The sequence below is a fragment of the Notechis scutatus genome, chromosome 2 (assembly GCF_049901735.1).
Source record: "Notechis scutatus isolate UNSWTSFEM ecotype Mainland chromosome 2, rNotScu1.2, whole genome shotgun sequence".
In the NCBI taxonomy this organism is placed as follows: domain Eukaryota; kingdom Metazoa; phylum Chordata; class Lepidosauria; order Squamata; family Elapidae; genus Notechis; species Notechis scutatus.
Window position 1 is genome coordinate 57424422 of NC_142010.1, and position 121896 is coordinate 57546317.

At 37.5% G+C, this 121896-nt stretch overlaps 1 long non-coding RNA gene across 1 annotated transcript; it reads left to right on the forward strand.

Moving 5' to 3' along the window:
- Positions 1-75088: 75088 nt before the first annotated feature.
- Positions 75089-109700, forward strand: LOC148132031 (uncharacterized). The gene is made up of 3 exons (XR_015747277.1): positions 75089-75138; positions 108158-108296; positions 109615-109700. It is a non-coding gene; the product is annotated as an uncharacterized LOC148132031 (long non-coding RNA).
- Positions 109701-121896: the final 12196 nt, after the last annotated feature.

Sequence of the window (121896 nt, forward strand, 5' to 3'; positions counted from 1 at the left end):
TGTTCCATGAGCATCTGCTTGCTGATCATAGCTTCAAGGGATCAGTCACCTTGTAGTTAGGTCCCAGCTTGATTGATTGATTCTTCTTGCAGCCCATGGTACACAGTAATTGTCTCCAGATTCATAATTCTTCTTTCTCTTCCTCTTTCTCAATGTCCAGCTTTCAGAGCCATACATTACTATTAGGAAGACCCACTGTTTTAACTATTCTAATCTTTATTGTCCTAGAAATAATTCTTAACTTTCATGATCCTGTCTTGGTTTGGCCCTGCCTTCATTCTTATTATTAATTTATTCTCCATCTATACACCATCTTTTTATTTGAAACTTGAAAAAAACCCTTTTCCATTTTCAACTGTAAATTCACTAAGCGCAAGGGCTTAATTGTCTTTGTCTTTTAACTCTTTTTTTCACTTTTCATTTTTTCTTTCCTATTGATATCTTCTAATTTTTCCTTATTTCTTTTTAACAAAGAAATTTGTTTTGTCTACATATACCACATTATTAGTGTTTTGGCATATAATTTATTCCTGTCATCTCTTCCAGTCCTATCATTCTTCCATTTGATATGTAAATCCAATAATTACAGGAATAATATACATTCTTATCTCACTCATTTGTCTTTTCTGAGTGACTGTTTCTCCAAATTTAATTCCTACAGTACTTCTTGTTCCTTATAAAAGTTTCTAAGAAATAAAAACAGGACTTTTGACAGAACAATTGGCTATAATATATTCCCTATTTTTGCCTGATCTATGTGATCAATAAAACAAAGATAAATTTGCTTCTTACAATCTCTTGCTCTCCTATTTGTTTGTTTATCTATTTGCATTTTTTCTATACTGCCTGCTGATGTATAATAAACTACTGATAAAAGGGTAACATCTAAAAATACTTCCCCAATCCATTATAACTATATATAACAGTCCATAAATAAGAAAAAAGTTGCCATATATTCCTTGCTAAGAGCTAGAAGCCTGTTGAAAAAAGTAAAGTATATCTATCTTATTTCAGTTATCTGTTCTCATGACCCTTATCATTCTAAAATGTGTTTATTTTTATTTTTTAGATTTAAATTTATCTTTTTACATAATGGCTTTATATTTGTTCATAAGTTCTTGGCAAAAACCATGAGATATGGTTTGATAGTGTGCATGTTTTCTTCAGTGTAATTATACAGGCTTTTCAAATGTGAGACTTTTCAAACATGAGCCCATGCATGAGTTCCATAGATGTTAACATAGAGCTGTTAGCACTTGAACTTCCTCCTTTTCAGCAATTGTTAATAGTTTAATAAGTATTTTATCTGCACCTGGTGTTTTCCTTTATGACTGTTGATCTATTGCTTGTCATATCTCACTTTCTAATTGGAGCAGAAATCTAAACATATGATCTCTCTGCAAATTTATCTATCATTCTATAAATATCTGTCATGCTTCTTGTTTTTTCCTCTATATTTCTTAACATTCTTGAATGCAGGGCCTTGTCTTTTCTTACTTAAAAACTGCAAGAAGGTTGTACTAGGAAGCTGATTATTAAGAGAAGCAAGCAAGCAAGCAACCACACAAATAAACAGGTATCTTTTTATATATCTTATATTCAGTCATCGTAGGGTAGGGCCGGATGTGTCACATGCTGGCCACACCCATGCCTGGATTAGTGAAGGGGGGAAAAGTCTTGATGCATCATGTGATGCTGCCATGATGATGTGAGTTTGACACCCCTATCATAGGGCTTTCTGGTCACCTTCTATCTTCTTTGGTTGTCATGAGACCTCATCCTGAAAGTCTTCTGTATCTTTCCTCTGAAGTTTTAGGAATTTTTTTCTGCTTAAGTTGCCACATTTTTCATCATTTTCTCTTGTAAAAATAGAGCAAGGCTTGATCACATGGTTTTGGCTACCATCTTGACTTTATTTTCATCTATTCCTACAATTATTTCACTATGCAGAAACAGGTACAATATCCTGTACTCCCCTGCAGCTTGTGATACAGTATGCTGTATAAACCTTTGCCAATGAAAATTATTCCATGTTCAATGTTGCTCATTGTTTCAACTAGGACTTTGGTGTACTCATATCAAATGATCTAAGCACCAGAGCTCACTGTAACAGCATTGCCAAAAAGGCATTAAGAGTTGTAAATCTAATCTTACGAAGCTTCTCCTCTGGAAATATTGAATTGCTAACTAGAGCATATAAAACTTTTGCCAGACCAATACTCCAATACAGCTCATCAGTCTGGAATCTCCACTGTATATTGCACATTAATACAATTGAGCGAGTCCAGAAGTATTTTACAAGAAGAGTACTACACTCCTCTGCTCACAGCAGAATATATTACCAGGCTTGAGATTTTGGGCTTGGACAACCTTGAAATACACCGCCTACGGTTGGACTTAAGCGTAGCACACAAAATTATCTGCTACAGTGTTCTACCAGTCAATGACTACTTCAGCTTCAACCGCAACAATACAAGAGCACACAACAGATACAAACTCAATGTAAACCGCTCCAAACTTGATTGCAGAAAGTACGACTTCAGCAACAGAGTGGTCAATGCCTGGAATGCACTACCTGACTCTGTTGTTACATCGTCTAATCCCCACTCCTTTAACCTCAAAATATCCACTATTGACCTCACCCCGTTCCTAAGAGGTCTGTAAGGGGTGTGCATAAGTGCGCACTTGTCCTACCGTTCCTGTCCTATTGTCCCCCCCCCCCTTTTAAGTAAATTTTATTAATTTCAAAGACAAACAAATCATCATCAACCATTACATATTTGAACCTTTTTCCATTATAAATTTTACAAGTCAGATAAAACCTTATTTTATACAATACAATTCTATTTTAAGCCATTTCCATATGAGCATAAAAATACCTCTTATCCAATTTCTCTTTACTTCTCTTTACTCTTATTCAATTTCACTATTATTATTTCATCTATTTCTTTCTGACTTGATTACCATTATTCTCATTCTGTATTTCTACAAGGTTTTATTAATACTCTCAAAAACATAAACACACAACAAACAAACATATAAAAAATCTTTTAGGAAAGTAACTTGGCCCCAGGTACCTCTCTTTATACGGGCTTCAATTATATTCATGCTCATCTTACATATCATTACCTATTTTGTTTACCATTCTATATCTTCTATATAAACTTCTCCATACATTTCACTCTTCATAATTCTATCTTATTTAATCCATCTTAATTTAAATCATTATATTTGTATCTTTTGCCCATTCTTTATTATCCCTCTATCTCATTCCTTATAATGAAAAAAAAAAGAATTTCTCCTGAAATCACTAATCAGAGTATGATGCCTTTCTATCCTCCCCCTAAATTAATTAGATTAACATTTAAAATAACACCTAATACCCAATCTGATTCTGCTTGGTACATTCTATCTACTAATTTTTTTCTTTTAATAACAATAAAAACAGAGTAATAAATCCAAAATGATTAAATACATAGTTAAATAATAAATCTAAATATTAAATCTTATAACATTCCCATTGCCTTTCCTTTAATATTTTATTACATTTTAAAATCAATCATTATTAAACATTTCAACATTTTAATTTCTTATTAACTCTTAAGCCATTCTAATTTTCTATTTCTAATACAGATGTTACAATACCATCTTATGTACCTTGCAAAATCTTTTTAAGGAAATTGTACTTTACCCTTTGTCCCTAAAAAAAATTCCTCTTTTCCCATCTAATTTCAAAACTTTGTGGCTTTTCTCCGCCTTTCCCTTTCTTTCTTCCCCCACCAAATCTTCCTACCCCCCTTCTTCTAGCCTCTGCCTTGCTGGCATCCTTTCTCTGTTGTGTTCCCTTTTTCTTTTGTTTACTATCATTATATTTATTTTGCATCTTATTTTTCTCTTTCTTAAATGTTTTTTTAGATCTTAAGTCCTTCATTTTCCTCACTTTCTTCCTTCCTTCTTTCTTAGTTAAATTTTGGAATTCATTAAAGATGGCTTCTTCGTCTTCTTCTTGTTGTTGTTCTTCTGCCTCCATCTGTTGTATTGTTTGTTGATAGTTAACCAGCGCCATTTCTAAAAATAGGAAGGCTTTTTCCATACCATCTTTACCAGCTGCTTTTGTTTGCTCATATTCTTCCCTCAGTTCCTCAAAAGAAAAAGCCATTATAGATCTTTTCTTTTCTTTTTCCCCTCTTTCTTCTTACACCAACCAAGATATTTCAAAAAAAAGTAAAACAATCCCAAAATCCACAATCCTCAATCAATCCAAGCCAAGACAAAATTCTCCCTTTCTCTTCCAGGGGTAGTATCAGACAAAAGAAAAAAGAAAGTCTAAATCTGTATTTTGAAGACTTATTGGAGTTATATTTCTGTCTTCAAATCCTTAAGGCATCTCCTCCAACAAAATCAAACCAGATGAATATATTTTTTGTCCTCTCCCTTCCGACTTATCCCATAAAGCTAGTTTTACCTGAAAAAAACAGGTTTCTCAATATCCACTTATTAATTCCGTCGGAGGGAGAATAAACTTTCCTTTCAGCACCTCAAAATTGCCGCTTATTTTCTCTTGTGGAAAGAATCATCCAAAAAGCCATCATTTCCAGGAATTATATTAAATGTATCTTAGAGTCCTGGATCAACCAAGAAAACTTTCACTCTCAAAAGCTTTCTCCTCTTCCTCCTGCACATACTTGCCCAGCTGCCGGCTTCTTTGTGGCAGCCATTGCGGACTGCCGCTGCACTCTTGGGAAAAGGGGTTCTGCCGACTGGGGAGGGGGTCTGCAACACCCCCAAACCCCTCTCCGGATCCCCTATCTTCAGCTACCCCTGCAGGGTAGCCTAGCTCCGGACCCGTCCGGATCGGAGCACCAAAGCGGCTAGCGCGGCAGGGATCGCTCAGAGTCGCAAATTCCTGCCGCTCACGAAGCCGACAAACCGCCCCTATTGTCCCCTTTTATTTGTACCTATTTCCTGTATTCTTACTCATGTTTATAATTATACCTATTATCTTGTAAGCAATTGACAAATCAAATAAATAAATAAATAAACAAACAAACTATTATGTGTTCAGTTTATTTCAGTTCCATTTCCATAATTATTTGATGTGTGCATGCTAAATGGACAGTGACCTAGTGTGATGGTACATGGGAATGACTTTGGGAGACTGAGCAAACACTGCAGTCTAGGCAACAGTCTTCCTCCTGTCTTCCAAAGTCATTCCCACGTACCATCACACTTAGATCCAGACTTATTCATGCTTAGAACAACTCCATTAAAATCAGTGGAACATGGATAACTTAATGATGCACTGATGATGTTACCTAGTCTGAGTAAGGACCAGTTAATTCCATTGATTTATCAACACAACCAAGTCCCCTGGGTATAAAAAGAAAAATGTTATCTTTGTTTAATCTTTGTTCCATGCAGATTGTTACAATTGTTTTAAGCTGAAATATATGCTCCTTCAAACTAAATTTCTTGTTAAGCAATCATAAATTCTGGGTGATTATATATAGACTTATCATCTGTATTTCTTTGCTATTAATTGTTAGTAGAATTAATGACAGAAAAAAATTAAGATGAGACCTGTAGTTCAATCGAAATGATACTTTGTTTAAAAACAGATAAATTTAAACTGCTGGGCTAATGAAAGGGGGAACTGATAGTCACTTTGACCTCCTTTAATATATCTATTTTCAGGACATGTAGAACCTGACTACACAGCATTTGCTATCCTATCCTCCCAGTGCAACGCTGTCAAACTCGCAGCCCACAGGCTGGATGCTTCACATGCTGGCCATGCCTACACCCAGTTTAGCAAAGGGGGGTGGGGGAAGTTACACTATGTCACGTGACAACGCCATGATGACGCGAGTTTGACACCCTTGTCCTAGTGTATCTCTCAGTTCTAGACAAATGTTTTTGCTTTCTATTAAAATATTGAGATGATAGTCAGACTGATTTCGGTAGCATTAATTATCATAACCAATTAAAAGTACAGTAGGTCTAACTTAGAATTTACCCACCAAATAGTGAAATAGTGAAATCTCTAAACCTTCTAACCAAGTTTATCCCTATCAACATAAGCCACTGTCTTTGGTTTTGTTCTCCTTGATTCACTCTTATTTCATAAACCGATAAAGCAAACAAAGCACATACCATATACCTAACTGTTTTCAGGCCCTTTCCCAAATCCAGAAAGCTTAAGTTGCTTCCAGCATTTGAGGCCTTACTCATAATAGAAATTTTAAAAAAATAACAAAGTGGAAAAAAATTACACCCAAATGATGTAACAACTTCAAACATTTGGCAAATGTCTTAATTAACACAGCACTAATGCTTTAATTATGTTCTTTGCCGACAAACTGAACAATACACACAACTGATAATTTGCAATGTTATGATTCAAGCTGTCATTTAGCCTTGAGCATGGCACTTTGAAACATTTTATATGTACTTGCCTTTGGCAATGTGTGGAATATGATTTACAAATAATACTAATGACCACATCAGCTTCCATATATAGATGAAGTAGTGAGAAGATATGGGAGCAGGGTGAGGCACTTAATTGTATTTTCTTTTAATGTTTCCAAATAAACATAGGATGGTCATGCACTGACATTCATGCTGAATCCAACTCCAACCCAATGTTCAGAATTATTTTTCTCAGTGTGAATGAAGAATGAAATATGTTTGGTTTTTCTCCCCTTTACTAAAGGCATTTGTGAAATTTGTGGTGTTCTACAGGTGTTTTTCAACAATTTTCATTATCCATTAGAAGAAAAAAGATAAAATAATGGCTGTACAAATAGTGTTGTATTCCAGCATAGCCAATGTTTGAAATTATAAGACTTATAGCCCACTATCTGAAAATTCATGATTCAACTCATGATTTATATGTAACAATTGTAATATCTGTTCATTAAAGAATGTAGAGGATACCAACTATGGCAGTGAAACTTATATTTTATTAAGCTTGCAATAAGATGTTGGACATGTCTTCTGTCTTTGTTCTTTTTGCAGCCAGGGGAGATTGTGGATGACAAGAGGAATGAGAAGCAAACAATCTCTTTAATATCTGCTGAAGATCTGATTTTTCTTGTCAGACTGAAGGGGCAATTATTGAACCTAACTTTCAGCGAAACTATTTGCTCTTTAACAAGCACAGCTAATTTAGCAAATAATTTTTATCAAGATGAAATAGTTCTAGTTGAGGAGCTTGGTTTCATCTGGTGGATCTTAAAGCAGTTCTACCAAAAAGTTCCAACTCCTTAGATTATATCTACCTGTTAGTGGGCAGTAATCCATACTGCTGTTTATTATTCTGTCAACACAACATTCTAAATCAGGGGTGTCCAACCTTGGCAACTTTACAACTTATGGACTTGTCCATGCTGGTTGGGGAACTCTGGGAGTTGAAGTCCACAAGTTGTAAACTTGCCATGGTTGGACAAATAATTTGCAATGAATGATAGTGAGGAAAAAGCTACTTTCCTAAAATACTTATATATGCAACAACTGGATGGCTGAATACATTTGGACAGACGAGGATCTCTCTGTTGTTCCAATTTTAGTATATGAGTTGCAAAGGAGGAATATGTCTACCTCCTTAAAATTCATTTGGAATTAAAAAACCCTCTTCCAACTTTATAAAACTGTTTGTAATACAGGTTATCCTTGACTTACAACCACAATTAAGCCCAAATTTCTGTTGCTACGTGAGACATTTGTCTATGGAGATTCTCAACCAAATAGTATATATAAATATACTGAAATATAAATCCTTCCATTCCCCACCATCCAGTCAGAGCTGAAGAAGCTTCTTGGATGAGAAGTGAAATGTCTTTAGAGAAAAACAAGAAAGTCCAGTTGCCTCTTGAAAAAAAAAAAAGCATTGTTGGGACAAGTGAGACATTTGCTAAGTGAGTTTTGCCCCATTTTAAGACCTTTCTTGTAGCAATTGTTAAATGAATCACTGCAGTTGTTAAGTTAGTAACACAGTTGTTAAGTGAATCTGCTTCTCTATTGACTTTGCTTGTCAGAAGGTTGCAAAAGGTGGTCATATGACCCCTGCACCTGTTGTAATTATGAGTCAGTTGCCAAACATCTGAATTTTGATCACATAACCAGGAGGATGCTATAATATTTGTGTGTGTGAAAAATTGTCATAAATCACATTTTTCAGTGCTCTTATAACTTTGAACAGTCACTAAATGAACTGTGGTAAGTCGAAGACTGCCTATATGTCGAAAGATTTAATAAAATGAACTGAGTTCCATTGAAATCTAATACAAAATTAAGTGCTTAATGCGTGCTTATTTCAATAGGGGTTAAATGAGCTTAACCTTTTTCTGAAGTGTGCCCAGAAATTGGAATTGTTTGTGAGACCTCACAAACAGGTAGTTGAATGGAATCCCTAATTCTGAATAATTAATGCTTGACTCATCTTCTGATTCTAGATAATTTAGGTATTTCAGTATTGTTAATTTAAGGTGAATTATAAAAAAATATTCATTGCATTGTTATCAGAACATAAACCAAAGCATTTGATGGATTCCCAAACAAAATACTGTGAAATATTCTCCAAGAAAGTATAGCTGTCTTCTGCTCCCTGTCTCCAATAATTTCTTCCATAAGAGGTTGCCATGACAATGATAATTATTCTTGATCAGCAGCATACCATAATTACTGCAATAAAGTTGTGTAAAGCTTGCCATGACATGTGTGAGCAAGACATCTTCATGTCAATTATGTGCTTTCATTTTTTTCCCAGATGAACTCAGTGCCTTTAGTAATGAAATTCTAGCAAGCAAAGTGTGAAACCGAGTTTTTATATTTTTGCTAAATTAATTTTAAGAAGAAAGAAGCTGCCAGTTGCTGACAGCTGTTTAGTTTATTTAGTTTTCTTTGTGGGCTGTTGTCATTTCTTTAAATACTCATCTCTCTCATATTTCAGAACATATTTATCTTAAAGTTTTAATCTTGTTTTATTCTATGTATTAATGCAGTGATCAATGTTCATAAATAATGTAACACAATATTCAGGGATTCAATCTACTCCTTACAAAGGGAGCTTATAATGGCACTTTGTGACATCATAGGCTACACACGAAAAACAAAATCAAACTATATTGATATTACAGAATGGTAGTTGCCCACCTTGAACACTGAGGAAAATCTAGTGTGATATTTACAATCTAGTATGGTATTTGTCAACTTTAGGATGGGTGGATTTCAACCCGCAGAATCTTAAAATCATCAAGCCTGAGAAACACTGCTCTATTGATGCCAGTCCTTCAGATCTGAATAGCTTTGCAAATTAGGTCTCTGAAGATGCAAATTCAATCAGGTGAGTGAATTCATACTGGGGAATATGATTCATACTGGTGAAATGAATGGTTCTCTTTGTCTATGGAGTTAACACTTGATAAAACAATTGAACTTTTTCAGGCCAGCTCTGTGGAACTACCTGAAATAGTCATCAAAGGTAGCCAGCTAAAGAGACCATTGATGTGCTCATTCCTGGTTGAATGGCTTTGGCATGTGTGGATTGTGGCTTTGCCTGCAGGGTGCTAAAGTCCCCTACTCTGGAAGATCTTCAATGTATGTCAGGTGGCCCTGAGGCCATACAAGGCTAGAATGTTTCCGACTGCAAGGCAGGTTACTTGTAGCAGATGCTGAAACTGCCCAACTCACAGTCGCTTTAGCCAATGCTGAGAAGAAATCTTGTCTCGATCTTCAGCTAAAATGTGAGCTCTAGAGGAGAAGACTCAAAGGGCTTGAGGTAGAACATCATAAAATAACATGGTAGCCTCAGTTCTTACAAGCAAGGGGGATACATGAAAAGCACTTTTAAGTAGATGCTTTGCTTGAAACTTTGTAAAGTAAAAAAATCATTCAAGATTTGGAAATGGTCATCTTACAGATAATTTGGGGATAGGCTTCTGCTACCTGGAACCAAGCACTTTCTTGTGTGGACTACATCAGTTTTCATGACTGAAATAAATAACAAAAGAGAGTAAGGATTTATACATTTGCACTTTAACAAATTTGTAGAAGAAATAGAAAATAATATTTTAAAAACTATTAAAATGTGTAATATTACATCAAGTTGGCCCACTTGCATGAAAACATTTGTTCCAAGGACACTTTCCATTTCACAAGGCTCAATCGTTTTTCTTGCACAAAATGTGTGGCCCAGGATCAGTGTTTCCTTGTATGTAAAACATGCTTGATTTCTCTGTCCAAACAAGAGAATGGTTCATTTGTTCATCTGTGCTGAAGGAAATGTTGGAAGCTGCAGAAACAGATCAAAGAGCTGACAAGGTGAGTTGGTCAAGTATTTCCCTTTCATCTGGATATATTGTTTGTGACATAACATTCCTCAAGGGGGGGAAGGTTTCTAATCACTTTAAGAAGGAGATGACAGGGAAGAGGAAAAGGAAAGATTAAGGATCACCCATAAACAAATTGCAGTGAATGGACAGGTAGAATGGCAGAGAGAGGTTGATAGTTTCAATACAGTGGAAAAAAGACAAAGTTGTTATCTAGTGGGTAGAGTCAATGTATTATTTTTATCGATAGAAAGAATACAGGCAGTTCCATTTGGAACTTATTAAATTATTTATACAATAAATTATCTGATAATCTTATGAGACCAAAAAGTAGATATATAAAATAAATCAAAAGTTAAGTGCATTTTAATTTTTAATTAGAATTTATACTGGTTAAATTTGGCCCAATTGTCCATGTACTCAACTGAGTTCCAAATTGATCAATATAGCAGAATGTTCCAGTTTATTAAATCACATTTATAGCTTACTCTACACTAAAGCTAGATAGTTATGGAATTCAGAAAATCAAAATGTGTGTGTGTGTGTGTGTGTGTGTGTGTGTGTGTGTGTGTGTGTGTGTGTGTTTTAGAGCTGGGTTGATCTTCAAAGGGACTTCTTATTCTGATCAAGGTTCAAATGAAATGCTCTTCCAAAAAGTAGGAGTGTTGTGGTGCCCTGCTTCTAAGTAATAGAACTGCCCCAGAATGAAACACTTCATGAAGGTAGACCAATTACACTCCACACTGGTCTGTTTCCTATCCATTTTCTGAATGACATCAGAGGGATACAGTACTCTGAAAGTATAAGGACTCATTGGCTGTAAGTTGGCATCAATGTCACAAAGCATGTTGCTTTGCAATAGTGGTGAAGTTGCTTTCTTTATGATTGATCTCAGAGCAGGACTCCAAGCACTACAATTTTTAGCTCTTGTTTAAAGACAATGCACATTATGAATGTAAAGTTGAGTGTAAATCCAGTCATATTTCACTGAACTATTCCCCTCCCCCCAAATTTGTTTTTCAAAGAAGACCTAAGAATTGATATTATGCGGACTTAGATTTTCTTTAAAGCAAACAATTTTTATTTTAAAAGCTTCAAGTGCAGTACTACTTCTGCTGACTGCCGACTGCTTGCAATTTGGCAGTTCAAATCTCACCAGGCTAAAGGTTGACTCAGCCTTCCATCCTGAGGTCAGTAAAATGAGGACCCAAATTTTTGGGAGCAATATGCTGACTCTGTGAACTGCTTAGAGAGAGGGCTGTATAAGTCTAAGTCTAGTAGCAAGGTATTGCTATTGCTATTAAATTAAGTATCTTGTACTCAAACTCCCCTGATAGGCCCTTATTTTTTTCGTACATTTGATTTCACCTTTTGTCTTGAGCACACAAGAGCTTCTTCCTTTCATTTTACCCCAGACCAAGATAGACTGGTTTACAAAAAACCCTTAAGTTGCTTCGTGAGCTTCATGGCTGGTGGTAGATCTATACCTGAAACTTCCTAGTTCGAGTTCAATGTACAGCTACTCTACTAAAATGGCTTACAATTTTTGTGTGATGCCTCTACATTAAAACGTTGTCGATACTAGTGTAAATTTTGTATGCACCTTTCCTAAGGTGACCAACTTTTTTTACAATGAAAACGAGGGCACAAATAAATTGAAGAAAAAAAAACAAAGCCACTTGTGCGTGGTGCACTCTTGTGCGCGGTGCACTCTCTCAAAACAATTCTCCTGTGTGAAGCGCATGCGTCTCATAATCACGTCTCGCCGCACTGTACTGAGGCTTGACGAATCGCCATGTCAAATACAAATATGTCACATCACACACAACAGATTGGCTCGGCATCGGTCAAATACGGAGATTTACAGATTAGTCTTCAAATATCAAAAAGGAGGACATGTAGGAGGACACTTTTCGAGGGAAGACAGAACTTACAAAAGGAGGACTGTCCTTCCTAGGAGGACAGTTGGTCACCTTTCCTTTCCTCAAGAAATACTCTCAGTGAGGATCTATTTGTCAAAAATAAGAAACCTTCCTATTTCAAAGGTATTCCTCAGATGAAAAAAAAAAGCTTTGTCTTCATTTTTAATAAATATGGTATTATAGATTCCCATAATAATTCAATAGTACCACTACTTCATGGAAGGAAGTGATGCAAACCATTCCCACCTATGGTTTCTACAGTGGCCTAGCTGTAAAGCAGAAAAGTTATTAGCCTAAAGTCAATCTCTGTAATCGTAATGAAGAACATGCTGTTATTGAGAATTTGTGAGGCACCTGCTGTATATATCTAAGTACGCTTTCATGTAAGCCAATTCACATCACCCCAGTGCTATCATTTTTGCTCTAGTGGGAAAAAAAAGATTGGGGGCAAGTACTCGCTATATAAATATTTATATAAAATAACACTCTTCTCTATGTGACTCACAGATGTACAGTCAAATCTCAATAATAAATGTAGTAAATAGTTAAATAGCCTTGAGTCAAAAAGTAGATGTGTTTAGACAGATGGTTGGTATACTGAAATGCCTCATTTTGCTACTGATGCTTTCCCAGAGGTGGACACAGCATGAGAGGAAGCTATATTTTAGTTTTGGAAGTTTTGGAAGTCACTGCAGTGATCATCCAGAATGTGGTCTTTCACTGGCTATTCAGGGAACATTTGGTTTAAGTAAAAAAATAATAATGATTTCATTACTGGGAGTTAAATATATCACAAACTTTTGATTAATTGCAGTGCCAAAATAAAACTATGTTATCTAACTCAGTTCTGAATTAAAGTTTACCCTTAATACTTACGAGCCAAGTCAGGAAGTTCTTTGTGCTTCTGATATAATTCAGAGTAGGTGCCTTCTGCTTCCAGAGGTGATTGAGGAAGGTTCCAAACAATCTCAGCCAGCATAAGCAATGGTTGAAATGGAAATGGGCTGTCACATAGCAAGAGGAATTGATGGCAGGTGGAGCAAGGCAGTCATAAATGGATCCCACTTGATAAAAAGCGTCCACAAAAGAGACCTAAAACAAGATGGATCGACAATATCAGCAAGTGTTGTGGGCCCAACTGACAAAAGAAAGCTCAGGACCGTATAAGTTGGAAATATGTGGAAGAAGCCTTCATCCTGCAATGGATACATAATGGTTAGAAAGGATGATGATGATACACACACACACACACACACACACACATTATACATATCTATTTTTCTTGTAATGATGCAACATGGTACTTTAACTTAGAATAGGGATTGAACTTCTCCTTAGATTGTTGGAGTTGGGTCATAAGCATATCAATGATAAAGGAATTTCTGGGAAAAGCATGTTGAATTGAAAATGTTTTCACAAAAGTGGAGCTGGCAACTATGGCAAAATGCAAGTAACTGGTAAGTAAGCTGGTTCTTCAGAATCTCTCTAGCTAAAGAGAGGATGAGAGATCACCCACGTGTGCTCCAGACAGCTGCTCCTTGGTAAGAAACCTCAAGACAGTGATCTTCCATGGGTTTGGGCATTGGGAGACAAGGAATTAGCCACATCTTGTCTCCCACTGTAGAAGACCCTTTTGCAAATCTCACTTTCTAACCACTTTGTTCATGCTTTGGTGCTTCCTGGATGCATCTGGAGAACTACTGTGAGATATTTGGCTTGGCCCATCAAGTGTCTTCTTCCATTCATATTGGATGCCAGAAGTGTTATCATAAGATAGAATTATAAATCTATGTCCTTATGTATATATTCTCTCTCAAACATGAATTATCACAGTTAAAATATTGAATCAGATTGGGGAATTAAAAGAAAGCAAAACTACCAACCTGTAAGAACCTACTTTGGTATTATTGCCAGAGAAAATTACAGTATATGGACCTGTCCATCAATTTAGTAGAAGTCAAGCTCAGTTTTCTGAGAAATTGAGTAATGCAGCTAGATCTGAGATACCTCAGGGTGATGTCCATACAATGTACCAATTACCCTATCAACTATCTCTCATTAGTAAATGGCTGAAGAAGTGCTTTGTGAGCAGCACATCAGATATTCTCTGCATCAAATAAAGAAGACAGGAACCTTATATGGTGAGTTGAAGGAAGAAGCATGTCGTCAGGAGGCTAGAAGTAACTGTGCCTCCCCATCTAAAGTTTATTAGAGAAAGACTGAAGCGAAATAAGTCCCCTTTTCTAGGTTAAAAGCAAAATTAGCCTTAATTATGACACAGCAGACATATAGCCAAGTATATGCTAGAACCACTTCATCTAGAGATTTGCTAAGCTGCTTTTCTGCAGTACATAATCAGGGGCATTTGCCGGAGGACTGAAAAAAAGGCCAACGGATGCAAAGATGTAATCAAAGCCCCATAATTTTTAATGTGCATTTAGCACCCCTCTGAACAAACTTGATCATTTAAAAAATATATGCTGGAGATGATACAGAGGAAAAACTTTTTTTTTTAAAAAAAAAATCTCTATTATAATTACCATGTTTTCATTTCAACCTTTGCTATAATATATAGTTCGTGTTATGTATTTACTGTATTTTTTCCCTTTCTCTTTGTTTTTCCTTTAGTTGTTGTTGCTTGTTTAAGTAATAATTTTAAAAGCAAAAGTCTTGGCAGGAGAGGCTGCAACCTAATCAGCTGAAGATTTCTGAGCACTGGACCTCCTGAAAATCACCTTTTTCTTCCCTATGGCTGCCTATTTCCAGAATCATTTGGAAGACTTCTGTGGTTCACGGATAATGCCGCATGAACTGAATATTTAAAAGGAAAACTTCCTTCTGCTTACCAAAACAAGACGCGAACACAGAACACAATACACAGCTGGATCACTCACTGAACACTCAAAAACCCTAATAGTGCATTCAGTTGCTAGAAGACAAAGTAGGTAATCCTTTCCATTCTCACAGAGTTTATTTTGGTTCAACTAATGTTTCTTGCTGATTTTGAAATAAAAGTTGGGTAAATAAAACAATGCATGATCCACAGGACAGGTTACTGCAGCGCTGAGGTATACTTAATGAATCTTTCATCGGTTCTTTTCACCTGATCAAATAAATGCTCGTGACCACCGAACCCTCACTTCAGTGGAAATTAGCAATAATGTGTCTTTTTAAAGCTTTGGTGCCCTATTTTGACAACACAAAATTGACTACTATATAATAGTCTCTATCCATGCATATTAGAAATGTCACTCAAGTATCCAGTTGCTGATTTGCAGATAGTTTACTTTTAAAAGCTTCTGGGAAGGAGCTATATTTAGGAAGTAATAAAAGGGCCTTAATAAAAAAACAAGTTCAGCTGGTCTTTCCCTTAAACTTTTAGTTCAATTTCAGAAAGGTGAGATGAAAGTGTGGGGCAACCGTGGCTTATATATCAGTTTACCTACTTTCTTCTGTTCTACTTCTTGAATCAGAAAATGAAGAAATATGATTCTACAAAATGCCACATCTTCATGACCTAGTTTTACAAAGGGATAGAGAAGTTAAGATAGGGTTCAGTCATGCATTTCTATTTGCCAACCCCCATGTCTGAGATCATATCAAACTTATATCTGAATATTTCAGGTTATTATTATGAAACAGATGATAGATAGATAGATAGATGGATGGATGGATGGATGGATGGATGGATGGATAGCAATAGCACTTAGACATATAGCACTTAGACTTATATACCACTTCACAATGCTTTACATCTAAGTGGTTTACAGAGTCAGCCTTTTGCCCCCAACAATCTGGGTCCTCATTTTACTCACCTTGTAAGGATGGAAGGCTGAGTCAACCTTGAGTCAGTGAGACCCAAACTCCTGGAGTGAGCAGTACTGCATTCTAACCACTGCACCATGATGACAGACAGACAGACAGACAGACAGATAGATCTCTCATTGCCTTCCACTTATTAGAAGATGAATGTGATGTGGAGAGTCTGTCTATTCATGGAGAGAGGTTCTATAGAGAAGCTTCCCAACTTGAGATGCTTGTCTCTACCCGTAGAGGAGAATAGCAAGAAGGTGCTCATTCCTGTCTCCTTTAAAAAAAAAACCTATACTCAGCCTTTTATTTTATCATTAGTATCACCTACCCATGTGCTTGCATTCCAGATCTGACACAATCTGAAATTCAGATGTATTACAGATGACTTTTATTGTGGGCAGAACAATATTTATCTACATGTAATGGGAGCCTTTCAATCTTATTTCTCTCCTTGTTAAAAATGTAGTGTTTCTTGGTTACTTGTTATGAAGAGGTGCAGCAACTCTGATCACAGCCTGTGATCTTGTTTTTTTCTTAATAAACTTTCTGAGTTTGGTACACTCAACCTTGATGTCTGCACAGGACTTTTAATACTCTTCCTTTCATGGACATTGTTCTTTATAGTTTGCTTGCTTTTTTTCATTATTGGAATCTTATAATGCAGAATGAAATGGAAAATTAATTTTTGTGATGACTTTTGGAAAACCATTCCCCTTGAGTTTAGATCGCCCCTTTTGCAAGGCTTTAAAGTGTTTTGTCTCTGTAAAGTTTTGTCACTGAGCCTGGGAATCCGGGTGATGTCTGAGCCCAGGCAATTTCTGTTTCAATCTGTGTTGTGGCTTTTTATTTGGCTATGGATTACATATATGTTGATGGTTCCTAATTTCTTTAGGATTTTATGTTATTTTTGATGATTGATAGCCATCCAGAATCATGAATTTGAGATGGGTGGCCATATAAACTGAAACAAACAAACAAATACATAAGTAGACATCAGGCTGTTATTTGCTTAAATCATGGGTGTCAAACTCACGGCCTGCAGACTGGATGCGTCACATGTTGGCCACGCCCACCTCCAGTTTAGTGAAGGGGGGAAAAAGTTCTGATATGTCACGTGACAAAGATGTGATGATGTGAGTTTGACATGCTTGACCTAGATGCTTTCATTTCTTATATCACTTCATTTTCCAGAAAATAAATTCAACTCCATCAGGTTTAGTTCCTGCTTTAGAGGTTTCCATAAGAAATTCAGATTTCACTCAATATTAAATTCAGTGATTAGAAAAGCAATCAAGATTAATGGGAGTTATTTTCTTATAATTTGTAGCAATTATCCAATCATTGCTATAATGTACTATAATGAAGACAGGTTTTGTATCACCCCAATATAATCATTAATGAGTAAATGGCCACAAAGCAAACTAGAGACTATCCAATTTGACCTAGAACTAAATTCAAAGCAAGATTTAAAAGCATGAACATAATATATCCTATTGGCTGCCATCCACATATGGTAGACATTTTTTTAAAAAATATAACTGGGTGAAATCTCGAGGCAAAGCAGATCTTCTGAAGGGATTAAATTTGGCAAAGTTCAGAGACATGTGCGCAATGCGGTGGCTTTGAGGCTGGAATACTGCATTCTGATTTTCGTAAAGTGTCTTCTCAAGTTCAAGACCAGACTTGTAGGAACATAGCACTCTCAGTGCCTGTCTATGCTAGGATGTTTTTAAAGTATAATCAAATAACATACCTGGGATCTATTGTCCCCTTAATGTGGGACTATGCTGCATTCTCTGATGACTTGAACCTATTGCCTTAATGCTGGTCCTCTACATAATCACTGATTGATGATAAACATTAGAGAACCATCTGGTGGTATAGGTGCTTCTGTTGTGGCTTTCCCCCAACCCTCATTAAAATGGCCTTCTGCAAGAGAGCAAATAGGTGGAAGAGATCTCCTATCTGCTGATCAGTTTAGGAACCTCAGTGTCCACTAGATACCTTCTTCTACATCTTCTGTGAATGGATTCACTGCTGCCAGGGTCTCTGTTCCAATTTCTCAGTTTTTCAGTTTCTCATCTCCTCCCCCCCAAAAGATCCTCTTTCCTGGTAGTATCAGCTTCAGAAATGGAATGACAATAGCTATCTATTTCCAAACAGCTCCTATCTGCAAATAATAGATCAATACATTTATTTATAGCTTCTTTTGAAGATACGGCATCTCAGCTGAACTAAGTACAGGACCAACAACTTCTGACTCTGCTTTTTCTACCTAGCAGTACCACCCATGATTTACTATAATCTCAAAACCCTTCACATTGTTTTAAAAAGTGGGGTTACTTAGAATATGCTTCACTAGATAAAAATACTTTTGTATGTCACTCAGCTCACACCGGTTTTTACATGCAAAATAAATGTTTGCACAGGTAATACAATTTACAAAACAAACTAAAGAATTCACTCACCACAAAACATTAGGTGAATTATGTATAATTTTACTGATATATGCTAGTCTAAGAACTAGGTAAGATAACATAGAACATGATTTGGCTGTGTCAGAAGTGGAAGGGGGGGAATGATATGGATTAAAGTAGCATAAAAACATACCAGTGACATCAACAGAACATGAAAGTTAATTTCTAGAGGCAGAATCAGATTGTGAAAGAATCACATGAGCACAAAAAGGAAAATTCTCATGAATGTAGAGAATGTGGTTAGTTGGAAGGAAAAATATGAAACACCCAAAATGTCTGGAGATTCTGAATCATCCCAGGTCATGGTTGTTCCAAAGGTGCTTTTCAAAAGGCAACTGGACTTTCTTGAGTCCCCCCCCCTGCTCCCGAAAACATCCAAGAAGCTTCTTCAGTTTTGATGAATCTTGGCTGAGAAGTGAAATATTTTTGGAAAAAAAAATCAAGAAAGTCCAGTTGCTTTTTGAAAATCTCCTTTGGAAGCAGCAAAAATTGCAATTCCCATCTGCAGTTTCATAAAAGTTTTTTTTTTTTTCATACATGCCTGCTTAGCTAAGAAAGAACAAGGAAAGAGCATAGAAGAGAATAACAAATTATTCTCCAAAAACTCTATTTAAGCAGACGTGAGATTTTTTTCACTGCAGATGGAAACAACATCAATTATCCAGTTTCTCTTCTTCTTTCCCTCCCTTTCTAATGTTTTCTATAAACACAAAGGCAAAATAATATTTGTTTTTTCAATAGTATCAATTTCAATTCCAGATCAATATTAATATCAAGTCTATATTTGTACTAAATCTATTAAATATTTAAGTATGTATATATCAAATAATAAAGCTCAATAAGTAGTATATAATATAAATACAATATAGAGCTACTTCTTTATATATCACTAGATGGGAGTAATTAAACCTCACCATTTAGGGAAAGGTTAACACTCTCAAAATTAATATTATTTCCAGATTAATTTACATTCTGACAGGAATTGAGTTTATATAACTGGAAATATTATCAGAAAATAAATTCTTCGTTTATAAAAATTTTATGGAGTTCTTAAATTCTGAAAATATATTTACAGAAAATGGAATTACCAATTAATGAAGAATGATTTAATTTTCTGGATATGGATTTAGAGATTTCTTACAAATCTCCTCTTCCTCCAGGGCTTGATTTACCCACATTTCAGCATAGTAATGGAAGCCATGCCTTAGATGTTGATTTAAATTATTCTTCACATGGTAGCAGGCAAAGGATGTGGGAAAAATAACATATCATTACTATGATACATCTGCATTTCTTTAAATGCACTGAAGTGTTTGTCAGCCCATGTAAAATACCAGGTAGGTATAAATGAAAAGCACATTCTTTGGCTGGTGATAAAGAGGACTTGAAAACAAAAATGCTAACATGGCATTCTAGAGTTTACTTCTTCTCATTTCAAAAAGACTTAAAATGGATATCAGATAGACATTTTAGAAGGAAAGTGTTTTATCTAAAAGTATAACCAAAATTAAATGATAAAAAGAAGAATTCTGAGTCTTTTCACCATAAAGTGTGATTTTAACAGTTTTGGAGATATTGGTACATAAAACACTGTTAAAAAGATTTTTTTTTTTTAATTTTGTCTTTTATCAAAACAGATAGGATGACTAAAGCAGGATATAAATGCAAGACATAAAGACTATGGGGAAACTTCAAGGCAATCAACAGAAAACATGTCCGTGGCTGAATGTAGTGCACAGCTTTATTTGGTTTTGATTTTTATCAGGTCAAATTTACTAACTAGTAGATTGGAATATAGTTTTCCACTGAATTCTATATTTATACGATTTTGTCCACAGTTCTAGACTGACCAAAGCTTATACATTCTTTTATTATAGAAAGTTTCATCCCCCCCACCATATATCAATTGGATTTGCTGCTGTTGTACCAATAACAATAGCACTAAGACTTATATATACTGCTTCACAGGGCTTTACAGCCCACTCTAAGCAATTTATACACATTGCCCAACAATCTGGGTCTTCATTTTACTGACCTTGGAAGGATAGAAGAAAGCTGAGTCAACCTTGAGCCTGTAAGAATTGAACTGCCAAACTGCTGCCAGCCAGCAATCAGCAGAAGTAGCATGCAGTACTGCATTCTAACCACTGAGCCACCACGGCTCTCTGTTATACAGCAATTTCTCTGTCTGAGCTCTTTGATGCCATTTCTGGGTTTTGTCTACCCACCCACCATTTGGATTTCTGTAATGCACTCTACGTGGGGCTGCCCATGAAGTGTATTTAGAAGTTTCAGCTTGGTGCAAAATGCAGTTATCTGTATGCTAGAGTGGTTCACATCACACCTCTGCTTTCTAAACTGCATTGGTTGCCAATCTGCTTCAATATCTAATTCAATTTAATTCATGGAGATAGCTTTGACCTTTAAAGCCTTCATGGATGGGTTATCTGAGAGACCACCTTTCCCAGATGACATCTGCCTGCCCCATCAGGTCTCCTCTGCCAAGATAATTTACATCTGGCAGATTCCAGGAGGTGGAGATCATTTTCTGTACAGCATCGTCTAATTATGAACTCTGAGCTGCTGGAAGTTGCATACTCCTGCTGTAAAACCTGTAAATTAACTGGCTGCCTTAATTTAATGACAAGGAAGGTTGAGCTGCTCAGACAGCGACACAAGCTGTAATCTAAGTTCAAAGGGGAAAGGGAAAGTTCTTGGATTAAGATTTTAGCCCCATGTAGGGACAACAGAAAGATATAATCTTTGCGATAAACACAGCAAAAAAGGGGGGGAGGAAAGCAACAGGAAAGTACTAGATATTACTTTGAACAGTCCAGTCTGTTGTTTTTTTATGAGATACCTTCAAGCATGATTAGATTCAGATATATGAGCTAACAAAACAATAAAGTATTTATTGCAAAGTTGCAGGACAGCATTAGAAAATGCAGTGTAAGTTCTATTCTTTAGCTTAGCCTTTCTCATATTTTGCTGATTATGATTTTGCCCATCAAGAAATACTGAATGTTATACTAAATTTATGTTTTCAACTATAAAAAAAAAAAAACTTTTTTTGCCAAAATCAATTGATGTTGATGAAAGCTATATTCCTTTTGCCCACATATTATTGTTTTTCTACTTTATGGATTACCTGGCAGATATTGGCAAGTTTCCTTTTTGAGGGCTCTGCTCTACAAAGAATAAGTGGTTGATAATTTAGGTCCAGTTTGTGGACTCATTCAAACTATTGATCACTTGCTGTGGAACTTCTTGCTGATGACAGGTTTTTTTTTTTTGTTCTTTTTGTTTTATTGCAGGGGTGGGCAAACTTTTTGGCTCGGGGGGCCGCATTCACTTTTAAAATTTGACAGACGGGCCGGGTCAGCACAAGATTTTTGGGAATCGCCCCCCTTGCCCCCTTCTTCTCCTCCTTCCCCTCCCCTCGGAGGCCCGCTGAGTCAGGAGTTGCTACTGCCGGCACGGCTCACGCGGCTCCAGTCCCACGTTGCCTCGGGAAGGGAAAGGCAAAAGGAAGAGCCGCGGTGGTGCTTTGCAACGGCAGCAACGGCACCGGAGGTTCAGGCTCAGCGGCTCCTGGTTTTGCCTTTCCCTTCCCAAGGCAACGTGGGACTGAGCCGCGCAGAGCTGCGCCGGTGGTAGCAACTCCTGACAGCCCCAACTGGACACATGAGCAGAGCCCGGGCAGAACTGCCTGTTGCTGCTGCGGGCGCTGCTGCGGGCGTCTGGCTGCCCAAGTAAAGAACCGCACCAGCTCAGGGCAACTGTGAGGAGCAAGAGGGGAGAGGCAGAGAAGGAGGCAGAGAAGGAGGAGAGCACCTGGCCAGTTGGGGGAGGCTTCTTGTGCTGCCAGTTGGGGAGGCTTCTTCTCCGGCTCCACTCTGCTTCTCCAACATCCGGCGCTGCCCTGTTCTGTGCGCCGGCTGCTCGGACTTGCTGGGCCTGACACAGAACAGGGTGGCGCCGGATGTTGGAGAAGCAGAGCGGAGCCGAGAGATCATTAGCCACCTCTTTCGCAGCACAAGAAGAACAGGGTGGTACCGGACCATTGGAGAAGCGGAGCAAAGCCGGAGATTAGTAGCTGCCTCTTTCGGCGCAGAAAGCTTCCCCAACCAGCCGGCTGGTATCCTCCTTCTCTGCCTGTTTGTTCTGTATGGCCGAGGAGGAGGAGACCAGCTGAGAAGCACGCTGCCAGGCGGGGGCCACGCAGCGCAGGGCAACACGCCACCGCCCAGCCCTGGCGAGGGAAAGCAGTGGGCGTTCCCGGGCGGTGGCCTTGGCCCCGCTACCAGGGAAGCGGCTGCCCAGCTCCGTGTTGTGTGTGCAATTTTTTGGCGTGCGGCGCGAGGTCTCTTTTGGCCGGCCCCAATTTTTTTTTTCAGAGAGGAATATTTTTTTTTTCAGAGGCGGGCAGTATTAAAATGACCAACGGGCCGGATGTGTCCCGCTGGGCCGTGGTTTGCCCACCCCTGTTTTATTGGTTCCTCTCTTTTATCATGGCTGGATTTACATTTACATTTGATTTGATTTGTCAATCGCTTACAAGATACAGGTATAAGAATAAATATAGTTTTGAATACATGAGATAGATACTTATAAGAAAAATAAAAAACAATAAGACAGGGATGGTAGGCACGATTGGTGTGCTTATGCACACAGGCCTCTTAGGAAAGGGGTGAGGTCAATAGTAGACAGTCTAAAGTTAAAGTTTTTGGGGTTTGGGGAAGAAACCACAGAGTCAGGTAGAGTATTCCAGACATTGATCACTCTGTTGCTGAAGTCATATTTTCTGCAGTCAAGTTTGGTGCGGTTAACCTTGAGTTTGTATCTATTGTGTGTTCTTGTATTGTTATGGTCGAAGCTGAAATATTCATTTGCAGGTAGGACATTGCAATGTATGATTTTATATACTATATTTAGATCGGACCGGAGGCGGCGTAGTTCTAGGTTTTCTAGGTCTAGAGTTTCAAGTCTGGTGGCATAAGGTATTCTGCAATGAGTAGAGGAGCGGAGAACTCTTTTTGTGAAATATTTCTGGACTTTTTCAATTGTGTTAATATCAGATACATGATATGGGTTCCAGACTGATGAGCTGTATTCAAGTAGAGGTCTAGCAAATGTTTTGTATGATCTAGTTAGTAGTGTGATATTACCAGAGAAGCTACGTAGGATTAGATTAACAACTCTTAATGCCTTTTTGGCTATGTAGTTACAGTGGGCTCTAGGACTTAGATCATTTGAGATGAGTACTCCAAGGACCTTGACAAAGTTTGGATATTCAACAAGGTCTTGACTATTTAGCTTGTGTTTTATTTTCTGATTTTTTTTTGCCAATATGTAAGACAGAGTATTCATTTGTTGATATTTGAAGTTGCCATTTGATTGACCATTCTGATACATAGTCAAGGTCTTTTTGGAGGGTAGTAGTATTGTCTGTGGTGTTGAATAGCTTTACATCATCAGCAAAGAGAATGCAGTTGCTCTTAATATGATCACAGAGGTCATTTATGTAGAGTATGAAGAGGGTTTGTCCTAGAACACTGCCTTGGGGGACACCACTGTTGACAGGTACAGAATTTGATAGGACGCTCTCAATTTTGACCATTTGTTGTCTGTTTGACAGGAATGCTTCTATCCAGTTATGCAGGTATCCAGAGATACCATAAGATTTTAGTTTTAGGAGTATGTTGTCATGTACCACTGAATCAAAGGCTTTACAGAAGTCTATGTAGATTGCGTCTATTGCTTTGCCCTGATCGAGTTGTGTAGTCCATATGTTTTTGCAGTGTAAGAGTTGCAGATTACAGGATAGTTTTTTTCTGAAACCAAATTGTTTATTAGAGAGTAGGTTGTTTGTCTCTAAGTGGAAGATAATGGATTGGTTAATAATTGATCCCATGACTTTACAGGTGACGCAGCATAAAGAGATTGGTCTGTAATTTTCAACTAGGCTGTGGTCTCCCTTTTTGAAGATGGGGATGACCGTGGCTTGTGACCATAGTTTTGGCAAGGAGCTGGTCCTGAAAGATTTTTCAAAGATTATGCTTAGAGGTTCGACTATGGCATTGGATAGCTTTTTTAAGAAGTAGGCACAAATTCCATCCGGTCCAATAGATAGAGATGGTTTTAGATTGCGCAGTGCTTTTTAAACAATGTCTTCTGTAAAATTGATATCGAACATGTATCATTGTAGTTGTCTGTGGTTCGACTAGGAAATACTGGGCATGATCCATTGCTGTTTACAAATACTGAGCCAAAGAATGTGTTAAAGAGGTTGGCTTTAATAGTGTCATCGTTGCAATCTTTACCATTAGATCCTTTCAGGGGTGGGATGAACCTTGAGTCTTTTAGTTTGTTGTTTACAAAATTGTAGAAAGCGCGGGTGGAATTGGTGCATAGAAGGCTTTCCTCTTGTTTAATGTGATAATTGGTGCATTCAGTCTTTATCTGGTGGCATAAATTTTTGTATCGGCTTTTGAAGTTGGCAACGTGACCAGATTTTTTTCTCCACAGTGATCTCTTTTTGGATTGAAGCTTCCTTATTGTTATGAGTAATCTGTTTTTCCTGGTTTTGGGAGTTGTTATTGGTACATATAGTTTGATGGCTCTTTTGATTTCTAGTAAGAATATGTTGTAATGGTCTACAGTTTTGCATCCAGTGTATAGAAATTGCCAATCAAGGGAAGAGAGATAGTTGATTATAAGATCATAGTTGCCTTTTTTGAAGTTATAATTGGGGATTTTGTTGTTGTGATGATTTTTGTGTGGACGTATGTTGAGACAAAAGTCAATCATGTTGTGGTCACTGTTGGAAAAGGGTTCTTTCATTTGTATTCTGTAAATTGAATTCAAACTATTGCAGAAGATGAGATCGAGGCAGTTGTTAAGCCTAGTATTGTTGGTTACTAGTTGTTCCAGTCCCAGATTTGTTACAGCATTGTAGAAGGTTGTATGTATGGGTTCAGTTGTACATTCGTTTAGGATCCAGTTAATATGAGGTAGATTGAAGTCACCAAAAAAGATAAAAGCGTGTGGGCAGGATGCTGCTCATGTTAGTAGTGTATTTAGCTTGTTTACATGTTCGATATCATAATCAGGGGCTCTGTAACATAGTAAGAACTGAAATGTGATATTTAAGGTCACTTCACAGATAATGGTCTCAGGAAGAGCAAGCTCTTGGGTAACTTGGATGATTTTTAGATGTAAGGACTTTTCATAGAAGATAGCAATACCACCTCCTCTACAGATTTCACGATCAGATCGGTAAACATGATAGTCTCTTACTGAGGTAATGGAGTCAGGGAGAGATGCGTTGAGCCATGTTTCACAGACAAATATGATGTCGAATTTAGCTGCATTTAGTAAGAGGAGAAATTCAGGTATTTTATTTACAAGGCTTCTTGCATTGAGTAGTTTGCATTTAAGGCCAGTTGTAGTTTGAATTGAGGTAGTTGGGGGCATGCGTGCCTAGTCTTAGGTGATGGTGGATTGGTTGAAGAAGGTTTGGATGCTGAGTTGTGGGTTGTGTGACTTTCTTTTGATACAGTCTGCACGGTAATCAATTTTTAGATTCTTCTCTCCATTGTCTAGAAGATTTTTGAGTTCTGTGCGTAGTATACAGGAGCAGGCATGTTACTGTAAGGTTAGGTCAGGACGAGATTGGAGGTTTTTATGGTTGGTGTTGTTTTTGCTGTTATTTGTGTTAAAAATTATTATTATTATTATTATTATTATTATTATTATTATTATTATTATTATTATTATTATTATTATTATTAACTATTATTATTATTATGTTATTTTGCTGTTATTTGTATTTTGCTGTTATTTGTGTTATTTGTGTTTTTGCTGTTATTTGTGTTTATGGGAATTTGTTCAATTGGCCCAACTCTGTAAAACATTGTAAATTTGTCTGAAGGTTTTCTAAAGAATGGTGTTTGTGAGAGAAAGAAGGAGAAGGAGAAGGAACCATCCAGTAAAAGGCAAGAAGCCTCAAATTGTGAAGGAGAGATGGGGGTACTGAAGTTGCTGGCAGAAAATGTTCAGGATTGGCCTGGTTTTTTTTTTTTTTTATTTAGAATACTTTAAAGGTTCTAATTCAAGTAATAAACCACTTTGGTGCCCAACTGTAATGGATCTTCACTTTATGAAGTGAATTCACTTTATGTAATGCTTATAATTTCACTTTATGTAATGCTTATAATTTGTTTTTTTTTTCTTACAGAGGTTAGTCTAATGCTGCTAAGTAAATGGAAGATTGGACTGCATACAAGCTACTAATGTAATTCAAATAACCCATTTTTTCACCCACTATTTAAATTTAACTCTCATTGAAATCTGAAATGCATTAGTTGTTGCATTTTGCTCCTAGGTGATTGAATAGAATAGAATAGAATAGAATAGAATAGAATAGAATAGAATAGAATAGAATAGAATACCTTTATTGTCATTGCATTCTACAAATACAATGAAATTTGAAAGCTTCTGCAGCACAGTGCCCCGAACACCACATCACAATCACATTACAGAGTATTTAAAAATTAAAATAATTAAAATAATAATAATTAAAAACCTAGTCTAAAACCTATCTAAAACATATAGTAAGTTAGATAGTTTAAAAATGCCACTATATACATAGGGCTAAATCACATATGCATTGTTTGATTCAAGACAATTATTGCCTTGGAAAAGAAACTGTTTCTCAGTCTATTAGTCCTCATTTTAAGACACCTATAATGCCTCCCTGTTGGTAACAGTTCGAAATATGAATGTCGAGGATGAGAATGGTCTGTGGAGATTTTTAGTGCTCTAGAGAGGAGTCTGGTCTTCACAATCTCTTCCAAAGAAGAAAGAGAGCAAACGATCATTTTTTGTGCTGTGTTTATAACTCTCTGGAGCATCTTCTTATCCACTACAGAGCATCTAGCATACCACACTGTTACACAGTATGCCAAAGTGCTCTCGATAGTAGAATGGTAAAAAGTAACCAGCAACTTCTCACCCAGACCACTCTTTTTCAGCAGCCTCAGAAAGTGCAGGCACTGTTGGGCCTTCTTTGCAGTGGCCATAGTGTGGACTGACCAAGCAAGATTGTTGGAAATATAAATTCCTAGCAATTTAAAGCTATGAACTCTTTCCACACAGTCTCCATTGATATATAGTGGGAGAGGTTCTGCTTTGCTATATATACTAGCAGCCACACAAGCTCACGTTTCACAGACAAACTTCAGCGCAAATTGAATCATTACTACATCATAATGAATACAGAGAGAAATTTCGCCATTGCTGGAAGGAGTAGGCATCGGATTCTGCGACAAGTCAGCCAGGATTTCAATGTTGCATCATTATGCACCAAAACTGACACAACACTCGAGATGCAGACATGCAAGATGCTGTAGATCAGATGAAGTGGCAGGCGAGATGCTAAACTGCAGACCCCCTGACATGGCAGGAATCAGTGGTGTATTTTACCAGTTCAGCCTGGTTCCACTGAGCCGGTAGCAGTGATGAGCAGTGGAGACTGAACCAATTCTCTCCGCCGCTCTGCAGTTGGGGCCACCCGCCCACCTGGGTTCCCATACTCACCTTTATCCTCTTCTTTTGAAGCCCAGCTGCTTTGCGTGGCACAGCAGAGTGCTGCGCAGCAGCTGCTGAAGTGACTGGGAGAATGCAGGCTTGTAGGAGGTGAGTTGGAACACCTCTGCGCCTGCGCAAATGCCTCTGCACCTGTGCAAAGTGCACATTTGGCATGCGCGCACACACAAAGTGTATGCACATGTGCAAAGCGTACCCACCAAGCCACGCCCACCGAACCAGTGGTAAAACTTTTTGAATCCCACCACTGGCAGGAATAATGCAAAGAACAAGAAGAATAGTTATAGTAGGAACAGCGACTTGCAAGTAGATCAAATACATAACTTACTGCTCTAAGCACAGACTGTCAAAGGTACCTTATAGCTAGAAATGGGCTCCAGTTACGTTAACAACTGGTTCTCTGTTTCCTAAACTGCTTCCCAAAAAACAGCCAAAAGGAAGAACCAACTTAGCCTAGATTTATTCTCTGGCAGTATTAATCACCATAAATGTGTTACAGAAAAATAGTTCACATTATTTTTTTTAGAATATCTTGAATGTAACTAATTTAAGTAACAAATAGTTCAACATTCCATAGGGTTATTATTTCCTAATGTACTACAATGTACTTTCATTAATGTGATAATGCCTTAATTGGTAATTATTATCTACAATTATAATTAGAGTAATATTTTGGCTGTTAGGTGAATATTATGCATTTTATAATTTTTGTGTGTGTAAATATGCATGTATATATCTATAAATCTGTTTGTCTGTCTGTCTCACCCTACTGGCCTTGATGTGGGTTGATTAGGAATGTAAAGCTATCACCTTAAGCAATTCTAGCTCAGAATCTCCAAGTGTTGCCAATTAAATCTTGGAGAAAATGATTAGAGGGAAGATGTTAGGGAACTCATTAGTGATACTTCGGTAATAAAACCAATACATAAATAAGAAATTTCCTGAACTATAAATATTGCCCCCAAAAGTAAGCTTCTACAGCAGGGATCTTCAAACTTGGCAAGTTTAAGACTTGTGGACTTCAACTCCTACAATTCCTGAGTTAACATGACTGGAGGAGGAATTCTGGGAGTTGAAGTCCACAAGTCTTAAAGCTGTCAAGTTTTATTTTTGTTTTTATTTATTTATTTGATTTGTCAATTGCTTACAAGATAATAGGCATAAGTATAAACATGAGTAAGAATACAGAAAATAGGTATGATTAAATGGGGACATTAGGACAGGGATGGGAGGCACTATGGTGCACTTATGCATGCCCCTTACAGACCTCTTAGGAATGGGCTGAGGTCTATAGTGGATAGTTTGAGGTTAAAGTTTGAAGACCCCTGTTCTACAGTGACCATTGTCTATGCTAACAGTAACAGAAAATAAAATAAAAATGAAAAAAAGAGATTGCAAATCAGTTTGCAAATTGTAAATGGCATTACGAAAAGAAAAGAAAAAGACAATAAAATATTAATTTTTTTCATCATTCAATTGTATCTGTTCTTGAAGCTGTTGGAGAAAAGAGAGAGAAACATGCATAGCTAAAGTTTTATCATCTTCAGCACCATCATCATCATCTTCTTCATCACAATAAATAACAACAACAACAACAACAACAACAAGAGTTGGAAGGGACCTTGGAGGTCTTCTAATCCAATCCCCTGCTTAGGCAGGAAACCCTACACCACTTCAGACAAATGATTGTCCAATATATTCTTAAAAACTTTCAGTGTTGGAGAATTTATAACTTCTGGAGGAAATTTGTTCCACTGATTAATTGTTCTAACTGTCAGGAAATTTCTCCTTAGTTTTCAGTTGCTTCTCTCCTTGATTAGTTTCCACCCATTGCTTCTTGTCCTGCCCTCAGGTGCTTTGGAGAATAGCTGGACTCCCTCTTCTTTGTGGCAGCTGCATATTGGAACATGTCTCCCCTAGTCCTTCTTTTCATTAGACTAGACATACCCAGTTCCTGCAAACATTCTTCATATGTTTTAGCCTCCAGTCCCCTACTCATCTTTGTTGCTCTTCTCTGCACTATTTCTAGAGTCTCAACATCTTTTTTACATCGTGGTGACCAAAATTGGATGCAGTATTCCAAGTGTGGCATTACCAAGACATTATAAAGTGGTATTAACACTTCACATGATCTTGATTCTATCCCTCATCTTCATCTTCCTCACCATCACCTTCATTACCATCATCAACACAACCAACATTATCCATAAAAATGGAACACACACACACACACATGTTGTGTGTGCACCGGCGCACACACACACACACACACATGCAGATAATGGACAATTCTTTGGGAATTCGAATAGACCATGAATTGCTAGCATTTTCTGATTATTTTTCAGGAAGGACTTTATAGCACCTCTTTTAATCATCTTTCTGTTAAAGTCTGATTTCAATACACATTTTCTGTAAGTCACTAGTGACATTCTCTTTTTTACACATATAAGATCTTTGATCACTGGATAGTAATAGGAACTTTTTCAGTAAATATTAAAGATTTGTCTATATTGTATTGAATGCATGTATATTTATTTTTATTTATTTTATTTGTCAAATGCTTAAAATATAATAGAAATAAGAATAAATATAAGTATAAATACATGAAATAGGTACAACAATTGGGGATAATAGGACAGGGATGGTAGGCATGATTGTGTGCTTAGGAATGGGTGAGGTCAATAGAGGTTAGTTGGAGGGTAAAGGAGTGGGGGGTTGAGCTTGTGACAACAGAGTCAGGTAGTGAGTTCCAGACATTGACCACTCTGTTACTGAAATCATACTTCCTGCAGTCAAGTTTGCAGTGGTTTACATTAAGTTTATATCTGTTGTGTGCTCTTGTGTAGTTGTGATTATCTATGTATCTATCATGTATTGAGTTGGGGGTTATATATAGGAATATCAGTCATCTACATGAAATGCAGGACATCAGTGAGTCCATTTCTACAATATTCCCCTGAATATTTAATAGTTTATTTAATAGTTATTAAAATCATTTTTAACCTGGGCCACCATTTCCATGAAGAGCTCTTACATGTTCAAAAATATTGATAATCTCTTAGATACATTTTTGGCAGTTACCATGAATTGTATTAGGCAGTTTTGTGGTTTTCGTGCTTGCTTCAATACAGATTATAAATTTTCATTAATCATTCAGATGGCTGTATAGTTACACCCACTGAAGTTATCGTGCCAAACTGTAACATGTGTTATCTTGCAATGTTGCAATAGTAAAAATGTCTTTTGCATCTCGTTGTCATATTATAGAACCTCTTCTCTATCATGTGGGATAGGCTTTACATACCAGCTTGATTTAAGACCATTTGATAACAAGTGATTTTAAAGCATATTGGGAAGTAAAGTTAAAAAGTCAAGCGTCAAGTGTTGTAGCGTGTGTGTAGAAAAGAATGGAATGGGAGGCATTTGGTGTGAACTTGTTTTCATGCCAATAAGCAATCTATCCATGGAAATTATGGATACAAGCTATTTCAGAAAGAAATAACAGGTATGAGGCAATTCAAACAGGAAAAAAACATTTTCAAACATTGTTAACTTTAACAATGCACAACATTAAAATATTTAGATAAACAAAGTGCAATTTTGTTCTATTGTACTTTACTAATGTTAAATCATGGGCAAGAGAAGACGCAGAGGCTCTGACTATTTTAGTTTCTTTATTGCGTTGCTCAGAACAAAAGATTGCAGCCGTGACAGCTCCTTTTCTACCCCCAGGCTGCTGCGTCTGCAACCAGTGACAGCTCTTCATGGGACAACCAATCAGGGCTATATGTAAATATCTAACAACTAATTTATTTGATTCTTTTTGTTAGGTTTGTTAGGTTTTTTTAACTGTTTTTATTTTTATTTTTTGTTTTAAATATGGTTTTACATTGTGTAAGCTGCCTCGAGTCGCCATGGGCGAATAGGCGGCAATATAAATTAAATAAATAAATAAATAAATAAATAAATAAATAAATAAACAAACAAACAAACAAATAAATAAATAAATAATTGTTTAGACTTATATACTTTCATCTTAGGAAAAAGCATAGTATTTGATATAAAATATTTGAAATCTACATTTAGGCTGGAATTTGTTCATCTATGATCGGAACAACTGTTACAAATGAAGGCAAATATATGTCCCAGGATAATGTTGTAGGATCCAATCTGTATCGGTCATCAGGACCAGAAATGCAGTCTTCCAAGCTTTCAGATTCGTGCTGAAGCCCGTCCTCAGGGAACTTTGCTCTCTATCTGCCCAAAAGGTCTGAGGGGGACCCCTATTTTTTGTATCTTGGGGAGTCCATAAAATTGTGCTGGGACAGCATCTGTTCATATCATTTTTTCTACCATTCCTTTTCCATTATACAATTGTTTTGTTTAAGTTGGCTGAGATAAGCATTCAATTATGTAACCATTGTTTTCACCTCTGATGGTTTTACTGATTTATATGCTGAGGAATCATTGAGAAGAGAAGAGAACAGAAGAGAAAGAGAAAGAAAGAGAAAGATTAAGTAACAATATGAGTGGTCCAGCAATAGCAAAAGTTGAAAGTCAAGACATTCCAAAATTTAGAATAATAATCCCTGTCTTGAAGGACAAAGCAGTAACCATCACAGATTTATGCTTGTGTTTATTTTATTAATAATTTTTGTTTTTTTTTGTTAACTATTTATGATGTTCTTTTATAAACCATTCTGGGAAAAATAATTCTAAAATAAGGTTCAAATAATTTAAATAATGTATACTTCAATAGAAGTAAAAACCATCAATCCATAAGTATACATCTGAAGAATTTCCATTTCGCTTATATATTGATTATAACAAGATAACTAAATAACAAAGGAATTTTAAAAACCCATATGCTAGGATTAATCACACATTATTTATTCATTAATAAGAAATCTACTTTACAAGGTAGCCAGAGATGGTTTACATTAAAGACTACAACAGAAACTCAACAAACCTGGATTTTTAAAAATTTGTTCTACATATGAAATAAAACATGTTACAGCAAAGAATGAAATTTGATGAGGATTCTACCTTAAGGACAAAAAAAAGTTCACCTTTTATAATAACAAATAGTTGGAACCAGAGCATTGCTTTAGTGACACTGTTAACTTTAAGACAAGTCCAAACTTTTCAGCATTTGCCTATTGCTTTGTAACAGAAAATTTATTACCACCAAATCATTTACAACAGACAGCATGCATTCCAAAACTGATTTGTTACTTTAGGCCACAACAACTCACTTTCAAAGTCAAAAAATTCATTATATTGTACAGGAAGAACAGCATGAATGAAACAATTCCTTGAGACTGGTTTTAATGAACATCCAGTCTAATATTTGCAATCCTGTCAGGCTTGTTTGTTAATGCAGCAAAAACATCATTGATGCACTAAATTATAGATGGTGTCTGAAGCTTAGATTCCTCCATGAATTTTCTTCTTTCCATTCAACTCTTCAGTATCTCCATGGATGCTGGTTTCTTTCCTCTGAAACTGCTCAGCATTTGGCATGATCCCAATTTTGAAACACTGTGAACTAGTCTTTCTTCGGGAGAGCATTGGTTATTCATATGGAAATTCAAGCTCTTTGGTTTTCAAGATTTCCCCATTATTCATTATTTGTACAACCCACCTTTTGCTTTGAGAAGTTCCAGGAGGTCCACATGGACCTCTTTTGATCATTTTACTTTCTCCCTAATGTTCTGCTGTGGTTTAGGCTGAGAGTCAATTATTTGATAAAAGACAGTGATGGTTAACCTTTGTGTCATCGCGTGCCAAAAATGTGCGTGTGTGTGCATGACAGCGCACATGCGTGCCTGCATCCATAATGCAATGCGTTACCACTTTCTGCTCACCCCACCCCCTGCGCATGCACACACAACCACCCTTGCTCCCCCCGCGCATGGTTGGTGGGAGGTGTCTGCACATGCACGGTGGAGCTGAGTTGGGGCGATGGCTCGTGTGCCCACAGAGAGTGCTCTGTGTGCCACCTGTGACACGCATGCCATAGGTTGGCATCATGGGTATAAGGTCACCCAATGAGCTTTTCATATGATCAACTAAAATTTTGTTCACAAAAAATAAGCTCCAGGCTGATAATCTAAGACTATTAACAAACTAAAATATTTGCCCTCCAGAAATTGATTTAAGCAGAAACTTGCTTATCATTAAATGGTTGAGTGGTTCAATGAATGGCTCTTTTGAAATGTAATGAACTAAGATACAAAGCTAAAAAATAAAAGGGAGATATTTTGTGTACTACTTGATTTATATTTGCTTTGTACCTTCAGTATATTTATTATCTCTAAGTGTAAAGAAAAAATACTAGAGAAAAGGAGTTCATACAAAAGATTGATTTGGTCAACTTTTTGTTTGAAAGTTTGTTTCTTATTGTCACCTGAAACTTCCAAATATTGTTGGATTTTAATTTCCCTACTAGCATAGTTATTGTTCTAGAATAATAAAATTTCTCAGGATACTGTTCCTTTTTCTGCTGCCTCTCAGCACTTGCTCATTAGCTTCCTTCTCATGTTCAGGAATTAGATTATTTTTGAAGAAAAAGATAAAAGATGTTTATACTTATCTAATCTACTTTACATGACACCATTTGCACCACCCCATGAAAAAATGGAAATATTTAATTAGCACAATTAACATTATGGTATATTTCATATTGTTTCAACCATGTACCCCAACAATGATGCATGTGTACAATTATCTTTAAGAATGCATTAATGTACCTTGTGGAATGTAATACATTAAGGAGTTGTGACTGAATATATCTGACCTGTATCATTAACTTCAATAAATAAGTTAATGGAACTCCAATTAACCAACTAGTTTCTGGTGATATCTAAGACAATGCTCCATACTTTATCTTAATCATATGCTTATTATCAATTCATTTTTTTTAAATCTGCATTTCAGTTCAAATGGAATACTCAAAGCAGCTTTTGGGGTAAAAAAAAAAAAAAAAAAGCAAAGCATGTGCCCAAGTTACAAAGGCCAAACACTCAGGGTATAAATTGTACAATTTTTAGTTTTTGAGACCTGCCTCGAAGAGAAGATGCTAACAGTAACAGAAAATAAAATAAAAATGAAAAAAAAGAGATTGCAAATCAGTTTGCAAATTGTAAATGGCATTACGAAAAGAAAAGAAAAAGACAATAAAATATTAATTTTTTTCATCATTCAATTGTATCTGTTCTTGAAGCTGTTGGAGAAAGAGAGCATGCATAGCTAAAGTTTTATCATCTTCAGCACCATCATCATCATCTTCTTCATCACAATAAATAACAACAACAACAACAACAACAAGAGTTGGAAGGGACCTTGGAGGTCTTCTAATCCAATCCCCGCTTAGGCAGGAAACCCTACACCACTTCAGACAAATGATTGTCCAATATATTCTTAAAAACTTTCAGTGTTGGAGAATTTATAACTTCTGGAGGAAATTTGTTCCACTGATTAATTGTTCTAACTGTCAGGAAATTTCTCCTTAGTTTTCAGTTGCTTCTCTCCTTGATTAGTTTCCACCCATTGCTTCTTGTCCTGCCCTCAGGTGCTTTGGAGAATAGCTGGACTCCCTCTTCTTTGTGGCAGCTGCATATTGGAACATGTCTCCCCTAGTCCTTCTTTTCATTAGACTAGACATACCCAGTTCCTGCAAACATTCTTCATATGTTTTAGCCTCCAGTCCCCTACTCATCTTTGTTGCTCTTCTCTGCACTATTTCTAGAGTCTCAACATCTTTTTTTACATCGTGGTGACCAAAATTGGATGCAGTATTCCAAGTGTGGCATTACAAGACATTATAAAGTGGTATTAACACTTCACATGATCTTGATTCTATCCCTCATCTTCATCTTCCTCACCATCACCTTCATTACCATCATCAACACAACCAACATTATCCATAAAATGGAACACACACACACACACATGTTGTGTGTGCATACACACACACACACACACATGCAGATAATGGACAATTCTTTGGGAATTCGAATAGACCATGAATTGCTAGCATTTTCTGATTATTTTCAGGAAGGACTTTATAGCACCTCTTTTAATCATCTTTCTGTTAAAGTCTGATTTCAATACATTATTTTCTGTAAGTCACTAGTGACATTCTCTTTTTACACATATAAGATCTTTTGATCACTGGATAGTAATAGGAACTTTTTCAGTAAATATTAAAGATTTGTCTATATTGTATTGAATGCATGTATATTTATTTTTATTTATTTTATTTGTCAAATGCTTAAAATATAATAGAAATAAGAATAAACATAAGTATAAATACATGAAATAGGTACAACAATTGGGGATAATAGGACGGGGATGGTAGGCATGATTGTGTGCTTCTGCACGCTCCTTACAGACCTCTTAGGAATGGTCAATAGAGGTTAGTGGGAGGGTAAAGGAGTGGGGGGTTGAGCTTGTGACAACAGAGTCAGGTAGTGAGTTCCAGACATTGACCACTCTGTTACTGAAATCATACTTCCTGCAGTCAACTTTGCAGTGGTTTACATTAAGTTTATATCTGTTGCGTGCTCTTGTGTAGTTGTGATTATCTATGTATCTATCATGTATTGAGTTGGGGGTTATATATAGGAATATCAGTCATCTACATGAAATGCAGGACATCAGTGAGTCCATTTCTACAATATTCCCCTGAATATTTAATAGTTTATTTAATAGTTATTAAAATTATTTTTAACCTGGGCCACCATTTCCATGAAGAGCTCTTACATGTTCAAAAATATTGATAATCTCTTAGATACATTTTTGGCAGTTACCGTGAATTGTATTAGGCAGTTTTGTGGTTTTCATGCTTGCTTCAATACAGATTATAAATTTTCATTAATCATTCAGATGGCTGTATAGTTACACCCACTGAAGTTATCGTGCCAAACTGTAACATGTGTTATCTTGCAATGTTGCAATAGTAAAAATGTCTTTTGCATCTCGTTGTCATATTATAGAACCTCTTCTCTATCATGTGGGATAGGCTTTACATACCAGCTTGATTTAAGACCATTTGATAACAAGTGATTTTTAAGCATATTGGGAAGTAAAGTTAAAAAGTCAAGCGTCAAGTATTATAGCGTGTGTGTAGAAAAGAATGGAATGGGAGGCATTTGGTGTGAACTTGTTTTCATGCCAATAAGCAATCTATCTATAGAAATTATGGATACAAGCTATTTCAGAAAGAAATAACAGGTATGAGGCAATTCAAACAGAAAAAAACATTTTCAAACATTGTTAACTTTAACAATGTACAACATTCAAATATTTAGATAAATGAAGTGCAATTTTGTTCTATTGTACTTTACTAATGTTAAATCATGGGCAAGAGAAGACGCGGAGGCTCTCACTATTTTAGTTTCTTTATTGCGTCGCTCAGAACAAAAGATTGCAGCCGTGACAGCTCCTTTTCTACCCCCAGGCTGCTGCGTCTGCAACCAGTGACAGCTCTTCAATTTCCTGCCGCCACGGGACAACCAATCAGGGTTATATGTAAATATCTAACAACTAATTTATTTGATTCTTTTTGTTAGGTTTTTTTTAACTGTTTTTATTTTTATTTTTTGTTTTAAATATGGTTTTACATTGTGTAAGCTGCCTCGAGTCGCCATGGGTGAATAGGCGGCAATATAAATTAAATAAACAAACAAACAAACAAACAAACAAATACATAATTGTTTAGACTTATATACTTTCATCTTAGGAAAAAGCATAGTATTTGATATAAAATATTTGAAATCTACATTTAGGCTAGAATTTGTTCATCTATGATCGGAACAACTGTTACAAATGAAGGCAAATATATGTCCCAGGATAATGTTGTAGGATCCAATCTGTATCGGTCACCAGGACCAGAAATGCAGTCTTCCAAGCTTTCAGATTCGTGCTGAAGCCTGTCCTCAGGAAACTTTGCTCTCTATCTGCCCAAAAGGTCTGAGGGGAACCCCTATTTTTTGTATCTTGGGGAGTCCATAAAATTGTGCTGGGACAGCATCTGTTCATATCATTTTTCTACCATTCCTTTTCCATTATACAGTTGTTTTGTTTAAGTTGGCTGAGATAAGCATTCAATTATGTAACCATTGTTTTCACCTCTGATGGTTTTACTGATCTATATGCTGAGGAATCATTGAGAAGAGAAGAGAAGAGAAGAGAACAGAAGAGAAAGAGAAAGAAAGAGAAAGATTAAGTAACAATATGAGTGGTCCAGCAATAGCAAAAGTTGAAAGTCAAGACATTCCAAAATTTAGAATAATAATCCCTGTCTTGAAGGACAAAGCAGTAACCATCACAGATTTATGCTTGTGTTTATTTTATTAATAATTTTTTTTGTTAACTATTTATGATGTTCTTTTATAAACCATTCTGGGAAAAATAATTCTAAAATAAGGTTCAAATAATTTAAATAATGTATACTTCAATAGAAGTAAAAACCATCAATCCATAAGTATACATCTGAAGAATTTCCATTTCGCTTATATATTGATTATAACAAGATAACTAAATAACAAAGGAATTTTAAAAGCCCATATGCTAGGATTAATCACACATTATTTATTCATTAATAAGAAATCTACTTTACAAGGTAGCCAGAGATGGTTTACATTAAAGACTACAACAGAAACTCAACAAACCTGGATTTTTAAAAATTTGTTCTACATATGAAATAAAACATGTTACAGCAAAGAATGAAATTTGATGAGGATTCTACCTTAAGGACAAAAAAAAAGTTCACCTTTTATAATAACAAATAGTTGGAACCAGAGCATTGCTTTAGTGACACTGTTAACTTTAAGACAAGTCCAAACTTTTCAGCATTTGCCTATTGCTTTGTAACAGAAAATTTATTACCACCAAATCATTTACAACAGACAGCATGCATTCCAAAACTGATTTGTTACTTTAGGCCACAACAACTCACTTTCAAAGTCAAAAAATTCATTATATTGTACAGGAAGAACAGCATGAATGAAACAATTCCTTGAGACTGGTTTTAATGAACATCCAGTCTAATATTTGCAATCCTGTCAGGCTTGTTTGTTAATGCAGCAAAAACATCATTGATGCACTAAATTATAGATGGTGTCTGAAGCTTAGATTCCTCCATGAATTTTCTTCTTTCCATTCAACTCTTCAGTATCTCCATGGATGCTGGTTTCTTTCCTCTGAAACTGCTCAGCATTTGGCATGATCCCAATTTTGAAACACTGTGAACTAGTCTTTCTTCGGGAGAGCATTGGTTATTCATATGGAAATTCAAGCTCTTTGGTTTTCAAGATTTCCCCATTATTCATTATTTGTACAACCCACCTTTTGCTTTGAGAAGTTCCAGGAGGTCCACATGGACCTCTTTTGATCATTTACTTTCTCCCTAATGTTCTGCTGTGGTTTAGGCTGAGAGTCAATTATTTGATAAAAGACAGTGATGGTTAACCTTTGTGTCATCGCGTGCCAAAAATGTGCGTGTGTGTGCACGACAGCGCACATGCGTGCCTGCATCCATAATGCAATGCGTTACCACTTCCCGCTCACCCCACCCCCTGCGCATGCACACACAACCACCCTTGCTCCCCCGCGCATGGTTGGTGGGAGGTGTCTGCACATGCACGGTGGAGCTGAGTTGGGGCGATGGCTCGTGTGCCCACAGAGAGTGCTCTGTGTGCCACCTGTGACACGCATGCCATAGGTTGGCATCATGGGTATAAGGTCACCCAATGAGCTTTTCATATGATCAACTAAAATTTTGTTCACAAAAATAAGCTCCAGGCTGATAATCTAAGACTATTAACAAACTAAAATATTTGCCCTCCAGAAATTGATTTAAGCAGAAACTTGCTTATCATTAAATGGTTGAGTGGTTCAATGAATGGCTCTTTTGAAATGTAATGAACTAAGATACAAAGCTAAAAAAATAAAGGGAGATATTTTGTGTACTACTTGATTTATATTTGCTTTGTACCTTCAGTATATTTATTATCTCTAAGTGTAAAGAAAAATACTAGAGAAAAGGAGTTCATACAAAAGATTGATTTGGTCAACTTTTTGTTTGAAAGTTTGTTTCTTATTGTCACCTGAAACTTCCAAATATTGTTGGATTTTAATTTCCCTACTAGCATAGTTATTGTTCTAGAATAATAAAATTTCTCAGGATACTGTTCCTTTTTTCTGCTGCCTCTCAGCACTTGCTCATTAGCTTCCTTCTCATGTTCAGGAATTAGATTATTTTTGAAGAAAAAGATAAAAGATGTTTATACTTATTAATCTATTTTACATGACACCATTTGCACCATTCCATGAGAAGGAAAAAAATGGAAATTTTTAATTAGCACAATTAACATTATGGTATATTTCATATCGTTTCAACCATGTACCCCAACAATGATGCATGTGTACAATTGTCTTTAAGAATTCATTAATGTACCTTGTGGAATGTATTACATTAAGGAGTTGTGACTGAATATATCTGACCTGTATCATTAACTTCAATAAATAAGTTAATGGAACACCAATTAACCAACTAGTTTCTGGTGATATCTAAGACAATGCTCCATACTTTATCTTAATCATATGCTTATTATCAATTCATTTTTTTAAATCTGCATTTCAGTTCAAATGGAATACTCAAAGAGCTTTTGGGGTAAAAAAAAAAAAAAAAAAGCAAAGCATGTGCCCAAGTTACAAAGGCCAAACACTCAGGGTATAAATTGTACAATTTTTAGTTTTTGAGACCTGCCTGAAGAGATACATTTTTACTCATTTATGAATCTCATTTTTCACATGCATGTATTTAAAACCTACATATTTTGCACTTATCAACCAAACACACTATTTTAATATTGCAATTATTCAGAACAGTAAAGGAACATAGCTGAGAGTTTTAAGATTACCTTTCATAGATCTAAACTCCTTAAAGTTTCACTCCCTTTAAGGTGGATCAATAAGATACTTTTGATCATAGAGGTGATGCTCTACCCAACAATGTCTCAATTATGACTTGAGTTGCTTCACCATTTGTTCATTTTCAGAAAAGCAAAGGTACAAGGAGAGTACCATATTTGTTCAAAGAAGAAAAGGAGGAATGTTGAACATTTATCAAAATGAAGTACACCATCAAAACTCTGCAGAGTCCTAGAAAACTATATTATAAGTTCAAAGGCCTTCTCTAGAAGCCTCCTGAGAACACTATAATCACTACAATCAATTGTTTTGCTACTTCAGTCCTCCGTCATTGCATCCCTTCAAAAAAAATAGAACCGAACCCTATGAGACTGGAACCCACTTTCCCAGTGATCTGGAAGGCCATGCCCGTTATTGAAAACTATAAAGAAGGCACTGGGATAGAATGAAATGAGAGATGTGGAGGGTTTGTTGTGAACATCCTCCTCCCTGCCATTACATTATATATGTAATGCAAGATGCAGGATGACCTATATCCATGATGGCGAACCTACGGCATGTGTGCTGGAAGTGGCACGCAGAACCACTTCTGCTGGCATGCGAGAGGTCACCTGGAAGAGCTCCACAACGCATGCGTGTGCACCGCCGCCTGACAGCTGATTGTTGGGTATCTGATGCATATGCGAGGAGTGAGGGGGTGCTCAGGAGATGCACACGCATGCACAGAGATGCGCAGTGCACAGGAGGGGTCATGTGCACATGCACAGGGGGCGTGTGGGGGTGGCCAGCATGCATTGCCTTCTGGGTGCTGGCATATAAGCGCGTACACAATTTTCGGCACAGGAGCTGAAAAGGTTAGCTACCACTGACCTATATAAATTCTTCCCACATTCCCAAGTGACATAATAATACTACATTATTTTGTAAAGCTGATATAATTAAAATTATTTATCCAACAGGGACTTGGCATGTATCTTTAAAATGGCAAGGGTGTCAAACTCACGACGACAAATTGTTGTCACGTGACGTATCACAACTTTTTTCCCCTTGCTAAACTGGGGGTGGGCGTGGCCAGCACATGATGCATCCAGCCCATGGGCAGCAAGTTTGACACCCCTGGCTTAGGGACTCAAAGCCAGCACTGTTTTTTATTTCTTAAAAATGTTTGGGACTCAAAGCAAACACAATTACTGAAAGAAAGCTACAGGTCTTTCTTATAAAAGTATGTCAATTAATGACTAATATAGTTTGTAATGGTTCTAAAAGAGCTACAAACAAGCTCTTTCTTGAAAATGAAAACAGAGGAGGAGAGGTGGCAGCAAATCCTACTTACCAATGTCCATGCTCATTTATCTTAATTACATTTTTTAATTGTTGAAATCCAGAATGTCATGTCATTACCCTCCAGTTTTCCAAGCCAAAGAGGCAAAAAACACCAGCTTCATAAAGAATCACAAGGCTTGATTTATCTATGGAAAATATCATTTTTCCTCTAAATGCATTGTCACAGGGAGGTGACTAATACAAGTTTGCAGTTTATGGGTTTAAGTTCAAAAGGATGTGTTTCTGGTTCTGAAAACAAGCAAGCTGTAAAGCAATTCTACTTTTACAAAATAGCAGTGTGCGAACAGACAGGCAGGCAGCACCACACAGAATGCTTCTGTAAGGATCTGTCATCAGTCTTTTTAACACCAAAGCCTCCCTTAGCCAGGTGTTGAAAATGTGAGTGGAAGGGCAAGCTCTTAAAGGCCTAGATTTTTTCCCCTTTTCCCTTCATATTTTAGGAAGTTACTATACCGTAAGACAGATGAAATGCATTTTTATCTATTTCACCAAAATATATTTTATTTTCACTTCAGAACCTCTGCATATGTTAAGTCCTACGTTAAGCTTTATTGAAACATTCTTACGCTCTTAATGAAATGGACCAGATATGAAATGGACCAATGAATTGGACCTCACATTCTCTAATAAAATGGACCAGAACACAATGCTGATCCAAAGTTCAATTATCTTCAGTTGCTTTCATCATTAAGAGAGAGACTAAGAGACTAATTTCAATCAACTTTTTTCTCCCTACTTTAGGGAGAGAGAAAGGATAAATTACTGTGTTCAATTTGGGGTACCTGCTGAGCTTGTCGATCAGAAAGGTTGGCAGTTCATTGGTTCGAATCCCTAGCATCGTGTAATGGAGCGAGCTCCCGTTACTTGTCCCAGCTTCTGCCAACCTAGCAGCTCAAAAGCATGTAAAAATGCAAGTAGAAAAATAGGGACCACTTTGGTGGGAAGGTAACAGCATCCCATGCGCCTTTTACATTTAGTCATGCCAGCCACATGACCACGGAATCATCATCAGACAGCGCTGGCTCTTCAGCTTTGTAACGGAGATGAGCACTGCCCCCTAGAATTGGAAATTACTAGCACGCATGTGGAAGGGGAACCTTTACGTTTATCTACAGTATGTTTATGTTTTGGAAAAAAAGATGAGTTTGTGGTTATTCCATATCATGTATAATATTATATTGTCTCTCAGACATAAAGCTATCAGCAACCTTTTTCAAGTTGTGAAAAATATGTGAAAAGTGAAACATAAGTTAATTAACTATCTTTTGCAGGTTTATATTTACTAACATGGATGTTTCTTTCATGACTCAGAACTGCCTACCAGGAATTTGATTTGCTGTTTTAAAAACAAAGCAGTTGATAAATACATTTACAATAAACTAAAAGAAATAACAGTGTAAATCACAGCTACATGAATTGTAAGACCTAACGCCATCAGAACAGATGAAACCACTAAATGACAACAAAGAGAAATCCAATTTTCCTACATCTAATATACTTGTCTGAATTTTCTGCAACTCAGATCAGATGCATTTTTGTAAACAATGACAAAATATTTTTTTCAATGCTTTACTGTCATGAATGATTCCATTTTCACATTAGATAATATTCATCTAGTAGTTGAACAGCAGCTATCAATCATGATAGATTCTTGGCAATTCTATGGACCAGCACTCTCCACATTTTCTAATCTTCTATGGCTTCTTTCAGTTGTTTTATGTTCTGGATGGTGTCAGCTTTGATATATCAGTCATTGTGGGTTTTGGGGACCTCATTTCCATTTACACTGACTGTTCTGAGCAAAAAATGCATTCTCCTATGAGTTTGATTGCATTGAAGGCTGAAATAACTAAGGTGGAATTTTGTGATTTTGCCTTCCAGTGATATCTTTGGTTTCATACATTCCAGTACTTGCTTGTTTGTTGCCTTTGCCATTCAAAGAATGTCCAGGAGTCTTCCCCAACTGGAATGGGGCAACCTGCCACAGCCAACTTGCCACAGCCAAGTCACTGCAGGACCACTGGCCACAGCCAACTCACCATGGGACAGCTCATCACAGTTGTATTCAACAAATACAAAAGTTAAATTAATTTCAATGAAACCATAGCCAATAATAATAAAATAAAGAAAGTCAGTTGATACAATAATTCAGATGCTGTGACAAGTTGGCTGTGGTGAGTTGCCCTAGATCCTTCTCTAACCCCATCAATTTTTCCCCTATTTAGTTTTTTCATTGTCCAACTTTCACAACTGTAGTAGTATGGGAAAAAATAGTATGGACCAGTTTTTTTATGATGATATGACATGATATTTTCATGATATGAAAATCAGTACAATTATACCTTTTCTTTTTATATAATTGACATCACAACTTAACGCTTAACATGACTTGATTGTTTGTGTGTAATCAAGTTGGTAACGACTCTTAGTGACTACAAAGATAGATTTTCCCCCCATGATGATTTGTCTCTAACCTGGTTTTTCAAGTCTTCCAGTGGTGTATCCATCACCATTGTAACACTTTGTTATTGAATATGTTTTCTTTTCTCCACTTTCCCAGATTAGATCCTTCTTTAAAGAGGTAACGCTTCACATAATGTGTATGGGACTAGTCCAGAGGTGGTATTCAGAAGGTTCTGACCAGTTCTGGAGAACCAGTAGTGGAAATTTTGAGTAGTTCAGAGAACCGGCAAATACCACCTCTGACTGGAGATTTTTCAGTATCCTTTCCCTGCCACACCCACCAAGCCACACCCACAGAACTGGTAGTAAAAAAAATTTGAATTCCACCACTGGAATAGTCCTTTGTGCCTTGAATAAGAACTCTGGGTTGTTTGAGCAGCAATGATACAGGAAGATGCTGGAGATAGATCGTCACTTTAAAGACAAGGGCAAAGGTATTAATGAAACTGCATGTGAGAAGGCAATGGCAAACCACTATTGTACTGTTACCAAAAAATATAAAAGAACATGGATAACAGTGTAAACAGTTTGTTGAGGAAATAGTAAATAATTTTGGATGGTTACTGAAAAAGCTAGAATGAATCTTCATAATATTTTGAGTTTGTTTCTCATTGTATAATTGTACTTAATAGATGCTAATCCTTATTATTCCTGTGATTTTATTAAATAATATTTTACCCAAGATATTTACCTTTTACATTTCAGTCATAAAAACCATGACTAAACTAAATTTTAATAGCTGTTGGTTCTCTACAATTATTCAGACATTTGGCAATTTGTAACTATTATATAGCGTGTGGCCTCCTCCTCATCTGGTGTTTGAGGCAACTGACAGAACTAATGTCATCCCATTAAAAAAAAAGATTCGCATTAGGATACTTGGAGAAACTTTGGGCATGAGGATCTAACTACACTTGAAAGTTCACCTTCTGTCATTCCTTCCTTACTCTCTTAGCCATTGATGTAGCATAGGGCAGAAATATTGAGGGACTTAATAATTACTGGGGATCCATCTGCCTAATGCTATTTAGAGTGCTGCTATCTATTGCCAAATATTTTGTGCTGCATGACCCAATACATGTATCATACATGATAGGGATATATAGTGTAATTTATTTCATACTTGATTTCCTTTTATGAGGCAAACTGCATTTTCTCTGCATTCTCAACAGAGGGATAGATGCATCCTCTTGTATTCTATCCCAGAAGAGATCGCAAACTAAGTCTTATCACAGAAATGGAGCAGTTGCATAGAACATAGTATAATAGAGTTGGAAGAGACCTTGAAGGTCTTCTAGTCCAACCCTCTGATTGAGGAGGAGACCCTAGATCATTTCAGACAAATGGCTTTTAAAATCTCCAGTGATGGAGCACCCACAACCTTTGGAGGCAAGCTATTCCATTGGATTATTGCTGTCATCATTAGGAAATTTCTCCTTAGTTCTAGGTTGATTCTCTCCTTGGTTAGTTTCCATCCTTTGTTTCTTATCTGGCCTTCTGGTGCTTTAGAAAATAGTTTGACCAATTCTTCTTTCTAGAGACCTCTAAAATATTATAAAACTACTATCATGTCTATCCTAGTCTTTCTTTTCACCAGACTAGACCCAATTCCCACAACTATTCTTTATATGTTTTAGCCTTTAGCCCCTTAAATCATCCTTGTTCTTTTCTGCACTCTTTTCAGAGTCTCAACATCTTTTTTTATATTGCAGTAACCAGAACTGGATGCAGTATTCCAAATTTTGTTTTACCAAGGCTTTGTAAAGTGGTACTAGAACTTCACAAGATCTTGATTCTATCCCTCTATGCAGCCTAGGATTGCCTTGGCTTTTTTGGCTGTTGCTGTACATTGCTATTTCATATTTAAGAGATTATCGACTAGGACTCCAAGATCCCTCTCACAGTTATTGATATTGAGCCACGTTTCACCTACTCTGTACCTATACAGTTGGGTTGTCATTGTTTTTTTGCCTAAGGGTAAAATCTTATTTCTATCTATATCTATCTATCTATCTATCTATCTATCTATCTATCTATCTATCTATCTATCTATCTATCTATCTATCTATCTGTCTTAGTTACTGGGGGATTTGAGCTGGTGAGCTTCGAAGCCAAACAGCAAGATCACAGCTCACCAGCTCAAATCCCCCAGTAACTAAGACCAACCTGAGCACAACCAAGCCCCCACCTGAACAGAACACACCTCCAGCCAATCAGAACATGGCCAACCCCCAACCAATCAGAACACAGCCAAACCCCAACCAATGAGAACACACCCCACCCAATCAGAACACAGCCAAGCCCCCACCCAATCAAGTCACACCCCACTAGCAGTTAAAAGGAAGAAGCAGTTGCAAGCTCACATCACTCTGAGAAGCACAGAGCTGAAGACAGAAGCCTGAAGATGATGAATGAGACTTCATCGAAACGTTGCCTAGATACTTCCAATCTTACGCGGGAGAAAACCCGAATAACCAAAGATCCACATACAAATACCCGCGAGAACCTCAGAAAACAAATATATATATATATATTCTTAAGTTTTCGCGGGTACTTACATGTATGGCCTTCAGCTTTGTTCGGGTAAAAGTCTGACTCACAGACGGACACAATACAGAAGCCTGATGATGGCAGATGAGATTCTGCTGAAACGTTGCTACAACTTTAAAAGCACCACTACTATGACGTGGGAAAATACCCGAACAAAGCTGAAGGCCATATATATGTATGTGGCCGGGCATGATGCACAGGGGACTTCGTATATGCCTTGGTTTTCCAGGTTCATCATGCCCGGCCACATACATTGGACAGACCAATAGAAGAATAAGCACCCGCCTGGATGAACACAAAAATGCAGTCAAAAAGCTGGAACACACTTCCTCACTAGTCCAACACATGGAAGCCACAGGTCATAGAATCAACTTCAATGGCACCAAAACCCTAGCCACTATAGAAAATCCCAGCCACAGAATCATCAGAGAAGCCATAGAGATTGAAAAAAGACCAGAAAGCATGAACAGAAGAGATGATTCCACCAGGCTTTCAATCATTTGGAAGCCTGCACTCACAAAACAAAAAAATCTCCACACCACAAGCCAGGCAAACACCTGGGCACAAACAGATCCCCTGATACCTCCAGCTCAAACACACCCCAGCCAGGCACCCAGATGAAACCCAGCTTCCTAACTAATGATAGCCGTCCATTTACCCGAAGCCAAGCTGCACTAAAGGCCTCCAATAAAGTAACACAATGTTGCCAGCCAATCAAGATACAAAAAGAGCCAAAAAAACAGACAGAAGATATTAGAAGCAGAACACAGCAAACTCCAAGACCAATAAACACAGACCAAGACTCTCAACCAATCAGGATGAAGAAAAAACCATTCTGGCACAGCAATAGGCTGCCCCAAATTTAAATCTGAAACCACTGTAAAAGTCTAACTCACAGACGAACACTATACAAAAGCCTGATGATGGCAGATGAGATTCTGCTGAAACGTTGCTACAACTTTAAAAGCACCACTACTATGACGTGGGAAAATACCCAACAAAGCTGAAGGCCATACATGTAAGTACCGAAAACTTAAGAATATATATATATATATATATATATATATATATATATATATATATATATATATATATATATATATATATGTGTGGATCTTTGGTTATTCGGGTTTTCTCCCGCGTAAGATTGGAAGTATCTAGGCAACGTTTCGATGAAGTCTCATTCATCATCTTCAGGCTTCTGTCTTCAACTCTGTGCTTCTCAGAGTGATGTGAGCTTGCAGCTGCTTCTTCCTTTTAACTGCTAGTGGGGGTGTGACTTGATTGGGTGGGGGCTTGGCTGTGTTCTGATTGGGTGGGGGTGTGTTCTCATTGGTTGGGGTTTTGGCTGTGTTCTGATTGGTTGGGGGTTGGCCATGTTCTGATTGGCTGGAGGTGTGTTCTGTTCAGGTGGGGGCTTGGTTGTGCTCAGGTTGGTCTTAGTTACTGGGGGATTTGAGTTGGTGAGCTGTGATCTTGCTGTTTGGCTTCGAGTTCGTGGTCGTGCTGCATCTTCATGGTGGGGTCAGTTCGCTTCATGTATGGCTCAGAGGGGTTTGAAGTGGGTAGTGATGCAGCTGCAGTGCGGCTTCTGGTCTGTGGTCGTGTCTCATCTTCTGTGTGGGTGTGAGTCTGCTTTTTACGTGGAAGTGTGGTGGTGGCATCTCGTGTGGCCCTCGTGGGTGTGGGTCTGGTGTCATTCATCATGTTAGGTACTCGTCTGTTCATGAGGCGGGTTTCCAAATGGCTGGTAAGCGGGAGGTGTCATCTCTTTTATTCATGCTGTGTGGGCGTTTTTCTATCTCTATGGCTTCTCTGATTATTCTGTTGTTGAAGTGTTCGGTTTTGGCGATAGTTCTGGTATTTTAAAGTCAATCTCGTGTCCTGTGGCTTTGAGGTGTTGGACCAGGGAAGAGGTCGGTTCTTCTTTTTGATTGAGTTCTTATGTTCTTCAACGCGTGCACTTATTCTTCTGTTAGTTTGTCCAATGTATGTGGTGGGGCAGGCAGTGCAAGGGATTTCGTATACTCCTTGGCTTTCTAACTCGATTTTGTCTTTAGGGTTTCTTAGGATGGTGGATATTTTTCTGTTTGTGCAGAATGCTGTTTTAATGTTGTGTTTTTGGAGGATCTTGCTGATTTTGTCTGTAGTGCCTTTTATATATGGGAGGAGGGCTTTGCCGTTCTCTTGTTCTCTGTCTTGGATTTTGGTTGGGGTTTCTTTTTGGATTAGGTGGGTAATCTTCTTTCTTTGTAATCCATTGGCTGCTAGTACGTTGGTGAGAGTGTTTAGTTCGGTTTTTAGGTGTTGTTCATCAGCTAAGCATTTTGTTCTGGAGATGAGTGTCTCAGCTACGGAATTGATCTGTGCTGGGTGGTGGTGTGAGAGTGCATGTAGATAGCGGTTTGTATGTGTTTTCTTCTGGTAGATGGTGTGTCCTAGGGAGCCATTGGGCTTTTTGTATACCAAGACATCTAGGAAGGGAAGTTGATTGTTAGCTTCTGTTTCCATGGTGAATTGTATTTTGGGGTGTAGGCTGTTGAGGTGTGTGAGGAAGTTGTTCAGTTTTTCTTTCCCATGTGGCCAGATTATGAAGGTGTCATCTACGTATCTGAGCCAGAGTTTGGGTTTGTGATCATATTTTTCTAGAGCTTGTGTTTCAAAGTGTTCCATGTAGAGGTTTGCGATGACAGGTGAGAGGGTGATCCCATGGGTGCTCCTTCTATTTGTTTGCATTTTTGTCCGTTGTAGGTGAAGTATGTATTGGATAGACAGTGGTTGGTCAGATCTAGGATGTGCTGGGGGGGTTGTATTTGTTTTGGATGGCTGTCAAGGCTTCTTTTATTGGCACTTGGGTGAAGAGGATATGACATCGAAGCTCACTAGTAGGTCGCTGGGTTGTAAGTTTTGTTTCTTTATGATCTCGATGAACTGGAATGAGTTTCTTACATGTGAATTGATGGATTCTGCATAGGGCTGTAGTTGTTTGGCGAGAAATTTGGCTAGGTTTTGTAGAGGTGAGCCTATGGAGCTGACTATTGGTCTAAGTGGAGTTCCTTCTTTGTGTATCTTGGGAGACCATAAAGCTTGGGGCATCTGGATGATTTCTCTCTGGGTATGATTCTTTGCTGGATTTCTTCACTGATGGGGGAGGCTTTTATTTTGGATCTGGTGGTTTTTTCTAGGTAGGTGGTGGGATCTGTCTTTAGGGGTTTGTATGTGGGGTCTAGGAGTAGGTTGGTTAACTTGGTTTGGTAGTCAGATGTGTTTCATAACCACTGTCGCGTTGCCCTTGTCTGCTGGTAGGATTATTATGCTGGTGTCTTCTTTCAGGTTATGTAGTGCAGTTTGTTCTTCACTACATTGACCAAATCAATAAAGATCTCCTCACACTTCACCTCAGACTCAGCAACAAGATTCACCCCTTACTTTGGGACAAATCCAAACAACTCGCTGTCTGGAGAGCCGAAACACAGACCACCCTCAAGACAGACACACACACCAACAAACTCAGAAAACTACAACAACGCCAGAAACCAACTCCTCCCCCTCACAGCCACACATGAAACAAACAGTGCACAACATCTCAGACAAGATCCTCACCGAAGCTGAAACCAAGGTCCTTTCAAAAGGATTCAACTTTGCTGTCGCTCCCAAACACATCCCCACAGAAACCATCATATGCGGAGTTGAAACCAGCCTGACCAAAACCAACCCTGATGATGCTAATAGAATCAGACTCGAAATCACCAACATCCTCTGCACTAGCAAACCACCCAAAAGCAACTTATCCAAAGAAGAACAAACTGCACTACATAACCTGAAAGAAGACACCAGCATAATAATCCTACCAGCAGACAAGGGCAACGCGACAATGGTTATGAACACATCTGACTACCAAACCAAGTTAACCAACCTACTTCTGATTGGTAGGGGGGTTGGCTGTGTTCTGATTGGCTAGGGGTATGTTCTGTTCAGGTGGGGGCTTGGTTGTGCACCCCTGAATAAGCCTGAAATATGAAAAAAAAAAGATACTTGACAGTTTTGGTCCTGACAGTATATAAAATGATGTTTTATACCAAGTGAGACCACTTTTAGCCCCAAGACTGCATACTATTGTTTTGGAGACCTTTGATGCCAAAATTCAGCAGCACAATTTCCCATCATTTTGAGCTGGAAAGCGTATGGAAATGAGGAACAATATTAGGAATACCTCATTTCCCAAAGCTGCAAAAACAGCAGAAAACTCTGGTCTATCCACATATGATGAAGCTATACCCATTTTTTTCATCCCAGCTCTGCCCACTATAATTTTTGTCTATGCCAAAATTGGTTTCCAGTCACCTAAAATGGGTAATCCATTGTAGACATGAGAAGTTGGTGGACTTTCTCACTGGATCTGTAAAATTAAATCTTGTAAATTGTTTGGTATCACTTGCAAAACTTCCCTGTTTAAACAATTTTTGAAAAGCTTTTTACAGAAGATGTGTGAAACCATTTACAGTACCATCATATAAAAACCAATGATACCATCTAATGATGTTTGCTTTGCACTAGAAATGAAAGATATGGATGTACTTTAGAAAACAAATAAGAAAAGTTTTTTGAGAAATAAATCAAATACCACTTTTCTTTCGTATCTTCTACACAGCGTATACATCTCTTACAGACCACAGTTTACCTCTGCTAATATTTATACAAAGAGCATATCATTATTTAAACTGCAGTTTAATTGCAGTTGCATCATTTAGATTAAAATACACTTTAATTGCACTTAATTTCTGTGTGGTTGCAATTAAAATACACTTAGTCACACCCTCTCAAATATCTCTTCGAAATGTTGAGTCAATAACTCACCAAGGCCTTAACTATATACTTAGAAAAGCATCAATCAAAATGAATATAAGCATGTTTGTGAAATCCTTGAGGATTTCAGGGGGAGTTTGGAGAACACATAGGAATGCAGATTGTCTCCCAGCAGCACTAACTGGTAGTAGCTCATCATCTGATTAGAAAGTGCTCTGAGAAAAACTCAGGGTAATAGACTAGATTGCGATTAAAAGTAAAATTCAGCATAATTTAAATCTACTTCACTATGGAAGAAAATGGAGCTGCAATTTAAATATGGATGGATGCTGTCATGCTGATAGCATACCAGTATAGCTACATTTTGCTTAAACTCCCAAAATAACATCTGTGTTAATACATTATGTACAGCAGGGTTCCATCTTATGCATCAGTGTCAAACATTCCTGGATCAGGAAGCCCTTCTCATGATGCACTCATGCTTTGGTCACCTCTCAGCTGGACTACTGGAATGTGTACCATACATGGGATTATTCTTAAGTCTACCCAGAAACTACAGCTGTACCAAAGAACAGCACTTGTGTACAGTTGTTCATTTGTACTGTTTACAGGTGCTACTTATTTTGGCCATGTAACATTACCATTATGAGAATTGCACTGGCTATCATTTGGCTTCCATGTGGAATTCAAACTGATAGTTGTCAGCTTTTAAAGTCCTACACGGCTCAGGCCTTGAGTATTTATATCACCACCTACTCCTCTGATAAGATTTCTACATGGGTGTCAAACTGGCTGCCTGCAGGCTGGACACATCACGCACAGGCGATGCCCACCCCAGCTCTGTGGTGGGATTCAATTTTTTTTTACTACCGGTTCTGTGGGCGTGGCTTGGTGGGCATGGTGTGGCTTAGTGGGCATGGCAGGGAAGGATACTGTAAGATCTCCATTCCCACCTCACTCCAGGGGAAGGATACTGCAAAATCCCCATTCCCTCCACACCCCACTAACCTGCTTTCCAGCTCTGTTCTCCTATGCAGGGCAACAAAAGAAGACCCAGCTGGTCAGCTGGGACTCAGGAGGCAGAGAATAGATGGGGCGGGGCCAATCAGAGGTGGTATTTGCCGGTTCTCCAAACTACTCAAAATTTCCGCTACCAGTTTTCCAGAACTGGTCAGAACCTGCTGAATTCCACTTCTGCCCCAGTTCCATGAATGGGCAAAACGTCATGTGATGGCAACATGACTTGGTGAGTTTGACATCCATAATCTACAAGGGATGTCTACTCTTAGGGAGTACTTCCATGAGAACATGGGGCTGGCCTTCTTTGTTACTCTTCTCCCCATTCCCTGCAGATTAGATTGCCTGGACTTGTGAGACCTGGACTTTGGAGGGGAGGGGGGTTTGATTGGAGTTTATGATGCTTTCTGTAGTGACAGAGTAAATGACTGTTATACTATATTCTCAATACTGCTAGATATTATGTGATTAGTTTATTTTGCTACCTTGGTTCTTAATCATATTTTAGTCCTACTACTGCATATGGAATATATGTGTTCAGAATTATATGACAGAAGTGGCACACAGGCAAGAAAGCAAATAAATAGAATACAGGGTGGACAAAATAATTGGAAAAAATCCTTTTGGAATTGGTTTATTAACAGGAGATATAATATTAGAAATATTTTAGTTTAGAAAGAAGGGAAAGAAGGAAGGCATGGAAGTTTTAAAATGATAAATGACATGGAGATGATAGATTTTTCTCTCATAAATATTAACCTCCAGCTGAACTTTGGAAGCCACGTGGTGAGAGATGCAGGAGAGAGAAAAGCAAGTGCTTCTTAACTCAGGGCATATTCAAATTTTTGGAAAGTGATGATGGCTGTTAACTTGAATAGTTTAAAAAGAGACAATCTGTACCAATTCTTTTTCTTTTAATATTAATTTTATTAGAGTAGAAGTAGAATAAATAAAAAACTAATACAAATTACCAAAAAAAAGAATAAAAAGAAAAATAAAAAGTGTAGAAAAGAAAAAAGAAGTAATTTTCCTCTTCATAATAAGTATAATTTTATCACCATCCATTAAAATACAACAAATGCTGTCTTCCTCTCATATCTCATCTTTTAACTATAAACATAAGCTTCGTTATACATTCCTTACCAGCCATTAAGTCCATTAAGGATTACCAGAGATAACTACATATCTATTTTAACATTGATCAAATAAACTAACTCTATATTAGTTCCACTTTTAACAATCTTGGTTCTTAACGTTTTCAAATAACATCCTAGAACTTGATTTATTTTTCCCTTCAAAACTTTTAACAAATCTCTTTTGTACATCCAGTAAAAATGTTTATCCAAATAATTATTGGGTTCCATATTTTGTACATTTCTTTAAAATATTAAAACATCAACCACTTTCATTTTCTATCTAGTATACCATCATTTTCCATATAATTCTTGCAACTTCTCATATTTAAATCCACATTCAAATCAATTCCAGTCTTATCTGGTATAACTTGTTTTTCTTCTGTGACATCATTAACACACCAGATTTATGATACCAGATTTTTTTAAAATTAATTTTTGAGCACATTATTCAAAACTATCCTTTAAGATATCATAAAATATTTTGTTCCATTCCTTGCTAACAAGTTAAATTAAAGCATTTTTATGTCTAATATTTATTTTCTTCTAGTTCTCTCTAATATCTAATTTTTAAAGTCCCATTGTATCATGTCCCCCCCAAAAAACAACAACAACAACAACAACCCAACTAATGTTAGTTTCCCATGGACTGGATTCTTATAATTAATTTCAAATTTATATTCCAAATTCATCTGGATCTTTTTCGTTGTTCAGAATCAACACTCTAAACACCACTTTACTTTTTATTCCAAAAGAAGTACTGTTTTAAGTCCTTAAAGTTGTATGTAAAACTTCTTTTCTAAGGAGAAGGAGACTCACCCAACGAATATGATAAAAACTTGCCATTCCAATCTTATCCATTCCTGGATGAGGAGTGAAATATCTTCAAAGAAAAACCAGAAAGTCCAATTGCCTCTTGAAAAAGCACCTTTGGGACATTCCGAAGAGTATTAATATTTCAAAAGCAGTAAAAAATAATTCCAAAAGTGATTAATAAATGAGGTTTGGTTGAACTTTTTGTCCATGAAGGCCATGTTATTATTGTCGGCTTAGATGGTATCTCATAACTTTCATCTACTCAACTCATAAACCAATGGTAAAAATCTCCATTCTTGTTGCCTGCACATGAGGAGCAGCTGTCTGGATTGCCCATGGCAATCTCATAATTTATCAATTTTCCAGGCAGATTTGGCTGACCAGAATCTAATATCCAGTACCAATCTCCACTCTAAACACTGTTCTGCTTTGGCAGGGATGTCTAGGTTCCCATAGCCACCGAGGAAGGAGGCTGAAAACTGAAAAAAAGGGATTGGCCAGAATCATGGAGAACAAAACCATGGCAGCAGATATTCAGATATTATCAGATATTCACCTTCTCTCCTTCAATTCTACAAACTCTCCCACTTTCATGCAATCTACTTTAAAACTTTTGATGGGTGAGGGGGGGAACATACAACTGAAATTAACCTAATGGCTGCTAATAGAGATGATTACAGTATCTTACAGAAGAATAATAGCAATAGCACTTAGACTTATATACTATTTCACAGTGCTTTACAGGCCTCTCTAAGTGGTTTACACTACAGAGTCAGCCCATTGCCCCCAACAATTTGGGTCCTCATTTTACCAACTTTGGAAGGATGGAAGGCTGAGTCAACCTTGAGCTGGTGAGACTTGAACTGCCAAACTGCTGGCAGTCAGCAGTCAGCTGAATTAGAATACTGCAGTCAGCAGGTTAGAATACTGCATTCTGACCACTGTGCCACCACAACTCTTAAAAATAAGAAGCAGAATTTCTCTAGAAATCTGCTCCTAAGACTATAATAAAGAAGATTTTATTGCTCCCATATTCTTCTTGTGGGACCAGAGGTGGTATCCAGCAGGTTCTGACCAGTTCTGGAGAACCGGTAGTGGACATTTTGAGTAGTTTGGAGAAGTGGCAAATACCACCTGTGACTGGCCCTGCCCCATCTATTCTCTGCCTCCTGAGCTGATCGACTGGGTCTTCTTTTGTTACCCTACACAGGAGAATGGAGCTGGAAAGCAGGTTAGTGGAGTGGGGAGGGGAGGGAATGGGATTTTGCAGTAACCTTCCCCCAGGAGTGGGGAGGGAATGGATATTTTACAGTATCCTTCCCCTGGAGTGAGGTGGGGATGGGGATTTTACAGTATCCTTCCCCTGCCATGCCCACCAAGCCACGCTATGCCTACCAAGCCACACCCACAAAACCGATAGTATTTTTTTTTAATCCCACCACTGCCCTGGACTATGTAGATCAAGCAGGGTACTTCTTGCATTTTAAAATAAGTAAGAAAAATGTTCTACAAAAATATAGATGTTTTGGTATTCCCTTCAAAGTGTCTCCTAAAAGAAAATATTTCACAAATGGGTCAGCACTGAAAAAAATATTCTCCAATACTATTCTGTTATTGCAGAAAGCATCTCAGTAGAATGAAATGTCAAAGGTCCCAGCCTTAGCCAATGGAGGTAGGTACCATAGTGAGTCTAGCAGTCTACATCCATTTTCATAGAGATTAAGGATTGGATATCAGGCAATCCAATCTCCTATCCAATGCAAAAATGCACAGCATCTCTACAAATGGCCATCAGTCCTTATTCAAACACAAACAAAAGTGAGTCCACCACTTCCCAAAGCAAGTCTGCTCATGTCTTCCTGAAATCTTTCATTATCCTGTCTTCTAAAACAAATCTAAAAATTCTGCCCTGTGGAGGATCTCTGCACATCAGACAGAAGTCTAGGGGGAAAAAAAACCCCTTTGTATTCTCCAGTTATCTATGTACAGTAGTCTTACTGATATATTACTACCTACTGCATATATGGCCTTGCAAGACTTAAATATTATTTTTTAACTTGGGGTGGCGACAAAAAATTATTACAGAGGAAACATGGTGTAGATATTTATCAAGAATATTTTTACTTAGCCATTAATTATCTAAAAACTGTCTAATAACCTATCCCATATGTTATCTTTCTCTTGTGAAAAAACAAAATCATAATGGCTCAATCAAACTAGTAGCACTCTTGCTAGATAAACCATTTTAGAATGACTAATGAGGAAAATAGAGGACTATACTACTTTTCGTCTAAAGATGAATCAAGCAACAAGTCACAGTATATCCATATGAAGGTCATAGCTCAAAGGGATAAAATCTGTTCTAATTTACAATTAGAGAGATGCAGACATGGGTCTTGTCTCAGAACATACAGATTTGGATTAGGGAGTAGGAGACTGCCACTGGTAAGCGCACTATGCAGCTGGTACATCATTACTTTGCTGAACATAATGGAGAACAATAAATTATCCAGAGTTTGAGGAATTAAGGAATCCTGCCAAATCCCCAAGAATGCCTAACACTTGATAAGGGGAAAAATGACTTAGTGATATTTACATTCTATGTTTCTCTTTAGGAAAGTATGCCCAATATTTATATTCTGTATTATCAGAATATTTTATTCTGCTGACTTGACCTGGTCTGTGATTTTCAAGCTATCAAACCATGACACAGTAATTGTGTGAATGTAGAAACCCATAACAATATCTAAGGGAACTTTCCCCTCCAGATATCATGGAGGTTGCTAGATTGGAGAAGGCTCATTGAAGGCATCCAATGTAATTTCTGAAATCAAAGTCTTTGGTTAATAAAGCTTGACAACCTTGATTTCCTTCATGCCATTCCAAGAGATTAGATGATACCAGGGCTCTGCAAATTCTGACTTTGATTTATGTAACACTCTTTTTTTCCGTCGAGAAATGAAAGTTCTAAGAATAAATTTAATTTCCTCTCAGCTTATACATTGCAGCATCTGAATAATACTAATAAGTTTTTTGAAAAAGATAATGGTAGTAAGAATTTTTAATAACTTTCCAGTATTTTCCACTGCACTGTGGTGCAGTGGTTAGAGTGCAGTACTGCAAGCTACTTCTGCAGCCAATTGCCTACAATTTGGCAGTTCAAATCCCACCAGGCTCAAAGTTGACTCAGCCTTCCATCCTTCCGAGGTGGGTTAAATGAGGACCCAGATTGTTGGGGGCAATAAGCTGACTCTGTAAACCACTTAGAGAGGGCTGTAAAGCACTACAAAAGTGGTATATAAGTCTAAGTGCTATTGCTATTGCTATAAGGACAACTCTCTTTGCTTCAAACAGATTTCTCCAAATGGTTGTTCTTCATCTCCCATCATAACCAATAACTATTAGGGGATAATGAGAGTTTTGGTCCAATTATTTGGAAAATCTGGGATAGAAAGATAGTGGCTTAACAAAAAGAAAAATGTAGCATACTTTTTAGAGTGTGAATTAGTTAATGTCCAAATAATCAGAAATTCACCAATGTATCAAGTGTTATCTGGAATACCTGACAGCACTGTGATTTTTTATTCATAATGAACCAACTAGGAGGATAATAAGAACAAACATTGTCTCTCTTGGCCTACTACCTGTAATATGCTAATAGTAACAAATGGGCTATATTAAACAGAACTTACTGCTATTAATCTTTTCTGATTCTTTCCCCTCTTTATAAACCTTGTGCTCCCCAAAAGCTACCCTTTCCTCTCTGACCTTTCTTTGAACTGTGCAGACAATATAGCCAAATGAATTACTGTCATAGAAAGCCATTAAGAGCACATGAAAACCAGTAACAATGAATAGACTACTGAAATAGCCTTTCAATCATTTATCCTAAGAACATGGGTGAAAAACAGCAAGTTAATTTTGTTTTTCATTCTTTTAAAAAAATGAATGCGCAATTGTATATTCTGCAAATTTGTGTGGTATTTTTCTCATTCAAATTTGTGTGGTATTTTTCATTCTTTTAAAAAAATGAATGCGCAATTGTATATTCTGCAAATTTGTGTGGTATTTTTCTCAGGTAAAAAATATATATTTTGAACAAATTCCTTGGGCTTTATTTAAATAAATAAAACAGTAACAACTGCAAAAACAAAAAAAGCATAATAAGCCCCCACTCTAACCCCTGCCAACTATTGGAGAAAAACACATTAATTTGGGAGTGGATATATCTTGAGGATATATGCAAAATTTTAAAAATCACATTTAGTATTCCTCTTCAAAAAGACATTTAAATAGTTGAAAATAATCTCTCAGAATCAGTTTTAAAACAATAAAGATGTCAAATAATCAGATAATCGGAGTTGGAAAGGACTTTATAGGTCATCGAGTCCAACCCCTCATCCAAGCGGGAGACCCTACACCATTTCTGACAAATGGCAGTCCAATCTCTTCTTCTTTTTTTTTTTTAAACAAGTTTTATTGATTTTCAAAACACACAAGTCATCATTATCCATTACATGTTTAAACCTTTTTCCATTATAAATTTAACAAGTCAGATAAACTATAATTCTGTTTTAAACCATTTCCATATAAACATACAAAAACCTCTTATCCAATTTCCCTTTATTTCTCTTCACTCTTATTCAATTTTATTATTATTATTTCATCTACTTCTTTCTGACTTAGTTACCATTATTCTCATTCTATATTTCTACAAGGTTTTATTAATTTCCCCCAAAAAACAACATAATCACACAACACACAAAACATAAAAAGATCTTTTTGGAAAGTAACTTGGACCCAGGTATCTCTCTTTTCATGGACTTCAATTATATTCAGGCTCATCTTACATATCATTACTTATTTTATTTACCATTCTAAGTCTTCTATATTAACTTCTCCACATATTTCACTCTTCTTGATTCTATCTTAATTAATCATCTTAATTTGAGTCATTATATTTATATCTTTGTCCATTCTCTATTATACCTTTGTCTCATTCCTTTTAAAAAGAAAGAAATTTCTCCTGAAATCACTAATCAGAGTATGATGCCTTTCTATCTCCCCACTAAATTAATCAAATTAATCTTTAAACTACCCAATCCGATTTTGCTTGGTACATTCTAACTGAATAATACATCTAAAACAATTAAATACATAGTTAAGCAATAGATTTAAATATTAAAAACAAAATACTATAATGAAAGTTTTATAATAACATCAATACCATAATCTTAATAAACTCTTTAATTAAAGTTTAATATTCTAAATCTCCCTCATATTATATTTTCAAACCAATCATTATTAACATTCCAACATTTTAATCTCTTATCAACTCTCAAGCCATTTAAATTTTCTATTTCTGATACAATACTACAATATCATCTTATGTACCTTGCAAAATCTTTTGAAGAAATTATACTTATCCTTTATCCCTAAAAAATTTCTTTTTTCTCATTTAATTTCAAAACTTTGTAGCTTTTCTCCACCTTTTCCCTTTCTTTCTTCCCCAACAAACCTTTCTAGCCCCCTTCTTCTAGCCTCTGCCTTACTGGCTTCCCTTCTCTGTCGTATTCCTCTTCCCTTTTGTTTACCATCCTTATATTGATTTTGCACCTTGTTTTTCCCTTTCTTAAATGTTTTTTTAAATCTTAAGTCATTTATTTCTCTTCTTTTCCTCTTCCTTCCCTCTTGGTCGAGTTCTGAGATTTATTAAAGATGGCTTCCTCCTCCTTCTTCTTCTTCTGCTTGTCTTCATCTGTTGCAATGTTTGTTGATAGTTAATAAGCGCCATTTCTAAAAGGAAGGCTTCTTTCAAACCAGCTTTACCATTTTTTTGCTTGTTCATAATCTTTCTCAGTTCCTCAATAGAAAGAGCCAGGAGGAACTGAGAAAAGATTATGAGCAAGCAAAACAAAATGGTAAAGCTGGTTTGAAAGAAGCCTTCCTTTTTTTAGAAATGGCGCTTATTAATTATCAACAAACATTGCAACAGATGAAGACAGCAGAAGAAGAACAAAGAGAGGAAGCCAATCTCTTCTTGAAGGTCTTAAGTGATGGGCTTTCAAGAAGAGATTGGACTGCCATTTGTCAGAAATGGTGTAGGGTGACCAGGAACTGACTGTGGAACAGATTCCCAAGTCCTTGTGTGTAAATTTCAAGTTCCAAAGTTGAAGAGGGAAATCAATCAATTTCTACATATATGCATAATTTATAAAGACACTATCCAGAATCATCACTGATGAAGAATAGAGGAGTTACAGGATAAAAACCAAAATTGAATAGAATAGAATAAAAGAGTTGGAAGGGACCTTGGAGGTCTTCTAGTCCAACCCCCTGCTTAGGCAGGAAACCCTACACTTCAGACAAATGGTTATCCCATCTCTTCTTAAAAACTTCCAGTGTTGGAGCATTCACAACATCTGGAGACAAGTCATTCCCCTGATTAGTTGTTCTAACTGTCAGGAAATTCTCCTTAGTTCTAGGTTGCTTCTCTCCTTGATTAGTTTCCACCCATTGCTTCTTGTCCTGCCTTCAGGTGCTTTGGAGAATAGCTTGACTCCCTCTGATTTCCAGATGAGTGTGAAAAGAGACTCTCAAAGATGGAGAAACAGAGGAAAGCAAACAAGAAGTCAGAACAAATGGACATTGCCAAACAGAGAAGAGAATTCAAAGCGAAAAATCTAAGGAAGGAACTTAACCAAGCATTTTAAAGATCTGTTAAAAAAGGCAAGAAGAATATTTGTAAAGACCCAAGAGATGAAAGCAGTTATGAAAAAAAAAAATCCTTAACTTAGGAGTTGGTATGCTAAAGGACAGACAGTAACTGGGTCAAAGAAAATCAGAGATAGCAATAGCAATAGCACTTAGATTTATATACCACTTTATAGTGCTTTACAGCCCTCTCAAAGAGGTTTACAGAGTCAGTAGAGTCAACAATTTGGGTCCTCATTTTACCCAACTCGGAAGGGTAGAAGGCTGAGTCAACCTTAAGCCTGATGGGATTCGATCTGCCAAATTGCAGTAGGAGTAGATTGCAATACTGCACTCTAACCACTGCGCCACCGAAGCATATAGAAGGAATATACTGAAATACTGTACAGTAGAGATGTCAACACCCAAGCCATCATCAAGTACTAAAGGTTCCTGTAATTTTAGAAGATATTCATTACTTACAAGAACCTCTAGTATTGAATGATGAGGTTAGATCAGGTCGTTATCAAGTTGAATCATGTCATTACCAACAGGAACTGATGGAATGTTCACAGAAATATAGCAAGAAACAGACTAATCAAAGTTTTAACCAAGCGAACCTGGAGAATGGCACATGGCCAACCAAATGGAAGAAATAAATATACACTCCAATATTAACTCCCAGACATCCCCAAAAGAAGAAGTAGCAGAGTGTATAATTTCACATAGTGGCTAAATAATGCTTAGGATTATCCAATGCAAATTAGATCCCTACATGGAAAAAGAAATATCAGATGTTCAAACTAGTTTAGAAATGGCCAAGGAGGACATGTTTTCTTCAGGAATAGCATGTTTCTGCATAATTGAGAAATAGTCACTGTATTTCATTGATTATAGAAATGACTTTAATTGCCTCAATCACATCAAGCTGCGGAACGTGCTTTGAAAAATGGGAATTCCAGAATATCTTAATGTCCTCCTAAAAAATCAATACATAAATCAGGAAGCCATAGTGTAGACAAAATGTAAAGCAAAATGAATCCAGGTTGGCAAATAAGTAAAACAAGGCTGTACACTGTCCCTTTATTGCTTCACTCTATATATTTTAAAGGATTGGAAGAAGATGACTGTTGCAAATCAGTTTTCCATGAGGTCCGCTAAAGTAGTGGGAAACAGCGCGACAGCTGATTGGCTGCCGCATCTGACAGTGCGCTATATAAATAGCGCTGTCAGACACAATTAGCTATCGCCTGTCAGCCACATTTGTTAGCATGCAGTTTGATTTTGGAAACCCTGTTAGCTAAACTAAAAGGGTTATCTTTAATCTTTTGGTTGTCTCGGTTATTTCCCACTCACATTTTAAAATTGCAGGAATAATCATCATTGACCTGTGCTCTGCTGATCACAGTACTCTGATAGCCGAAAATGAAAAGGAACTGTCAGCTCTAATAATAAAAGTCATGGACCACAGTGAAAAAGTGGGATTAAAACTAAAATTAAGGAGATCAAACGAAGGATATGTAGAAAAACCAACTCAGAACTGACAAGGTAGTTATAAACGTGATAGATTCTGGAAATTACAGAATGCAAAATAACACAGTTGGACCCTCCCCCCTCCTTTCTCCAACCATCACAAATGACAAAGTTTCCTGGGTGAGAAACAAAACATTTTGTTCTTATTCTTCAAGGAAAAAACAGTCTAGTTGCCTTTTGAAAAAGTACTTTTGAGACCCCATGACCTGGATGACTGAGAATCTCCACAGACAGAGTTTGATGGGACCTTGGAAGTAGCATTCTCCAGTGGGGGGGGGGGGCACCTTTTTGGTTAACACATTCTCATTTCACCTATTTGAAGGAGACTCCTTGCCTCTTGCCAGGATGTGCTTATGAATTTGTGGCTAAATAATAGTAGTTTTCTGCTTTTTTTTAAGATGACATAATGGGCTATGGGAATATCCTTGAGAGGAGGAGGAAAAAGAACCCCCCCCCCAGGGTAACAGTCAAGCAAGAGACAGCTCAGCCCAGAAAGAAAGGGAACATTTGAAGAAGGGACTCTTTCTAGTTCCCTGGAAAGGAAAGGGAGTAGAGATGGGTTTTCTCTGTTCAGTTACTGTAACCTGACAATAAAGGTAGCGTTTTGGTTTCTTGTTTGGATTACCTTAAAGGACTGACATATCTTGAAAATATTGTGGGGCTGAAAATATTGTATTACTGCATCATCTTAACTACTGAGCTAAATCTCTCACATGTAGCCTTAATACACAGAACCCTGGCTGCATTAATAATTTGCTACCCTGTACAATAGCCATTTATTTCACTATCCCATAATTATAGATTAATCTAAAGAAATACTATTTCCAGCTTGTTTGGAAATATTAATTAAACTCTGAAGTTGTTTTTAAAATCTGTTGTGCTGTTCCAAAACTTCCTCTATAATGGCTATTTCTAGGATGCTGCAAAGTGTTGAAAGAATCAAATCGGTACATGTCGGTATTATGTGCTAACTTTTCATTAATTTTAATTGCTATCATTTTGTTTGGTAGTTAGCATCTTTAATCCCTAGTATCCCCAGAATACAGTGGGATTTATGCCAATTTTATTTGCATCGACTAGTTCCCTCAAGCCAGTTAATAATAAAAGACTTTAACATGCTTTAATAAGAAGTAAAAATGTGCTGAGACAGCCCTACTGTTCACTAAAGGTATAAAGTTCCACTAGTTGCTTTATACACTGCGGCTTTGCTCCGCATTTGGAAGGCTGCCCACTGGGTGGCCGAATGCATCAAGAAAGACACCAACACAGGTTCTATCTTGGGTGAGCTGCCCCGATCAAGGTTGGGGGAACTCTTTTTATTGGGAACACACAAAGGGGGTGAGTTTCATCCAATCATTATGTTACATGCGTAGGAATGTTAGTGGATGCATCGCATCTCCCAATAACAATGCCATGGTAAATTTAAACTAGCAAACCAAACTGCATTTCAGTTAACTGCCCTTGTGACGTGTTTTATGGTCTTGTTCCTGGTGTCTGTTTTCAGCCTACGTGAGACCTAGCATGCACCGGAACCATTGAGGTTGCTCACGTGAGGCTTGGCACACAATGGATTTGGCCCATTACAGCATCTCCTCTGTTTTAGTTTTATATGGAGGAATTTCTTCTGGATCTTCATCACTACCCATGCAAAAACTTGTGCGAGCGCACGCATCAAGGTCTTCTGAGGGTATGACTTTGTACAGAGGTTCCTTTTCCCAGAGGGCATTAACCTGTGCAATGGCACGCTTTTCAGCTAGTAAAGACAGACTATTGGAGATGGTACGAACAAATATTGGTAACACACATGGAAGAATAACGCATCCTGCAGCAATCATACCTATGAGAGCTACTATGGCTTGTAATCCTGGTAGTTTAGGGAACCAAGAACTAAAAATATTCTTGAAATCAATACCTTGCCATACTTGATTAGGATTGTAGGTTAATTGTCGCATCTCAGTTGTTAATTGTGCTACTACTTTGCCAACTTTGTCAATTTGAAGACAACAGTTCGTAAGATTGAACCTACCACATACCCCTCCTTCTTTGGCTAGTATGTAGTCTATAATGTATCATACACAGGGATGCCCAGTTCTTGCTTAATGGAGATCTGTAGGAGGAAAAAGGAAGGTCTTATCCACCCCAATACACATGACCCTTGCCAATCTGCTGGAAGGGACGGATAGGCTAAGTTACCACAAATCCAATACATGTTATTTGGAGCTGTCCAAATTTGAGAGGATGTTGTGTCATAGAGATAAGGTAGGAGGGAAGTGTTGAATTTGGCAGGTGTGGTGGTAGCATTGTCAGGTGCTGTCCAAGTCTGGTAGGAGTTATCCCATGTACCTAAGCAAAGGAGGTGTCCTACTGGAGTGGATCCATTTCGGGAAAAACAGTTTCTACCAATTAAGTTAGTGGTAATTGTCCAGATAAGTGGATCGGAAGCTATTCTAGCTGTTATGTTTCCTACAGAAGACATGTTATTAAACAGAGATGGCGAGGCTTCTAAGGCTTGCCATGGCTATTGTTCTCCTGTGGTGATTCCCCCACAGACAAAACAATTGGTTACTGCAAGTTGTTTTGCAATTTTTTCTGCCATATCCATGAACAAGTTTTTTGCAATAATGCTGGTATCAAGGGCTTTTTCTAATTTCCTTAAATTATTATATACTGACCAGCCTAATGATGTTTCTCGCCTTCATAAATTATTTCAGTTTTTATGGTAATGTAAGTATTTGGGTCTGTTCCTGTGCCATCAATCCCTATACCATAAGTTTCCAAGGCAGGGTGTTGCCTGGAGATAGTGATTTCTACCTTATTGTCTGTGGTAGACCCTGATATTCGTTTGAAATGTGACAGATGATTGCAACCTGAGTACCCTCCCCGGTATAATCACAGACACAAGACCAACCCGAGCACTCAACGGAACCTCCACAAGGGGTCCAGTGGTTGGGGTTCCCCATGGCCCAGTTAATGGGTGTATGACACAAGTATTTATGATTGTGAGCGTACGTTGATTTCCAGTCATCCGACCTGCATGAATGTCCCCCTGGTTTAGAACAAGCAACACAAACATCAAAGATTAAAACAATTGGGTTAGTACCGTCCTTGAGCACGGTGGTGTGGTTTAGGTAATAAAGTTTTCCTTCCCCTTCAGGATCAGATCTGCCAGAGGTTTTTGGAAGTCCCGCCCATAAGGTGACATTGAGACGTACAGCTGCCTTGGGATCGTGAGCAAATGGTTTTTGAGTTCATCTTGCATAAATGGTACATGGTCCCGTTGTTTTGGCAAGTTTTTCCAGTAGGAAGGCACTTCTGCGGTTGTTGGGTATGGTAGATGAGAGTTATTTGAGTGGAACCTGCCTGCGTGGTTTTGGTCAGGCAGGGGGTGCAACCATCTGATGCGCTGGCAGAGTTCTGCGATCTCTTAATCCGATGTAGAAAGGGGTGGCCTGAGCATAAATGTCAGGCTGACTTGCGAATTGTCTGTGATAATGACGAGATGAACGGGGTCTAAGGACTGTCCAGGATTCATAAATGTTGCTTATGGAATCATAGAGGCGTCGACCGGAGCAATAATAGGTGGTGGCAGTGGGGCGAAGTATGAGGAGTGTAGTTTGAGGGGGATGTTCAAAAGTGTTGATCTGGAAGGAAGCATTGCTGGAGATGTGGGGCCACGGCTTAGGGAGCGTTGACCATCTGAGGTAGGGGGAAAGATGTCCCCAGATGCAGTGCAGGTCAGCAGGAGGGGAGTACCTGGCGTGAAGTATGTCACTCGAGATGGAATGGAGACCTTGGAGGCATGTGCAGCAAGAAAGAGGAAGAGGGTTGGCAAGGCAACGAGACGAATCATGTTGATATGTCTGCAGGTGGTGACTTTTCTACTTTGGGGTGGTATGGTCTGATGTGCCGTCCAGGAACCCACAGGACACGATCTGGAAGCTGGATAGCTGCGTAGCCACGACCCCAGGTGAGGAGAGCAGCAGGACCCTTCCAAGTAGGGTCTGGCAGTTGGCGGTAGTATACCTGTGTTTTGGGAGAATCAGGGGAGGGGGAGGAAAATGCCGCTCCGCTGCTGTCATAGCAGGGTTGCCTGAGAGATTGAGGAAGTTGAGGGTATAAAGGCAGAGATTAAGAGTGTCTTGCATCGCCGGGAGGCTAGGGGTTCTTTTCCCTTTGATCAAATGTCGTTCTAACGCTGTTTTTAGCGTTAAGTTAGCCCTCTCTAGTGTATGCAGTATCTGTTTTTATTTCATTTGGGCGTCCCAATGATGCAAAAGTGCGAATGCAATGATTGATGACATGTTTGGAGGCTTCTCCTCTTTGCGGAGTTGCCATTATGAACCCTGAATAAGTATCAATTGTAACATGCAGATACTTCCAGGGGGCAAATGAAGGAAATTGAGTAACATCCATTTGCCATATTTCGCAGGCTTTCAACCCGGGATTTACCCCAAGGGAATGGAATGGGCTTGTTGACTACAGGTGGGGCATTGTTGTCTAATGGCTGAGGCTTCAGCCATCGTGAGGTTGAAATGTTTCATGAGAGCTTTGGTGTTTTGATGGAAATAAGAATGACTCTCCCAAGGAGTCAATGTGTGTGATGTCATGATGCCTGCAGCTGCTTGATCCGCCACATCATTGCCTTCCTGGAGGATTCCTGGGAAGGGTTGGTGGCTATGAATGTGTGCTACAAAGAAAGGATGTTGACGCTGTGCAACAAGGTGTTGTAATGTAACAAAAAGAGAGAGGAGGTTTTTATCAATTGCAGGAGAGAGGTAAGAGTCATGAATAGTGGAGACTATTTGAGTAACATATAGGCTGTCTAAGATCAAGTTGATGGGTTCGTTAAAATTCTGGAAGACTAATATGGTTGCAGCAAGCTCAGCTCTTTGTGGTGATGTATTGCTTGAAGCTTAGGTTGCTGCAAGGATATTGTGTCAGCAGGCTTTTCCCCCAAGTAAGGGCTTCAAACAATGGAGAAAGAATATCAGTGGTTAAAGACAGGAAAGATTTATGGTACCAGTTTATGGTACCCAGATAGTTGAACCAAGGTGGGTTGAGAAGGTAGAGACAAAGAGGGAAGTGAAGGATAGGCAGTAGCAGAAAGCATTTTATAGCCCAGATATGCGTATGGAGTTAGTACTTCGGTGAAATCAATCTGTGTTCTCTGGAAAGGCCAGCCCACTAGGGTTGCCCTCCCATTTCTTTTTTCCTTGCTGCTTTCTTGTTTACTTTCAAACATATAGTCCGAGAGGGAAGCCCCCTCGGGCAGATAGAGGCTGCAGGATCCTCTTGCAATCCTCATTAGCATTTTCAACAGCCAGTTTTAACAGAAGCTTCTTCATTAGAGATTTGCCTATGAATGGCTTTCTGAAGCTTCTCTGAACTCGGCATCAAAGGGACAGAGAGAGACCTCCTCTAGAGTAAGAGAGCCTTCTCTGCGTCCCTGCACCATGGCTTGTGCGAATGCTCCCATGGGTGTTTGATCCTCCGCTGAATTTAAGTTAGGAGAACTCATGGGTTCAGGAGCAGTGGGGGGAGTTTTAATGGGAAAGCGTCCTTTGTCTTGGTTTCAGCTGCATAGGGAGGAGGAGGATCCCCAGGGGGGCTTTAGTCAGCGCTGAGCCATGGATTGTTAAGCATTCCATGACTGTCCTCCACGTGGTCAGAATTTTTGGTGGAGCCCTGGGGTTATCATGAAAATAATCACCCAAACGTTGCCATGTGGAGACTTTCAAGGACCCTTTATCCGGATAAGCCGGATATTGTATGTAAATGTAAGTCAAAAGGGTGATAAGGTCCTTTTTAGTTGGAATCAGGAGCATTTTGCCCTGACTCCCAAAAATACGAATTGAACTCTTCGTTAATTCTTCCAATTCCTGCAAATGTGCCATCTGCCCTTTGGAGAATTTTCCGCCCATACTCACCTGAAGGGAGGATGTCTTCTTTGATGAAGATTCCTGGGGAGGGATCCGTGACACGAGACGGCTTCCCTGAGTTGCAACTGGCTCGTCCGGCCGGGTGAGATAGGCAGTCGAAGAGAGACGCACCCATTCCTTTTAGTGGATCACGTCGGGGTCACCAATTGCGGCTTTGCTCCGCATTTGGAAGGCTGCCCACTGGGTGGCCGAATGCATCAAGAAAGACACCAACACAGGTTCTATCTTGGGTGAGCTGCCCCGATCAAGGTTGGGGGAACTCTTTTTATTGGGAACACACAAAGGGGGTGAGTTTCATCCAATCATTATGTTACATGCGGAATGTTAGTGGATGCATCGCATCTCCCAATAACAATGCCATGGTAAATTTAAACTAGCAAACCAAACTGCATTTCAGTTAACTGCCCTTGTGACGTGTTTTATGGTCTTGTTCCTGGTGTCTGTTTTCAGCCTACGTGAGACCTAGCATGCACCGGAACCATTGAGGTTGCTCACGTGAGGCTTGGCACACAATGGATTTGGCCCATTACAGCAATACACGGTATATAGTACCATACAACTTATGAATTATTTGCTATATCATTATGATTAGTTTCTATGTTTAGTAAATCACTATATGTGTGTCTAATCACCTTATAGGTATCTAAGAAGAGAAGATTGGGAACTTCTGTACTGGAGACAAATTCCTTGTGTGTCTAATCACACTTGGACAAACAAAGTATTCAAGTAAAATAGTCCATCTTCATAAATCTGCTTAGAAATCTATTCTGGAGCTAGATGCAAAACTGAATACTTTTTGAAAAAACAAGCTCATATGCTTAATGATAACATTTCATTTTCGAATACCGTGCTGATTTTTTTTTTTTGTATCCTCCAAATTTTATTCCCTTGTTTGCAAGAAAGCTATAAAGTTTTGTAGATCATAATCAAGGTTTTTGATTTTAGAGTTGAATTCTTGAGTTGTAAGATGACACAGGCAAAGTCTGTGCAGTCATGCTGTGGTCTCCCTTGGAGAGATTCCCAGTTGCCCTCCCTACCTGCCCCATACTTCCAGGCTTTCCCATCTGACGTGCCCTATGCAAAGAGTTCCTGCTCCTGACTGGACCTGGAAGTCTGGAAGACTGCAGATTCTTGGAGATATGTTTGAGCAATGGAACACAGCAGCTCAGTTATGAGAATATTACTGGCGTGTTCTTTTTCAGGTGAAAACCTCCATATCTTGTCCACTCAATTGAATGAGAAAATGTTTGTTAAGTTTTTTTTAAATGCAGAATACATTCCCAGCGCAGCAAAGGCCCACTGTTTGGATGGGCACCAGAGGTGGTATTCAGCCAGTTCTGACCAGTTCTGGAGAACCGGTAGCGGAAATTTTGAGTAGTTTGTAGAACTGGCAAATGCCAGCTCTGACTGGCCCCGCCCCCATCTATTCTCTGCCTCTCAAGTCCCAGCTGATCGGCTGGGTCTCCTTTGGTTGTCCTGCACAGGAGAACAGAGCTGGAAAGCAGATTATTGCAGTGGGGATTTTGCAGTAACCTTCCCCTGCCATGCCCACTAAGCCACGCCCACCAAGCCACACCACACCTACCAAGCCACGCCCACAGAACTGGTAGTAAAAAAAATTGAATCCCACCACTGCCCACATGTCACCTGTATGTGTGCTGAAGACACTTCCCTCAGGATCAGGGCTTTAATGTTTTGTTCCATTGGTGCCATGAGTGAAGTCCCATTCAATTTATTTGCACAGATCTAATGTTGGCTCATATTCTATGCCTGGACCCTCATCAGATTTATATTGCACTGTTTTATTTATTTAAAATGTTTATATTCTACTTGCCAGGCATCACTATATGGAGTCCAAAGTTAAAAAATACACTCCATGCAATAACCCCTGAAACACCTATCAATATTACAGTAGCAGAAACTGAACATATTCATGAGCTTTCAAATCTTGGAAATATTTATTTCTCAGCTAGGCTGCTCAGGCTTGCACAAGCAAAGTGGGTGTTCTGTAAGAACTGTAAAGCTGATCGAAGTTGCACAGATTAATCAGGGAAGAAAGCTGGGAATGTATTTTGAGACATTTCTGAACCTATGGGTCTAGCCGTTTGTCAAAGTCTTCTACCAATCAAGGCAATTAATTAATTAATTAGCTTCACTTGTGAGGAGGAGGGCACAAATCTAAGGTCGCAGAACTCCTGTTTTAGTCTTTTTTTTCATGTCTCATCTGATTTATATTATTCCAGCCCTAAAACTTTCACATAGGTCCTAACCTAGCTCATACCTGCTAGCAGTGAAAATGAAAAGGCTGGTAGAAAATAGGGCAAATGTTCAGTTCATCTCCATCTCATCCTATGAGTTAGACTTTGATTGGATGAAGCAATTCGTATTATGCAGAGCATGTTTTGAATTTATTTGATGAATTGAAATTTAGAATGGGAAGGAAATGCTGCACCTAGGAAGGAATGTGTACCAAAGAAAGTTGGAAGTCATTCTTTTTTGGTTTTTCCTTTTTTTTCCTCTTTCTTTCTTACACTTTCACTCTTTTTCTTTCCTGAGCCTTTTCTTTTTTTTTCAAATCTGTTTTTTATTTGTTTATCCCTTAGCTTTGTATTTTTTGATATATGAAGGATCAGAGATCCAGCCATTATAATTCTACATTCCTTATTTACAGAAATCATATCAAAATTTAGAATGAAATCCACTGGGAGCCACCTCATATAAGGCAGGCTCTGAGTCCCTCTAACCAAAAAATCTTTATTGATAGAAGAGAATGTTTGTAGCTCAGGGTTGAACTGTGGGAGTCCTTGGTGCTCTTTGAGCTTGATGGTTTTCTTGCCAATGTTTCATTACCAAACTAGGTAACATCATCAGTACTAGAAGGGAGTGGGGTTTGTTTGCTCTTATTTTCATGTACTAGTGGCTTAACCTGTCAGTGTTGATCAGTTGCTTCACAAACAGTATTTTGATTGGTCTCTACAGCATCAGGCAGAGAAGGGCTATTCTGCACCCGTCCCTCAAATGTCCTTTAAAATACAGAGTTTTCTAGCTTTCCTTTAGGAACCTAAAGGACATGCAAACTGTGGTTACACACCCTAAAATGAATCCTCTTTACCTGGAGCTTCAACATTGCTGGGAAGGTGTGTAGCTAAAAGTCAGTCTACATTTAGTCTACATCAGACTGTGGACATATTTCTTCATAACCAAACAAAAGTGTATTTTCTGTGCAGTTTACACCCCTTGCTCACTGGATCTGGATGTCACAAAGCAAAGTCCACATTTTGTAATTAACCCCCATGCCCTGTTTTGGCTGGCAGAGTGCCGCAGGAGGCAAAGTGCTGTCATGCCCACCGGCCATCCGAGGTCAAACACAACTCTGATGCGGCCCTCAATGAAATCAAGTTTGACACCCCTGCTGTATACACTTTTACATACTAGATTGTAGTCCATATAACATTGTATGATATATAGTATCATTTTTCTTTTATACTGTTCCTTTTAGATTTGCTTTGTATAAAACTTTATAAGTACAATATTTAGGTTTGATGGTTCTTTGTTTCTTTGTTCTAGGATAGGGATTTGATCAAAATATTAAAATAACAGTAATGATTAATGAGTACTAATTCTAAAGTAAGAGATTTACAATCTGCGTTAAATACAGCAATTGTGGCAGCAAAGTAAACCACAGATGTTCAGAATTAGTTGCAGAAATGCAGAAATGTTCTATTCCTTCCTCCCCGCCTTAATGGGCTACATGCAGAGCACACTCATAAATATATTAAGCACTTTTTGTTACATTGGGCAATATGATTGAATCAAACCTCTAACATATGTTAACAAGGCTGCTGCCTTTTTGGATCTACTTTGATTGTTTGGCAAAGATATTTGGACACATGAAGAGAAGCATCTCTGCCTCAGCAGAATTGGAGAATATACTCTATGCTTTGAAACAGGAATAAATTGATCCCGCAGGGCAGCCTACTTCATCAAGGCAGCTTTTAGCATTATCAAAAAATCTGGAGGTTGCGTAATTTCTATTTCACTTTCAGCAAACATTAGCAAAATGTGTACTAAATGAAAGTATAATGAAGAAAATAGCACTGCTAGTTTAAAAACTGCAAACTAAAAACACCAAAAGCCAGTTACAAATTAACATACAATTGCGCATCTCCACTGTGCTAAATCAAATTTAGGGAATCTGGGGAGAAATTGAGCTACAGTTCTGAGAAGCTTCCATGTTTATATATGGATTTCCATTGGTTTCAGGATGACTCTCAAATAAAATATTACAAGCTTGGCTATGTTTATATTCCTTCCCCCAAAGGATTATATTTACATTTAATATTTTAAAATCTGCTGATGTGAAAACCTCTTCGCTGGTTTATGCTGCAGATACGATGTCACCAATGTCAATGGGAACAACAAAATAAAATCCAGAGGAATCCTAAAGAGATCTTGGAGTGATCCCATATAGGGAAAATATAATACAGCTGGTAAGCCCTTTTCTCTCACCTCTTCAAGAGAGGCAAACTCCATTGACCCCTGTGTCTTTCCCTCTATTTTCCTATCACCATCTTCTTCCTCCCTCCTCTCAGGCACTATGACTGCCACTAATATCCTAATCTGGCATTTTGTAAAAGCATACAAAGCTTGCAATTTTTCACAAGTCACCCCCCCCCCCACTTTTTAAAACTTTAAATTTTATCTTGTGTCCACAACATGTGGCCATCTACAGTAATCTTTCAAGATCAGAGGTGGTATTCAGCAGGTTCTGACCAGTTCTGGAGAACCAGTAGTGGAAATTTTGAGTAGTTCGGAGAACTGGCAAATACCACCTGTGACTGGCCCCGCCCCCATCTATTCTCTGCCTCCTTAGTCCCAATTGATTGGCTGGGTCTTCTTTTGTTGCCCTACACAGGAGAACAGAACTGGAAAGCAGGTTAGTGGGATGGGAGAGGGAATGGGATTTTGTAGTAACCTTCCCCCTGGAGTGGGGTGGGGAAGGAGATTTTACAGTATTCTTCCCTTGCCATGCCCACCAAGCCACACCCACCAAGCCACACCGACAGAACCGGTAGTAAAAAAAATTGAATCCCACGACTGTTCAAGATTTTATGGGGTCAGAGCTTGAGATCTTTTTAATGAGACCCCATCCTTTCATCAAACTCCTTTACATAATCTAACATTTAAAAACACAATCACGGTGGAGGTTGTGTATTTTGGATGGCAGAATTTCAGATCTGTTGTTTTGAGACAGTAGAGTAATGCTAATAAATAAAGTTTGAAACATGTACTGTTATTTCTATGATAAAACATATTAAAATAATACATGACTAAAGAGAACCAATAAAAGAGTGATATTAGGAGTATTGCTTCCAAAAAAAGGTGCATATTATGAAAAAGTAGGTATAATATGCATAAAATAAATTAGTACCTGAACACAAATATGTATTTTCATTTTTTAAAAACTCAAACTCATATTAAAATGCTTGATAGAGAATTAGTTTCATGTAGTTATTAAAGGTACCAGGTTAGAAAAAATGAGACCATGCTAGGTGACCTTGGCCCAATTACTCTAGTTTAGCCCTAAAGGCAAAAGTAAAGTAAACCCTTTGGATATTACTCCGCTAGTCTTTGCTGACTTACAGGGGGCAGTGGTCATATCTGTTTCAAGGCCATTGAGCCAGTGCTGTCTGAAGACATCAACAATCTGTAGCCAGCATGACATCATGGAGAACTGTAGCCTTCCCGTCAAAGTGGTACCTATTTATCTATTCTAATTTGAATGCTTTTGAACTGCTAGGTTGGCAGGAACCGGAGCAAGGATGGGAGCTCACCCTATCGTATGGTGCTCAGGTCTCGAACCTGGGCTGCTTGCTTTCCAGCTGACAAACCCAGAGTCTTAACTGCTGAGATACTGCACCTTCTTGTTTTCTAGGAAGAAATGAAAGCAAACCACTTCTGAAATGTTTTACCAAACATAGTGTGTGTGTGAGAGAGAGAGAGAGAGAGAGAGAGAGAGAGAGAGGGGGAGAGACATAGAAAATTTATCTATTCCTTGTTTGTGTATGGGGGTTGCTTTCATTTCAGGTGGATAAGAAGGATCTTTAGCATAGTGATTTACAAATTTTTATCTTATATGACATAATTATAAAGTACAGACAGGATATTATGGGAAAAACACATTGATGAATAAAATGTTTAAGGCAGGGCAACATTAAATATTGCCAGTCCTCATTTTGCTAAATATATAAAATCCTAGATATTATTTACATAGCCTGTAGTATTGAATTGAAATATTATATCTCAACAAGATCCAACACAGTTTGCTAAGATGTTTCTGAGAAAAATAGTAATGAAAACTACATTTACCTTTTATCAAATTAATTGAGTCTCTGTCAGAATGATTAAAAGCTGAGCCTACTATTATTAGTGAGGCAGAGCCTACTAATTTGCTAATAATTATGAAATATTGTTTGTATTATTAGAAAGTGAAATGAAAAACGTGATTTCAAATAAAATGCAAAATAAATTACTACTAACTAATATAAGTAGTATTGCCATTATTGTATCATAGCATCGATATACATAGTAAGATGAACTATCTCTTATGCTGAATTATTCTTATTTATTTATACTTAAACCTACTTATTTTAAAGAATATTGCCATTGCATAAATAGTCTTCAGTGGAGATGCTCAATATACTACCATTGATTTCTCTTATAACCATTTAAAACACCTAGTGCCAATAGAGTCATGCAATGATTATTTTGCACCAATATTTATGTGACACTGACTGTGTTTGGAAACAATTGTTTGATTTCCTGCTCAGGTGTATCATTCCTGTGAATGCTGATCATGAAATTTTGATCTTGGACTGGCTGACAAGCCAATTTGGGTCTCTGGACCTTGGATTGGTTTTAACTACTCTTCTGTATACTCTTCTGTATATCCTGTTGAAAACAAAGCCATTGAGCAAGCTTTTTCTTTCTTTCTTTCTTTCTTTCTTTCTTTCTTTCTTTCTTTCTTTCTTTCTTTCTTTCTTTCTTTTTTCTTTCTTTCTTTCTTTCTTTCTTTCTTTCTTTCTTTCTTTTTTTCTTTCTTTCTTTCTTCTTTCTTTCTTTCTTTCTTTCTTTCTTTCTTTCTTTCTTTCTTTCTTCCTTCCTTCCTTCCTTCCTTCCTTCCTTCCTTCCTTCCTTCTTTCTTTCTTTCCTTTCTTTTTTCTTTCTCATCTATCTCCATATATGAAATTTATATAGCTGTTCATTTAAAAAATGTTACTCTGGCAATGTACAACAAAGATGTTAAACAATTTCTTTTCAAGAGAGTTTGTTCATTTATTTTTCTTTTCTGTCCTGTTTGTTGTTATCTGTTCACCCTTGAGTAAATTGCTTGCCTTACCTAGTAATTCTATGTATGTGAAACAGGTCTAATGCTTGCAATTCTCTGCTTGTCTGTGATTATTATTTAATGAAACACAATGATTGCTAGGCTGAATCTGGTAGGTTCCAATATTGAATATTTTGAGCAGAAGATGAATGATCATAGCATCAAGGCTGATGATTTTATGTTGATCTCAACAAAATATCCTTACTAAATAATGGATGAATAAAATCAAGCTAACCGTAGACTTGCATTCTTCCATATCAGAATTATTTGCAAGAATGGTGGCAATTCATAATTTATACTTTTTATATGTGGGGGAATATTATATGAAATTAACCCTCCATCTTTCTAGAGGGCGAATGAAAAAACTAAAAAATTGTTCAGGAATTCTGCCCTCCAAGAAGAGAATGTGTTTTTCTTGGTCTTTCCCCTTCTATATATCTTCAGATAGAATGCTTCCCTACATCAGAGTGGGTGGGCCAAAATTAGATCTCTGTTTGTACTTTGAATGATTAGGAGCTAACAGACAAAATCAGTACATTAAATCTTGCAGATGCTTAAGGCACTCATCTGATCACTTACTATTCCCAAACTAGACACTCTATCACAAATCATAGCTCTGCCCAGTTATGGAGTGGAGCTCTCAACATGCTACGCAAACCTAATGAAATTACCATTCCCGGAACTTGCTTTTTTATTTCACTTTTGAAGGCCACTTGGAGATGTTGAAAACTTTTGTTTAAGAAGCACTAATTCTTTCTTCAAATAAATATTATGTTTCACCTTATCTTGATTCTTGACCCTTGAAGTTGTGTTACAACATACTTTGAATCAATCAGTACAGTTTTATGCCAAACTTGTATTAATTGACTCCTAGGTTATGATGGTGGTGGTGATAATGATGATGACATTGGTAGGGAAGAAATTGTGTTCTTTGCTATGAAAGGAGAATCATCATCTATAGATTCCCTGGAAAAATGGCTCACATTGTAAATAACTTTCCTTAAATTGGTAATATTTAGAAATTAAGTTTTTAAATCTTTCGATAACATATCTCTAAATAGATGTAGTATCCAATTTTCTCAATGAGTCTCTAGTCTGCGCACAATCCAGCATCCTCCAGATTTGCTCAACTAACAGTCATAGAAGCAAAAAAAAAAAAAAAATCCCGTTATAGGCTTTAGGGCCTTGGCAATATCATTAAAAGAATTATAGGCTGAAATGCATCACAGCCACCACTGGCACCTCAAAAGCAGATTTATCCAAGCTGAGATATTATACAAATAATTTTATCAGCCAAGTGACTTATATTTTCTCTCTTAATATTTATTTTTTAGCAAATGTGTGTGCTGCCTAGTTCTATTTATCCTGTCTCTTATCTGAGTTTTAAAGGTAAGCAGGGTTAGTCCAGGTTAGAACATGATGGGAGTTTGCCAGGAAACACCATCACAATTGATTAACATATAAGGCCTGACAAATCCCCAAAGAAAATAATGGCAAAGCAGATTTGTAGAAAACCACAGGTCACCAGGAATTGAGCTCAAGTTGAAGAATACTTTACTACTTTACTAGCAAAATATATTTTGCTTTCCTCCCAAACATTAATAAAACATGAGCTGACAAATTTATAGTATCCAACTGAGTCATTACATCACTGTTCAACCCTCCAAAGGGCTCAAAAACCAAGGCTTCCTCCAGAAAGATATTGCCTACCCCAGCAGGAAAACAAACCAACTGGAGATGTGGAAAGATACTGGAGATACCTATATACCACCTAAACTCACATTGTCATGACAGTTGAGCAAAATAGTGCATCACAGGGCAACAACTTTTCTACCAAGATATTTCACATGGGCTAACTTACAGAATGTGTCCAAAAACCAGTACCCATGACTCCGGAAAGAATGAAACTCAGGAGGTTGTCGTGCTTCTACTGCCTGATTGGACTGCTACCGCAGTTATTTATTTTCATTTTTTTTAATTTAGTTTAGTTTGTCAAGTATGTATGAGAAAACAGTGATTATATGATCTTCGTTTTCAATGTTCCAGAACAGTTTCCTAGCCAATCTGACAATCCCTTGTTCCATCCCTCACCCAGTAGCAGCAGCTATTTACCTGCCTGCTGGGAAGAGAAGGGAAAGGAAGGGAAAGGGAGTTTTCTGATGTTCCCTGCCAGATTCCCACAAGCGTTCCTACTCCCACTGCTTTTTTGCCTGCTGGGCAAAAAAGCCATTCTGCTTCTGTTTAGGTAAGGAAATATCTCTGAAAGGATGACCCAACAGGACGTGGGTTGTCTAGAACCAACTAATCTAAAACAAAATGCCTCATCTCTTCAATTTTACCCTCTAGGATGAGTACAAGATTGCTTATTTTTCCTCTCAATTATATCATGGGAATTTAATTATGAAAGTTCCTGAATTTTTGCACTGGGAAAATTATAATATTTCACTGAACTGGATTTACATTGTGTTATGACCTGCATTGTGGCAAGTAATGAATGAAAGTTCCTTCAACCTTGTACTAATTATTCTTGACTCTAATTATTTTCACTGGCTGCAATGTATCTGTATTCTTTCCATGGGAACCACATCTTAAAAAGGGCAGGTATTTCCTCCTTTTTAGGCCTCCTCCCCATGGTTGTTTGGGCCGACCCTGAATCTTATCGGTTTCATAATGGGAATTCGAAAGGCGACCAAAAGAAAAAGGAAATAGCTAAAGATGAAGCAATTTCTGGGGTGTAAACATTATTTTAAAATAAAATGATGATGTGATATGTGAACAAAACCATAGTGAAGATCTGTTTTAAGATACTACTTAGGAATAACTCATAACAAATAAGCTGATAATGGTTTCTAATGAATTAAAAATTCCTGCAACCACACACCTACACCTGATCAGTCAACTTTCTCACTTAGGCCAAAAGACTGCCTATTTTAAGTGCAATTATTTTCTTTTGCCTTTTGAAAATAGCATCTCATGTATCATGTTCACGTTTGCTTAAATTCATTTTCATTTTTGTTAAGATTTCTTTAGATTTGCAACTTTTTGCTTATATTGAATAGTTATGAACTCTCTCTACATAATAAGCAAAGCACTTGTTTCTGAGACAGTTCATAGTTGCTTGTCTGAATTTTCAGTTAAGTTTAATCAAGAGAGAGAATGCCTAAAGGCATATAAATTGATGAGGATACAGAACATTAAAATGGATTTCAGTATCTGACCTCAGAATGGACAAATGCACATTTCCATGTCTCCTCGTGTCTTTGAGACATATTTTCCAGACTCTTCAATGTTGGGAAGGGTCCACTTTGTGCAGGGGTGGGGGGGGGAGGGGGGCAGGAGAGATTCCAAGAAATGGGATGAAGGTCTTTTCAGTGAGCCCAGAAAGTCTCACTGATTTTTTCATAATCCTTTTTTTTTTTTTCCTTTTCAACAACTGCACTACAGTTTACTCTCCCAGGGATCCAGCAACAGGAAAATGCTAAGGCTGTGCCAGAAACTAGAAATAAGAAATAAATTCAATCAGATGCTACATTTAATCTCCCATATGTTAATAGAACAAGTGTTTGTTTTTTACTGATATAATTGGAACATCAAGTTCATTCCCCTGATTTAATGAAGGAATACAGTATCTGACAAAGGACTATTCACTGTGGGTAGTAGTAATAGGATTTTAATGTCCCAATCATCTTTTCTGATTGATGCAGTGAGTCTCAATTTTTTTTCCTGCTAAAGGGTGACAAGTTTGTTTGAAATTAAATCTGTCCATTTGGAATTATACTATGGAAAAACAGTGTATATTTAATGCAACAAGACTGAGATATCATTTTCTCAGAGAAATTTGAGAAAAATCCATGGACAACATACAGCAGCAGAAACAATCACAAGAAAAGAAATTACTGGAGCTCCAGTAGTTTCCTTCCTTCCTTCCTTCCTTCCTTCCTTCCTTCCTTCCTTCCTTCCTTCCTTCCTTCCTTCCTTCCTTCCTTCCTTCCTTCCTTCCTTCCTTCCTTCCTTCCAAAGAGGGCAACCTAATAACCTAACTGACAGCTTACACTCATACACCTAACTATTTCTAAATATTTCATGACCACATATATCATTTAAGTATGAGCAGTGTATTGTTAAATATCAAAGAACATAGTCAGTGGAACGTACAAATTGAAGACTAATTTATCAATGAAGTTGGACACTTGGTTAAAGTTACACATTTGTAATAGCAAATATGAGCCACAGTTTCGCAAACCTGCACATACTTTTTGTTAGAAAACAATTCATCCTGGAATAATCAACTTCTGGAAATCATTCACAGATGGGTGGAACCGAACACAATGCACTAGCAGTTAGTTGTGCATCACTGCTTTCAAATTGTACCCACTTGATTAAAGAAGGGGTGGACAGCATCACAAGTGTAAGTTGCATGCAGGATGAAATATCACTTACAGGAGAAATGTTTCAAGGATTAACATCTCAGGTTGGAATGAATTAAAAGTCTGCATGTTGCTTTTATGCTGTCAGTGATGTCATATCTAAACTGGATACTTGTTATCAGAGCAGACCTAATGCGGATTTATTTAATATCTGCTAAAACAAATCCACACTTTGTGCTCATCTTTAAAAATAGCTTTATTCTAATATAAACATTATATTATTAAAAGCCACTCCTTTGCTGAAAAATAGCCATGAGAAAATAATATCTCGGCAATATATCTTATAGTCTATAATACATTTTTTTTCTGATTGTACAGTCAGATGCTTGGAAATGTACAAAATTTTATAGCTTTATATAAAAACTATATAAAGCATAGAACTATACAAAAAAATCAGATTGAGTATTCCAGTATTGATGTATTTATTTTATTTTTAGCATGTGTGAGTCATCCTATAGATAAAAGCTTTCAGACCATGTACCACAAAACAATGTATAACAAAATCCATACTCAAGCATAACTGTTTTTTCAAAAATGTCTGAAAAGAGAGCATCAAATCCATGTTCAACCCAGAATTTTGCCTTTTGACAATGTTAGAAGCAAAGCCCAAGAGTTGTAGATAATTGTAAACAATCCTATATTATAGGTACGTTAAAAGGGCAAAAAAAGGGTAGATATATGGGAATATCTCTGTGCAGCCATAGGAAATACTACATTCTAGGTAGCCCATTCCCAGAGTGCCTAAATAGGACATTTAAAAAAAAGTCCAAGGCTGAAACCATGTAGCAGCAGACAGAGTCATATTCATTCTATCTGGCTTACATCACTGGAGGCATGAAAGTCAATTCTTCCTCATAGATTTCACTAGAAACTGGGTAAGCATTTTGGGAGACCAGGAATCCTGCCTACTATGCCCTGCTATACAAGTTATGCATGTCTGCATGGTACAGGTCTGCATGAACACAGAACATGGAATAATAAAGCTGGAAGGGACCTTGGTGGTCTTCTAGTCCAACCCTCTGCTCAAGCAAGAGACCTTATATCATTTTAGACAAATGGCTGTCCAATCTCTTCTTAAAAATTTCCAGTGACTAAGCACCCACAACTTCTGGTGGTCAGCTGCTCTACTGATTGATTGTCTGTAGAGATTCCCAGTCGTTCAGGTCATGGTTGTGCTTTTTTTCAGGAGGCAAGTGGACTTTCTTGTTTTTTTCTTTGAAGCGAAATATCTTCAAAGAAAAAACAAGAAAGTCCAGTTGCCTCCTGAAAAAAGCACCTTTGGGACTAGGGATTAATTGATCTCACTATCCAAAAAAGTTCTCCTTGGTTCTAGATCTCTTTAATGATCTTCCATCAGTTACTTCTTGTCTTGCCCACAGGTGCTTTGGAGAATAGGTTGACTCCTTCTTCTCTGTGACAGTCCTTCAAGTAGTGAAAGACAGCTATCATGTCACTCCATTTTGTTGGATTAGATCTCAGCCAGTCCTTGAGTATTGAAGATTTGTCCTGAAATGAATACAAGCTCCAGCTCCTTTGCAGTGCAATGATGGTTTATTCATTAGATCAGCAAACAACAAATACTCCTATCTGACAAGAAAGGCTAAAAGCCAGGCAAGGTTAGCATTGGGTTTGCTAACCTTTTGATCCCTTTCTTTTTATTACCATTATCATGAGAGACACCCCACCCCACCCCACACCCAGGCCTATACACAATTCTAGTTCTGGCCATACCTAACCCATTATCCCTAAATGCTATTAACCCTATAACATGTCTACATCCTTAACCTATTCCGACCCTCACTAACTGATCCCCACCTGGTGCCACCTTCACCATGTTTAACCTAAGGCTTAATTACCACCTATATGTGCCCCAACCTCCTCTAACAATATGCACCACATCAGTACACGAAAAGAGCCATTTCCAGCCCCACAGTTGCCTCAGAATCCATCCTGCAGGAACTCCCAACACCACCGGCCAGCACACAAGCAGAAATACAGATTTGGCAGCAGCAGAGATAAGGTGACATTCTCCATGGCCAGCTGACTTGCTGCGAGGTGTGTTCGGAGCTGACGGGCTCCGTAGAGAACTTGGAGCCCGACACTAGTCATACCCAGTTATTCATACCCTCAATTATTCATTGTATGAGACCCCTTATCATCTTTGTTTCCCTTCTCTGCACTCTTTCTCTATATCATTTTTGTACTATAATCAGAATTGGATGCAAAATTCTAAGTGCCAAGGATCATTGTCTCATTCTCCGAGAGTCTGATTTTGTCAAAACCAGCTGGATATTTCAGTCTTGTAGAAAAACATTCACTGCAGATGGCAAGTTTGGGAAAGTAGCCTTGGGCTAGGCCATGCTTCACACACACACACACACACACACTAACGTATACCATGCAGGCCACTGAATCCTTCAGGAGAAAAAAGACCACAACGGAGAGAATAAATTTGACCTAAAGAATTAGTGTACCCAGAGAAAATAAAGTGCTTGATTTAAGTGCTATCAGGGCCTGAGAATCTCCAGAATGAGGAATGAAAGAACAAAAGGTCATTTTACTTAAATTAGAGTATGAAGTATGATAACAATATAAGAATGTACGGCAAGGGAATTTGAGAAATGAGGAAGAGGTGGCAGAGATTTTCATAAGAAATTGCATGGAGGACAATAAGGCAGGCTCTGCCTCTGATTACTGAGGGTGAGGCGTTGGCAAGAATCCCATCAGGAAAACTTGAAGGGGGAAAAAAAAAAAAAGTGTATAAATGCAAGGTTATATTATTATTGTGAAACCAAGTCATTGCAGTTTAGTGGTAAAAAACAAACAAACCCCGAGATATCTTGGGGTATGAGATGGCAAGATATTGTAGGTGGTCTTTTAGTTATGAATAAATATGTGCAGTGTAAGGTGCAGAAAAAACAACAACAGAGAAAAGGACTTACTCAAGTGCTAACTTCAGTGATGGATTAAAAGAAAAAACCCGCCCATAATAAAACTGTTTATATATTTCTAAGCGAAGGCATACATTAACGTAAGTGTCAAGGATCCACTTAATTCAACAAAATATACTATTGAATTGCATTGTACAGTGAGATTTAACACACTACAAAGAATGTACACAGTCTCCATGGTTAAATGCTCATGTCAGTCTTTGCTGCCAAATCCATGAACAAATGAGTTTTCATACAAGTCTTGGCTGCAATCCGGAAGGAAAATCTTTATTGATGAACTTTACATGCTCTTTTTTATATGTATTGCAGTGTGGACTTGTTTCAGCCTAAACAATAGTTTCAGATAAATAGTAGAGCTTTTAAGGGTAGATGGACACCACAGTTGGTCAGTTTTCTATTGACCTGGATGCTATCTGAAACTTAACAGTAAGTAACACATCAAACATTCTGCTCACCTAAGAATTGTTGGTCCACCAGTTATGCCCAAGAACCTATAACTTGAGTTTTTCAAATAAGTCAGATTAAAAAAAGATGATGATAATGAAATCTTTATGCAAAGTCTGAAGTTGCCATATACTTCTTTTAAAATATGTCACTCTGAACTTTGCCTCCACTGATTGTTTATGGCAAAACAGCACTGAAAATGCATTGAGCTCTTTCCCCACTATAATTTGGCCATTCCTTTTCAGCTGACATAAGAGCACAGGAAATTGCCGTATCCTGAGTCCAACCCAGTATTGTTGACACTGACCAACAACCATTCCTCAGGATTTCAGACAACAGATTTTACAGAAATAAGGAAAGATGCCAAGGTTTGAACCTCTGGCCTTCATCTGGAGAATTTGTTCTTAAGCCTATGGGTCAACTTGGTAATTCCTATATAATTTAAGATTCTCTCTTGGTACAGACTTTGAAACTCTTCTGTCTATCCATTATGAATTGTTTAGGCTATGGTAATGCCTAAAGTCTCATTGTATGCAACATACAGAGTAGTTACTTTTGCAAATAAAATTGGTGGCAAAAGAGTGTACACTATGCAAATACTCTTTCTTGGCTCTTGCTACCAGAAGTTAAATAAATCACAGAATTAAAAAAAAATGTTTGAATTTTTTTAAACCCCTGAGCCTCCTTTTTATAGCCCCAAAGACCCCAATTGACCATGATGGCTGGAAACTAACAATTGGTTTTATTGCTATTTTTAGATAGGAAACATATGAAAATTGGACTATAGATCAGAGGTCCCCAATCCACATCTGCGCCCTGGTCCTGGACTATAGCCTGTTGGGAATTGGGCTGCAGAACTGGTAGGCGAGTGTGCGAAGCTTCATTTGTGCATGTGTGGGAGCTAGGTTGTGGCACAAAACCATCCTCTCCCCTACCTGCTGCCACCGTCATCACCGTTGCTGCTGGTTCGTGGAGGTAGAAAGGTTGGGCCCACTGCTATAGACCCTAAAATAGGTTTATCATAGTTATAAACAATGCTCACGTCCCCAAATGGCTTCTCCAGTAAACTGTTCCTCAGATTACCCAAACTGGATTTATGGGGATTAGACAACCACTAAAGGCTCAGTGAAACTGAGGCTACTGACTGAATGAAAACCACTTGGTGATATAGTAAGTACAGGTAGTCCTCGACTGACAACAATTCATTTAGTGACTATTTAAAGTTACCATGACACTGAAAAAAGTGACTTATGACCGTTTTTCACAGTTATCACTTTTGCAGCCTTCTCATGATCATGTGATCAAAATTCAGATGCTTGGCAACTGAATTTATTTATTTATTTATGATGGTTGCTGTGGCCCAAGGTCATATGATCCCCTTTTGCGACCTTCTGACAAGCAAAGTCAACGGGGAAGCCAATTCACTTAACAACCAGGTGACTAACTTATCAACCGCAGTGATTCACTTAACAACTATGGCAAGGAAGTTTGTAAAATGGAGCAAAACTCACTTAACAAATGTCTCACTTAACAACTGAAATTTTGGGCTCAATTGTGGTTGTAAGTCGAGCACTACTGTACACACTTTATCTAAGAATTATTGAAAGTGGGAAAAGGAGCAATAGACCTCTTTGGAAGCAAACCATACCTATTCTCACCATTAACCTTTTTCCAGAATCTGAAAAGTATTTAATGGCCATTTTACAAATTTTCTAAGAGTTGGAGATTACAGTGCAATGTGGAATTAGTTCCTGACATTTGTGGTTACTTTGCCTCAATTTGAAAACAAGATAAAATGCCATGACAAAATTCAGTTATTGGTGCACAGAATAAAAGATATTAGATAGATATTATGCAATCTGAAAATTGCCAGTCATTCCCTGCTAACATAAATCCTGATTTGTTATTTGGAGGGTCAAGTAATGATCCTAGATCACCAGTCATAGTAAACATGGCAGGAAAGGTTTATTTAGAAAAATCACAGTTCTGGTTTACAATAATTTATGAATATTCACTAGTAATGAATAATAAATGTATATTAAGCAAGTGATGTGAAAAAGCCCGGTATCGTAGAATAAACCCAATGACTGCAGTTCATTTATAATAAAGATACATTCCATATAATAACCTAGCAGAAATTTATCACATGTAAGAACATTAATCATCAAAATAAGAAACAAAGTTAATTGTTAATCATGTTCAGAAGTCTCTAGAAAATGACACTCTGATAAAAGCACACAAACCAAACTTCATTGAGCTATAAATATTCAAAAGTTTAAAGATGAACTGACACCTTTAAAGAATACTAATTATTGGAAAGAAAGGGATACCAGTCTTAGCAATTTTCACCAACGTTTACAATTTGACAACTTCAAATTCAAATTACTATGACATTAGCAAGGTGGCTTAGCTCCTCGACTTTGTTCCTCACAAAAAAGGAGCGCTTGAAAACAACACAATACAATAAATTACACAGAACAAATTGTATCAATTTCAAAATAATTAATTTGTAATTTCTAAAGTGGATTAAGCTGAGGCAGTATGTTCAACATCTGTTCTAGTGATTACAATCACATTTCTAAATTAACTGTGCTAAATTTTATAAGTTTAGAGCAGATTAAACGAATTAGAAACATATCCAGTTTTCCAATGAAAGGTCAGTTTGTAACAGATGCCTAAGCATTATTTTTGGTGTTTGGCTATTGGAATTCCAGTCAAGATGGCCAACAGTCTATGCTAATTGGAAAACCCTGAAGACTATAGCCCGAGCACATTCAGAAACCTCATGTTGGAAGAGGTTTGCATAAAGAATATTACTAAGTTATTTGAATAATTTAATCTAAAATAATTGGCATAGAACCAAACTACATACAAAAACAGCAAATAAAATGGTTTGCTCACTTGGAGAGGATATCTTGAGATTTCGTATTCTTCAAAACATATAAAAACGGGAGAAGGTCAAAGAACATGAAGCAGACCCAGAAGAAGATAGAGAGGCAACATCAATAAAATGGCATCTAATAACAATGGTTGAGGCTCCCAGAAGAACAAGAACCTTGACACCCAAAGGGCAAAGGAGAAAATAAAAATAAGAATACTAAGTTATATATGACATTTATATATGGCTTATATGATATCTCTGTAATATATAACACCATTGCATTTCTCTTGGCAGCTCCCATCAAACTGACAAAGAAGCCATTCTGATATTTAATTATTACATCAGGATGCATATTCAAATGGAACAAAGAAGCACTGCTCTTTTCTATGAGTCATGAGATTTCTTAAAGATTGTGTACAATCTATTGTTTTGTCCAGGTTTGTTAAACTAACCCACCTTTCCTCTATTAAGAGAGAGGTATGTGTTTTCCCCAAGATATAGCAGTCTGGAGAGGGACAGAAATAGCTGTGCTGGCACATACATGCCAAGGCAGCAGAGAGCAGTTTTCAAAGCAGCCCTGTGTTATGGGGACAAGTCATGGCTGCTTTAATGATTTGAAAAGTTGTATGTGTGTGGGGGGTGTTTTGTATATGCATTCTGAAATAACTTTTGGATAGGATTTACAGAGCCCTAATATCTAACTCTTTCAGGGCTTGAACGTGGACAGCTGGCAATAATTAAAACAGTGCATGGGAATGTCATATTAAAAGTGAGCAAACTAAGTAGCTAAAATGAAACATCAAATAAAATTTGCATTCCCTGTGAAACAAATGTTTTCCTAAGAAGGTCTTCACCAACTGGCGAAAGGCTGTCACAGAGGCAACCAGCCAACTTGGCCTTCAAGAGTAGAAAGACTTACTGTGAATTTTAAGTTCCTTTTTTCTACTGCCTGTTTAAATGGATGATTTTTAATGAAGAGCTTTGGGATGTTAATGGTTGCATTATAACTGTAATTGTATAGTGAAGCCAAGCTTTCATAAATTTTCAAGCTTGGGAACTGCCTTGTAAGAGACTGTAGCTTCCTTAACCCAGTTGTTGAATAAGCCACAGATTTCTGGATTCACACCAACTCTGAGCCAAACCCCTCTCCTCTTTTATGGCTTAGTGTGCAATGTATGAAACAGGTCATTTATTAGAGATGAATCAACAACCCTACCAAGCAAGCAACAATGAGGCAAAGATTGCTTTTCTTTGTTCCTTATTGCAACTCTTCAAACTGCAAAGAGCTGGGGAGACAAAGAGGAAAGAATTTAAGAGCAGTGCATGGGTAACCAACTTTCTGGAAGGCAAGTTGATGATTTAGATCAGGGGTGTCAAACTTGAACCATCATGGCGGCATCATGTGACATATTGGGACTTTTCTACCCCTTTGTTAAACTGGGTGGGGGCGGCACATGACCCATCCGGCCCGTGGGACATGAGTTTGATACCCCTGATTTAGATATTAGGTTTTATATTCTAAATTGCCCATCTCCTTCAAAGAGGAGCTCTGGGTGGTATACATTATAATATAACTGCTAAATAAAACAAAATATGCAAATTAACATTAAAATTAAATTTGGATTTAAACTTTTAAAATTATAGAATAATGATAACTAAACATCAAAAGAGGAAAATAATTCTGAAGATGGCCATTTTACCCAATTGGCTACTACCTGATAAATTTTGGGCTGGTTTTTAAGATTTATTTGTTTAACACAAAATATATGGCTACCCATTTCAAACATATGACTCTGAGTGGCTAAGAGACAATAAAAGCAAAATAATAACATCCTACTAAAACAATAAATAACAAATACAGAAACTGAGATAAAATCAATAACGCAGTCAATATAATCATGATTTTGGCTCCACACGCACCCCAGCTCAGCCACAAAACCACATTTTATGACCCCATGGAAACAGGGGTGGGATATGACAGGGTTAAATACCGGTTCGGGATTTACAAGCTTCCCTGCAGGCTGTGAGCCGCGCGACTGTAAATCGTCAGCAGCAGCTGCGTGCAGAGAAGTAGCCTTTGAAACAGCCCTCTTTTCCTTTTTTAACAGCAGCTGTGCCTCATTCAGCAGCTGAAGTTGAAAAATCAGGAAATAAAGATCAGGTAAGAGCCCGGGTGGGCGGGTGGACAAAAACATCAGCAGACATAGAACCGGTTCTATGTCTACTGCTCTTCAGAGCTACCGGTTCTACAGAGGTGGATACAACCGGTAGAAACCCACCCCTGCATGAAAAGCTCTATAGGTTGGAGCAATTCTAATCTCTGGAAGAATGAGATTCCATTTTCTTGTTAAATTAGCATACCACTGCACTAATATCCTCTTGAATCTATATGGATACAAGTTCCTGTGTATGTGGCTTATGTGAGATATTTATCAAGACAAACAAAAGCCTGTGTTTATGTTAGATTGAAGAAGAACGCTATTAACAGGGACAAAAATGAATAGGTTGTTTTGGTCACACCACCAAATATTACCTGGGAAGCTTAGAAAAATGTTAAAGATGATCAAAATTACAAAGAAAGAAGAATTTCCCAAGATATCCCTAAACTTAAAGCAAGATTCCCAATGTGGTTAATATATGTGGGAAGATTTCACAGTAACATCCATATCCTTTATTTTATAATTATATTTTCTTAATTCTTGCTACACTATTTTTATGATTGAGCATATTTAAATAGCTTAATTTGGGTGTTCTTTTTAAATGCATTCATATATTACTAGGTATTTGGGTTGACTTACTTTATGTTCCAGATCCTACAGATAATCTTTAACTTATGACCACAATTGGGCCTGGAAAAGAGTTTTGCCATTAAGCAAAACATGTGATTGCAACTTGCAACTTTTCCTGATGACTTTGATTATTGGAATCTGGTTGGAAAGATTGCAAATGGTGATCATGTGATCATAGGATGTTCTAAATGTGTCCTAGTTGCCAAATGCATGGATTGCAATCATGTGGGTGCTGAGACGGTTGGAAATGTTAGGATCAATTGTAAACCATTTTTTTCAGTGTTGATGAAACTTTGAATGGTTGCTAAATGAATGATCATAAGTCATGGACTAGCTTCATTAATTAATGCATTATTAATCCTCCTACCTTCTTTTATCATCATTTTTAAAAAAAAATTCCGAGTGTCCAATCCAGCTTACAATAAATACAAAGAGAAGTTTGCCCATATAGAAGAATTCTAATGGAATTATCAACTTGTAACATTTGAACAGTTTTTGCCAAATATTAGTGAGATAAGGACTGCAGAATCTTGAAGCCCTGATCCAAATAGTAGGGTTATAAGGTGACAGCTGCTTCAATTGGCAAAAACTTCATACCTGCCTGAAATGGATTGTCCTCTTTATCAATCTGTAGCCTCTCTCTATTACAAGTCATTCTGGTCAATTGATGGCCATTCAAGACAATGATGGCTAGTCACAGAATGGTCTCAGAATAAGGGAGCAGATACCAGAACAGTCTGGGAATGAGATGAAGAGTAGATGCAGAAAAATGATACTACTGGGGCATTTTGAGCTGAGGTTAGATGGCAGTGGTTTGGACTGGTTTGGATAAAACTCAACAGCACTTTTTCATGTGGTTGTTGATAAAAATAGGATCGCCAACATGTTCACCAACGTCCAATAATGGATATGGCACAAGAAAAAGAAGCAAATGGGAAAAGGCCCTCAGATAAGCATAAATCACACACACTCTTCTCCATTCAAGTATTTGTATTTTTTTTTTTTTTTTGATGCAATGTTTCACACCAATACAATCTGGGATTGTTTCTGTTCTGTTAAATTCCAAGGAACTTTATTTGATCTTGAAAGATAACCAAAATGTTTGCTTCTGATACTCAACTCGGGGATCTTGGCTATAGGGAGAAATAGAGCCTTAGTTTGAATTACATATATTTTTACATATCTGTAAAAAAGAGTTAGATATATGACTATAAAATAACTCATTTGAGTTAATAAGAAATTGCATATTTTTTAAAGGAAAAAAAAGTAATACCACTTTCTGGAAAACTTTTTTTAACGGAGCTAGGGTCACAAAAATTTTCATTTATGATACTGTTTACCAGTAAAACACACATACACCAGACTGTGTTCTTGTAACATATACAAGAGGAACTGGCTTTTGGAATGGTGTCAAATAGTCTCTCCTAGATTACAATGGAGGTCAGACCACATAGAGTAATCAAAGTCCTGGATTATTAAATTTGTAATTTATGAGCAGGAGAAAATATTTCTTGTCTGTTTAAGACAAATGAGCCCAAACCTAACCACTAACTATTGAAGATTGTTTATACATTTAATGAAAAAGGAAGCATAAGATTTTGGTCAAATAGCTGATAAACCCAAGACAAGAAACCTCCCACATGAATGTCCCGTTGGCTTAGTTTTTTACTTAATAAATCTTCTGCCATGTTCTGGAGACTCACAAATGTCTTGACCTTATGGTCATGGTTCCTTGTGTCTTCCTGTGCAAGCCACATAGACAACATTCACTGGCAGTTTGAAAGGAAGGATTGGGAACTTTGCTACCACAAAAACTGTTCCATAAAATGCCCATGAACCTGGATGAACCCTTCTGGAAGCAACAGAGATAGTCCTACCCAGGGACAGAAAACAAATATCTCAGCAATGTCTACAAAAACTCCTGCTTAGGAAAGACATTTCAAGAAGCTTTTCTACTCTAGTAAAATCTTGTCTTTTCTGCTTTTCTTTCACTGGAACACATTAGAAAGGAGGAACTTTATATGATGGGACAAAAGGAACCTGATGATTTAGTTCATCATTGCTGAAATATCTGACGCATTTTACTCAGCTTTATGGAAAAGGTAACTGCATAGCTTCCTTGGATAGTTTTGTGTAGGCACAAAAGACAACAAAAAAGTGCTTCTTTACCTGGAAATGTTGTGGTCTTTTCAATCCATACATCTCCAGTATGGCTGTCATAAAGGAACATTCTAATATGGAATGTGGTTCACACAGCAGAGAATGATAAGTTCCTGAGCTAGCTGAAAACTAAGCCTATTGGTCAAGCCCTAATTTCAACTCTCAATGGTGAATGATGAAGCTGGTGAATGGTGCTGTCCTTTCAGTTTAATGCTGGTCAAGAAAAGCGATTTGTAGATTCCCATGGCTTCATTTCCTCTCCTGCAAGTTTCATTGTAGAAAAAACAATCAACATATAACAATCACTCCCTAATGTGGGATGGAGCTGAAGCAGATGGAGGAGACAGTTTTGATAGATTGTTAGACCTTAGCTATAATCATTTCTCAAAACTTAGTACCAAGCTAGATGATTCCGTAAGATGGCTGGGCAGCCCTCCCCCTCATGTAGAATGTAGAATACTTTATTGGCCAAGTGTGATTGGACACACAAGGAATTTGTCTTGGTGTAAATACTCTCAGTATACATAAAGAAAAGGTACATTCGTTAAGAATCAAGAATCATAATGTACAACACTTAATGATAGTCATAGGGTACAATAAGCAATCAAATCATACTAGGAAACAGTCAATATAAATTGTAAGGATACAAGCAACAAAGTTACAGTCCTACAATCACAAGTGGGAGGGGATGGGTGATAAGGAGTGATGAGAAGATTAACAGAAATAGTAGTGTACACTTTGTAAATATTTGAACAGTGTTGAGGGAATTATTTGTTTAGCAGAGTGATGGCTTTCGGGGAAAAAACCTGTTCTTGTGTCTAGTTGTTCTGTGTGCAGTGCTCTATAGCATCGTTTTGAGGGAAGGAGTTGAAACAGTTTATGTCCGGGATGTGAGGGGTTTGTAAATATTTTCGCAGCCCTCTTTTTGACGAGTGCAGTATACAGGTCCTCAATTGAAGGCAGGTGGGTAGTAATTGTTTTTTGCTGCAGTCCTAATTATCTTCTGAAATCTGTGTCTGTCCTGTTGGGTTGCAGAACCAAACCAGACAGTTATAGAGGTGCAGATGATAGACTCAATAATTCCTCTGTAGAACTGTATCAGCAGCTCCTTGGGCAGTTTGAGCTTTCTGAGTTGGCACAGAAAGAACATTCTTTGTTGTGCTTTTTTGATGATGTTTTTTTGATGTTAGGTGTCCATTTTAGGTCATGTGATATAGTAGAACCTAGAAATTTGAAGGTCTCTACTGTTGATACTGTGTTGTCTAGCATTGTCTAGTATTATCATCCTGCTAGTAGCTGATTTTCAGAATAGCAGGTAGTTTTAAGCCTGGATTTAGTACTCTTCTGTGCTTAAATTTTCTTGAATATAGGTCTGGTATCATTTCAGAAGAGAGGTAAAGCCATGTTTAAAAGTGTCCCTATACAACAGCTCTCAGTAGGAAGGGGCAGTTGCTTGCTGCAGTTGGACAGCCCCTTCCTTTTTCACCTTAAAACTGATACCCTCCACACTGTTAGCTATTTCTTGACTTATTTTTAAATACACTCTTCTGAAGGGGTGCTAAATCTGTCTTGAAAAGCAACCCAAACAACTGACATGCCTAAGAGAGCCATGATAAAGCAGGTTAACTGCCACTTTATCACTCTGATCTCACCATATTTTTCAGCGATTTGACTCACTAGATCCCCAGTCACAGAAATAGGGCCAGAGGGGAGCCAGTTTTTTAACTGCCAGGTCTCTTTCAATTGAGGGGCTGATACATGGAATAAAAAGCTATACATTTCTCCTGGGATTGAGGCTATGATAAATAAATATTACTAATGGAAAGTCATGTGTAATATTCAAAATGACATGATGGGAGCTTGAGCTCTGAAAAATAGACAGCTCTCATTTTTCTGCTTCACCATGGAAGCCCCATTCCTATTGACATTGTTAGTCAACTGCATCTTAGCTCTGTTCAGTTCTCTAGGCCAGCGATTAGTTCAGAAACCTACCTTTAGAGCAGAATGGCACCAAAAATTGTCCATGGACTGCAAGAGAAAGGCTACATCTGTAGCAGTTTAAAGTGACCAATTAGTCCCATCCCTGACATTGTTCACAAGCAAATCATTGATCAAAGTGAAATAGCAAATAAACTCATCATATACACGTGATGAAAAACATGGTTTTTAAAAATTGGATTAACCAAAGATGACTTTATAATTTTTTAACAGTGGCTAGGGTTGAGACAGGGCCTATACAAATAGTCTCCAAAGCATATTTGTGCTTTAATTCAGGGAACAGGAGGATGAGCCTTCAGTCAGCTTCCCTATCTGCCTTGTTATTGAGTTTAAAGTATGGAGTTTATATCTGCTTTCTTTCTGTGTTGTGTTGCTTCATCTTGGCAGTGTCCCTGTTATCATTCTGAGGTACATACTACTATTGAGTTAGGGACTAGGATGACCTAATTTCTTGGCACAGCTGATTGTGATTAGTTCTGGTGACTGTGTAATCAGTTTCCTGGATTTAGGCCAAAGTCTGCCATTACATACATGTGCTACTTGCTCTGACTGTAATGAAGCTGAGCAAGCTGAAATTTGGTCTTATGAATACAGTAGAGCATTTCCCTCCTTCTTTTTCAGTCTCCTGCATCATTCTTATCCCTGATTACAAAACAATAACTATGAGCTCAAGAGGTTGTGCTTAGAATCGTAAACATTCCATAAGGTAAGGTTATTTCCATAGAGTTTGCCCTTAAGATTTGTCCTTTTTCCTCTCAGTATTTCTGCTTTGGATTGCTGATTATCCCCATCACACACATATATCCTCCTTTGGAGAAGAAAATAAAAGAAACAAAGTATTATGCATTCTTTGTATGGATAGGAGATAAGAAAATAACACCCTCCCCACACACACATTATTTGCAGTGATAAGGCAAAGCAGAGACTTTTAATAATACAGTGTACTTTGATCATTGGAGGTCCAACTCTATTGTTAATGGTAGACAAAATGGCAAAATGGATGAGAAATAGAGACATTCTGCTGGAGCAGAAAGCTTGGAGTGAACATATAATCATGTTCATGATCAACATAGTTGTACTGTTCTATAGAATTGGGAATCCCAATTGTTCAGGATATCGAATTCCACAGAGACAAAATGGCATTCATTTGTATTTGGTTATACAATAACATTAATTGTTTCCAGTCAATGTGAGAAATCAGGAATAGATGTATGGGGCAGGATTTGGCACAGTCCTCCCACCATGTTTTGTTTTTAAAATATCAATGAATGTGTTTGGGTTCCATTTTGATACATGTAATATAGATGTGTGCAATTCTATGTTAATGTAAAATACATTGAAGACACTTGAAGACATTATTGCAGAAAGTGTACTGATGCTGTTCCAACTAATTATATTAGTGCTCTGAGCCATAAAATGACCCTATTTGAAATGCAGAATGGTTAATCTGAACTGGAAGTAAAGCTGTTGTAAGCTCAAAAACACTTCCAGAATAGTGGGAAAACTGTGGAATACTTCTAGTAAGATAAGAAAAACTTACTTTAAAATCAAAATAATGTTCTTTATTCATAACAAATAGGAAATGTATCCCTGTAAACACATACATATCCTTCATATAAATGGCATGACATTTTTCTTTTAGATGTGATATATACAGAGCCTATGCCCTATGCACACAGCCTTGGTATGTCTAGAAGACTGTTCCACACATTAAACATGACACTTAAGCCCCAATAAAATAAAAGTATAATTCTATCATTAGGACAGATTGATTTAGAACAAGATCTTTTCATCCAGGATATATACATAAAATCTACACCAGACTAGCACAATGCTAATCATATCTAGTATGAATATCTAGTATTCCATGAGACATTCTCCAGAACAACATAGTGCTTATGATTTTTGCAATATGGTGGGGGGAAAAAAGAAAACTGGTTTTTATTATTATGGTGTCACTTTCTTAACAGGAAGTAGATTTTATTAACTCTTTCCAAATAAGTTTATAAAAAGGGGATGAGAAAAAAGAAATAGGGGCAGAAAAGTATATTCCATAACTCGATTCCTTCACTAATGTTGGAACAGGATCCTTGATCTGGCAATTTGAAAGGAATGGAAGAAGCACATCCCTAGCCTCTGGCCAGGGCTGTCAGGAATTAATGCATTCTTTAATCAAATCTCTTATAAAATTGACACTATGATATTACAGGAGTTGCACAATTAATCAAGGGAAATATTTTTGATTACTAAAAATGGAAGCATCCTCCTCCAAAAGGAATGGTGATCTCAAAACTTTATGCTGTAATGTGGAAAGAGTAGAAATTTTAATATTTCCCCATTCTTCTATAGTTTAAATACTTAGGCTTAAAGTAAGCCTCGCCTTTGGGAGTGTCTGCATTTAATATTTGAGAAGGCTTTTTTTTTTTCTTAACAGTTGAGTGAAATCGTTGCTAATCTACTGGAAAAAAAAACAAAGCTAGAAATCAATATTTGTTACCAAACAATATATCCCAGAGTTAGGAAATGATTTTTTTGAAGAAATCAATAAAAATACATTGTAGCATGATAGCAATAGCAATAGTACTTAGACTTACTGTATATACCACTTCACAGTGCTTTACAGCCCCCTCTAAGCGGTTTACAGAGTCAGCATATTGCCCCCAACAATCTGGGTCCTTATTTTACCCACCTCCAAAAGATGGAAGACTGAGTCAACTCTGGTGAGACCTGAACTGCCAAGCTGCTGGCATCCAGTGATCAGCAGAAGTAGTAGAAGTAGAAGAAGTTTGGCACATGCGCCTGCGGAAGCATCCTCTTTCCCCACTCCTCTGCCAGTCCACAAAGCTGGAAAGCTTGAAGGCCACTGACTTATGACATCCTTAAAGAAAATGGGGCAAAACATTGCTTTGCTTTTTCAGAGTTTTTAAGAATAGGATTTGGAACAGTTTTCCATCTAGAAGCCTCCTTCTTTCAGATCCTCTTCAACATCCCTTTGGGGGGGGAAATTCCAAAGAATAAATTTGGGTCCTCAATTTATTTTATTTATTTTTCTTTTTTCTGTGTTTACTAAAATATAGTCAAATCTGAACATTTTTTCTAGTATGATAACAATTCTTGGAGCCTTTGGTCTGCAGGTTGCTTTCCAGTGGTGAAAATGTTATAATTGGATGAACTGGTTGAAGTTTTTTTATTCATTAGAATTATATTCCTTCACTGTACAACTGATAGTAGTGCACATAATAATCCTTTCTATTTTCCTTGAGCTTAAAGAGAGTGACTGGTTCAATGTCTTCAAGTTGGCGTTCATGTCTAAGGAAGGACTAGAACACACAGTCTATGTTTCTCCTCTGGGATTTTAACCATTACACCAAACTGGTTATTTGACGTGAAAACCTTGATACACTATTCAAAGATCAAGAGGGGACCTTGGCTTGGATAATAGTATGTACTCATCAGTGATCTATGTTGTACATTTCTGAAAAGATGCCATGAAATAAACTACCTTACTACCATGAATGATTCTTCCCTTTGACATGTGATGCACAGTACATTTGCCATATGGATAATGGACATATCATTTAGCATCTCCATAGCAATAGCATATTTTTCTAGCCCAATTTTTATTTATTAGATTTGTAGACTGCCACGATCATGTGACAGTCTAAGACAAAGCACTAAGTAATTTTCCTTTTTATGTACCCAGAAGCTGATGAGCGTGATAGGTAAATCTTACTTCAAAACTGTTGCTAAAGTTGCATCATGTCCTAGATCAGGCCATGTCAAATTCAAGGCCCACAAACTGGATGTGGCCCACTATGTGGTCGGATCTGGCTTACAGGGCCCAGTCTACCCATGTCACTTCAGCCCAGTCTACTCAATGTGAAGAGGAAACACCAGGCCAGTATGGCTTTGGCCCGGTCTATCCAATGCAAAGAGGAAACATGCCAGCAGTTTGGGGAGTGGTGTCAAGCTGGCCATACCCACCCAATAGGTCTCACCCACACAGTTGGCCATGCCCCACCCAGTCAGCCATGCTCCAGTAAGTAGCCATGCCTGCCTGGGCCCCTGAGGTCAGCCACAGCCGTCAATGAAATTGAGTTTGACACCCCTGTCCTAGATGTCTACAAAGGAAGTTTTCTATGTACTTTATTCTATTCTCTATTCTAGACTATTGTCAGCTTTGGAATCTCTATTAAAAGCTGCCACACAGTCATGGAGAAAGGAAAGGGGGGTTGTTGTTATTTGAGTAATTTTCAGTAGACATAATAGATACATAAGACTGTCAAGGTCATTCTCTATGGCGCAGCAAGAATTGTAGTTGAAGGGTGATTGGTTCACATCATTTATGATGTGGGAGAAAAGGGGTGGGTGTTGATTGAGTATTGTGGAAGTCTGGGAGGAAACTTTAGTTTTAGAATCTCACAGACATGCCAAGTTTCTGTTTTTAATAAAGCACTTTGAGAATATGTTTGTCTTGGAGTTACTGATTGAAACAGATAATTTCTGGAACCCTGAAATTATTCCGAAAGTCATCAGCTAAAGGGGCTGCTGAAAACACCAGGGATTTTTTCCACGATGGAGGAAGCCCAAAATTCAGCCAACCCAGAAGGTGAAATGGAGGGAGCTTGGGGAGGGCCCTCTGGAGCATTAGTCCCCCTTTGGAGGAGCTAATGCAGGCATTTAGAGATGCAGAAGAGAGGCATGATTTAGGAGCCAGACCAAGATGCTCAAACTTATGGAGGAGTTGTCAAACAATGCTAACCAGACTGCCGGGGGAAAGGTCCTTCACGAGCCATCTGCATACAGCAAAGGAATCAGACTGGACGGGTGAGGCCCAAATTGGATTGGATCCCTCTCAAGATGACAACCCTCCCAATTTATTCTAGAAGCCAATCATTGGCAGAATTACCACAAGAATTCCAGCAATTAAAAGTTTTGTCTCAAAGCCACAACCTACCTGTTCAAGTTGGAGCCTGGCACAGCCCACCTTTTCTTTCCCAAGTGTTATGAGGGAAGAGGAAATTGTCCAGATGCCGGTTGGAGAGGCTCAGCTTGACAGCCCATGGCAACCAGAGGTGCTGGCTACAAGAGGTATGTTGCAACTCTCCATCACCCAGAAAGAAATTTACCCCTTGCAGAGAGCATTCCTACAGGGTGGGGGTTTTATCCAGGCCCGGGGTGGATTCAGTGCCAATGGACACCAGTGCCAACAAAGCCCTGGTCCAAAGGAAAGTCAGCAATCCTTGACCCACAAGGGGATCTGCATAGACAGCAGACAGCAATCACTCCCCCTCCACCCCATGCCAACCACCCATTCAAACCCCAATTGGAGCAACCCACCCAGGCCTCAGAAGACCTGCCCAATCTACATACACACCTCGTCAGGTTCCTTTCATTCCAGCTCCACCTGCAGGTGCCAGGCCAGTACCACCTCCCCACCCACGACCCAGACCAGACCAGATACAGTTCAAGGCCATTTTCGATGGGTGCCATGAGCACTTTTCTTACTTCCTCACTCAAATCTGGTCCCACAAAGACCAATATGGAGACCAATGTGCAACAGAGTGCAATTTGGTTACTGCAATAACAGATGGGATGAATGAAGGGGATGCTTCTGACTGGGTGGCCCAGCTACATGGTGAACAAGCCCCAGAATTACATGATGTCAATGGATTTATTCGATTATTGAGACTCAGATTTGAAAATCCAGACAGGGTGGCAGAAAATGAAGAGAAGTTAATGGAAACGAAATAGGGCAAATGACCCTTATCAGACTTTATTTGAGACTTTAGAAGGGTTGTGAGTCATCTCAGGGATTGGCCTGAAAGAATGACATTACACTATTTTAAGAACATCATTAACCCAGAAGTAAAGAAGGCATGTAACATTAGGGGAATACCTGAGACTCTGCCCTCAGACTAGACCGCGATATTAACCCACATAAAAAACCCCTTCTGGAAGGCTTGCCTAAGAGAACTGTGACCAGATGACCGCTGACCATACCTGCTGAAACCACCCACATCCGATCCAACAGAATGATAAAATATTACCATTGTGGCCAAGATGGCCATAGAGCAGCTGACTGTCTGGCTCCTGCACCAGTTCCACAAGCACCACAACCAAAGTCTACCATGGCTGACAGAGGTCGAAAAATTCAAGGGAAACCTCCTGACGCTAGCTGGTTTGCTAAGCAGATCCTGGAAGGTCCTCTCTACGCAGAAGGGAGCAACCAACTTCCAGACCAACACCACCTACCCGAGAACCCGACCGTCAAAGATGAACCAATGGTGAGTGCTCCCATCATACCTTTTACTGTCAAAGTCAAGTTAGTGGTACCTAACACAGGGGAGGCAGGGGAGTTAGAAGCATTGATACTGGATGCTCTAGATGTTTTATTGGGCTTCCCATCGTTGAACAATTGGGCATAAAGACTAACCCACTAAGATGCCCAATCAGATTTGAACAAGTGGATGGGACATTAATTGGGGGAACCCCAGCAACCCAATTGACAGAGTTGGTCAAAATGGAAATGGGTCCTCACCGCGAACTCATATGCTTTATAGTGGCTCCAAGAATGTCAGAATCGATCATATCGGGACTTGCTTGGCTAGATAAATGGGCCCCTAACATCAAGTGGGAGGATGGATTCAGGAAAATCATTATTGGGGTGGGCCCACTGCCCCCTTCCTCCCACTAAGAAACCACCACCCAACTCGAATCCAAAACCTGAACCAGCAGCCAAAGCCTCAAACCTTCTCCCAGGTACTCCCCAAATATCCAAAGAATACAGAGACTTGGCTGAAGCAGTCAGTGAAGAGGAATGTAATGTTTTACCTCCACATCAACCAACTGATTGCACCAGAGAGTTAAAACCCGGGGCAAAACTACCAAAACCAAAGATGTATTCCATGACACTGGCTGAAATGACTGAATTGAGGAAATACATCAATGACAATTTGGACAGAGGTTTATTGAATCTACCAAATCTAAATTGGCCACTCCAGTACTGTTTAAGGAGAAGAAAGTTGGCAGGTTGAGATTATGTGTTGATTTTAGGGGCGTGAATGCCGTATGTGTCAAAAACATGTATCCTCTCCCCCTTATGAAGGACTTATTAAACTACCTGTCAAAAGGCAAGGTCTTCACCAAGCTAGATCTGAGAGAAGCTTACTACTGAGTCCACATAAAAGAGGGAGATGAATGGAAAACAGCCTTCATCTGCCCTTTGGGTAGTTTCCAATTCAAAGTCATTCCTTTTGGACTTCAGCCCCCCCCCTCCCCCGCGCAGTATTTATGCAACTCATCAATGAAGTGTTACATCCGCACTTGTACCAGAGGGGCCTTGTATACCTGATGAACATCCTTATATTCAGCGAAACCATTGAGGAACAGGTCAAATTGGTCAGACAAGTCCTGAAAAAACTTTTAGCCACCAAGTTATATGTAAAGCTGTCAAAATGCGAATTCCACAAGGAGTCACTGGATTACTACCAAATATCCAATCTGGGAATTGAGATGGACCCTGGAAAAGTGAAAGGTGTGCTGGACTGGCAACCCCCCAAAACACAAAAGCAACTTCAAAGCTTTTTTGAGTTTTGCTAATTTCTATAGACAATTCATTCCTTCTTTTGCCAAGGCCCTCTCCAGGAAACCCCAGTTTGACAGTCACTGAGATGAAATAGTACAGGCTTTGATATCAGAAGCTCAATCAGCAGGCCAAGTAACCACTCCAGGCCAAGCCAATCACAACCCCAAATGCCTGGAAGACAAACTGACCACGGAGTTGAAAGCAGCCCTATTGACCGATCCCTGGTTTGTGGAGCATCAAACTGAATTAACAATGGATGAGGGACTGGCTTGGAAAGAAACTAAACTTTATGTACCCGCAAACCTAAGACTAGTGGTACTAAAGCGTAGCCATGACTCGCAGCTGGGAGAACACTTCAGGTTCTTAAAAACACTACATTTAGTCAGGAGATAGTTCTGGTGGCCAAAAATGAAACCTGATGTCGAGGACTATGTAAAAAGTTGCTCAATTTGTGCCATGATGAAACACAGAACTGGAAAAACCCCTGGCCTCCTCCAACAAGTAGCTGAACCAACACAGCCATGGGAAGAAATCACAATAGACTTTATTGTAGAATTACCTGAGAGTGTGGGGGGAATACAATCATTTGGACTATGATTGACTAAGCAGGCCCACTTTACAGCCTGTAAAGGACTTCCATCTGCAAAAAAGCTTGCAAAACTGTTCGTGATGCATATTTATAAACTACATGGAGTACCTCATAGAATAATATCAGACAGAGGGTACAATTTACCGCTAAATTTTGGAGGGAGTTCTTAAAGTCTACTGGCTCCTCCCAAGGGTTATCCTCAGCATTCCATCCGGCCTGCAATGGAGCAGCAGAGAGGGCGAACGCCATGGTGGAACAATACATTAGACATTATGTAAATTATCAACAGGAAAACTGGGCTGAATTATTACCATTTGCAGAGGTTGCTTATAATAATGCAGTACATAGCAGCACAGGGTTGACTCCATTTCAAATCAACACTGGAATGGAATTTGTCGCAATGCCAGAATTACCTAGAGAACCTCCTACATCCATGACTGTAATAGGATGGATGAACTCATTAAAAAAAGATTGGGAGGACACAAAAAAAGCTTTGACTGAAGCCTCAAAAGATTACAAAAAGCAAGCAGACAAACTTAGATCCCTCCAACCACCGTTTAAAGTAGGAGACAAAGTATATTTGTCAACCAAATATCTTTGATTCAAACTTCCTAGTAAAAAGTTGGGACCTAAATTCTTAGGTCCATTCCCAATTTTGAAAATAATCAATCCAGTCGCCATCCAACTAACTCTTCCCCGACTATTAGGAAAAATTCACCCAGTGTTCCATAGTAGTTGATTAAAACCAGCTAATACATCAATGATAAGACCAATACCAATCGTTCCCCCAAACTCTTTAATCATACAGGGTGAGACACATTATGAAATCAAAAAAATCTTCGATTCTGGATTACACTGAGGACAATTGCAATATTTGGTTTTATGGAAGGGTTACCCTGTATCAGATGCAACTTGGGTCAAAAGTTGGGATGCACATGCAGATAGATTGGTTAAACAATTCCATGAGGAATTTCCTAACAAACCAAAAGGGGGGAGGGAGAGTGGGTTAAAATATAACATTAATCCCTGTTTGTATTTTTTTTCTTATATGTTCTTTTTAGGAGGTGAATTTTCCAAGGGGAGATGCCTGTCAGCTTTGGAATCTCTATTAAAAGTTACCACACAGTTATGGAGAAAGGAAAGGGGGGTTGTTGTTATTTGAGTAATTTTCAGTAGACATAATAAATACGTAAGACTGTCAAGGTCATTCTCTATGGCGCAGCAAGAATTGTAGTTGAAGGATGATTGGTTCACGTCATTTATGATGTGGGAGAAAAGAGGTGGGTGTTGATTGAGTATTGTGGAAGTCTGGGAGGAAACTTTAGTTTTAGAATCTCACAGACGTGCCAAGTTTCTGTTTTTAATAAAGCACTTTGCGAATATGTTTGTCTCGGAGTTACTGATTGAAATGGACAATTTCTGGAATCCTGACAACTATAGTTGCAGCTCATGCAGTAATACAGCTCCTGAAGATCACCATAGTTGACCATCTGTCTGCCTAAAGTTAGAACCAGCGCTACTCCTGCTATAGGCTAGATCTGGCTTAATGCTGTCACCTCTGTATTGCATAAAGATTCAAGTAGTGGAGGCAGCAAAAAATGTATGTATTGTGAGGATCTCAAAATGTATGCTTAAATTTATTCAGTTAATATTAGATATCAACTAAATCAAAAGCATTTTGTAGGAGATGACTAGCCTGAGCCTGAGAGTGGAGTCAAGAGCATCATAATTCTTGAGTTTCTTCAACCTCACAAGAGATCTAAGTTCATTCGTCCTTGAATCCCATTGACTCTTACATATCGTCAACTCACTTTGACCATTAGTAGTTCAGATTCTTGTAGAGAGCGTTAACATACAATAAACCTATATTCATTTGAACTGCCCAGACTGCTGATTTTCTGCACTCGACCCATTTAGTGAAATGATTCTCAAACTGGGATATTGCAGTGTCACGTTATAGGTATCTAGTTACCCATCTCTCCTAAATTATATAAGATTGAAAAACCTTGTATCATTTTGTCTATTTTACATTTTTCATTCCTTTTAAAGGAAAAATATGTTAGAAAGTACATTACCACATTGTCAAGTTTTGGAGAAGACCAAAGTGGTGGTCCATGGAAACTTTCAGTGATGATAGAAATATGTGTAAAGGAAAAAGCTGGGTAAATGTTTCACTGTAATTTTATTGGTTTTTGATATATGGTACAAAGGAACGTACATTCATATACTGTAGAATAGGATATATAGTAGACCTTTACTGCATATCCTAAACCAGTTAGGAGAAAACTCTCAGGTAGCTGATACCAGGTTTTGCACTCACAGATTGCAAGTTTCATTTCTTGAATGCCCAACTTTGCCTTGCATAGAGTGATTTCCTGAATCCCATCCCTAGGTTTCCCTATAAACCTGAAATTTGAATTTCACAACTTTAACATTTTATGATGAAATAGAAACCTTCCTTCCACTCCCTCCAAAAAGTCCAGCATTGTTATTTATCTGTAGTATGTTCCTGTGGTGATTTTATATGAATTCCCTCCTTTTGTAAGGACACACTTGAGAAACCAATTGATTAAATAGAGCCATATATTCCTAATAGTTTTTAGCCCTCCCTTTCAGCTACACAACTACTGTCTGAGGGTGAGCCAGGATTGCTCAAACGTTAAGTTCCAAATCAAAATCATAATCAGTGCCTTGATGGGTTTTGCTAAAATCCTTTGGCACATACTCACTGCTCCTCTGCTGCCTCCATGGCCCAAGAAAACCAGGCTAAATTCACAAATAATAGTGTTAGAAAGTATAAATAATATAATCTGCCTATGAAGGAAGAAGAGAGAGGGAGAGAGAGAGGAGGTGGGAGAGAGAGAAAGAGAACAGAGGAATCCCCCAGAGGAATGAGATACCAATCACTTTACCACCCCAAGGTTAGAAACAGGAAAGGAACTACAGGCTGACACATACAGCCAAAACTCTCTAATCCTTTTTTCCTCTCAGGCAAATTCCACCCTATTCCTATTTTCCACCTGCCTGCTACATAATTGCTGATCAATTATCATGTTGAACTGAAAGTGAACCTTGTGCTTCTGCAGATCCAACTGCCAATTCAAGAGATGGGAGGGAAAATATTTTCAAATCCCAGTTGGATAACCCATACAGGATGGAGGCTGAATTCAAAAATTTTGGGGGGAAAGGGGAGAGAAATGCAAATATGGCATGGTTCTCTCTCTCCCACCCTCCCTCCCTCCCTCCCTCCCTTCGTCTCTTTAACCTCTGTTGAAATGCATATAAATGCACTGCTTTTTTAAAAAATATCCTGAAATCCAAATCATAGATTATAAATTTAAAGATCACATGTGAAAAAAGGATGGAAAATTGATTCTAAGAAACATAAACCATTATTTCATGTGAGTTTGAACACACAATAGAAACAAAACTATATCTGAAACTAAAATTTCAAATTTTCCAATGCTTCATTTCCCGGAAGTTGATCTTATATATCAAATTTTCCCTCAAACAAATATGCAAAGGATTCCCTCCCTTCTTGAGTATCTCTTTAAATATTGTATAATAGAGCTATTTATCTGCAAGCCTTTTGTTTGCACACAACATAGACTCTAGAGTGAAGCAACAGAATCTTCCTTGCGTGATAAGTAACATCCCTTTTTCTTTGAGGTCTGCATGTTTGCACTTAACACTGTAACTTATCCTCCCAAATCACCTGCTTGACTCATGGAATGTCAGCTTTCTTGCTTTGTGACTAGATCTGCCTACAGTACTTTGTTTGCTAGAAATATGCAATAAATTTTAACGGCTGAAATGCTTAGGTGGAAGCTGTGATCCAATGCATGTATCTTCTTATGGCATACACCTGTAAAAAAAATGTAATGTCAAAAAAAATGAGACAAAGTACAAGATGTAGCTATTCTAATTTTTTTAAACAGATGATAACTTACACAAAAGCTAAATAATTCAGCTTTTTCATTTTCAGCCTGTGGAGTGGCCATTTGTGGTCTGCAGATATTGAATTTCTAGTCCTATCTACTCCAGTCACTATGACCGATGAAAGGGCTGAGTCAAAAGTGTTTGACAGGACATAAGTCTCTTTTCATTCTTTAGCTCAAAATGAATAATTAGTAACTTAGCTTTAAGTATAGAGCAGGGGTGGGATTCAAATTTTTTAACAAGCGGTTCTGTGGGCCTGGCTTAGTTGGTGGGCATGGCTTGGTGGTCATGTGACCGGGTGGACGTGGCTTGATGATCATGTTATTGACTGGGCATGGCAAACTCAATATCACTCACATCAAGGCATGCATCTCCTCGCTTGGCCTCTCATGACTGTGGGGATGCTGCAACAGTTGTAAGTGTGAAAAATGGTCATAAGTCACTTTTTTCAGTGCCACTGTAACTTTGAATGTCACACAAGCAAAGTACCAGCAAAGGAGGGGGAAAAAACTCCAGAGAAGTTCCAGAGACAGGAAGTCTAGTCCTGCCAAGACTGTAATAAGGGTTAACGGAGAGGCAGTTTCTGTAAGCAACACCAGAACGTTTCCTTCCTGCCTTCCTTACAGGATTAGGCCAGTAATCTAACAACCAGTTAGAATGTTAACAACCGGTTCTAGTGAATAGGTGCAAACTGGTAGAATTCCACCCCTGGTATAGAGGTAATTTCTACTTTTTTTTATCTGAGAATGGATGTAATTTATCATTCAATAAAATTGTGTTACTGTTATACCTTCATTGAACAGACTTGCATAAAATCAAGAAGACACTCCCACATGCACATTTACAATCTAAATCTAAAAGAAAAAGGAAAGTAAGGGTGGGGGTGGGGAGAAAGGAAGCACAATCAAGCATCAGGTCTAATTATCTAATACTCGGTGCCTACTATTTTTCCTTTTAAGAGAGGGAGAACCTGGGAGGAGACCCACTATTATCTCCTCTGGTGCTGTAAAACAGGAAGAAAGCAGTGGATTATATCCCTAATGTTGAAGACAATTGTCACTGGTAAAGACTGAGTGCTGCTGTATCTATTTTGTTGCGGTATCAGGAAGATGTTATTAGCCATAACAATTTTCAACACCTAGTTCGAATTGAAAGAATTGAGTGAGAGGGGAGATCAATGATGCTCAGTGGATGATGATGATGATGATGATGACAAAAATGATGACGATGATGATATCCATTCAGTTGGGTCCAACTCTTGGTGATTCTGTGGGCCAGGTCTCTCCACATCTTCTGATCTTACACTATTTCTTTGAGTTTTTCTATGGTCTGTCTGGTGTCAGCTTTGATAGTGTCCAGCCATTGTTGTTCTTTGGTGGCCTGGTTTCATTTTACCAACTAATTCTTCCAAAAAACAACTGGTTTGTCCAGTGAATTCCCCTGCATGACATGGACAAAGTAAATAAGACACCGTTTCGTGATTTTTGACATGTCTGGAGCTATGCGCTCCAGTACTTTGGTTTTTTGGCTGTTCAATGAATGCACAGGAAACTTTTCCAGCACTACAACTCAAACAAACTTATTTTCTTCCTGTCTTGCTTGTCCAACTTTCACAACCACAGGTGGTGACTTTCCAGGCCCATTTATCCCTTTGCTTAAATATGATGAAATAGCTGCTGAAGGAGAGGGTAATAGAGCCACATGAATGGTCTTATCTTTCACCTCACTGCTGCCGCAAGTGACTGCTTCAAGATAAGTCAGGTATTAATTTTTTCTTGATTTCTAATTAGACTCTGTTATTTGGGGGTGCTGCAGTTTATGGGTATCTATTTTGGTATGACTGAACTTAAGGTATGATTGACATTCTTCTAGCCCAGCCTATACAGACGATTAGTCTTGTCAAGACCAAGGAGAAGCAGGTGTTTTAACTTCAAAGAGCAAATAAATAATTGCCACTACATCCCTAATGAGAGAGGCATTATTATTTTATGGTTTTAAAGAGGTGGAAACATGGGAGATAAAAAGTATATCTTATACCCATAATGGTTTATGGACAAGCACTGAAACTTGCGATTTAACAGCTGTCAAAATATAATAAATTCATTTCATTTTCTCAAGACTTATACAAATAATACCCAGTGACGTATGTATGGTTCAGTCAAGTTCTTGATAATAAAGGCAAAATGCTTTCTAGAAATAGGTTATAGAATCATCATTTATACTTTAGCAATTAGCAAAGGTCCAAGAAAATGAAGTATTGTTGGGTGTTTATGTTTATGAAAAAAAATGTGAGTGAATGTGTGTGTGTGTGTGTGAGAGAGAGAGAGAGAGAGAGAAAGAGAGAATGAGAGAGAGAGAGAAAAGGAAGAGGAGGAGGAGTCTTCCAAAAGAGAGAGATGTTTGGAAGACCTAAAATTATATATTTCTGAAATTTCTGGATAGAGGGTGGATTAGGTGATCTCTAAGATTTGTTCCAAACCTATGATTCTTTGACATACTCAAACTGGATTATGAGACAGGGACACTATTTAACCTAGTTTATTGCTGACTCTTTCTCAGAGAGAGAAAGGTTTGTGTGTTCAACTTAGAGGCTACAGGCACTGCCAATGGTCTGCCTCTCTTTCTGATTTTGCTATTTACACAGAAAAGAAAAGTGATGGGGAGCAGATTAGATGACTTTACTGGAAAGATCTTTCCTTTATCACTCTTTCAAGCAAGGATCAAAGCAGCTGCACTTACCACCTTTCCTTGTAGGAACAGATGTTCCAGATAACCTGCTAGTTAACACGTGAGATTAAAGAGCCAAGGAAAATGAATTCAGGGACAGTATTTAAAGTTCTCATATAATTGCTCTGAGCTGGACCAATTAGACATACATTCCTCCCAGCCTGCTTTTTTATGTGAGAGATCAATGACCAAATCAGAAGTTTCTGGCTAGCTATGTGGAAGAGGTGACTAGGATTATGGCCAATTATTTTTTTTTTTAAAAAAAACTAAAAGCTTAAAAACTCTGAAAAGCAATTCCAGGGTGTTGGCTTTAGTGCTAATGGGTGTCACTGGGTATTTTTTTTTTTATCAGTACAGAGGAAACAAACAGGAGAGGACATGGAAAGGGAGTGCAATGGAAAGACCACATGACATGAGGACAAAATGTGTATTCTGGAGTTTGAGATGAGATCCAATGAACCACCCATTTTAAATTTAGTAATTGAGTTGTTTTATGTCTACACTGCTATAATTATCCAGGATTGATGTAGTGGTTGGGGAGGGGGACAGGAAGGAATCAGGTGTATGGCAAATGTTTGAATAATATGAAAGGAAAGAATGTTCAGACATACTGCACCTTAAGTGTTTACATTCCTCTTTTATAATTATCTTAATTAAACAGTAATTATTGCACTTGCAGATGTGCCTATTTCTGACAAGAAACTACCTGTCTACCATATTAAAACTAAGCATTAGAATTGTATTGGTAACAAGCTTTGGCGATTGCTCTCCCTCCAAAGACAATTTTAGCTACAAGGGAAAATAACATTATGAATACCTATGGTTTTTATCTGTTCAAAAGAGGGAAGAAAAATGATTTGTTAATTCTGGAAGTAAGATTTCCAGCAGCAAAATGTTAGGGAATTAGAAAAACAAAATGCTTAATAAGAAATTTAAACCAAGAAAGGAAATTGAAATAACACCCATTACTTTTACGAGTTGAACTGTCCCTAACTGTGAGATTCAGCTGGGGTGATACTTGCTGCTTGATTAATTATGAGATTGAAAGGGTTGGAGGTCCCAAAAAGTCAAAGATAGTGTCTCTGATATGCAGCAACATTTGTAAAAAGGAAGAGGGGTTTTACAGGATCACATATGTATCTTGTTTTTTTTAACTCCCATGCATGCCCCTAGAAATGGCCTAATCCTAAATCAGTCACCTCACCCAAATGAGAATAGCAATACCAATAGCACTGAGACTTACTGTGTATACCACTTCATAGTGCTTTACAGCCCTCTCTAACAGTAGTGGGATTTAAAAAATTACTACTGGTTCTGTGGGCGTGGCTTGGTGGGTGTGGCTTGGTGGGCATGGCAGGGGAAGGATACTCTAAAATCTCCATTCCCTCCCCACTCCTGGGAGAAGGTTACCACCAGTTCTCTGAACTACTCAAAATTTCCGCTGCTGGTTCTTCAGAACTGGTCAGAACCTGCTGAATACTACCTCTGCTCTCTAAGCAGTTAAGAGAGTCAGCATATTGCCCCCAACAATCTGGATCCTCATTTTACCTACCTCAGAAGGATGGAAGGCTGAGTCAACCTTGAGTTATCAGGATCGAACTGCTGGCAGTAGGCAAAATCAGCTTGCAACACTGCATTCTAACCATTTCACCACCAGGGCTCTTACCTTCAGATGAGCCAGCCAGAGATCTCTGGGGAGCCTATAAACAAAGGATTAAGACAAGGCCCCTTTCAATGCCCTGTTTTTTACAGGGTAACTCCATGCTCTGCTTATAGACTTTTAAAATCAGATGTAATCTCCTCTTACTGTAAGGAGTTTTACAGTAATTGTAAACTTAATTACTTTAAAATTGTAAATATTAAGTGATATTGCAATTGGTTTATTTTGTTCTTAGCATTATTAAAATTGGGATTCATTGTGTACGTAATTTTTAAATTAGTTTTAGCTTAACAGTCAGATCACTCTGGGTACTAAATTGAATAGTTGATAAAAAGTGAACAATAAACTAGCATTAGTGTCTGGCTTATATAGAAATATAGCCTATTGAATGGAATTACTCCTAATTTACTGGTATATGTGTTATTGTAGCTGACTAATCATGAGAAACAAAGCTAAAAGTGTTTTCTATGTAAGCCATATTTAATTTGGGTACATTGGTCCAGAACTTCAGCCTAATTACATGAGCTAATCAGGAGCGGTAGCTGGAGCCTTGGTTATATTTATTGCTAGATACCAGATATATAGTGTGGACTGGTAAGGTGAGGCAATTTGTACTGCCCAGAATATTTAAATTGAATTGAGCATGAAGCAAACATGGTGCAAATGTTCCTAACATTCCTCAAATAATTATTGGTGGAGTGGCATACTAGTTCAAATTCATTTCTAAGCAATATTATGTCTTGGACTCATTTTAAAAAGCAGACTTCAACATTGTGCAGAGAGAAGTCATTTCTCTTTAAAGACCTTCTTCACCATCAACATTTAGTTCAGAGATGGAGCAGCTTTGAAGATTGCATGGCTAGTGTGCAAGAAAGGAAAAGTCCCTCTTCTGTCCCATCTGCAGAAACAGTGGAATCCATAGACTCCACAGAAAAGTCCTTCTTCTTCAAAATGGATATAGACACTCACAGGTATTTTTCAGAGACATATAACAACACCAAGGATTATCTACTCCCTATGGCTCAGTTTTACTGTACATCTAAGTGTACAGTACCAACCTAAGCATAGTACATAAAATTATCTATTGCAATGTCCTACCAGTCAATGAATACTTCAGCTTCAACCATAACAACACTAGAGCACACAATAGATACAAACTCAAGGTTAAATGCACCAAACGTGATTGCAGGAAATATGACTTCAGCAACAGAGTGGTCAATGTCTGGAATACTCTACCTGACTCTGTGGTTTCTTCCCCAAACCCCAAAAACTTTAACCGTAGACTGTCTACTGTTGACCTCACTCCTTTCCTAAGAGGTCTGTAAGGGGTATGCATAAGCACACCAACGTCCTAATGTTCTAATGTTTCTTTTTATTCGTATCCATTTTATGTATTCATAACCATGTTTATATTGATACCTTTATCTAATACCTGTTTGACAAATAAAATAAAAATAAATAAATAAATAAATTTATGTGTATAAATAATTATTGATGATGAGTTTTATTTAATCTTCAAGAGACAAGAAAATTAAAAAGTGGCAGATTTATTCTTTAATGAGGAAATGGATGACCAATGCAAGCAAATGCTGTAATGATACTAAACATGATTTGGAAAGGAATTGAATGGCTATAAACATTAAAGAGGAAATGTGTCACAGATAGCATAAAAAGGTTGTTCCTATTTATACAATTTCTTATCTTGACCTTATAATTCCTATGATTCACACTGTTCTCAGTAATGAGCCTATAGAGTAAATGTAAACTAAAAACAGAATGAGCCCTCATTTAGAGAATTAATTTGTAATAAGGTGGGACAGCAATTAAAATATTTTTAGAAGAAAATGTACTTTTTGGGCAGCAAATAAACATTGTTAAACACCTAGGCTTGATTATTCATATATGTTTGTTAACAGTGGGAATGTCCATCATTATTCCAAGCAGCACTTTCCATGCAGTAAAAGAAAGGAGAATAACTAGTTTTGTATTTTGTTCCAAATCCATTCCATCATATGATTAATTCATTTTTCATTGCTATAAGCTAGATCAGCACCATAAAATTGATGGCTTTATAAAAGGCTTTTGATTGGCTCTTTTCAACTAATCAACTCTGCTGGGTCAGTGAAAGAGACCTAGGAGAATCTGCTCTGTATGGGAGCATCAAAGAAATGAAGATGGTGGATGCAATACTGCAGTTGAAGTCTTGGTTCTTTGTTTGTGTATATGATGATAATGCACAACAAAAGAGTTGGGGTTTAATCTCATGCCCTTGACTACCATCTTTTATTCTAACTAATGTAAGTTAATGTGTTGTGAGAATGTCTGTAAAAGATCAGCTTACCTGGGCAAATGACCAATCACTTAAGTTTATCCCACAACAAATCCAATTTGCAGTAATAAACTAGATCCAGTTCATTTTAAATGACTGACTGACATACTTAGTTCCCCAAGGGGATGCCCTTGGAGAAAGGCCCCACCACTTATAAAAAAATAGTGGGTTACTCCATTGAGAACTCCCTCTTAAGAACCTGGCAACCCTAAATCTGTTTCCAACAGTATCAAAACCACAATTCCAACTACTTATCTGCTTAATCAAGGTGAGAATTGTTGGAAACTTTAATATTCCTTTTCTAGTTCAAGAGCTACCAGGAGGCAGAACAACTAAGAGAATAGGCACCTTTTCAGTTCATCAACTGAACTGAGCAGTTAAGGTTTTCACCCAGTTGGTGTGATTGATTGTGTGCTGTCAGAACACACTTGGTAAGGAGATTGTTTGGATCAGGGCTGACTGGGTGAAGAATTATGTTTTATGTTATGTTATATGTTATATTATTGTCTTGTGTTGTCTTGTGTTGTTATATTGTTATGTTTGTTGTCTTGTGATATTTCAGAATTAATTTTTCCTCTTCTGAAACAAAGCATATGTCAAAACTTACCATTCCAATCTAGCTTTCTTCCCTCTTCATCTCAAATCTCAATATGTGTGATATACAGTACATTGGGGATAAGAGGCTAACATAAGGCTGAGTTTATTATTAAAAGTTTTAAGATATTTTTGGAACGTATTTTCACGAGCTACCATATGGAATTCCATTTACTGTATTATACATATTGATCTATTTTATTCTTAAAGAAGTAAAAATGGCTTTTCCCGTAATCTTTTCATTTTTAAAAGCTGAGCAATATATTTTCAATATTTAAATGTGTGTGTGCGTGTACACACAAACACACACACACACACACACACACAAACTGGGCTTCTCCATAGCTTCTGGAGACTTAAATGAAATGACATCCCCATTAGGCACCCGTGATATTGGTAAAGTACTTTGAATATATTTGCAAATCCAGTTTAAATAGTGTTTAATATTATTTTAATGCTAATAGTGGGCCAAAGGGTTTTTCCAGCATTTCTTTCTTAAATCACAGCTTCTACCTATCTGTCTGAGTGATACCTTTTAACCACAATTAACAAAATTGTTCAGAAGACAACATCCTACTACGGGAGTCAATTATTAGAGACTGTTAGACATGCCATTTAGATAATTATTAAGGTGGAAAATGTTAAAATGCTTTCGAATAGTTGGAAAGCAACAGAACAGAATCGGAAATGATGGAAGAAATAACATTTAAAAGTAGGGAAGCATGTAGAATGCAAAACATTATCCCTATAAACATTAGATATCAATGTAACACTGCTGCTAAGAAACAGACAGCAACATTGCATCACATTGCAACCAGCCATGAAGGACATAGGTTCCACATTCTCATTATTTGATTTCCAAAACTACTGAAAGCATATCTCTGTAAATTTGTCCCCCAATTCTTTATCTTTCTTTTGCAAGTGATAATTTAGAAACTTCATACCTTCTTATTATTTTACATTAACAACTGCATTACTGAATGTATTAATATATTTAATCCCAATATCCTTTAAAATAAACCTAAAATTCAATAGTAGTTTTTTTTCATAGATATGCTCTATTATAAAGCTCACAAAACAAAAGATAATGTGCTGAACAGTCTTGGAAAACAATTTTCCTTCTAGGTTTTACCGCCTTTGCATTTATGCAGACTTCTTACTGAGATTCATGCAGACCATCAAGCCTTTTACATTTGCTTTATTTTGTTGTGCCAAATAAATTTTATTCCCATGTTCTGACAGCTTTTATTTAAACTTAAATACTGTATAATAGAGTAATTGTAATTAATAATAATAATAATCCTGCAACAAACTTGGAACTGTTTACATCATGTAATGATGACTATAACACCATCAAACAACCCCATTTGCCTATCCATTTACCTTGGAAAGGACTTCATAGGTGGACAAAACTGCCAAATCCAGTCTAAACATCTGGCTGGCTTTATTCCTAACAATTTTGGCCTTTATTCTCTTCAAATAATTTATTTTCATTTTTCTTTGTCCTTCTCACATAATTCTAAAAAGCTTTAACAAGCCTCATTTGTAAATCTAATATAAAAAAATTATCCAGGTTACTCTTCTTGTTAGTTATTTGTGTATTCCCAGTTATTTATTAAGATATCAGTCAGTTTCTTTGGTATCCCCAGTGTAACATCTTTTTCTAGTTAATCTTCTACATTCAAATCAATCTCAATCTTGTTACAAGTTGTTTCTCTTCCATAATATCTTTTAAGCACAGTCTATCTACCTACGCTCTTAAGCTTAACTCCTGGGACCATTGCTCAAATATATCCTTCAATACGTCCAATGTTGAACTTTCTATTTGTAAGCTGAATTGGAGTGTTCTTCTCCTTTAATTGTAATATTTCTTTCCTTCTCGTTCTCTTCAATTTTTAAAGTGTTAGCTTTTTAAAAAAATAAAAATAAAAATAGAAGCATTTCCCCATTGGAAGCATTTTTTATAATTAATTCCAAAATCTTACTTCACATTTTTCTGGATCCTTAGTCCATTTCTAACTGTCTAAAATCAAGGTTTTCATCACTCTTTTAATATTTATTACAACCCTCCTCAAAAAAAATTACATTTTAAAAATTTGTATTTACAACTTTTTTATCTAAGAATTTAAGAAAATTCACCAGTTTTCAGTAAAACCTATCAATCCAAAGGTTTTTAATTGCGGAAAAGTAGTTGACAAGCAATTTCCAAAAGTGATTAGAAAAGGAAGTATGCAAACTCAGTGTCCTTTCAAAGGCACTGCCTATAATGTGAGCAAGATGGCTATTCCTTCATCTCCCAGAGCTCTAACCCCAGTAGAGTCTATTTAATCACTTTTTGCAGAACTGTCTTCAGTCTGCCATTTCTTTCCCATAAGTCCCCCAATTCTAGGCTCTTTCTCCTCTAAACTGTATCTAAATCCTTTGGTCTGAAGCTGTGAGGACATAGTGGGGAAATGTATCACTTTTTGTCTGGTGGGATGGCACTTGTGTCCAGTATCACAATCATGTTTTGGTAACTGCACATGTATAGGCCAAATAATTTCCTCCATTTACTCTCAAGAAGCAGCAAGTATAGCAGAAAAAACAGGCCTACTAAAAAGGCTGCCTTGGAAAAGTGCTCCATTTGCTTGCTTTGCTAAAAGTAACATGTTCATGCCCTGTAATTCCAAAGACTGAAGATAGCTTAGATTACAAAAAGGGCAATTCTGAAGGATGGCCATCGGCGATCAATTTCTATGTGGGCAGTTGCCACATAATACATAGGAAAACATAGGTTATGTTCTGATTTAATCTAAAGCAGTGTCATGGACCAAGTAGTCCATTTCATATTTATACTTTCAAGTTAAAGTATAAGGAAAGGTTAGATTTTTATTTTCTTTTTTTCCTTTTATTTTAGTTAAATAAAAAACTCAGAAAACAGTTCACAGAATCTTTTTATATCCTTTTTATAATCTACAACTAAAGTGTCCTCGGAATCTTTCACAAGAGGAAAATGGAAGGGAAACTTAGAAACTTTTTCTTTCTGTTTCCCTGACCCTTCTATCCAGCCTGCCATTATTTGCCTTGTTTTCCAGCCAAATGTCATAACTTCTCACTTTCATTAAGATACCCCAAATTTATGTTTGAATATTAAAGATAAAGTTTTTAGTTGTTGACAATCTCACATCTTCCCCTTTCCAGACGTCTTCACCATAGGCATGTTGTCTAACAGATACGGTAGTATTCAGGGCTGTCGTAAGGCATGGGCCTGATGAGCACTTGCCCCTGGGCCCCACAAGCATAGCGGGCCCATACTAATCTGTGTATGTTAACTCTTCAATGCACCTTGTATCATATAAATACAGCAACATATTTATTACATTTTACTGCATTTTTATTAATAGTAACATGCAAATATATGTTTAATTTTATCGACCATTTACATTTTTATTCCTGTGAGTAGTTGTCATAGGAGACCCAGCACACTGCTTTGCCCGTAATGCTGTTAAGATGGCCCTGGCAGTACTCAAAATATAAAATAAATGGTAAATCAAAAAGCACAACATTTTCATTTGCAGATGATATAGAGATAAAATTTAAAGAAATATTTATCATAGCACCTCCATGTAGTAAGTCAGAACTATTCTGTAACTTGTTCAGCATTTTTTTGTATCTTTTCCTTCATGAAAATAATAAAAAAGGAGAGCTCTCTATCCCATTTTCTTTTTTAAAGTCTTGAAACTGGATAAGAAAGAATAGAAACCCCAAGGCTAAATGTCTCATTCCAGAAGCTGACACTTGACATATTTAAACTTATTATATATATTTTTCTGGTCATTATGGTTTTTTGCAGTGCACTTTTTAGATTTACTTTTGCCAATTAAAGAAATACCTCAGGTTGCCTTGATCAGGCAACTGTATAAGTTTAGAGATATTTTTGGTATGTGCATGACTGAGGAACAGTACAGGTTTATTCATCATAATGGAGTGGGGAGAAAATTTGGTGTACTTAATAATGATATGAAAGAATAAACATCAGAGATTACCTCAAAGGTCTCCTTAGAACACAGATTTATCTCTGTTCTGCCCTCCAGTGGTTCTGTAGCAGAATGAACAAAGTAAAACAGTCTGCTTTCTACAACTTCTTACAAATGAATAATAATAGATGGTTATAGAATATTCTTTTGCCTGTATTTCTGTCATCAGATTGCATATTAACAATCAGGTCATTGTAGAATTCACTTTATGTTTTAGAATTCCATTGCAAAGGTACATATTATCTGTAAATAACCACTCTAGCAAAACAGATCAGAGAACATAAATCAGTAAGTAGCACACAAATGATATCATAATCAACAGAAATTTTACAGCCTGTCTGTAAAATGTCAAAAATAGATAAATAGATATGTTCCCTACATCCTCATTCTTCCAATATGATAAAATTTATAAAGCTGCTATAAGACTTGATCCACCTATTTCCAAATGGCCTATTTGAGTGCAATTAACTATATTTCAGAAGAGCTCTTCCACTGCACATTTCAAACCTTCTTAGTGCATTAGAAGGCAATCTCCTATTTTGCCATTATGGGTTCCATTGGGTTTCTGTTAAAACTTTGCAGAACTTAAATACACCTCTGGGGACAGAAAAGGGTAGTGAGATAGAATTAATTCTCTGTGTATAAGCACACAAAGTCTGTTTAAATCTGGGAGTATTTGGAATCAGTCTTTTATCCAAGTCCATAAAGATGTATTGATCAGATTTCTCTTTGGCTTTTCTGCTTATAATAAGAAAAAAAATGCAGCAAATAATTGAAAACGTCCCAAGTTAAAAAGTTATGTTAAGAATAAAATCAAGGCACACTATGAACTCAAAATCTTAAGTCCCCAAATAAGTATTTATTTATTTAATATTTTCATCTCTGAAATGTATTCATTGCATGTGTGTCATGATATAGTTTTAAGCCCTAATTACAGAGATAAACCAGGAGATTGTGAGTTCTAGTCCTGTTTTAGGATGAAAGCTAACTGGGAGTCTTTGGGCCAGTCATTCCTGGCCATGTTTGTTGTGGGGATAATAGAAGGAAGGAGGAGGATTAGGTATGTTCACCACCTTGTTATAAAGTAATAAAGGCAGGATAAAAATCTAATAAATAAATAAGTAAACAAGGGAAAGATCCCATCTTCTTTCCCAGCATGAGATGTTCCTCAAAGCATTTGGCTACTTGCTTTTCCAACCAAATGCTGGATTAGATGGCACTTTTATACAAGGAAAGAAAGAAAGGGGTGTTTTTACTTTGTCCCTCCATTTCATGTGTGCTCCAAATATCTTCTCTCTTTACACATTCATTTCCATCTCCAAATGCATTGCTTTTGTGTCCACATCCCATACTATTAAGCTAACTACCAATATTAATTCTACTAAATTTTCTGTCCCTACCGTTCCCCTCTAGTTGAAGTCAGTTGTACCAAGAAAGAAGGTGGGAGGTAAAGCCATATCATTGGCAGTAGCCATCTTAGCTGTGCATGAGATTAAATAGGAGGGAGGCAAGAGGTATTGCCTCTGTATGGAAACAATTATTTCCCATATACAATTTTTTTAATCCCCAATCATTCCCATAATGAGTGAAGCCATAGCTCTGAATCCTTTGTATTCTGCGAGTGGGGGCTGCAATATCTAAAACATTGCAAATTGTTAATGCATCTAGTTCACCCATTAGACACTTCCAAAACAGGTCCTGCTGGCTCTTGATCGCCTGCTTAATATCTAATATGGCATTCAAGTGAGAAAAATGGGGCATTTAACACCCAAGACTCTTCATATCATAGTCCTTTAGTGCACTAGAAGTTGAAAGTCCAGCCATAAATGATCTGCATTAGAATTGAAGACAAATAGGAGGAAGTTACACATTGTTATGTACCTAGGAAAAAGTTGCATTTTATATTTTGTCTAGGAAACTGATACTCATATTATTGTTTACTAAGGACAGTCTCGTTAAAAAAATTAAAAATAATTCTGGGCTCCATGTTGAAGAATGATGAATATCTTAAACGTAATCAGAAATGATAGTCTTCCTTTGCTGTATTTATTACATTGACTTTTGGTGCTGAGAAACAAAACATAAATATCCCTCATTCAGACAGGATATCACTGCTTCATTTCCTACACTTAGGTATTCCAAAAAATGTACTGGCATTCTGTCAAGCAAGGACATTTTCACTGATAAAGTGAATGGTGGAAATGAATAATTTGTCAAACCTTGCTTTCCCTCAGTAAAAAGACAGCTACAAATTAATAATGAAGAGTTCTTAGTTAGACTTAGTTAGGCTTAGACTATTGACTATAGAAAGATTAGGTCCATACATATGGTCTCTAAGTTACTTGAATAAGAATGCACTCTTTCATCCTATCTACAGCCAGCCAGAAAGGAAAGACAGAGGATATCATGTTCAGCTACAGTTTGAAGAGATAGGAGATAGAGAGAGAAATTATGAATCAATAAACTATTTCAGAGAGGGCAGAGAAAAGATTTTCCCCCTTTATTTTGTCCTGATTTAATTATACAAAAATGATTGACCTGGTATTTCATATAGACTGGTGTTTATAACATTAGCATACTTAAAAAAATTATATATAAACACACAGTCAAATTGGATTTTTGTAAAAAAAACATTTCACTGTTCACTGTAAACCTCTAAGTGCTCCAAAAAGAACATTTATAACAATTACAAAAATAAATAAGAAGCACTTAGCATTTTTAAAAAAACAAAAAAACTTTGAGGGCTACACTCAAGAAGGCAGAAATCCATCTATACACATACCCTTTTCCCTTGGAAATTCAGAGAGCATCACAAGAAAGTGTTAAGCATTTTCAGAGAAAATGTCAACAACTCAAGAGACTATTCAGTAGCTGTTGCTCAAGGCTTTAGAAGATTGATTATAACCATGTATTACTTCGTTTTCACCTTTTTGAAGCATCTGATTTTCAAGGATATCCTTTTTTATAAACTGTTAAATAAGCAGGCATACCTTTCTCTGTTTTTTTCAGATATTTAAACTGCTGAAACATATTTAAACTAGTCTCATTCAAACTATGGGACAAATTAGCCATGACTGCCTTGTTTCATTACCATCACTAAATTTATTATAAGAAAGATATCTTCCATAAATACAGCACATATTCTTAAAACGTATAATTCGTGGTTGGCTAGCCAGCATTGTATTAGCCATTGAATGTTTACAATCCAAATGTGAGGTTTTTAATCTAACTCTTGGTTGACTTGATAAACACATAACACTGAATCCCTTTTCCCTGCTGAATTCTGAAATAGCATTTTTGCTCTTTTCTCCTTTCAAGTGGGAAAGATAAACTCAACATGGGAAATATAATATTGGTATTCCTTCCAAAACAAATTATTTCTATTATGTATTTTCTGCATAAAGTTGATAAAATTTCATGAGAATTTTTTCTTTGCTTTGATTCCTGTGTGGAAGGCAGGTGTAGAACGCATCTGAACTAATATATTGATCCCAGCATCACACTTATATGTACCCAAGGGAAGGTCCGAGGAGGATTTTTTGGGGTTAAAAAATACTATCTGAAGATTATTTTTTAAAAATAATAAAATGTTCCCCTTTTCTCTATCATTTTTGTGTCTTTTCTTGCTCTTGGCTCTTTTTCTTTCTTCCATTTTTAAGGATGTTTCAATGAGTGGGTCTTTTGGGTTGGGTCAGAGTATATTATCATCATAGATCTTTGCTAACTGTATACAAATGTCAAATTCTGAAGAAATGCAATGATGGAAATAGGAAGCTTGTCACACAATAGATTTCACTTATTTTGTTGACCATTTAATTATAGATAGTAGTATATATTTTCTATTTTGTGGTTTCCTGCATTAAACATTTCTTGTATGCTGGTTCAAAACAATAAAGATAAAAACCATAATTTATTTTGTTTGTATATTCATTATCAATTATCTATTTGTTTCATTATCTATTTAATTGTATTACTGAGATACCATACAAGGCCAAAAATGACACGTGGAATTTTTCTCCTTAAGATGCTCCATTC